The 144,179-nt window shown below is 39.1% G+C and overlaps 7 protein-coding genes across 7 annotated transcripts in view; all 7 read right to left on the bottom strand.

Moving 5' to 3' along the window:
• Positions 1-12,901, bottom strand: part of LOC139154102 (vomeronasal type-2 receptor 26-like) — a 15,059-nt gene extending 2,158 nt beyond the window's left edge. The window contains exons 1-5 of the mRNA XM_070728533.1: positions 12,747-12,901; positions 11,120-11,408; positions 7,185-8,036; positions 4,065-4,292; positions 3,020-3,146 (exon numbers count right to left, since the gene is read on the bottom strand). Coding sequence (XP_070584634.1) covers positions 3,020-3,146; positions 4,065-4,292; positions 7,185-8,036; positions 11,120-11,408; positions 12,747-12,901 — 1,651 coding nt within the window. The remainder of the gene's footprint in view (positions 1-3,019; positions 3,147-4,064; positions 4,293-7,184; positions 8,037-11,119; positions 11,409-12,746) is intronic.
• A 4,732-nt stretch (positions 12,902-17,633) lies between these two features.
• LOC139154101 (vomeronasal type-2 receptor 26-like) lies at positions 17,634-30,123 on the bottom strand. The gene is made up of 7 exons (XM_070728532.1): positions 29,775-30,123; positions 27,329-27,380; positions 26,279-26,567; positions 23,335-24,180; positions 21,498-21,722; positions 19,473-19,599; positions 17,634-18,535 (listed from the first exon to the last, which is right to left on the bottom strand). Exons 1-7 carry the CDS (start codon positions 30,121-30,123, stop codon positions 17,634-17,636), a joined length of 2,790 nt encoding a protein of 929 aa, XP_070584633.1.
• A 1,322-nt stretch (positions 30,124-31,445) lies between these two features.
• On the bottom strand, positions 31,446-50,454 carry LOC139154100 (vomeronasal type-2 receptor 26-like). The gene is made up of 6 exons (XM_070728530.1): positions 50,243-50,454; positions 49,267-49,555; positions 46,453-47,301; positions 42,847-43,071; positions 41,317-41,443; positions 31,446-32,347 (listed from the first exon to the last, which is right to left on the bottom strand). Exons 1-6 carry the CDS (start codon positions 50,452-50,454, stop codon positions 31,446-31,448), a joined length of 2,604 nt encoding a protein of 867 aa, XP_070584631.1.
• Positions 50,455-62,521: 12,067 nt separating this feature from the next.
• On the bottom strand, positions 62,522-76,749 carry LOC139154099 (vomeronasal type-2 receptor 26-like). Its single transcript, XM_070728529.1, has 6 exons — positions 76,538-76,749; positions 75,267-75,555; positions 73,569-74,411; positions 70,854-71,078; positions 64,731-64,857; positions 62,522-63,423 (listed from the first exon to the last, which is right to left on the bottom strand). Exons 1-6 carry the CDS (start codon positions 76,747-76,749, stop codon positions 62,522-62,524), a joined length of 2,598 nt encoding a protein of 865 aa, XP_070584630.1.
• A 1,728-nt stretch (positions 76,750-78,477) lies between these two features.
• On the bottom strand, positions 78,478-99,573 carry LOC139154098 (vomeronasal type-2 receptor 26-like). The gene is made up of 7 exons (XM_070728528.1): positions 99,285-99,573; positions 95,881-96,052; positions 93,713-94,001; positions 92,309-93,154; positions 90,403-90,627; positions 83,475-83,601; positions 78,478-79,376 (listed from the first exon to the last, which is right to left on the bottom strand). Exons 1-7 carry the CDS (start codon positions 99,571-99,573, stop codon positions 78,478-78,480), a joined length of 2,847 nt encoding a protein of 948 aa, XP_070584629.1.
• A 4,727-nt stretch (positions 99,574-104,300) lies between these two features.
• LOC139154097 (vomeronasal type-2 receptor 26-like) lies at positions 104,301-124,503 on the bottom strand. Its single transcript, XM_070728527.1, has 6 exons — positions 124,305-124,503; positions 115,740-116,047; positions 114,159-114,230; positions 110,541-110,768; positions 107,892-108,018; positions 104,301-105,199 (listed from the first exon to the last, which is right to left on the bottom strand). Exons 1-6 carry the CDS (start codon positions 124,501-124,503, stop codon positions 104,301-104,303), a joined length of 1,833 nt encoding a protein of 610 aa, XP_070584628.1.
• A 4,733-nt stretch (positions 124,504-129,236) lies between these two features.
• On the bottom strand, positions 129,237-137,152 carry LOC139154096 (vomeronasal type-2 receptor 26-like). The gene is made up of 4 exons (XM_070728526.1): positions 137,105-137,152; positions 134,079-134,306; positions 133,259-133,385; positions 129,237-130,138 (listed from the first exon to the last, which is right to left on the bottom strand). The coding sequence occupies exons 1-4, from the start codon at positions 137,150-137,152 to the stop codon at positions 129,237-129,239; spliced, it is 1,305 nt and encodes a 434-aa protein (XP_070584627.1).
• Positions 137,153-144,179: the final 7,027 nt, after the last annotated feature.

The following is a 144,179-nucleotide window of genomic DNA, read 5'->3' as shown; positions in this document are numbered from 1 at the left end:
CTATTTTGACCACTTGTTGTCTGTTTGACAGGAATGTTGTAATCCAGCTATGGTGGGATCCTGAGATGCCATAGGATTTGAGTTTTAGGAGTAGTTTTTCGTGGACCACTGAATCAAAGACTTTGCAGAAGTCGATACAAATTGCATCTATAGATTTCCCTTGATCTACATGAGTTGTCCATATATTTTTGCGGGGGAGGAGCTGCAGGTTGCAGGATAGTTTTTTTCTGAAACCAAATTGTTTGTTAGAGAGTAAATTATTAGTTTCTAGATGGAGAGTAATTGATTTGTTTATAATTGATTCCATGACTTTGCATGGGATGCAGCATAGTAAAATTGGTCTGTAGTTATCGACAAGAGAGGGGGTCTCCTTTTTTGAAGATGGGGATGACCATTGCTTTCGACCATAGCTAAGGAAGTGTGCTGGTTCTGAAGGATTTTTCAAAAATTATGCTTAGTGGTTCAGCTATGGAAGAATATAGCTTTTTTAGGAAGTAAGCACATAGACCATCTGATCTGACTGATAGAGAAGGTTTAAGGTCACATAACGCTTTTTCAACACATAACGACTTCTTCAGTGAAGTCTGAACTTGGGTTAAGTTGTTGAGGGAGTTTGAGGTGCGATTGATGAAATTGGGGGATGAGCCATTGCTGTTAACAAAGACAGAGCCAAAGAAAGAGTTGAGGAGGTTGGCTTTGGATGAATCATCATGGTATTCTTTGTTGTTGGGTCCTTTGAGAGGTGGGATAGGTCTAGAGTCTTTGAGTTTATTGTTGACAAAGTTGTAGAAAGCTCTATTAGATTTTGCACGTAGGAGGTTTTCCTCTTGCTTGCTGTAGTAGTTAAGGCGTTCTGTTTTTATTTGATTGCAAATGCTTTTATATCGGCTTTTGAAGTTGGAAACTTGTCCTTTTTTGTTTGTCCTCCAGATATATTTTTTTCTTGTTTGTAATTTTCTTATTCAAATGGGGAGGTTGTTTTTTTTGGTTATGGTACATGTTAGAGGTACATGAAGTCTGGTGATAATTTTCATTTCGAGTAGGAATGTGTTGCAGAGGTCATCATTAGTGTAGCATTCAAAGAATAGAGTTTTCCAGTTTAATGTTGAGAGGTGGGCTTCAATGAGTTCGTAGTTTGCTTTTTTGAAATTGAATTTTGCTGTTGTATTATTTTGGTGGATCATAGTGTGGCTTAGGTTGAGACTGAAGTTTATCATGCTGTGGTCATTGTTGGGAAATGGTTCTGTTATTTGTAAGCCATATATTGCACTTTTGCTGTTGCAGAAGATGAGATCCAGACAGTTATCAAGTCTGGTATTGTTAGTTACTAGTTGGTTGAGTCCCAGTTAGATAACAGTATTATATATAGTAGAATGGATGGGTTCTGTGCTGCATTCATTTAAGGACCAGTTAATGTGTGATAGGTTGAGGTCTCTGGGGAAGATAATGGGGTATGGGCAGTTGATTACCCACATTAGTAATGTGGATAATTTGTTATCACGTTCAATGTCATAGTCCGGGGCTCTGTAGCAGAGTAAGAAGCGAATTATGGTATTCAGGGATAAATCACAGACAATAGTTTCAGCTACCGATAAATCCTGTGCATCTTTGAGGATTTTTAGGTTTTGCGATTTTTTGTAGAATATAGCTACTCTGCCTTCTCTGCGGGATTCATGGTCTGAGCGGAAAACATGGAAGTTTTTTATGTGATAATGGAGTCTGGGTAGGAAGCATTTAGCCATGTTTCGCATATAAAAATTATATCAAAGTTGGAGGTGTCAAGTAGAAGGAGGAATTCAGATATCTTTTTGACTAAACTTCTAGCATTTAATAGTTTACATTTGAGATTGGTCTTGTGTTGGGCATTGATTTTGGGGTGGTTAGAGGAAGTAAGGGGCACGCTTTCCTATTCTTGGTTTGAGGTGGTAAGGGTGTCCATTTGTTGTTGTGGAATGGTGGTCTGGCAGGTGTCAGTTTGATGTTGTGAGATGGTAGGTTGAAAGTTAGACCGGAAGATGTGGGGAGGATTATGGGTTTTGGGTTTGATGCTTTCCGTGCGGTAATCTATGTAAAGGTTTGTTTCACCAAATTCTCTTGAGTTCTGCCCATGGTTTGCGAGAGCGAATACATTGGAGGAGAGAAAGATCTGGTCTGGATCTGAGTTTGTTGAAGGACTTGTTATTTCTGGCAATGTGGTTAATGGTCTTGATGCATTGCTGTTTTGTTTGTTCATTTTTGCATACTACTTTTGCAGAAGCAGGGGGCTATTGAGCCATCATTATACTTGTGCTCAGGTCCAATTCTGGTAACTTCCAAAATGTCTTCTTGAGTGATTGTTTGTGCATGTGAGTGATGGACATGGATGATATTTCTTATTCTTGTTATATCTGATTCATGGCTTTCTTCAAGACCAAAGAGGATAGCATTCTGGCGTTTTTGTTCACGTTCCATGACATCCTTGACTAGGGTAGAGATATCAGTGGTAGAATTAGTGGGTTTTCGCAGTATTGGAAGTGATTGAGGTTGGGGTGGTGGAGTGGTGAGTGGTATTTTGTCGGGTGGATTTGGATTAATCAGTGTTTGAATATTTTTCTCCATGGATGAGAGTCTTGATTCAATACTTTCTGTGAATGCTTGTTGGGTTTTGAGAAGTCTTGGTTCAATACTTTCTATGAATTCTTGTTGGGTCTTAATGGTTTCTTTTATACATACATACACATACATACATACATACATACATACATATAGTATGAATGTATATATAACATCATACACACATATACACACAAACACACATAACATCAAGGTGGTTTTGTTCTATTTTTATGAGATCAGGTTTTAAATCCTTAACTCTTTACGTTTAAAAATCCCTTTCATACAACTGGGAATTTCTTATTCTACTGATATTCTGATAAAAATGGAAGTATATAATTTAGTTAACATACTTATACTTTATGGATCTGTCTGCCTGCTATGTCCTTCATAACCATAAGACTAATTGCTTTCATGTATCTATTACCCTTCTGCTTTGAAATTTTCTCTTCAGGGCATGGAAGGCAATCATAGCAGCAAAACGGCTTCCCCTCCTGTTTTTTCCTGAAATAACCAGGGAGGCAACTCTCAGTACACACTGAAATAGGTAATGTCTGCCCAATAAATAAAATACAAAAGAAAGTATTAGCATTCAATCCAATATTTTTTTAAAAAAAGCCATGGTGATATTTAGCAAATATAAGTTTATTCTAAAGATATTTTCTTGTTCTTCATAATCATAAACATCAAAACCATGAAATATTGGATTATATCTGCTGATTAACAACTTGTTTAAATAACAGGTTACTTATAGTTTATGAAAAAATTTAAATTCAGACCATGAATCAATTCTATATTTCAGTGGAACTCACCAAACCTCCAGACATTTCTTATTTTTGGTTTATATGGATATTATAAACAAAATTAATGAATTTATTGTGGTTTGGGTTTTTGTTTCTATTTCATAAATTAGGTTCAATCAGATAAGACAATCCTTCTAAACTCTGCATCCTCATAATCTTCATGTAACGTTTTAGGGAAATAAAAATTAAGATAATGAACATATTTTTGCTCTGCATCTTTTTATTTATTTATTTATTAGATTTGTATGCCGCCCCTCTCCGCAGACTCGTATGTGTAACCTAAGAAGTAAAATGCATTGAATATATAATACTTTGCAAAATAATTTGCTATCAGATACAAATGTACTTAGCATGTACAGTATTTTCAATCAAGGCTAATAACACTAAAATAAATAAGATAAATTACACTAAACATTACAACAATGTATGTATAAAAATAAAACTGATGATATTATATAGTTTGGTAATGAAACATCTGCAAGAAAACAAGAATACCTCATTTCAACCCTGCACTACAAATATTCTCATATATCTAAATTATTTGCATTTCTATAGATATGCACATCAATTTATATAATTCTGAAAGTCTACAATGTTATTTCTATGTTAAATTAAATATGGCTATTATCTTGATATCACCAAGCAAAATTATCTACATTCAGAACCTACTTGATTGAAAGTGCTGTGCCAGGTGATGGCTTTCTCATAGATGGTGAACATTTGACCTTTAGCAGCCCAGGGATCCAACTTCCCCACTTTCACTCGATGAATGGACTGGTTGGGGAAAGTAACCCAGTTCTCAATATCCAGTCCTGAAATCAATTGTCCATTTTGATCAAAAGAAATTTTGTCTCCAACATTATTGTTAAAAGAGAGCCTTTTCAAAAAGAAGTGAAGCTGAATATAGAAAAAATATGGAAATATTTTTTTAAAAAAAATGTGACTACAGTTAATATATAGAAGCAGTTGATACTGTATGCATTCCTTTGGTTCAAACCAGGACTTAATCTAGCCAACTGTGTGGTTAATAAGGAACAATTACCAACAATTGTTTGTTTGTTTAATCAGATTTCTAAGCCGCCCTTCTCCAGGGCAGCATAGAAATTTATAGTGATATATGAGTTGCCTGAACATGATTTTCTGGATATCTCACTTAACACTGCTGTTATGTTTCGAGTCTGCATTTCTGAAACTTGAAATTTCATGACTTTTCATCATTTTAGGGGTTCTCTCTATGAGAATTTTTTGGGAGGTGGGGGGGCTTAGTTTTTGCTGGGCATAAAAAGTCACACTTGTACTGTTTTCGAGTCTTTGTGACTCGAACCAAAATTATTTATTTTAAGTGCTTATATTTGGTCAATTTGAAAACTTCTTTCCCTTGGAAACTAGGTTGAACATTTCTACACATAATGAAATGAAAATTGAAATAAAAAATAATGCTTATATGTTTATTTTGCTGATAAAAGCCTCCCCCCCCCCATTTTGTGAAGAAATAAGGAAACTGAGACTTCCATTATTGCCACGGAGCAAGGTAGGAGGCATATGATGGGCTTGTCTTTGTAATCAGAACAGATCAGTGGCTGGGGGATCCTTAGAGGCATGGGAAGTCTGAAGGACTATGCAGGAAGAAGAGAGGCATCCTAGGAATCGCCGTGGTGGGTGGCAGCTATCTGGCGAAAGAAGGGATTCTCTCCCTAACTCAGCACTGATTCACCTGTGAGTGTTACTTTATAAACATGGCAGGCACAGAGCACTGGTGGTCTGCATAAAAAGGGAGGGTAACTAGATTGAATATTCTTATTCTTATTATTTTGATTTTTAATAAATTTTACAAATGTAATGTATACATATTAATCTATACATATGTAATGTACACATATGTAGTGTAATATGTATATGTAATATGTAATGTATTTACATTACATTTGTAATGTATTACATAATATATATGTAATATGTAATGTATTTACAAAAATAACTTACAATATACAGTATATAATCATAATAATGGTAGTAATAATAGGCAAGCAAGTTAAAAAAAGAAATAAAAAAACAGGCAAAAAACCAAAACAAACAAAATCAAAAACAAAAAACAGAAACAATACCATTTAAAAAGAGAGAAATATCTTATTTCTCTCTTAAATGTGCCAATCCTAATTGTTTCTTATCAAATCTTATGCAGTTATTCATATTGTTTAACATTTTACATTTCATAATTGGTCTTATATAGTTCTTTTATAATTCCTCTTCAATTCATTGTTACTAAATTGATTTGATTTTATTGGATTTGTATGCCACCCTCTCCGTAGACTTGGGGCAGCAAGGGAGGAGGATGAGAAACCTGCTGCCTGGGAAAATTGCACATTTGAAAAGCGGTGTTTGAAAAGCAGTGTGTTTTTCAAATGTGCTACTTCCCCAGGCAGCCAGCTTCACCTCCTCCATCTCCGCTGCTGTGCTGGGGCTGCCCCCTGGAGCCGGGGGCAATGGGCCACTCGGCCCCGGTGTGGCTGAAGCACGAGCTTCGTCTCCTCTTCCGCCGCCGCGCTGGGAGCTGCCCACTGCCGACGGGTCCCCTCCACCACCCAATCCCAGTACAAGATGGTGGCAGCCCACATCAAGACGGAGCCGACCATCATTAAACAGGTAGGAAGAGGGGGGGAAGAGAAGGAGGGGACAAGAGGGGGGAGAGAGAAAGAGGGGGGAGAGAGAGAGAGAAAGCAAGAGAGAGAGAGAAGAGAGGAAGGAAGAGAGAGAGAGAGAGAGAAATGAGAGCAAAAAGGGAAGAAAAAAAGAGAAATGAGAAAATGATTGAGGCAGAGAATTAGAGGAAAGAGAGAGAAACAAAAGAGAGAGAAATGACTCTTGATTTAAAGCATATGGTAAAAAGCACTCAAATAATAACAGAGGAAAAAAACCCAGCCCTCACCTGTTTTTGGAAATGGTTCAAGAGTTCACACACACACACACACACACAAGGGAGGAAGAGACAGGGATGGAAAAAGAGAGGAGAGAGGGAAGGAATGAGAGAAAAAGGGAGGAAGAGGGAGAAATGAGAGAGAAAAGGGGAAGAGATAGGAGAGGTACCCAGAATTTTTTTCCTATCTATCTATCTATCTATCTATCTATCTATCTATCTATCTATCTATCTATCTATCTATTTTTCTATGCCGCCCAGTCCCAAAGTGACTGCCGCTCAGACACTATACTTTTCTGTCCACACTGGAAAAAAATTAGAGGGAACATTGCCCAGTAAGCTTGTTTTTCTCCCTCCCCAGGCTCCAAAGGCTTCCCTGGAGCTGGGGGTAAACACACCCTCCCTCAATTCCCTGGAGGCTCTCTGGAAGACAAAAATACTCTGCCAGAGCCTTTGTGTGAGCCAAAAATCAGCTGGGTGGTACATACATGCACATTGGAGCTGAGCTAAGGCAGTGGCTCATATGCCATCAGATATGACTCCGCGTGCCATCTGTGGCACCCATGCCATAGATTCACCAACACTGCTCTAGGCTGATATAAATCTCTTCCTTTTTGCTGTATTCATGTTTTCTGCTGTACATTCATATTTTCTGCTGTACCTAAAACACCTATATCCTCAAGAAGCCCTAATCCACAGGTTCCCAGTACATATATTACTCACAAATAATTCATACATGTACTTTGATTTTTTTTCGTTTGCTCACCAAATAACAAAAAATAAATATAACCATCTGTAAAGGTCAACAGGTATCTGTTTACATTCAATGTCATTGGAAATTAAGTCCTAACATTTTCAATGTTTAACAAAGTTACCTGGGATGGCTGTGAATCATGGAGATGCGGTGTCCTGCCATTCAATTTTATCCTGTATGGTTGTTGGGCCAACTGTATGGCATGTAAAGCATGTGCCACAGTGTACACTGCATTGTATATACTGTAACTATGACTAGTCATCCTCATTTCAAAAAAAGCCCCAGGCAGGGTTTCCAGTTTCTCTTTCCCAGTACAGATACCATCAGTTTCCTCATTCAAAGAAGATTTTGAAAATACACAGCCAAAGGCATGCTCCCAAACATCTTTTATGAAACCATCTTGATGAAAGAATAAAGAATGATTTCTTGTCTGAAGAAAATGCTGAAATCCTTCAACTTCATTTGAAGAAGTTGCAAAGGACAGAGTACCTTGGAGGTTTTGGATATCCCAGGTCCTCTGATAAAAGAATGAGGCAAGACCCATTTGATTGGTCACAATCCACACCTTGCCTTTAGGCTTTATAGATAATGATTCCATTTCAGGTACATATAACAACCATCTCAAATGTAGAACATAGTTATCGTTGATTATCACAGCATTAGCTTTGCTGTTAATAAAAATATAGAAGGTTTCCACAAGCCATTTCATGCCATCAGACACACTGTTGATATTAATTTGCCTGAGTTGCTCTAAGAAGGCAATGCAGATGCCATGGAGAGAAAACTCTGAAAAAATTAATTTCTCAAAATTTGGTCCACCATGTCCCTTTACTAGGATCCCAACCCAAGTCCACTGGAAGTGCAAAAGTATTTCAAGAATTCCCCTAAAACTGAACTCTTCATCTGGAACCATATGGTAATAGAAAGGGATATCAGTTTTACCGTCCATACTTGGAGTAGGACCGTATAGGAACTATAGAAATACAAATTAGATGAAAACATGGAAAAGAGAACAAATTGTCTAACAAAAGAAAATGTGTTCCTACTATTCTTAAATATAAGAATTATGAAATATCTCATTATTTTGTGCACACTATATTTCTGAAATCAGGGCTGAACTAGCTGGTACTTGTGCTTCCTTATTACTGCACAATTGTACAATTTTATGAATTCTAATCACTTTCTCCCTTTAACTGAATATTCCTCTTTCCTCTATAATGGAAATAATGTTTCTGTGAAAATATGTTTTTTAACAATATAGAATTTATAAGTTCATTTTTTCAAATTTTTCTGCACTGATGAACAATTTCTGTATGAATCTTTCTAATGAGGACGAAATATCAAACAACGTGCTTTCTTGGTGTAGTATTATCTTCCTAACTTGCTTTTATGAAGTTCCTAAAAGTAAGATTTAAGCTTGGCTCCTTCCTTCCCTCCCTCCCTTCCTTCCTTTGACAGTATGGCCCAAGGAAATATAGCATAATAATAAATAATGACATCATTTTTTAAAAAGAAACTATGTAAACAACACAGCAAGTTTTATAAGATTATACAGAAAGACTGAAGTATATATTGTAAAAGTACTCTGTTTTCAATATTTTCTAGTAAGTTTGGAACATTAAAAATTCCAAACTGGCAGAGTAACAGTAACAGAATTGGAATGGAACTTGTAGGTCATCTAGTCCAATCCTCCTGGCTGCTCTCCTCTGCACTTTTTCTAGAGTCTCAACATCTTTTTCATAGTGTGGTGACTAAAACTGGATGCAATACTCTAGGTGTGGTCTTACTAGGATTTCATAGAGTGATATTAGTATCTCCCTAGATGTAGATTGTATCTCTCTATTAATGCAGTTTAGAATTGTATTGACTTTTTTGGCTGCAGCTGTACCCTGCTAACTCATGTTTAGCTGGTTGTCTACTACAGGGTTCCTCTAACTTAGCAACTTTAAGACTATGCTGGCTGGAGAATTCTGGGAGTTGAAGTACACAATTCTTAAAGTTGCCAAGTTTGAGTACCCCTGGTCTACTAAGACTCCAAGATCCCTCTCACAGTCACTGCTATTAAGTGTGGTTTCATTCAGTTTGTATGTATATTTTTAGTTTTTCTTACCTAAGTGTAGGACTTTACTGTTCTTTCCATTGAATTTCATTTTATTAAATAAGGCCCAGCACTCGAGTCTATGAAGACCCATCTGGATCTTGAGCCTGTGCTCTGCAGTGTTAGCTATTCTTTATTTTTCAGATGCTATTTGGGGCGTTGCCATCTTGCCATCTTATGTATCATCTATAGAGTTGGTTGGTTCCCCTTCTATTCCCTTATATAGGTCATTTATGAAGATATTAAAGAGTACTGGGCCTAAGTACTGGTACCCCACTGCTTACTTTTTTCCATGTACAATTAGACCCTTGAGGACTACTCATTGAATATGATTAGCAGCCAGTTTTGTATCCATCTGGTGGTGTAGATGTCTATCCCACTTTTTTATAGTTTATGAAGAAGTAGGTTGTGGTCTACTTTGTCAAATGCTTTGCTGAAGTCTAAGTATATTATGTTCACAGTATTTCGCTCATCTAATAATTTAGTCATAATATTGAAGAATGAAATGAGATTGGTTTGGCATGATTTGTTCTAAAAAAAAAACAGGTTGGCTGCTGGTTATTAGTTTCCTTGTTTCTAGGTGATGGCATTATCTTTTCCAGTATTTCCAGGGTATTGATGTTAGGCTGATTGGTCTGTAGTTTCCTGGGTCTATTTTTTTCCCCTTTTTTGAAGATGGGAACCACATCAACTCTTTTCCAGTCCTCAGATAGTTCATCTATGTTCCAGGATTTTTGGAAGATATGGTGCAGTGGTTCTGAGATGACATTTGCTAACTCCTTTAGGACTCTGGGATGTACATAATCCATCTGGTCTTGGTAATTTGTATTCAAGTTCAGACAGGGTTCAGATCTCTTACTGGTTTTTTGCTTATGTTAACTTTGCTTCCAATCTGTTTTTTTGCAGTTGTGTTTCTGTTTAGTTGGGCTGCAGTTTTGTTTTGTTTTTCCATGTGAAGACCAATGGAAAGAATGAGTTAAGCAGCTCTGTCTTCTCTGTGTTTCCTGTTGCTTTTTTGCCATCTTCTTCCTTTACTGGACCAGCTGTTTCTTTGATTTTTTTCTTCTTGTTTATGTTTTGGAAGAAACTTTTTTAAAATTATTATCCTTGACTTCTGTTGCAAGTCTTTGTTTGTTTACTGTCCTGATTTTTTCTTTACAGATTCTGACTATCTCTTGATAACCTGCAACCCTTTCCCATTTTTTGAATTTGTCCTTTTTTCATTCAAATTTTTGGTGAGATCTTTGTGGAGAGAGATGAGAATCTGAAAATGTAGTAGGGGCTTTATCCTTATCCTGATTCAATGCCTTCTAACAACCATTGGGAGAGAGTTACCAAAACACCCCTTTTGTCCATGGGATAGAGGAATAGAATAATTGTAATAATTGAATATATTATTCTTTATTGCCCCATTTAGCAAATATTTGCTAGAAATCTTTATTAAATAACCGGGTTATTCAGATTTGTTTTAATCTTAAATTGATATTATCAGATCAATCTGATTTTATTTCTTTTACCACAATTAAATAGTTTTTAAGTTTGTACAATATTTATTTATTTATTGGATTTAAATGCCACCCTTCTCCAAGGACTCAGTGTTGCGGTGTCTTTTTAAATCCCTTTCAGATATTTTAGAACAAATATATACTGTAATTATTTGTTATCCTAATTAAATGCAATGTTTATGAATGAAGATTGATTACAAAGTGTTGAAGCTTTTTTCCAACTTGAATGGGAGAACTACAGAAATCCAAATTTCAGGGCTTACTAATGATTAATTTTTGAAACTGATCGATCATTTTCTGAAACTGAATTCACATTGATTTATGCTTCATAAATACATGTTATTAAATATACTTTTCAGAGATATGTATATGAAATTTTTGTTTAAAAGGTCTTAAAATCCTCTCTCCCAAAAATACAAAGCAAAGTGTGGACAATTTGTCAATGCATCTTACCTGTGGAACTTTGTACATGCCTAAAATATCTGCCATATCAAAAGATATAGCAGGCTCAATAGCCCCAACAACTGATATGAGTTTGTTCATGATGCCACACTTGTAGTTGGGAATGAATTGGTTCTGCCTGGAGAAAAGTTCCATTGTGGCATGATATGTGTACTCCCCACCATAACTCTCAAAGATTCTGAAGCCCAAAGTGATGTTAGATAATAGCTGGAAGTCTTCATTGATCTTCTTCACAGCAAATATCAAGGCCAAAATATGCTGATAATACTTTGTAAGGATTCTGCAATGGGAGTTATATCAAATTAAATTATACACCTAAAAAAGTCAGTAAAACTCACTTTCTTCAAAATTGTCTTAGACAGAAATAATCACTCTTCTATATAAACTAATTAATGCATTGTCATTTAGTTTAGATATTATTTTCCATGGAAAAATCACTGAGCTTTCTTGGCTTCAGTTTGTAGAGATTCTCTGCCATCCAGCACATGGTTGTCCCAAAGGTGTAACGGGTCTTTCTTGGATAATTTTGGGTGCAATTCACTATTTTAAAGAAATTTGAATATATGAAACTGAACATAATGATTACCTTACATGTAAAATATGTATATTGAGGAGTACAATTGGATTAGTTTTATTTTCTTTGGAGAAAGCTTCATTTTAATGAATGGATTGGGGAAAGGGGAGGTCATTTTGAATTTAGCCTTATTTAGCTTCTCCACTGGAGGCATGCACGTTTAATAATTAAAAAGATGTTGAGCTTGTCATCTGGAAAACTGACAGCTTGGATTCAAGATCCAAGTGTCGCATGATAGGGTGTGCTCTCATTACTTGCTCTGGCTCCTTCCCTCCTAGCAGTTCAAAAGCACAAAAATGCTAGAAGTTAAATAGGTACCACTTTGATGATACCATTCCATGTGCCTTGTGGTATAGCCATGCTAGCCAGATGAGCACAGAAATGTCTCCATGAACTACTGGTTCCATCAGCTAAAAATTAGAGATGAGCATTGCCCTCGATATCAGGACATGACAAGATAGGAGAACCTTTATTTTTATCATCTCCTCCAAGATTGTCTATATCTTGCTGAAGCCACAGCAACATTGAAATTTACAGCATCACAAGTGTATCAAACTGAATGAATAATTGCTTGTGGTGGTATAAATATGCTTTCCCAAGTTTAAATTACTAAACTTATTGGAAGGAAAATTTAGGAAGAAAATAATGCATTCTACTTTTTAGAATTTAAGAAGAAGATATCACCCACCCACCCCGAGAGCGTTATCTTGTACTTGCAAATTATTTCTCAAAATTAATAGTATTATTCTTATGATTATGTATGATTATTTTATAACTCTCACCTCAAAGGGAGGAGGAGAGCTTCTATATTATCAAGATCTACTGATTATAAAAAGTTGAATGTTTATTTTGATTTCCCCCTCTTGATTTAAGGAATATGCATAATAGCTGTGAGTTTCCTTTATAGAGCACATAAATATAATTATTTGAACAGAACCAATACTGTATTTGCATTAATACAGCTATTTGTGATTCATAACATGAAATATCATAATATGTATCTAGCATGATAGAGCCATCATTATAATCATCATCATCTCTTACAGGGGTTCACCGACAGTTGAATGATGAGGATCTTCTTCAAAGTTTTGTACATCTTTAGGCACGAAGATAAAAGAACTAATGCCACCAATGATTAAGTCACCTGGTTGAAAATAATTATGAACAATTGGGATAGGATTTCTGATTCGGCAAGTCATATGTGGCAAAAAAAGTAACAGCATATTTAATACAATAATGTTAATCAAGTTTCTCTCATTTCTACAAAATATTTCAGTCTCAATAGAAATAATTTGAACTGAATCATTCTGGTTTCTTCCCATTTTGTTCTGAACTTTAGAATAAAATTGGTTCAGAGGCTATGTTGATAGTGATGTTATCAACACCTAAAGAACAGTATTTTTAAAAACCCATGAAATATTTAATCTGTCCATCCACCTCTACATTCTTTGAGAAATAAATTGGCAAACTCGTCTTTAAGAAGCAGCAAAATTAACAATAGCCTTTTGGATAATTATAAGATGAGATCAAATTGTAATCTTTAAATTTTAATGTCTCTGTGGAATTAAGCATATGTTTAAGCTTTAGTCTAAAGACAACACTTGCCATTTCATCCATTAATGAAATGGCAAGGTTGGAATGAGTCACATAATTTTTCACCAGATAATAAAGGTAAATGTCATTTGACAACATGGCATATAGATAGATAGATAGATAGATAGATAGATAGATAGATAGATAGATAGATAGATAGATAGATAGATAGACAGACAGACAGGGAGGGAGGGAGGGAGGGAGGGAGGGAGGGAGGTAGAGCTAGAGGTAGAGGCAGAGGCAGAGAGACAGAGATACATAGGTATAGATATAGATAATATAAATCTAGATATAGACAGTGAAGGGCTACCAAAATTTTACTACCACATTGTGGATGTGGCTTATGCAGGACACCCTGCATTTTCTTTCAACATCTTTTAGTGCAAATTGGGTACTCTGGGGTGAAGCTCTATTTTTGATACCCCATTTTGTCTCCCCACTTCCGGGCAGTAGCCCACTCCTGGATATAGATATAGATATGTTTTTTTCTGGGTATACCAGGGTGATTTGACAGAAAAACATATAACACTTCCCTCTGGTACAAATCTATAGGGATTAGATAGTGTAGCCTAGAGATTAATTCTCTGCCTTACAAGGCAAAGGCTGCAAGTTCAAATCCCAGTGAGGGTATGGCTAGCTGATGAGGCCAGAACAAGGCCTATCCTAGTCTCCCTTAACTTTCAAATTCAGCAAAAACATGTGACATATACAGTGAAGGGCTACTAAAATTTTTACTTCCACATTGTGGGTGTGGCTTATGCAGGACACCATGCATTTTCTTTCAACATCTTTCAGTGCAAATTGGGTGCTCTGAGGTGGAGCTCTATTTTTGCTACCCCACTGCATTCCCCATCCACCCCTGTCCACGCAGTAGCGCACCTCTGGACATATGTTTTGTCACATGTTTTTGTATCCCTGTATAGAAAATGTTAACAATCAGGCAAAGTAGCTGTCTATCAAAAAACAAAATAATGTTTCTCCAAATAACCTCAGGAAAAAAAAGAAATGTTATCAGATCTTCACATTTTTACATTACCTACCAAGGAAGCCCTACATAAAGGTGTTGCAGTAACCCAGAAGAAGTTAATAATGGACATTTGGACTAGAAGCAAATATTCGGCAACATATTTGATATTGCCATGGATATTAGCTATGTTTGACAAGTGTTTCAAATTTAGCTTGTTCACTTCCTCAGAATTCACAAATTAAAACTTAAATCCTTCAAGAATTATAGTTGTTAGTGAACTAATGAAGTGGAGTGATCACACAGAGACAGAAGCTGGGTTTAAAATTGGGTCACTTTATTAATTAACATAAATTAATTAAATAAATCATTAATTAATTAAGAATAATAGGGACCTGCAGAGATCACTAACAATTTGGGGTGGAAATGACATCAAATAAACTTCCTGGGCAACTGCTGATCCAGGTGAAGGGATCACGCCCTCACCTGGAACTGAGCCATGCTACACATGTGGGGAGGCTCGCCGTCCAATCCCTGGATGGGAATTGGCTGGGGCACCCCCTCCCCAATCACTCAGGCCAGTAGTGACACCATGAGCTCTTGGAGAAAGTCTGCCCCTCATCTCCAAAGATGCCCAAAGGAGAACACGCAGTTGCTAAACACCTCCCAATTTCCTCCCCTAACCTGCCACGGAGGGGAGCCAGATCTCTATTGAAGGAAAAGCGTGGAGGCTGCCTCCCTCCTCCTCCCATATTCCGCCTCCCTCCCAGCCTCCGGGCCACTGCCCGGCTGTCATTTGGTAGAGAAGCGAGAAGAGGAGGAGGAGCTGGATGCTGGTGGTGGCGGAGGAAGGCGAATGCGGCCTGGAGGCTGGGAGGGAGGCAGAATATGGGAGGAGGAGGGCTTTTCTTTCGGCGGAGGAGCTAAGTGGCCAGACAAAGGGATCAATGTAAAAGTGCCACTGGGCTGGGAATGTCTTTGGCCAATTAACTCCTCCGAAAGAAAAGCGTGGAAACTGCCTCCCTCCTCCTCCCGTATTCCGCCTCCCTCCCAGCCTCCAGGCCGCAATCACCTTCCTCTGCCACCACAAGCATCCAGCTCCTCCTCCTCTTCTCGCTTCTCTACAAAATGACAGCTGGGCGGTGGCACAGAGGCTGGGGGCAGCGGGGGGGGTGTGGAAGAGGTCTGTGGGAGAACTGGGGGGAGCCATGGCCACTGCCCCATGGAAGGGACCTGGCTGGGAAGCTCCCAAAGGTGATCTTTGCGGGGGGGGGGGGCCAGGAGAGCAAGCAGCAGGCGTGGGCTGGGGTCTTTCCTCTTGGGGCAAAGGTGGTGGTCGCGGGGTGCCTTTGCTGCAGGAAGGTGTCTAGGCACTGCAGCTCCCCCCAGTTCTCCTGCAGACCTCTTCCACACACACCCGCCGCCTCCAGCCTCCATGCCACTGCCCAGCTGTCATCTTGTAAAGAAGTGAGAAGAGGAGGAGCTGAATGCCGATGGTGGTGGAGGAAGGCGAATGTGGCTGGGGGAAAGGCAGGTGGTCCGGTGCTTCACGTGCCCTCCCAGCCAAAAGGCAAAGCCATGCAGCTCCCCAGCCACCGAAGGAGGCTTAACCCCACCCCTCTGTCCCTCCCATTGCCCGTATCTGGCAGAACTGCCTCCTGCCTGCCCCCGCTCTTCTGCTGGCCATGGGCAATGGGTGGGACAGAGGGGTGGGGTTAAGCCTCCTTCGGTGGCTGGGGAGCTGCGTGGCTTTGCCTTTTGGCTGGGAGGGCAGGTGAAGTGCCGGACCTCCTGCCTTTCCTCCAGCCAAAAACCCAAATGTCTCCACCACAGGAGGCTCTCCCACCCGTCACCCCCGCCCCTCGCCCGTGGCCGACAGAAGAGTGCTCTTGCCTGGCGGGAGGCAAAACACTGGGGTGGGAGTTGTCAGGACACCCCCCACCCCAGCGCTTCGCTTCCCATTGGGCAAAAGCGCTCCGGAGGGGTGGGTGGGTGAGGGGCAGGGAGGATCAGGAGGCTAAGTCTCCTGTAGCGGGTGCTGTGGTGGGGACCTTTGGGTTTGTGGCTGGGGGGAAGGTGAAGCACTGGAGTGGGGGGGGGTGTCAGGCCAGACCTCCTGCCTCCCCCCCAGCCAAAAACCCAAAGCTGCCTCCCAAACCCGAACTTTCGCTGAGAAGCCCCACTGCCTGGCTGTCACCTTTTGAAACAGCCGGGGGGCTTCTCGGCGGCCTCCCGAACGCCGAACCCGGAAGTTCGGGTTTGGCGTTCAGGTTCAGGAGGACGCTGGGAAGCCCCCCGGCTGTTTCAAAAAGTGACAGCCGGGTGGCGGGGCTTCTCAGCGGCGGCGGCAGTGGCAGGTTCGTAAGAAGAAAAAAGTTCGTAAGAAGAGGCAAAAAATTTCTGAACCCCGGGTTTGTATCTCAGGTTGTTCGTAAGATGAGGGATTCATATCATGAGGTACCACTGTATAACCTTCTGATTCAAGTTCTTTGTTTGGCTTTAATATTGGATGACCTGAGTTACCACATCGACCAGTTTGGCTTTGCCACCATTTCTTTTCTAAAGGAAGCTTCCTAGTGGGACATCCAAATAGGCAGCTTCGTAGAGAGCCTTGTTTTATATCTATTCCAAACTCTTTGTATGGTACATCTAACAAAATGATTGTTAAATTCAACATTAACTTTACATTTATGATATCATAGGTAGTCGTGCCATCCAGGCCTTAGTCAATGTCCTCTAGTTCAAGAAGCACCTTATTCTGGAAGTGTACCAATTCCTTTGATCAGGTCAGACAGCATGCTTCAAAATACAGTTTCATATCTGGTAAACAAATGACCTTATTCCTTAACATCTTGCAGTAGCTTATATCTAATTCTTGTTTTTTCCCTTACCATATGAACTTGTAAATATCATTCTACCATTGTTTAAATGGATAATCAGTTATGAGTATGATGTGGAAAACTTAAGCTACAAAATCAAAACATTTTTCATATTTTTATATATAATAATTCAATGTGTTTTGCAATTTGTCAACATTAGGAAAGCTTTAATTTTACAATAACTGGAAAAGCTTTACATCACTAAAGTTGGAAAATAATTTTTAATGATGAGTTGCATTAACTACATTCATTAAAAAGTCTATTCAAATTCATTTGTGACTCCCAGAAATGTTATTGACATTTATTCAAATATAACCTAACATGTAAAAATACTATTTCACAATTCGTTTCATACTGTACCTATGTGTGAAAACAGATCAGTTTCTAAATCTATTCCATTTAATAATTACCTATTCCACTAAGTAGAACAAATACTCTATTTTGATTTATGTATTACAGATTTAAAAATAAGAGAAATGTTTTATGCATATATTACTATCTTTTTCGCTTAATAAGTTGTTCCCTATTGTTTAGTTCTGGTCTAACAATAATTATGTAACATTTGGGAAAATATAGGCAGCCTAGCAACCCAGCACTCGAGACCAAGATAGAGAAAATCTCCACAGCCACCATGTATTTGCCTTTGCTGCTCAGATATGATGGGACAAAGGAGAGCCACACACTACAGAAAATCAGCATGCTGAATGTGAGACATTTGGCTTCATTGAAACTGCTGGGGAGCTTCCTGGAGAAAAATGCTACAGTGAAACTGGCAGATGCCAGAAATCCCATGTATCCCAAGACACAATAGAACATGGCAGGGGAGCCTTCATTGCACTGGAGTATGATTTCCTCTATTTCTGAATGAGTGTCCATGTCAGGGAAAGGGGGAAATGTGAACAGCCACACTGTACAGATGCCTGCTTGAATCAGGGAACCAGAGAGAACAATGGAAGCGCCCAGTCCTTTTCCTACCCAGTTCTTCATCCTGGATCCTGGCTTGGTGGCCATGAAAGCCATAACCACAGTGATGGTTTTTGCCAGCACAGAAGACACAGCCACTGAGAAGATAACACCAAAGCTAATTTGTCGAAGGAGACATATTATATTGCCTGGTATAATGAGAAACTGAAGCGAGCAAAGGAAACAGAGAAAAAGTGAAATGAGTAGAATGTAGGTGAGATTTCGGTTATTGGCCTTGACAATGGGAGTATGATGATACTTCAGAAATATTGCCAGCACACCAACTGTGCAGAAAGAAAAAAAAAGTGCCAGAATAAGCAGACTCATTCCTATTGGTTCTTCATAGGATAAGAAAGATATTTTCTTAGCAAGACATGAATCTCTCTCTTTGCTTGGATGTTGGTCCTCTGGACATTCTGAACAAACTTGCATATCTGGAATTTAAGCATATAATTGTTCTGTGTCATTTTCTGTGGCCATTGTGTTTTCATTGTTAGGCTCAGTTACACAGTCAGCCATCAGACTGGATTTGATATTTTTTAAATCTATCTAATCCTTTCTAATGACCTGGGATAGGAAAATGTGGAGACTTTATGGTTATTTTACTTCACAGGATGTAAGATGTATCTGTAACACCATAAATATCCACAGCCGAGGATCTTGGAAAGCACTTTTATGTGCTTATTTATGGCTAAAAAAAAGTCAAATCCAGTGTAAATATCTGACTGTCTGTGCAACATATCATAATGTATTTATTATTTTTAAATTAATAAAGAATGAAAAAAGGAGCAAAACGGAAGGATAATCATGTAAGAAATCAGAAAATTATCAAATAAAATGTATAACAAATGTTTTAAAAATGAAAAAAGAACAAAATAAAAATGATCATGATACAGTAATACTTTGGTATTCTAAGTTGCTATTGCAATATAACTTTCTACTGTTGCATCTAACTAAGGAAAGATAGAGTGGAATGGAATGCAGTAAAGTCGAGCAGACTGGAGTGGAATAGGATAGGGTAGGAGGGTAAGGTAGGGTAGGGCAGGGTAGGATAGGGTAGGGCAGGGTACAGTAGGGTAGGATAGTAGAGACATCTTAGGATAAAATCAAATGAATGTTCATATTCGCAAACGCAACAGAGTACATAGTAGATAATTTGATACACATTTGAAGAATAGTGTTATTTTCACCCAATTTATTAATGGATTGAATTATTTTGTAAATCACATCAATCGTTTTTGAAATGATAAAAAGCGGTATATTGAAGTCTAAATAGATCAATAAAGAAGTAAATGTTCATTGCAATATGTGGTCTGTTATCCACGCAAAATTGTAGTGTGGTTTTACAAAGATGAACATGGTACTTCTTACCTTTTTCAACTGAAATTTTCTCTTTAGGGCATGGAAGGCAATTATAGCAACAAAATGGCTTTCCCTCCTGCTTTCTTTTAAAATAACCAGGGAGACAGCTCTCAGAACAGAATGAAACAGGCGGGGTCTTCCAAATAAATAAAGAAGAAAAATGTTAACATTTAATCAGGAATACGATAAAACTACAGTATAAGTAACTTTCTTTCTTTTAAACTGGAAAATATTTTAGCCGCAGATCATGACAAAGTTATTTCAGCAGGACTGATCAAAACTGATATTTTTTCCCAGTCACTTCATTTCTCACTTTGGATAATAGAGATATTTTAAATAAAACTAAAGATAATTCAACCTATTTTTCAGGCTTACTTTTGAAATTAACTGAATCTAATCAAATTGTATTTAATTAGGAATCTGAAAAGTGCTTTTTCAAAAGGTAACTGAATTTCCTTTTTTTTCTTTTTTCTTTTTAGTTGAGGAAGAAGATGTTTTAATTCTCATTCAAGAAATTTCATGGGTTGTAGCAAGATGGGGGGGCAATAAAAGTGTTAGTTCTGAATGGATGAGGAGACTGGGTTAGAAGGATTGTATTTGTTGGCAATTGTCTAGTCATTCGCTGATACAACAATAACCTGGATGACTGGCAATCTGTACAGACAAATGAAATAGAATATAATGAAACAATTTATAACAGAATAGTTAACAGGTGAAGATGTTAGACCTAAAAAAATGACATACAGGTGCTTCTTGACTTATAACTGCAACTGGGGCTGGGATTTGCATCACTAAATGAGATGTCATTAATTGAGATGCATGCAAATTTATGACTTTTTTTTTTGCCACCTTTGACTTTACTTTTGGGAAGTTGGATGGGAAGGTAGCAAATGGCAATTATGTGACCACATGACATTGCAACCATCATAAGTATGAGATCCAGTCATAAGTCATTTTTCTCAGTACTATCATAACTTCAAACAGCTGTTAAAGAAATAGTCATAAATTGGGGACTACCTATACTCAAAAAGAATTGTAAACTGTGGGGAAAAATGCAAGTGTCCTAAATTGTAAGCCAAGCAAACTCCAAAACCAAATAATTACTGTCAAATAGACTCAATTTATGACCACAATTGACCTCAAATTTTATACCTTTGCTTCATTTTACTAATTTTCTGTAGAACACTGCAGTTGTTAAATTAGTAGTATCATTGTTAAATATGTCAGGCTTTCTCTTTGCCTTTGTTTATCAGAAGATCACAAAAGATGATCATATGAATCCGGGACACTGTATTTGTCATAAACAGGAACCAGTTGTCAAGCATCCAAATGCAAATTATATGACCATGGGGGCGTGGTGATGTTCTTAAGTGTGAAAAATGGTCACAAGTCACTTTTTTCAGTACCGTTGTAACTTTGGACAGTCACTAAAGGAACAGTTGTAAGTCAAGATATCAGACTGTTGGGATCTTTGGCCTGCCACACTTTATAGTATTTTAATGTGCATTATTTACTTTTGGAATTTGGGAGGGGGAACTGCATGATGGCCGTCTGTATGTAAACGAACAAACTAGCTAGCTAGCTAGCTAGCTAGCTAGCTAGCTAGCTAACTATCTATCTAACTAACTAACTAACTAACTAACTAACTAACTAACTAACTAACTAACCAACCAACCAACCAACCAACCAACCAACCAACCAACCAACCAACCAACCAACCAACCAACCAACTAACTAACTAATTTTGGCAGACTGCCAATTTTTTTAAAAAAATCTTATATTTTTGTTTTTCTAAACGTTATTGTTTTAAAACTTTTCAATAAAGATAAATAATTTATTCCTGAAATACTTGTCTCTGAGGTGTCTGTGATCTTTTTTATTCTGTCTCTGAGGAATATTTCAAATTGCTGTATCACAACTAAATGCTCACAGTCTTTATAAAATAAAGTCTGCAATATTATTTTAGTGTTAAATGATACACAAATTATTTTGGATATCATCCCAGTCATGCAAGCAAAAAAATTCGGAACTTACTTGATTGAAACTGTTATGCCAGGTAATGGCTTCATCATGCATTGTGAATTTTTCCTCTTTCACCCAAGGATCCAGCTTCCCCACTTTTACTCGATGGAAAGATTGGTTTGGGAAGGTGACCCAGTTTATAATATCAAATCCAGATATCAATTCCCTCCTCTGATTGAACTGAATTCTATCTCCAGCACTGTTATTAAATGAGATTCCTTTCAGAAATTGGTGGAACTGAATATCAATGAAGACCGAACAATTGATATTAATATAGAATCAGTAATAAATACACTTTTCACATCAATTGCTAGTCCTCAACATTTGGTACATCCATTCAATCTGTTGTGTGTAGCCTAAATATTTATTGAGAGAAACAAAATGTGTATGTAGAAATGAATCCCTGGTTTTTACCTGGAAAGGGGAATGAAATATGTTTGCTGAAACATAAGGAAGAGACAAGAAAGAACAGTCTGAATGAACATCTATTAAGTACCAGTACAAAGCAAGGAATCTGACAGTGAAAATAAATGAGAAATGAATTACAGACCATATTTATTAAAGAAAATGAATTGGGTAATAGAAAGAACAAGACTGAGAAATTCATGAAGAGAATTAATGAGATCCATAAAAGAGAGAACTAATGTACAGTGGAACCCCGACATAAGAGCTGCTCTACTTAAGAGCAACTCGAGATAAGAGCTGGGAGGGGAGAGATATTTTTGTTCTACTTACAAGCCCAAATTCGAGATACAAGCGCCAAGGAGCTGTCTCCTGAAGCCAAACGCTAACTTCCGCGTTCGGCTTCAGGAGACAGCTGCGAAGCGGCGCGCGTGTTTTAAAAGGTTGCAGCCGGCCTGGGGGGCTCGGGGGGGTGCTTGCAGCTTTCTTTCTTGCTCTTTTTCTTTCTCTCTTTTACCTTCCCTTCCTCTATTTCTTCTTTTCTTTCTCCTTCCCACCTTCTTCCCTCCCTCCCTCCCTTCACTCATTCCTCTCTTACTCTTCCCTTTCATAAGTTTCCTTGCTTCCTTCCTCTGTTCCTGTCCCTTCACCCTTTCTTTCTTTCTTTCTTTCTTTCTTGATCTTTTTCTTTCTCTCTTTTACCTTCCCTTCCTCTATTTCTTCTTTTCTTTCTCCTTCCCACCTTCTTCCCTCCCTCCCTCCCCTCATTCCTCTCTTACTCTCCCCTTTCATAAGTTTCCTTGCTTCCTTCCTCTGTTCCTGTCCCTTTCCTTCCTTCCTTCCCACCCTCCGTCCATTCATTCACCCATTCCTCTCTTGATCGCTTAAAGCCGGTCCCTGGTGCAAAAAGTGTTGGGGACCTCTGTCCTACAGGATTGGGTGGCAGAGAAGTTGAACATATGTAAATTTAAAAGTTTAAGAAAGTTTACAAGTTAAGTGAAAGAAACTTCATTATTCATTTATATGTACATGTACATTTCTTCATTAAAAACATGTCTTTCTGCATAATTTAGACTAACTGTGAGTTTTTTGAGGGCTGGAACCAATTAAAATTATTTACATTAATTCCTATGGGGAAAAGTCGTTCGAGATAAGAGCTGCTCGACTTAAGAGCCCAGGTCCGGAACGAATTAAACTCGTATCTCGAGGTACCACTGTAGTTGAAAAACAAGCAGCAATGCATTGGTAAGGGTGAAAACTAGAGTATTTGGAGGATAGAAAGTTATGGAGAAATATAGTGAGTATAAATTAGATTTACCAATGTCCCCCATTTATATTTTGTCACAACATTTTATTTCTTTGGTTTTGTGTGATTTGTATGAAAAATAGATTGTGGATGCATACATGTTTGTGTGAAGAAAGAGGAAAAGGCATAAATGTTCAGTACCTGCCATGTTGTTTTCTCTTGAATGCTCAGTTTTCGACCATCCAACTTTCCATTGTGGTTTTGTTCCATATGCATTGCATGTAAAGCATGACTTACAACATACACTGCATTGTATAAATTGTAGCTGTGACCAGTCATGCTCATTTCAAAAAGAGCCCCAGGAAGATCCTCCAATTTCTCCTTCATAGTGCAAATGTCACTCTTTCTCCCATTAACCAAGGAACTGGGAAAACTACACTGAAACGCATGCACCCACACATCTTTAATAAAGCCATCTTCTTTTGATAAGAAATGGTCTCTTCCCTGAACAAATTGCTGAAATCCTGGAACTTCTTTGGAGTAAACTGAAAAGGACAGGGCACCATGGATATCTTGAATATCCCAGGTCCTTTGATAAATTACTGTTGCAAGATCCATTTGACAGGGTATGATCCACACTTTACCTTTTGGCGCCATAGAAATGGATTCAATTTTAGGAAGATTTAACAACAATCTCAGATGCAAAAGAGTTGTTTCATAGACAATTACTGCATTGGCTTTACTTTTCATAGTGAGATAAAATGTTTCCACAAACCACTCCAGTTCTACAAATACATTACTGATGTGCAGTTGTTTAATTATCTTTAAAAATGCAATGCAAATACCATGAAGAGGAAAACGTGAAAAAATCATCCGCACAAATAGTTCATCATCATCATCTCTCACAAGGATCCTAACCCAGATCCATTTGAAATAAACAAGCAACTGAAGAAATCCTTGGTATATAATATTTTCATTCGGCACCATGTGATAGAAAAAAAGTGATTCATTTTGATCTGGCATCTCTGGGTGTGATCCATAGATTAACTATAGGAATAAGAAAATTAATAGAAGTTTAGAGAACAGAAAGAAATGAAGAAATGTTTGCAAAAATAGCAGGTGCGCTATATGCTGCTCTACTTTGGGAGATATTTCTCAAGCATCTAGCAAATTTCAGATTGTGTATGACTTGTTTTAGCAGTTTTATAAGAATAAAAGCATTATTTTTTATTCAGCAGAAGATAGATTTATGATATTCTCATGCTATATAATTGATAGTATTACATTTCAATAACATGCTTGCATTTCAAATTGGTGCATTAGGATTTCCAGAATAATGTTTTCTGGCAACTTTTTGAAATACATTTGAATTGGTAGGGTGTCTGGATGTCTGTCTGGTTGGTTGGTTGGTCGGTTGTTGGTTAGTTGGTTGGTTAATTAAAATTTAACTAGAGAGATCCCAGGTGCTGTCTGACCTTTAAATATCTAGACTAGCTAATCTCACCAGTGCTAGTAAGGAGTGGGCTTTTTTCTCTTTAATCTAGTATCTTAGTGGTTTAATTGAAATCAAAATTTAACTTGATTTCAATTGGAAACCATCTTCAAGGATAGCTCTCAATCACCTACTTCAGAAAAAGGAAAATGAAAAACCATGTATGGTGAAGCTTACTGAGTTAGAAGATGACTTTATAGCGCTCTTTCATTGAATATCACGTTTCTTCGAATGGTTTATCATAATCTTTTCTGATTCATATTACAATAAAATTCCTTGTTAATAAAACCTTCTTTTTCTTTTTTTATTTTCTTTTTATTATTTTTTTTGTCTTTAAATATCATGTCATTTTTACACAGATCTACATCCAAATCTCATACTATTTATAATACTTCATATATTTTCATTGTCCCATTTTTTTGGTCTTTTTTCCACATTGACACACAGTCTTTCTCTCACTCTTTTTAATCCAGTTGTATCATTTAGTCCAGACTTTATAATAATCTGAATCATTTTTTCCTTTTATCAGTCAATACATTTTCCAACCGAGTTTTGTCATCTTTCCAATATTGAGCATAAGCAATTCTTGCTGCCATAATGATATGTAATGATAGATATTGCATATCCCTTGATTGTTGTTTTCTTATTATTCCTAATAGAAAGAATTTCGAAGTATATTCTATTTATCTTTCTGTTGTAACTAATCATGAATCTTTTTCCAGTAACTTTTTGCTTTGGGGCACAACCACCACATATGAAAGAAGGTACCTATGACCTTTTTACATTTCCAACAAGCCAAATTTGTGTTTGGATATATTTTAGCCAATCTTGATGACGCTAGATGCCACCTATAAAACATTTTATAATAATTTTCTTTAAATGCAACTGAGTTTGTTATTTTGCAATTTGTATTCCATATCTGCTCCCAGTCAGACAGATGTATATTATGACCTACATTCTTTGCCCACACTATCATGGATCTTTAACTACATTCTCTATTCTTTCAAATTCAAGTAAACATTTAATTAATTTGGATATTATTTTTTGTTCTAGGCCCAGCAAAATTCTATCCAATTGTTGTGTTTCCATTTCTATGCCTGTATCCTCTATATCTTTCTTATACCTCAATTTTGTATAATAAGACTACCAGTCAATCATTATATTTTGTTCCGCTAATTTTTCTTACCTTTTCAATTTTTCAGTGAAATCTAATAAAATACTATATTTGTATGTTTTGCTCACTTCAATTAAGTTAGGATAAATCATTGCCTCCATTATTGATAGGCATTTAGGAATTTTATATAGCTTTTTTTCCTAATTTCTTTCCAAATTTTCAAAAGTGAATTCCAAATTAAATGTTTATTAAAGCTCTGATGTAATTTGGTTCCATCTAAAACATTTTTTTTTCTAATTTCCTTGGGGTACTTTAGCAAAAAATCATTAACCTTTCCTTACAATCAGTCTATAAAACCAAATTTATTATTCACATGGCCTCAAGCTTTAATAATTTGTTTTCTTTATATGCCTTATTAATCAAGGTAAACTGAGTAAATATCAAGTACAGATTAGCATGTGTATAATTTACGTAGATGTAATAAATTCAGAAAAATCCACCTGATTTCATAAGAACTCAACATTCACTACACATCCTACCTGTGGAAGTTTGTATAACCTCAAGATATCTGCCATGTCAACAGAGATTTCAGAATAAAGGGCCCCAATGATTGCGATGAGGGTGTTCTGGAAGCCACATTCATAATTGGGGACCATTTTCTTCAGAGGTGAGAAAAGTTCCATTGTTGCATGATAAATCCATCTTCTATCATAATTGTCAAAAATATTGATGCCCAGGGTAACATTGGGCAGGATCTGAGGATTTTCATTTATTTCTTTCACAGCAAATATTAAAGCCAAAATATGCTGATAAAATTTAGTCTGGACACTGGAATAACAATTATAAGTGATAAAAGAAGCATAATATACATAAGAGAAATATTCTAACAAATATATGGCCCATCCAACTATTTTGTCTTTGAAAGTAATAATACAGTGTCATACATTGTGTGCTAGGTATTGTGCATAGCTTTTGAACAAAAAATAAAAACTTCTCAAAATCTTAAATACTTTTCAATTTAATAAAGATTTGAAGATTTCCTAATCTGCAAAATCATAATGTGGTAAATTGGGACAACTACATGTATTTGTCTGAAGTAGTGTATGGTTTCTTGCCCAAGCAAGGGTTTGGACTAGAAGGTGTCCAACGTCCTTTCCAATTCTGCTATTATTATTATAAATATTATTATAAAATGTGTTATTAGTAAGTTAGCCTAAGTGGGAAGCATATTTTTTTAAAAAAAATATTTAAAAAGAAAATGTCAAGTCTCTAAACAAAGAAAGGGACTAAAAAAAATACAATTATAAAAATGTCTTAAAACTCTTACTATATCCTTTAAATATTCTGCTGAAAACACAAATCGTTTTGAAATCTGTTTTCTTTTTAACACTTTAATCTCTTTTTCTTTTGTTTTTTATAATAAATTTCTTTAAGCATCCTAGATAGATAAAAAAGACATGTACATTTAAATTAGAGGGAGAAAATTGTCACATACTGAAAAGTAATTTTAATATGTGTAAGAGTATCACAACTGTAAATATAATTTATAATCTCTTACACCAAATGATGGAATAGATAGAGACACTTACATGACTTCACCCGTAAATGAAAGATGGGGATTGTCCGAGAAGTTTTCTAATTCTGTAGGCATGAACATAAGAGAAGTAATGGCACCAATGATGAATTCACCAGATTGGAAATAATTATGAGAAATAGGGACAGGATCATAAATAATGCAATTTATCATTTCACATTTCCAAACCAAATGAGATAAAAATAAGAATAAAATAATCATGGTCTGTATGTCAATTGTATATCTGTAGCAGAGTTTGTTTAATAATGGTTTAAAACCTTTAAAAATATACTAGTATGATTTGCCTTACCTACCCTCACATTAATCAGAAATTTGTACACAGTATTCATAAACCTTGACTTCTCCCTATCAGGAATAAACTTTACAAACATCATCTGTCTTTAGATTCAAGTTACAGATGAGAATGGTCAAAGATTACTGATATTATTCTTAAACCCTCAATTCTTGTTGGCTATAAATTGCTAGGGAACCCCTTAGTGTTAATAACACTAATGATAATTATAGATAATAGAAAGAAATGTTTTTTAGATTTTTATTTCTCTCTGTTATGTAAAGAATGAGTTTTCTCTCATTTACATACATATATTTGCTACCAGGTTAATAGAACAACAAAGGATATGTCAGTTTGGAATGAGCCAATGTTCTAAAAAATTGAAAAAAAAAGATTTATTTACCTATGATGAACATCTGATTGTTAAAACATATAAGCTTTTATTGGCAATGAATCAAGAAAATGAATATATTAAACACTATGATTAAATGGGGAAATATTTTGGATGTTTGGGAAAAATGAATGCTAGACCAATTGGAAAATATATAGATAATTTGCATTGACTTACAATTTGAAAGAAATGCTTATATGAAATGATGTATTGTTGGTATTTAACACCTTAAAAATTATTAAATATAACAAAAAATAGAATGACAGAGTTGGAAAGGACCTTGGAGGTCTTCTAATCCAACTTCCTACTCAGGCAGGAAACCATTTTAGGCTGAAGCCATTTTATTTGGGATCTTTGGCTTGCTACACTTTATACTATTCTACTATACATTTTCTACTGTGGGAAAATGGGAGGAGGGGTTGTATGAGGTTGTTAGCACGTAGCCATAACAAATTATTTGTAGAAAACCAAGGTCATCCTTTGTCTCTGCACCTCTGTACCTGCACAGAAGAAGATGGGGACTCTGCCAGCATGGCAAATGAAAATTGGACAACATAATGTATTTATGGGTGTGGGGGCAAGAACTTGAACTTTCAACTGGGTGGTGAAACCCAGAGAACTTCACCCAGATGTACTAATATGGCTGTATTAATAAACACAATCATAAATACACAAGAAAGTAAAAGAAAATTAAATTAATAATAGTATATACAGACAACCCCTGAGATAGCAATAGCATTTAGACTTATATACCGCTTCATAGTGCTTTTACCGCAATAAGGCCGAAATAGATCTATCCTAGTCTCTCTTAATTTTCAAATTCAGCAAAAAAAAAACATGTGAAATGTGTGTGTGTCTGTGTGTGTCACATGGTTTTTTATTTGCTGAATTTGAAAATTAAGGGAGACTAGGATAGATCTATTTCGACCTTATTTTGGCCTCATCAGCTAGCTATACCCACTGGGACTTGAACCTGCAACCTTTGCCTTGTAAGGCAGAGAATTATCCTCTAGGCTACAGTATCCAATCCCTTCAGCTCTGCACCAGGGAAGGGTTACATATTTTTGCGTCGAATCACCCTGGTGTATGTGTGTGTGTGTGTGTGTGTGTGTGTGTGCGTATTTCATTCCAGCTAAAAACATTTTATATATATGTGTGTATGTGTGTGTGTGTGTGTATCAAATGTTTTTAGCTGGAATTTTTTTTTTTAAATTAAGGGAGACTAGGATGGTACCATTTCGGCCTTGTTCTGGCCTTATCAGCTAGCCGCACCCTTCCTTACTGGGATTCGATCTGGCAGCCTCTGCCTTGTAAGGTAGAGAATTAACAGGTAGAGAATTAACAGATCAGACCTGATCCCTCCAGCTCTGTACCAGGGAGGCAATATGTTTTTTTTTCTTATGTCGGATTACCCTGGTATATTGAAGGAACGTCACAGCTCCTTTTTGCCTCTAGGCCCAGCCCAGGACCATTTCAAGGCAGTTAATTTATTCATAGCTGACAAATATATTCTGTTTGTATCAAATGTTTTTAGCTGAATTTTTTAAAATTAAGGGAGACTAGGATGGTACCATTTTGGCCTTGTTCGGGCCTCATCAGCTAGCCACACCCTTCCTTACTGGGATTCGATCTGGCAGCCTCTGCCTTGTAAGGCAGAGAATTTACAGTTAAGCCACCAGACCTGATCCCTCCAGCTCTGTACCAGGGAGGGGCTATATGTTTTTTTTCTTATGTCGGATCACCCTGGCAAAAAAGAGCTGTGACGTTCCTTCAATATACCAGGGTGATCCGACAATAGGGTGTCACTACACTTGAGATTCTCCAAAAAGGACCAACTGGGTAAAGGCAAGGTGGCCGGAGTTAAGGAAATATGTCCTGTCTCAACTTTAATAAGCTTTAAGAAGAGACAAGGAAGGCTACCTTTTTTGTCACCAGAATATGGCACCTTTAATGAGATATTCTGGACCATCACCAAGAAGGCCCTAACGGGTATTGGTTTAGACTCCCTGCTATTTGGGACACACTCCTTCCGAATTGGGGCCGCATAAACAGCGGCTAGGTTGGGGCTCCCGGCGAGCCGGATCCAGGACATAGGCAGGTGCAAATCTTCGGCTTTCAAAGGATACATAAGGATAGCAGTGGAAACACCCGCCTTGCCCAGTAACTAACCTGCTTTGTTTCTCATTGTTCTAGGTCCTGGTCCGGCTCCACTGTGTGTTGTGCGACGTGTGAAGGAAATGCCGGTGAGTCAGCCCACAATACTGATGTGTGGACACAGAATGATTTTCTGGGCTGGCAGAAGAGCTGCAACATCCCATTGGGGAACACAGTTGGCATTAAGTCACCATGCAAAGGTGGAGTGTCTGGGACGCAGAGGGTTGTGTTGGGATGGACTTCTCCCACTGCTGAAAAGCTGGAGCTGTGGAAGGGCTGGACCTAGTGTGTTGGTGTTGCACTTGGATGGCAACGACCATGGACTGCTGAAGGGCTTGGCGCTCGTGGCCCAAGTCAGTGAGGACCTTAGGGTCATGAGGAAGTGATGGCCCAACATGTGGCTAGTGTGGTCTTGGATCCTGCCTCACAAGGTTTGGAGGTTTGCACAGCATCCAAGAGCAATTGACAAACAAAGGATCCAGGTTAACAAAGAAATTGGAAAATTAGTTTTGGCCGAAGTGGGATTCATAATTAGGCAGCCAGACATTTGCATTCATATTCCTGATCTTTACCATCCAGATGGGGTACACTTGACAGATGTTGGCAATGACACCTTCTTGACAGACCTGCAGAGGGGCCTACTGGAGCTGGAGATGGTGCAGGCTTAGGGGGGGAGCGGGGGGCCAAGATAGAGATCTGACCCCCAGCTGTGGCAAAAACAGGGTGCAAAGGGTGGCAGTAGCAACTGTGTGTTCTCCCTTGGGCATCTTTAAAAAGATGATGGGCTCCTTCGTCTCACAACTCATGCTTCCTCCACAGATGGAGTGGTGGGAAGGAGGAGCGCTTGGGGCTCATCTACGTCACTTCCGGTTCTGGGTCATGGAGGTGAGCCCCCCCACACGCTGTGCATGGCTGTTCCGTTTGGGTGAAGGCAGGCCACGCTTCACTCTTACCAAGCAAGGAGTTTGCCCATTGGTTGCCCAGGTATGTTCTGTTCAGGTATTCCACCCCATTTAGCTCCCTCTGCAGGTCTATTACTATAATCAATAAAGTGACCCATTTTCATCCAGCTCTTGTGTTCGAGTTTTTATTCCCTGTCCAGTGCATTGAAGTCTGATTCACAGATTATGAGCATATTTTTTATCACAGAATAATTCCAGTTTTCACATTTTCCATTTATTTATTATCTCACAAAATAATACATGAGATATGAATATAAGTGATACAAATAATTCATATATCAAACAAGGAATAATAAATGAGAGAAATATTAAAAGTAATCTTGTGCATTTATTATTATCTTTTTCGCTTAATAAGTTGTTCTCTATTATTTAACTCTGGTTTAATAAGGATTACATAACACTTTGGAAAATATATACAAATCAGAAACCCAGCACTTGAGGTCAAAATGGAGAAAACCTCCACAGCCACCATGTATTTGCCTTTGGTGCTCAGGTAGGATGGAACAAAGGAGAGCCATACACTGCAGAAGATCAACGTGCTGAATGTGAGACATTTGGCCTCATTGAAACTGCTGGGGAGCTTCCTGGAGAAAAAAGCTACTGTGAAACTGGCAGCTGCCAGGAAACCCATGTATCCCAGGACACAGTAGAACATGGTAGCTGAACCTTCATTGCATTGTAGTAAAATCTCTTCAATTTCTGAATGAGTGTCAATTTCAGGGAAAGGGGGAGATGTGATGAGCCATACTGTACAGATGCCTGTCTGAATCAGGGAACAAGTAAGAACAATGCAGGGGGCCAAGCCTCTTCCAACCCATTTCTTCAGCCTGGATCCTGGCTTGGTGGCCATGAAAGCAAGAACCACAGTGACAGTTTTTGCCAGCACAGAAGACACAGCCACGGAGAAGATGATTCCAAAGGTAATTTGTCGGAGGAGACATATTATATTGCCAGGCACAACAAGGAATTGAAATGAGCAAAGGAAGCATAAGAGAAGGGAGATGAGTAGAACATAAGTGAGGTTTCGGTTATTGGCCTTGACAATGGGAGTATAGTGATATTTCAAAAAAGTTGCCAGTACTCCTAAAGTGCCAAAACAAAGAGAAAGTGCCAGAGTGACTAAGGTTATCCCCATTGGTTCTTCATAGGATAAGAAAGATATTTTCTTGGGAAGACATGAATTTTTGTCCTTATTTGGATACTGTTCTTCTGGGCATTTAGAACAATCCTGCATGTCTGAAATTTAAGAATATAATTTTTCATTGATCAATATATATACACATCTATTTATTGTTTTATCTTTGTAATATAATAAAGAAAAAAAGAACCAAACAGAAATACAGTGATACCTTGTCTTACGAATTTAATTGGTTCCGGGACGAGGTTCGTAAGGTGAAAAGTTCGTAAGACGAAACAATGTTTCCCATGGGAATCAATGGAAAAAAGATTAATGCATGCAAGCAAAAAATTCACTCCTTTTGCCAGCTGAAGCACCCATGTTTGCACAGCTGGGATGGCTCCCCTCCATGGGAAACCCCACCTCCGGACATCCGTGTTTTTGTGATGCTGCTGGGAACCCCAGCATGGAATCCCAGCAGCACAAAAACGGGTGCTTCACTGGCAATGGAAGTCCAGACATGGGGTTTCCCCACGAGGGGAGCCTCAGCGAAATCACAGCATTGCAAAAACACAGAAGTCCTCGAAACCCCACCTCTAGACTTCCGTGGTTTTGTGATGTTGCGATTTCGCTGAGGCTCCCCTCACTGGGAAACCCCACCTCTGGACTTCTGTTGCCAGCAAAGCACCTGTTTTTGCGCTGCTGGTATTCCTCTGCAGCATCTCAAAAACACGGAAGTCCAGAGGTGGGGTTTCCCATGGAGGGGAGTCTCAGGGAAATCCCAGCAGCGCAAAAATGGATGCTTCGCTGGCAACGAAAGTCTGGAGGTGGGGTTTCCCAGCAAAGGGAGCTTTTGGCTGGCAATGGAAGTCCAGAGATGGGGCATCCCAGCAATGGCGGCTTGGGTTTGTAAGGTAAAAATAATTCGGAAGAAGAGGCAAAAAATCTTAAACCCCGGGTTCATATCTTGAAAAGTTCATATGACGAGGGGTTCCTAAGATGAGGTATCACTGTACAGTCCAAATATAAATACAATATCAACAAAAATACATAACAAATTATTTTGAAGAATGAGAATGATAGTATAATACAAAGAACAACAGGACATGGTAAAATAGTCATGATATTACAATTTACTTTGATACTCTATGCTACTATTTGGTATTTTATTTTCTACTGTGCCATTAATGACTTAGTAAGGAGAATTTAGAATAGTTGTCAGCTGCAACTTCATGCTTGTTTTACTATTGCTTTGTGCCAAATTGCCATAAAGTTGGGGGGAAGAGCTATGAAACTCAATGTATCTCCTGAGGCTCAGCTCTCAAATTTGGATGTATGGGAAATAGATGCATATCAATCTCTACTTAAAATGTCCATTTTAAAAACATATTTTTAAAAAAAATTCCATTGGATAGGAAACCCAGTGTGGGGGAAGCATCTAAGGAAAGGAATAGTTTGTCTTGGAAGGTTTTCTACATGACTTTCAGTTCTGAAAATCTTGCACTAGTGTAATGTACTAGAAATCTCTTGACTTCTAGTAAGCTATACCCTTTTCACCAAATGGAATTAAGGATCATTTTTACTTAGAAGATTAGACTGAGACAGTTCAGACAATGCTTTTTCTTCTTTTAAAGGGGTTTCGTGGTTATTATGGTGTTCTGTCCTTTTGTTTATTCTATTCAACTGACATAAAATTTGCTACATGATTGTCATTGAGCCTAGCTAATATTTTAATTTAGGAAGTATATGGATCTTGGATCTCTGTGGTTGGAATACATGTGGGTTGTTAAGGGATTAATGCTTTATTTATTCTTTTTTGGTTTTAATTTAATATTACATTGTGCCAGAAAGCATTATCTTATATAAGACAGATGAGCATGTAACCTTCTAAATAAATAAAATAGAATAAAACCATATGAATATTAATATTCACAAGTAAAACAGAGTGTCAGCGTTCTAAATAGCATCTGAGAAATAAAACAAGTCCCAGTCCATTTCTCTCAATCAGAGCTTGATTTATTAACAGAACCATGTTAGCTACGCCGTTGTAATTCCGATTCTGAGTACTTCCCAAAATCCCACCTAGGTTAAGGTTCATCTTACATCCTCCACACCCACAAGTTCATCACAAGAGCCAGTCTGTGTGCAGGAGCTTATCAACTTCCTCTTCTCTTCAGTTGAGGCAGAACAAACGGTGGCCTTGGCTTGGAGAAAGGAATCTTTGGTTGTGTCTAGTAACTTTCCCCTCTGACTACTCACTACCCCTCCCATCCACCCTTGTGTTGTGTCAGGCTGAACTCTCTAACTCCACATGAAGACTTCAGCCTGACAGGTGGCCCTCCTTCACAAAGAATAAACACATAGGGATTAGTATCAGTTAAGACCTTTCAGTTTAGTTGGGTAAGTTTCATGAAACCGTTTAATTAATCTATCGGCTTTGACATCCCGGCTCTTAACCCAGTTTGCTTCCGACTGGGGATACCCTTTCCAATGAATCAGGTACTGCAGTTTTCCTCGGAAAATGTGGGAATCTAATTTTTTTTTTACTTCGTAGTGAGTCTCCCCCTGAATCACTAGGGGGGAGAAGGTGGCTGTGCACATGGCCTAATGTTGGACCCTATCGCAGGCTTTAGCAGGCTGCAGTGAAATACGGGGTGAATCCTTCCTAGGATTCTAGGCAATGCGAGCTGCACCGTGACTGGGTTGACTAGTTTCACAATTGGGAAAGGGCCTAAAAATTTTGGGCCTAGTTTTTTGCTAGGCAGCCTTAGCCGGATGTATTTTGTTGACAGAAAAACTTTATCGCCCACTTTAAAAGGGGGTTGAGGAGATCGGTGTTTGTCCGCTTGATTCTTGTAAGCTTTTGCAGCCTCTGTTAGCGCCTTCTTGGTGTCCTCCCATCCTCTCTTCAGTTTCTCCATCCACTCCGCCAACGTGATGGACGAAGGAGGTTCAATAGGTAGTTCCAGGATGGGAACAAAATCCTTGGGTGGAACCAATGGTACGGACAAATTCTCTCCAGAACTTGGTGGTGAATTGGACCCCTCGATCTGATATAATCCTATGGGGAACACCATGCAATCTGTAAATGTGTTTTAAGAATAACTTAGTCAGATGTCTGGCTGTGGGCAATCCTGAACAAGTGATGAAATGAGCTTGTTTGGAGAACAAATCGATAACAGTCCAAATAATGGTGTTTCCCTTGCTCTCAGGGAGTTCTACAATAAAATCCATGGCTATCTCCTCCCAAGCCCTGCTAGGGTTGGCGACTTGCTGTAACAACCCTGAGGGTTTACCAGGCCTATGTTTCCTGGTGGCACAGGTGGCACAACTTTTCACATAATCTTCAACTTCTGCTCGCATCCTAGGCCACCAGAATTGTCTTCGCACTAGGTGCAATGTTTTCAGGAACCTGAAGTGACCCCCAAGTCTGGAGTCATGACTCCATTGGAGAATTTCTATTCACAGGCTGACAGGCCAGATTGAAATTGACAGTATGAAAACCTTGTGGCTGCTGGATGCTATAACTGAAGACCAGGAGATACAGAGATACCTCTCAAATAACAGCAGAGGTACTGGTAGACATTTGGGGCGACCCATGAGAGACCGGGGGTGTCGTGGAGGTGAGAAAGCTGATAACAACGACAGTGGCAAAGAGAAAACCTGGGAGGACAGAGGACAGAGTTTATACTCAGGACTGTTTGTCCTACTAATAACATCATACATCCCTCGGACTCACCTTTTTAGACTGGATGATATCTATATGAACTTGGCTTAATTGATTAATTAACTGACCAGTTGAAATATCTTCTACCTATATTTTTATTTTTATTACTTATATTTATATATTAACTCTTTTTAATTAAATTATTGTGGGGATTTTTAAGTGTATGGGAGGATGGTAGTGATGGCATGAATGAATGGGACTATTTTAGTAATTATTGGAATGAATGGAATACTGTGAATGAAAATGAATGGGAGGGGAGTGATAGATGGAATGGAGTGGGTGGGAGGGATTATAATATGTATGGAATGAATGAATATGACATGAATGGAATTTTTGGCACACCTGACGCTGGAGGGGCAGGAGGGGAGGGGACACTTATCTCTGGGGTGGCAGAGGGTCAAAATATCCCAGTCTTGCTGGGGAGAGGCAGGTATGGCGGAAGCCATGGAGCTAGCCGTTCCAGGGGAAGGAGGAATCGCTGCTTAGTAGCGATCCCTTCTTCAGGCTCCATGAGCTTAACTCAAAGCACTGGTGATGAGTGTAATTCTGGCCCTGGGCTCAAGTTGTTGCTACTCAATGCCAGGTCGGTGGTAAATAAAGCTCTCCTCATCTGGGATCTGATCCTGGATGAGGAGGCCGACCTGGCTTGTGTGACCGAAACCTGGCTGGGCCCGGAGGGAGGAGTTCCTCTCTCTGAAATTTGCCCAGCTGGGTTTCGGGTATGGCACCAACCTCGACCCCAGGGAAGGGGGGGAGGAGTGGCTATTATAGCCAGGGAGAGTCTTGGCCTGTGTAGGCTCATTGCTCCAGAGGTTGCGGGTTGCGAGTCCCTCCTGGTGAAGTTGGACTTAGGGGTTCAGGTGGGCTTGTTACTCACGTACCTGCCTCCCAGCTGCGTGTCAACAGCCCTGCCTGTGCTGCTCGAGGAGGTGGCCGGGCTGGCAGTGGAGTTCCCCGGACTTATCGTCCTGGGGGACTTCAATCTGGCGTCGCTCGGTGGTTCCTCTGGACTGGCACAGGAGTTCATGGCCACCATGACAGCCATGGACCTGACTCAAATAGTTCAGGGTCCGACTCACGAGGGTGGGCACGCACCCGATATGATATTCCTCTCTGAGCAACTGAGTAATGATCTGAGATTAAGGGGTTTAGAAGTGCTGCCTTTGTCGTGGTCAGATCATTTCCTACTGCGGCTTAACTTCCTGGCTCCAATCCTTCCCCGCAGGGAGACGGAACCAATTAGGAGGTTCCGCCCCAGATGCCTGATGGATCCAGAAGGATTCCAGATGGCGCTTGGGGTTATTCCAGATACACTTGTCCACAGTTCGGCAGAGTCTCTTGCTGAGGCCTGGAACAAGGCTGCAGGGGAGGCTCTTGACCGGATTGCGCCGTTGCGACCTCTCCGCGGCACTAGACCCCGTAGAGCTCCATGGTTCAATGAGGAGCTCCGGGTGTTGAAGCGCCAGAAGAGACGTCTGGAGAAGCGATGGAGGAAGAGTAAGTCCGAATCCGATCGAACACTTGTAAGAGCTCATATTAAGACTTACAAAGTGGCGCTCAAGGCAGCAAGATGTGCGTATCATGCCGCCTTGATTGCATCAGCGGAATCCCGCCCGGCCGCTCTGTTTAGGGTAACCCGCTCCCTTCTTAATCAGAGGGGAGTTGGGGAGCCCTTGCAGAGTAGTGCCGAGGATTTTAACACGTTTTTCGCTGATAAAATCGCCCGGATCCGAGCGGACCTCGACTCCAATTGTGAAACAGAGTCGACTGACAATGAGTCAGTCGAGGTGACTGGGGCTAAACGTCTTTGTCCATCTGTCTGGGAGGAGTTTGACTTGGTGACACCTGATGAAGTGGACAAGGCCATTGGAGCTGTGAGTTCCGCCACCTGTTTACTGGATCCGTGTCCCTCTTGGCTGGTTTTGGCCAGTCGAGGGGTGACACGGAGCTGGGTCCAGGAGATTGTCAACGCCTCCTTGGGGAGGGGGTCCTTTCCGCCACTTTATAAGGAGGCGGTTGTGCGCCCCCTCCTCAAGAAGCCTTCCCTGGACCCAGCCGTGCTTAATAACTACCGTCCAGTCTCCAACCTTCCCTTCATGGGGAAGGTTGTCGAGAAGGTGGTGGCACTTCAACTCCAGCGGTCCTTGGATGAAGCCGATTATCTAGGTCCTCAGCAGTCTGGATTCAGGCCCGGCTACAGCACGGAAACTGCTTTGGTCGCATTGATGGCTGATCTCTGGCAGGCCCGGGACAGAGGCTTGTCCTCTGTCCTGGTGCTCCTTGACCTCTCAGCGGCTTTCGATACCATCGACCATGGTATCCTTCTGCGCCGGCTGGAGGGGTTGGGAGTGGGAGGCACTGTTCTTCAGTGGTTCTCCTCCTACCTCTCCGGTCGGTCGCAGTCGGTGTTAGTGGGGGGTCAGAGGTCGACCCCGAGGTTTCTCCCTTGTGGGGTGCCTCAGGGGTCGGTCCTCTCCCCCCTGCTATTTAATATCTACATGAAACCGCTGGGTGAGATCATCCAAGGGTGAGGTATCATCAATATGCCGATGATACCCAGTTGTACATCTCCACCCCATGTCCAGTCAACGAAGCAGTGGAAGTGATGTGCCGGTGCCTGGAGGCTGTTGGGGCCTGGATGGGTGTCAACAAACTCAAACTCAACCCTGATAAGACGAAGTGGCTGTGGGTTTTGCCTCCCAAGGACAATTCCCTCTATCCATCCATCACCCTTGGGGGGGAATTATTGACCCCCTCAGAGAAGGGCATCCTCCTCAATCCACAGCTCACATTAGAGAAACATCTTTCAGCTGTGGCGAGGGGGGCATTTGCCCAGTTGTGGCCCTATCTGGACTGGGAGTCATTGCTCACAGTCACTCATGCCCTCATCACCTCAAGGTTCGACTACTGTAACGCTCTCTACATGGGTCTACCTTTGAAAAGTGTTCAGAAACTTCAGATCGTGCAGAATGCAGCTGCGAGAGCAATTATGGGCTTCTCCAAGTATGCCCATATCACTCCAACACTCCGCAGTCTGCATTGGATGCAGATCAGTTTCCGGTCACAATTCAAAGTGTTGGTTATGACCTATAAAGCCCTTCATGGCACCAGACCAGAATATCTTCGGGACCGCCTCCTGCCGCACGAATCCCAGCGACCGGTTAGGTCCCACAGAGTTGGCCTTCTCCGGGTCCCGTCGACTAAACAATGTCATCTGGCGGGACCCAGGGGAAGAGCCTTCTCTGTGGGGCCCCGACCCTCTGGAACCATGTCCCCCCTGAGATTAGGATTGCCCCCACCCTCCCTGCCTTTCGTAAACTCCTTAAGACCCACCTTTGCCGTCAGGCATGGGGGAACTAAAACACCTCCCCCTTGCCCATGTTGTTTTGTTGATTGATTGACTGTGTGCCTGTTTTTTATATATACTGTTTTTAATGAGATTATTAATTTAAATTGTAACTGGATGGGTGGGCATTGGATTTGGTATTGTGTACTGTACTGTTTTTTATTATTGTTGTGAGCCGCCCCGAGTTTGCAGAGAGGGGCGGCATATAAATCCAATAAACCTAAACCTAAACCTTGGCTCCCTTCGAAGCCAAACCTTCCCTCAGTGTCAGGATTTCCTTGTGGTTGTTGAACCACTGGTCAGTCGTTAAGGCAGACTTCAATCTGGTTTCCCACTCCTTGTCTTTGGATGATGATTGTCTCCTCATCTGGCCTCAAGTGTGGACAGGAGCAACTTTCTCATTAGGTTCCGAAGATGAAGGGGAACATGGGATGTTTGGGTGGATTTCTTCTTCTCTTTGGCTGTTATACTGGGGTTTGCACGACAAGGCATCCGCAACAAGATTCTTCCTGGCCGGGATGTGCTTCAGTGTGAAGTCGAATCATTTGAAGTATTGAGCACATCGTACTTGCCTAGGAAAAGCTTTTGGTTTTTTTTTAATGCCTCGAGGTTTTTATGATCAGTCCACACCTCGAAAGGAATTGGTCCACCCTCTAAGAAATGTCTCCACACCTCCAATGCCACTCGAATAGCAAAAGATTCCTTCTCCCATATGGCCCATCTCCTTTCGATGGGGTTCAGCTTTTGGGAAATGTATGCACATGGCAACAGCTGTCCTTCGCCATTCTCTTGTAGCAACACAGCCGCTACTGCTACATCGCTGGCATCTGACTGAATCACAAACTTTCTTGTTGGGTCCGGATGTTGCAGGATTGGTTCCTTTGCAAAAAGTCTTTTTAGGCCTTCAAAAGTCTTTTGGCATTCCATTGTCCACCTAATTGGCTGAGAAGGTTTGGGCTTAGTAGGAGTGGACCCGGTTTTTAGGAGTTCAGTTAAAGTCTCTTCTTTAAAATCTTGTGTTGGAGCACCCACAATTTCTGACAGCAAACCATTTCAGTGATTAATTATCAATTAATTATTTATTCTGCCACAAATTTTCTTCTTATATCCTTATATCTTCTTTTCTTTATTAGTTTCCATCCATTGCTTCTTATTCTCCATTCAAGTGCTTTTGAGAATAGGTTGACCATCTCATCTCTGTGGCAGTCTCTTAGAGATTGGAATACTGCTATCACGGAGCGCTTAGGCACCAAGAGACAAATTCCTTGTGTATCCAATCATACTTGGCCAGCAAATAATATTCTATCATGTCATATGTATTGCTTGTCATCAAGTTAGATATATCCAGTTCCTGAAGCCATTCTTGATATGTTTTAGACTCCAGCTCCCTAATCATCTTTGTTACTCTTGTGTGCACATTTATTTATTTATTTATTTATTTGTTTGTTTGTTTATTTATTTATTTATTAGATTTGTATGCTGCCCCTTTCTGGAGACTTGGCATGATGCACAACAGTAAAGCACAGTACAAATCCAATAGTTAAAAATAACAGTTAAAACCCTTAGTATAAAAATAGTCATACATCCCAAACGAAAACCATACATAAAACAAAATGGCCAGGGGAATCAATTTCCCCATGCCTGGCGGCAGAGGTGGGTTTTTAACAGTTTGCAAAACGCAAGGAGGGTGGGGGCAGTCCTAATCTCCGTGGGGAGTTGATTCCAGAGGGTTGGGGCCACCACAGAGAAGGCTCTTCCCCTGGGTCCCGCCAGACAACATTGTTTTGTCGATGGGCCCCCGAGAAGGGCAACTCTGTGGGACCTAATTGGTCGCTGGAATTCGTGCAGCAGAAGGCGGTCCCTTCTGTTGAGACTTCTAGAGTCTCAACATATTATATTTTGGTGACCAAAACTGGATTCAATGTAAAGTCCAAATAAATTAATAACCTAGTATAGATTAAATTCTGGTGTGGTTTCACAATGTTAAGATGAATTTTTGACACAATGCCTCTTACCCTTCTCTCTTGAAATTTTCTCTTTGGGGCATCGGAAACAATCATAGCAACAAAATGGCTTCCCTTCTTGTTTTTTCTTGAAATAACCAGGAAGGCAGCTCTCCGTACACACAGAAACAGGTAGTGTCTGCCCGAAAGGTGAAATAAAGTTAGCATTCAATCACTTTTTTTAAATAAAAGAATTAAAATATCATGATTAATTGATATTTAAAAAAATAGTATTCCAATTGTGAGAATTTTTTTTTTCATCAACATCGTCATTAAACTTGCATATTCAATAATGATTTTTCCTTTGTTCTTCTAATAATAGAAATTATGTAATCTTGTTTCTTCTAAGTTGGAATCATGCTAAATACTCTTTATAGCTAAAATATTTTTTTTAGTCACTTTACATATTTTATAAGCTAATGCAATGGTTAGCATATAATGAAGACATTTAAAATAGAGAGTAGTATTTAGGTGAAGATGAGCTTAAAAAAGAGCATTCTCAAAAGAAATCACAATTTTAAATGAAAATGCAGTGACAGCTTGGTCCCATGAGCCTGATCCAGGATTGAACTACCATCCTAAACTATTTGTAGATCCAGATTTTGCTTTGCAACAGAATTTTCAGATCACAGTTTCTTCTCTTGTCTAAGGTTTGCAACTGGTGTGAAACCAAAAATCTGGATGGACACATTTAAAAGAGGAAACATTTAATCTTTTCTTTCCTTGCCAGATTAAATATGAAGTTTTTACAGGATGAAAATGATTATTATGGTGGGATATGGCCTTCATGAGAAACAAATATAAATTAAAGCTTCTGAAAACCTGTTATCAGAATATCATAATATTTCAATCAAAATTTATATAGAATTTAAATAATGGAAATCAAATAATTAAATAATCTGATGGCATATTTATGGAAGCAGCCAGTAGGATTGTCTCTACTCACCACATCCATAAACTGGAATGAATTACTCAGAAAGCAATGCCCCAACACACAATTCCAACAGGCATTCCAGGAGGATGATATGGTTTCTTTTATATTTTAAAAAATGGAAGAAATAATCTCATTGCCAATTGCTGCTGCAGAATGATTAAAATAATTATTTTTATTCAATCATTATCAATCTCTTTTAGCATCACTTTTTTAAAAAATCTTAATTTACATTTCTTTCCTATATTTAATAATGACAATTTGGAGAATACAAATCTAATCTAATATTATGTGGGGATTCATCAAGCATACTTATCATTGAATCTGACTTAATTCATTTTGGTAGCTTTTCAACTTCTTTTCAACTTCTTATATTTATTTCTGCTAAGTATTTAATTGCTTTTCAAATAAATCAGCAACTAGTCTTCCCTTTTAAACTTTTTACTGGATACCGGCATGCTTTATTCCTGAAATACTTTTCTATGAAGGGTATTTTAAATAGCTGGAGCCACAAAAACCCCCAACAACCTTAAAATCTTTATTTTAAATTGATATTTAAATACCTTAAGTTATTGTTGGATAACATCCCATTATGCAAGCAAAAAACCTACTTGGTTGAAAATACTGTGCCAGGTGATGACTTCATCATGAACAGTGAATTTTTCCTTTTCATCCCAGGGATCCAATTTTCCCACTTTCAGTCGATGGAAAGATTGGTTTGGGAATGTGACCCAGTTTATAATATCAAATCCAACTATTAATTCCCTTCTGTGATTGAACAGAATCCTATCTCCAGCACTGTTATTAAATGAGACCCTTTTCAGGAATTGGTGGATCTGAATATCATTGAATACAAAAATGGAAAAAAACCCTATATGGTCAGTAATTAATACATTATTTTTACATCAAGTGCTGCAATGTTCTATTTGCAGATACCATATTTACTTTGAACATTTGATGTATCACTTCAGTGTATAACTCTGAGACTCACTGAAAAAGCTTTCTCATTCTCCAGCAGAGAAACTCTTTCTTGTATGCCATGTCATTCATAATCATAGCAATAATTTTAACAATTAAATTTTTATAGATATCAAAACAAAAGCCTGCCCCACATGTGTTTTCAAATCCCTATCCCATTACTATTATTGAAATTTTTCAAAAACTGATGGAGCAGAATGTCATTGAATATGCATATATAGATAAGAAAACAGAACCAATAAGAGTTCAATAATTTTGCAATGCTAAAACAATAGAATACAGTGGTACCTCTACTTAAGAACTTAATTTGTTCCGTGGCCAGGTTCTTAAGTAGAAAAGTTTGTAAGTAGAAGCAATTTTCCCCATAGGAATCAATGTAAAAGCAAATAATGTGTGCAAACCCATAAGGAAAGAAATAGAAGCTTGGAATTTGGGTGGGAGAAGGAGGAGGAAGAAGAGGAGGAGGAGGACAGTCACTGCTGAAAGAAGAAGGTAAGGTGGGAGGAATAAAAAAAATCCAAAACTTTAAGGCTTTTTTTAAAAAAAGAGGGACTCTGAGGTGGCAAGGAGGAGCATGCGCCTCCCATTTATCCAGCACGAGGCTGCCTCCCATATACTATGCCAGAGAGGGAAACCTAAGCGGGCGAGAGGCGGGGAACCTCCTGTTCCTTTGACTGAAAGGTGGTGGTGGCGACTGCTGTTTCTACCTGCTTCCTCTTTCTTCCCATGCTGAAGGGCTCCCCTCTCCTCTCACTTGCTCGCTTTGTAGCCGGCACCCTTTCTTCACTGTGGTGACTCCTTAGTTTGGCTGAAGCCGAGTTGATCAGGCTGGGGCAAAGCCCTCCCTTTTGCCATTCTGCGCCCAGATGCTCTAGGAGGCAACCTTGCACCAGGTGTATGGAAGGCAGCATGAGGGAGTCACCACAGCAAAGTGATTTATTCCTTCTCCAAGTGCTCCATTCGTTCTGGGCTGGAAAATGCTCCGTTCGCTCTGGGCTGCCCAGAGCAAAGGAAGCATTTCTTTTCTCTGGGCGCTGGCAGAGGTTTATTTCCTCTCCAAGTGCCCAGAAAAAGGAAAATGCTTTGTTTGCTCTGGACTTCCAAAGCCCCCTTAAGCACTACCAAAAGGCTCCTCTGGCAGCCCAGAAAAGTCTGAACTGGCCGTGATTAAAGGGGGAATGGCAGGAAATTGGCTGGGCCTTCATGCCAATCTCAAATTTCCTGGGAATTTTTTCCAGGCTCAGGTTCTTAAGCAGAGAATGGTTCTTAACAAGAGGCAAAAATATCTTGGAAGAAGCCTTCTTAATAAATAATAAATAAATAAATGTTCATTTATACTGCCCTTTTAACAAAGGGTAATTGTTAAAATGAAGCCCTCAGTAGTCAGGTGCACTTTGGGCAACACTGGAAATATTATCAGTAACAAATCTTTTGCTCACCAGAACAGCAAGAATTGGAGGGGGTGTTCCCCCAAATATAGCCTTAATTATTCTACTAATTTTAAATATTATATTTCTCTCTTTAATTAAGATGTCCTGGATTAAAAAAATAAAGTGACTGAAGTGATATATCAAGAATAGTCCGTACTTCCCACATCATTCCTGACTAGAAAAGAGTCGCTGAATTCATTAGAAACCCAATAATCTATTGTCATAAAAATCCTGATTTAGCTTCTTTATATAACTGTGGTTTATCATCCACCCACAGGATAGCTAGTTTCAGAGACCAAAAGAATAAATTTATACAATTTCTCACAACATAAGTTGGGCTGGTTGATTACCCCAAGATGATTATTTCCATTCTCTGGATTGAAGGTTCTATTTGTTAAGCAATACATTTTATTTTATTTTATTTTATTTTTTAAATCTTTTTGTTCTTATGTTTCTGCTCCTTGGCAAGCATTATAGATTTCCCATAATTTGTTACCATGTAATTCCATAAAATTATGGAATTCAATAAAATTCCATATAATTCAATTCAATTTCTATACCATTTACCTGATGATTTGTTAAGAGTTAATATTTGTTAATATATATATGTGCCACTCTATACCCAAATATGGGAGGAGCATACAGCTTCTTTTTTGCCTCTCAGCCCCACCAGGGGCCATATTCCAAAGCAGATAAACTTTCATATTCCAAAGCCGACAACTATCATCTATAAGTGTAACATATTTTTGCTGATAATAAAAAGGAAGGAAGACTAGTATAGATCTATTTCAAGCTTATTTGCTCTCGTCAGGCAGCGTACCCTTATTGAGATTTGCTGAAAGGAAAAAAGGAAGCTGTATGCTCCTCCCATATTTGGGTACACCAGGGTGACTGACAAAAAAATCATACACAATCCTTCCCTGGTACAAGCTGATAAGGAGGAGAGCTTGTAGTCTAGAGGCTAAGGCCACTGCCTTACAAGGCAGAGGCTGCGTGTTCAAATCCCAGTAAGGCTATGGCCCATGTGTGTTTGGGTGGTTGTGGCTATTTTAGAGTGAAACATTTTTTATATTATTCTGTATCTGTTTTTATTGTGAGCTTCCCTGAATCCCTTGAGAGTTGGACAGCACAGAAATTTAAACAAGCAAGCAAGCAAGCAAGCAAACAAACAAACAAACAAATACGATTATAAAATATAAAACATTAACGTGTTGCTAGGAACACATACTAGATATAAGAACACATACTAGACATAGTCTGAACATTTATAAAATAGACATAGTCTGAACATTTATTAAAAATATATATACTTACTATGCATAAGAGCACCTTCCATGTTATATGTCAGGTCAGTTATGCTAAAACAGTACTAAAGAGTAAAGTGTTGTTGAAAGAACATGGATTAAATTCCAGAACAAAATGATACATTAAACATAACTTGGCAAATTGAAAATAAATGAGAATTAAATTACAGAACGTATTTTTTAAGAATAGTGAATGGAATGAGAAGAATATAGAAACTTTTGTGGAGATAATTGATGAGATATTTAAAAAGAGAGAGCTAAGGGGAGCTGAAGATCAATAAGTAATGCATGGAGCAGTACATGAATCTGGGTGGAAGCTGGGTGGGTTTGAAGGCTAGAAAAGTATAAAATGATATTGTTTGTGTAAACTATATTTACTTATGCCCCCATTTGAATTGTATTATTGCTTTATCTTTTTGGTTATATTTGATTTGAATCAAAGAGTAAATTGTGTATGCATGCAGATTTGCATATTGAACGAGAAGAAGGAATAAGCATTTAATACCTGCCATGGCTGTTGGTCGTCCTGACTATTCAGTTTTCTTCTTTTCCCCCACACTCCGTTGTGTTTTTGTTCAATATGCATGGCATGTAAAGCATGACATACAGCATACACAGCATTATATATATTATAACTGTGGCCAGTCATCCTCATTTCAAAAAAAGCACCAGGAAGCGTCTCCAGTTTCTCCTTTAGAGTGCAAATGTCACAATTTTTCTCATTTTTCTCATTGGGAAAAACACATTCAAATGCATGTACCCACACATCTTTGATAAAACCATCTTCTTTTGACAAGAAAGGGTCTCTTCCCTGAACAAATTGCCGAAATCCTGGAATTTCATTGGAGTAACTTGAAAAGGATAGGGCACCATGGATGTCTTGAATATCCCAGGTCCTTTGGTAAATCACTGTTGCAAGATCCATTTGAGAGGGTATGACCCACACTTTACCTTTTATTTCCATAGACAATGTTTCCATTTTAGGAAGATATAGCAACAATCTCAGATGTAGAAGTGTTGTTTCATAGACAATTACTGCATTGGCTTTACTTTTCATAGTGAGATAAAATGTTTCTATTAGCCAATCCAATTCATCCAATAAGTTATTGAGATGTACTTGTTTAATTATTTTTAAAAAGGCAATGCAAATGCCATGAAGAGGAAAAGTTGAAAAGATCATCTGCACAAATCTACCACCATCATCCTCCCTCACCAATAGCCCAACCCAGGTCCATTTAAAATACAAAAGCAGCTGAACAAATCCTTGGTACATCTCATTTTCTTCTGGGATCATATGGTAAAAGGAAAATGATTCACTTTGATCCAGCATCTCTGGGTGTGACCCATATATTAGCTACAGGATTTAAAATAGTAATAAAAGGAGCTTAGAGAAAGAGAAAGAAATTGAGAAATATTTGTTAAAATAGCAACTGTATCAAATTTGTTATAATTTGGGAAGGAATCCTCAACCATCTAGCAAATTATTGTACATAAATCAGAGCCTCTCTCTGAGGAAGATATGTGGTTAAAAATATGAAGTATAAATAAAATAAAATGAGCAGAGCCTGGTTACAAGCGGTGTGCCACAAGGGTCTGTTCTGGATCATATTCTTTTTAATATCTTTGTGAGTGACATAGGGGAAGGTTTGGTAGGGAAGGTTTGCCTATTTGCTGATGACCCTAAAGTGTGCAATAGGATTGATATTCCTGGAGGCGTCTGTAATATGGCAAATGATTTTGCTTTACTAGATAAGAGATCAAAGCAATGGAAACTGCAGTTTAATGTTTCCAAATGTAAAATAATGCACTTGGGCAAAAAGAATCCTGAATCTGAGTATTGTATTTGCAGTTCTGTGCTAGCAAAAACTTCAGAAGAAAAGGATTTAGGGGTAGTGATTTCTGACAGTCTCAAAATGGGTGAACAGTGCAGTCAGGCAATAGGGAAAGCAAATAGAATGCTTGGCTGCATAAACTAGAGGTATAACAAGCAGGAAGAGGGAGATTGTGATCCCACTGTATAGAGCGCTGCTGAGACCACATTTGGAATACTGTGTTCAGTTCTGGAGACCTCACCTATAAAAAGATATTGATAAAATTGAACGGGTCCAAACATGGGCTACAAAAATGGTGGAAGGTCTTAAGCATAAAAGTTGTCAGGAAAGACTTAATGAACTCAGTCTGTATAGTCTGAAGGTCAGAAGTGAAAGGAGGGACATGATTAAAACATTTAAATATGTTACAGGGTTAAATAAGGTTCAGGAGAGGTGTTTTTAATAGGAAAGTGAACACAAGAACAAGGGGGCACAATCTGAGGTTAGTTGGGGGAATGATTAGAAGTAACGTGAGAAAATATTATTTTATTGAAAGAGTAGTAAATGCTTGAAACAAACTTCCCACAGACATAGTTGGTAAATTCACAGTAACTGAATTTAAATATGCCTGGGATAACATCCTAAGATAAAATACAGGAAATAATATAAGGGCAGACTAGATGGATCATGAGGTCTTATTCTGCCATCAATCTTCTATGTTTCTAAATAAATAAATAAATAAATACATTTTACAGTCTTTCAGAAGTTATTTTAGCAGCCTCGTATAAGCAGCTTTTTATATTCATCAGTGGACAGATTTTTGGTGTGCACATGCTATATTTTAATGAAAAAACTTTAATTTCAAGTTGTTTCATTTTGTTTTTCAGAATAATGTTTTCCAGGATTTTAAAAAAAATAATACAGTTATTGATCAATTGATATATAGATAAAAGTTTAGTTGATTAATCTATCAATTGATAGATTGATCAATCAATTGATAAATAAAAGTTTAATTTGTTTTTCATTGGAAATCATCATCAAGAGTAGATCTTAGCCTCTTCCCATGGAGACAGGAAACTTAGAAGTCTTGCATTATTGAATCAGAAATTAACACTATAGCTTGTCTTGGTTGAACAGCATATTCTTTGATGTGATTTAATAATCTTCTCTTGTTCCTTCAATGTAAAGTATTCCAGGTCAAAATAATTTGGGGTTGTCATAAAAATTATTGTGTTAAGCAACTGTCCTTTCCCCTAATTTCTTTGGGGCACTCTTCTAACCATCCTTCAATAAAAGCCTTAAAATCATCCAATAACATCACATTCAGTAACCACATTTTTAAGTCATTCTCTTTCTTCGTATACTTTACTAATTAATGTAAACAAAGTAAATATCAAGTACAGACATGCATATTTTTAATATATAGAGATATGTATGTGTATGTGTGTAAAAGGTTCATAAAAATCTAGATGACTTCATAAGATCTCACATTTCACCATACAACGTACCTGTGGAAATTTGTAGATCCTCAAGATATCTGCCATGTCAATAGAGATTTCAGGATAAAGAGCTCCAATGACTGAGACCAAGTTGTTTTGGATTCCACATTCATAATTGGGCACCATTCTCCTCAGGGGTGAAAAAAGTTCCATTGTAGCATGATAAATCCATCTTCTACCATAACTATCAAAAATATTGATGCCCAAGGTGACATTGGGCAAGATCTGAGGGTTTTCATTTATCTCTTCCACAGCAAATATTAAAGCCAAAATATGCTGATAAAACTTAGTCTGGACACTGGAATAATAATTGTACATAGTAAAAGAAGCTTATTATCACAAAACATTGCAATAAATATATGGTATATCCTAATATTTTGGTTTTGAAAGCAATAATTTCTATAACATACATTGTATGGCAAGTGTTACATTTGATTTAGGTTTGCATAATTTTTGAACAGGAAACACAAACATTGCAGTGTCTTAAATGATTTTTAATTTTAACAAAGATTTGAAGTTTCTCTAATCTGAAAAAATCACAGCAGTCATTAATCGTGAAAGTATAATATTTTATTAGTAGTCCTATTGTAGGAAGAACAAATTTCTCAATTTATTGAGGAAAATAATACCAATTCTATAAGTGGGGAACTTTTAGAATTGATTTTAAAGAAAATCATAGTTGCAATTATAAAAATGCTCTAATTTTTAAAATCCTTTTCTTTTTTACTCTGCTAAAAATAAGTTCAGTTAAGGTCAAGATTTCTGTCACATAATATCAGGATCCTCTACTCTTCAATTAGTATATTGAAGCATTATTTGTTAATTCTTTTTTTAAAAAAACCTGGGAAATTAATCAAGACTGAATCATTTGACGTAGATAAAAGATTTTTTTTAATGCAGCCAATTCTGGTATATGTAGCATTATCCCAAATATAAGTATAATCTAATATCAATTGCACCTCACAGTGATGTGGGGAACACTTACATGACTTCATCAATAAATGAAAAATGGGGGTCTTCCTTGAGGTTTTCTAGTTCTATAGGCACGAACATAAGAGAAGTAATGCCACCAATGATGAGATCACCAGGTTGGAAATAGTTGTGAGAAATAGGGCGAGGATCACCAATATTGCAGTTTCTCATGTTGCTTTTTGAAATCGTAAGAGATATAAGCAAGAGGAAAATGGCCATGGTCATTGTGACAAATATCTAGAATAGAATTTGTCTACAAATTGGTTAAAAATATACTAGTATGATTGGCTTTACAAGCCACCATCACACTACAGACAAATATTCTGAAACCATGAATTCACATCATCAGAAATAAACTTGAGAGGACTTAATCTGTGTTTAGAGGCAACCTATAGATCAGTACAGACAGGAAATATTGATGATATTCATAAGTTCTGAGTCCTTTTTGCTTATAGGTTTTCAATAAAGATTTCAGCACCAGACAGAATTAATAACAGTATTTATGGTAATTATAAATGGTAGGATAGTATCTGAAGAATCTGTTTTCTCACCTGTAGGCATCTCAGGTAGCAGGTTAACAGATCAACAATGGGTGTGACAACTTTGAATGAGCCAGTGTGATAGAAATGAATAGAACATGGCAGAAGAAAAAAGGGTTTTCTGGAATGGGGATGTTATGTTATATAGAACATATAAACATAGAAGATTGACGGCAGAAAAAGACCTCATGGTCCATCTAGTCTGCCCTTATATTATTTCCTGTATTTTATATTAGGATGGATATATGTTTATCCCAGGCATGTTTAAATTCAGTTACTGTGAATTTACCAACCACATCTGCTGGAAGTTTGTTCCAAGGATCTACTACTGTTTCAGTAAAGTAATATTTTCTCATGTTGCTTTCAATCTTTTTACTTATTTATTTATTTATTTATTTATTTATTTATTTATTTATTTATTTTATTTTATTTATTTATTATTTAGATTTGTATGCCGCCCCTCTATACACACACATAGTAAAATACATGATGAAGGTTATAGAGGAGATACTCATAGTAAAATATATCTAAGAAAGGATAGAAAAGAAGATGTAATAATAGAACATATCAATGAAAGAATAGAAGAGATATAGGAATAGAAGAAAGGTATAAGAGATATAGGAGAGCAATAGGACAGGGGACGGAAGGCACTCTAGTGCACTTGTACTCGCCCCTTACTGACCTCTTAGGAATCTGGATAGGTCAACCGTAGATAATCTAAGGGTAAAGTGTTGGGGGTTTGGGGATGACACTATGGAGTCCGGTAATGAGTTCCACGCTTCGACAACTCGGTTCAATGCTTCGACAACTCGGTTACTGAAGACATATTTTCTACAGTCAAGTTTGGAGTTGTTAATATTAAGTTTAAATCTGTTGTGTGCTCTTGAAGCTGAAGTAGTCGCCGACAGGCAGGACATTGCAGCATATGATCTTGTGGGCAATACTGAGATCTTGTTTAAGGCGTCTTAGTTCTAAGCTTTCCAGGCCCAGGATTGAAAGTCTAGTCTCGTAGGGTATTCTATCTCGAGTGGAGGAGTGAAGGGCTCATCTGGTGAAGTATCTTTGGACATTTTCAAGGGTGTTAATGTCTGAGATGTGATATGAGTTCCAAACAGATGAGATGTATTCGAGGATGGGTCTGGCAAAAGTTTTGTAAGCTCTGGTAAGTAGTGTGAGATTGCCAGAGCAGAAGCTATGTAGGATTAGGTTTACAACTCTTGAAGCCTTCTTGGCTATGTTGTTGCCGTGGGCTTTGGCACTTAAATCTTTTGTTATTAGTATACCGAGGTCTTTAACCGAGTGGGGAATATCTGTGATAATTTGATTATTCATTTCGTATTTGGAGTTCAGATTCTTTTTCCCAATGTGTAGGACAGAGCATTTGCTAGTTGAGATTTGGAGTTGCCATGTGTTAGGCCACTCAGAAACAGAGTTCAGGTCTTTTTGGAGAATAGTTGTGTTATCGGTGGTGTTGAAGAGTTTTACATCATCGGCGAAGAGGACACAGTTACTTGTGATGTAATCGCAAAGGTCATTGATGTAGAGAATGAAGAGCAGTGGTCCCAGTACACTACCTTGGGGAACACCACTTTTAAATGAGATGGGGGTGGATATGGTAATTCCTATTTTGACCACTTGTCTCTTTGACAGAAATGCTGTAATCCACCTGTGGAGGGATCCTGAGATGCCATTGGATTTGAGTTTTAGGAGTACTTTGTCGTGGACCACTGAATCAAAGGCTTTGCAGAAATTGATATAAATTGCATCTATAGATTTCCCTTGATCTAGATGAGTTGTCCATATATTTTTGTGGTGGCAGAGCTGCAGGTTGCAGGATAGTTTTTTTCTGAAACCAAATTGTTTGTTAGAGAGCAAATTATTAGTTTCTAGATGGAGAGTAATTGATTTGTTTATAATTGATTTCATGACTTTGCATGGGACGCAGCATAGTGAAATTGGTCTGTAGTTATTGACAAGAGAGGGGTCTCCTTTTTTGAAGATGGGGATGACCATTGCTTTTGAACATAGCTTGGGAAGTGTGCTGGTTCTGAAGGATTTTTCAAAAATTATGCTTAGTGGTTCAGCTATGGAAGAAGAGAGCTTTTTTAGGAAGTAAGCTCATAGACCATCTGGTCCGACTCGGTCTTCAGTGAAATCTACTTGGGTTAGGTCGTTCTCCCTCCTCCTCGTCCTGACATTCCTCTTCCCCGTCTGCCTGGTCCTCCTCCTCCTCCTGTTCCTCGTCCTCCCCTTCTGAGCATGGAGCTGGCAGAGTTCCAGCCGTTCCCTGAGGAGCCTCACACTGAATCACAACAGTGGGTAGGAGGCTTTCCTCTTGTTTGCTGTAGTAGTTAAGGCATTCTGCTTTTATTTGATTGCAAATGCTTTTATATCGGCTTTTGAAGTTGCAAAATTGTCCTTTTTTGTTTTTCCTCCAGAGAGATATTTTTCTTGTTTATAATTTTCTTATTGAGATGGAGCGGTTATTTTTTTTGTTTATGGTACATGTTAGAGGCACATGAAGTCTGATGATAATTTTCATTTCGAGTAGGAATGTGTGGTAGAGGTCATCAGTAGTGTAGCATTCAGAAAACAGAGTTTTCCAGTTTAATATTGAGAGGTGGGCTTCAATGAGTTCATAGTTCACTCTTTTGAAATTGAATTTTGGTGTGGTATTATTTTGGTGGATCATATTGTGGCTTAGGTTGAGACTGAAGTTTATCATGCTGTGGTCAAAGTTAGAAAATGGTTCTGTTGTTTGTAAGGCATATATTGCACTTTTGCTGTTGCAGAAGATGAGATCCAGACAGTTATAAAGTCTGGTATTGTTAGTTACTAGTTGGTCGAGTCCCAGATAAGTGACGGTATTATATATAGTAGAATGGATGGGTTCCATGCTGCATTCATTTAAGGACCAGTTGATGCGTTGTAGGTTGAGGTCTCCGAGGAAGATAATGGGATATGGGCAGTTGGTTGCCCACGTTAGTAATGTGGATAATTTGTTAGCATGTTCGATGTCGTATTCTGGGGCTCTGTAGCAGAGTTAGAAGCCAATTGTGGTATTTAGGGATAAATCACAGACAATAGTTTCAGGTACCGATAAATCCTGTGCAACTTTGAGGATTTTTAGGTTCAGCGATTTTTTGTAGAATATAGCTAATCCGCCTCCTCTGCAGGATTCATGGTCTGAGCGGAAAACATGGTAGTTTTTTGATGTGATAATGGAGTCTGGGTAGGAAGCATTTAGCCATGTTTCGCATATAAAAATTATATCAGAGTTGGAGGTGTCAAGTAGAAGAAGGAATTCAGACATCTTGTTGACTAAACTTCTAGCATTTAATAGTTTACATTTGAGACTGGTCTTGTGTTGGGGATTGGTTTTGGGGTGGTTAGAGGAAGTAAGGGGCATGCTTTCCTATTTTTTGTTTGAGGTGGTAGGGATGTCCATTTGCTATTGTAGGATGGTGGTCTGGCCGGTGTCAGATTGATGTTGTGAGATGGTAGGTTGGAGCAAGTTATGCAGGAAGATGTAGGGAGGATTATGGGTTTTGGGTTCGATGCATTCCATGCGGTAATCTATGTGAAGGTTTGTTTCACCAAGTTCATAGCGTCTCTTGAGTTCTGCAGGTAGTTCACAAGAGCGAATACGTTGGAGAGATAGATCTGGTCTGGATCTGAGTTTATTGAAGGACTTGTTATTTCTGGCAATTTGGTAAATGGTCTTGATGAATTGCTGTTTTATTTGTTAATTTTTGCATACCACTTTGCAGAAGTGGGGGGCTATTGAGACATCGTGTTGGGATGTGCCATGTGGAATGATGCTTTGTGTTGTTCTGTAACAGCGGCTGTCTCCAGGATGTGTGTGTGTGTGTGTGTTAGTGTTTCAGGAAAGTCTTTCAGTTACCAGTTGAATCCATGTTAATTAAGGCTATTTCCTTATTTCTGGGTTCAGCTGAGAATGGGCTTGCTGGCTTTGGGGATTACTCTGGGAATCCCAGCATAGTTCGCACTTAGAGAAGGAACAATCTTGGCTTTGAAACAATACCCTGACTGGGTTTATGGCTTCCTGCTATGAGGGCCTCTTTACAACCTGCTTGTCATGGTGATACTTAACAACCTCACTTAAGCAGCTTGTAACTTTAAGAGAGAGGCAAATAGCTGAAACAGGCAAGAACAATGGCTTTCAAATATACAGTACCCCCCTCTTCCTTCACAGCCAGCAGTTTGAAATTTTAAGCAGTTTTGAACAGTCCTTTTGAGGCTTATGGCAAAGCTGTACCTGGTAGTTTCAGCTTGCCTTGTTAGCCCATATGGTCTCTACTCGTCCCGCACGGATGTTTCAATAGTCCCTGCTTACCCTTTGATCAGGATAGCTGAAGGATTCCTCTTAGCTGAGCTCTGTGGAGGCTTTCCGCTAGAAGGTAGGAGTCCGTGGGCACCTCTTCAGTAGTTGTTTTAGTATTTTTTCATTGTTTTAGGTACTTTGGAGATGTCTTTTCCACTTTGAAAGGAGCAGCTCTGCCTCTGCTGCAGCTCTGCCTCTCTGCTCTGTCTCCGTGCTCTGAAGGCCAAGGAGATTGCAACTTATCTTTTCTTCCTCAAAATACAACTCAAAACGTATTCTCAAAGGTGCTTTTCCAAAAGGCAACTGGACTTTCTTAGTTTTTTCCCTTTGAAAATAGTTTGCTCTTCATCTAAGAAGCTTCTTTAGTTCTGTTCAGCTTCAGTTCAGTTCCTTGAATGAACCCAAATGCCTGGAAGGAGATTCCGGTCTTTCTTCTGAGGCATTTCCCCCAACTAGCTTCAGATTGTGTCCCCTTGTTCTTGTGTTCACTTTCCTATTAAAAACACTTCCCTCCTAAACCTGATTTAACCCTTTAACATATTTAAATCTTTCGATCATGTCCCCCCTTTTCCTTCTGTCCTCCAAACTATACAGATTGAGTTCATTAAGTCTTTCCTGATACGTTTTATGCTTAAGACCTTCCACCATTCTTGTAGCCTATCTTTGGACCCGTTCAATTTTGTCAATATTGTAGGCGACGTCTCCAGAACCGAATGTATTCCAAATGTGGTCTCACCAGCGCTCTATATAGCGGGATCATAATCTCCCTCTTCCTGCTTGTTATACCTCTAGCTATGCAGCCAAGCATCCTACTTGCTTTTCCTACCGCCCGACCACACCGCTCACCCATTTTGAGACTGTCAGAAATCACTACCCCTAAATCCTTCTCTTCTGAAGTTTTTGCTAACACAGAACTGCCAATACAATACTCAAATTGTATTCTCAGAAAATGTTATGTTATAGTAAAAAGGTTATTTTATCTGCAATACATGAACATTCTGTAAATAAAAAGCTAGAATGCATAAAAATGCATCTCCACTCAATATGTCCGGAGAATTTCATAACAAAGAGCATTCATGTCAGGGGTCAACACTGATGCCACTCTTTTGCATGTTATTCATTTCACAGAGAATGGAATCTTTGCTGGGCAAGGTCACAATAAGATGTCAGTTGTTCTACAGCAAAAAGCATGAAAGAAAAATGTGTTTTCTTTCTGGAACTCTGACTTGTTGCATCTACTGACATGCCATTATCAAACCATAATTTGCTTTTTTTTTAAAGTGCTTCTCACTTTCTTTCATGTATGTATTTGCAACTGATTGTCTCTCTCTGCCTTCTGTGGTTTCATGACACCAATATATTTTCACAATTTTTCACAGTACTTTTTTCAAGCACTGATGACATGGTGATTGAGAAGATGATGCAAAAGCTAATTTGTCGGATAAGACAATTATTTGTTTGTTTATTATTAGATTTCTATGCCACTATTCTCCTGAGACTCAGGGCGCCTCACAGCAAGCAAATACAAAACATATAAGAAATTTAATATTAAAACACTCTAAAAACTTCAATACTAAAAACATATAAAAATCTAACTTAATTTATATTCTAAAACCCCAATATATTAAAAAAAAACAATTATCCACATTCATCCTATCATATTCAGTCATAGGTCGAGACAGATGTTAAAATTTCAGTGTCCCCAGGTGTGTCAGCAGAGGTGCATTTTTAAGGCCTTACGAAAGACTGGGAGGTTGGGGGGTCATAGGAATCTCCAGGGGAAGTTGATTCCAAAGATCTGGGGCTGCCACAGAGAAGGCTCTTTCCCTAGACCCTGCCAGACAGCATTGCCTGGCTGACAAGACCTGGAGAAGGCCAACTCTATGAGATCTGACCAACCACTGGGATACACGAGACATATTATATTTCCACGTACAACAAGGTACTGCAGTGAGCAAAGAAAGCAGAGTAGGAGCAAAATTAGTAGATGGTAGTTGAGATTTCTTTTTTTAATTTTTTTTAAAAAATAATTTAATTTAAAAACAGACATTTTCTCAATCGATACATTATTGCATTTGATCATTGTTTGTCTACATTTGGTGACAGACATATGAAAGAAAAGGGAAAAAAGAAAAAAACTCAGAAAAGGCAAAAAAACCATAGACATAACATAAACAAACTATACATAAGCCCCTCCCCCTACTGTCTCTTTGACAGCTTAGTCTTTACTTTTCAGTTATTCTATGGTGCGTAATACCAGTGATTACTATTCAATCATGTGTATGACCTAATTTCAAATCACTTATCTTAATAACTCTTATTTTGCTACTTTCCTACCCTTATGTTTCATTGTTACAATATATTAAGTTTGCAAGTCTAGTATTTTTACGTACTTAAAATGTTTTTAAAAAATCTTTTAAATGGCTTTCTTTCCACCACTTTTTTTTCTAGCCATTTTTAAAAATCTCTCCTTATTTCATAATATTTTGACTATTCCTGATAGTTTAGCTCCTTTGTCATTTTGTCTAATTCTGCACAGTCTAATATTTTTTAAATTAAGCTTCTTTCAGATGGCATTATTTCTTGTTTCCAGTGTTGAGCTATATTTATTCTTGTTGCTGTTGTAATATGTTGGATTAAATAATAATGTTCTTTTTTCTTTGGTTTTTCCAATATGCCAGGTAAAAATATCTCTGGTTTTGCTTCTAATTTTTGTTCTACAATTTCTTCTATCCAAATTTGTAATTTATGCCAGATTTTTAAATTTGAGGACAAGTTGACCACATTTGAAAGTAGGTTCCATTGCTTTGCCCACATTTCCAACAGTTTGATCTGAGATTTGTGCACATTTTTGCTAATCTTGCAGGTGCTAAAAGCCACCTATAAAACATTTTGATTATATTCTCTTTGTATCCTGCAGATTTTGTCAGTTTGTAGGTTTTTTGCCAATTTTTTCCCACTAGTTTAAGTGTATATTGTGACCAATATTTCTTGCCCAACTGATCATATTTCCTTTACCAATTTCATTTTCCATTTTGTATTGTAATAAAAATTGATATAATTTTGTAATTAATTTTTCCCCTGACCTAATAAATTTTTACCTAGCCTTGTATCCCATAGTTCTTATTATTGTGATATAATCTTGATTTAATTTGTATGTATGGCCACCAGTCTATTTTAATTCCTTCCTTCTCTAATTGTAGTATGGTGGGAGAGTGGGGGCAATATGAATTGTAGTCTGGTGGGAGGGTCTTGGGCTGCCACAGAGAAGACTCTTCCCCTAGGCCCCATTAGACAGCATTGCCTGTCTTACAGGACTTGGAGAAGGCCAACTCTATGGGACCTGACTGGCCGCTGCGATACATGAGACATATTATATTTCCAGGTACAACAAGGTACTGCAGTGAGCAAAGAAAGAAGAGTAGGAGCAAAATGAGTAGAAGGTAGGTGAGATTTCTATTGGCCTTGTCAATGGGAGCATGGTGAGAGTGAGGATTACCAATAATGCAGATTCTTATGTCACTTTTCGAAACAGCAAGAGATAAAAGCAAGAAGAAAATGGTCATGATCATTGTGCCAAATGTACATCTAGAACAGTATTTGTCTGATAATGATTCAAAGTCTCTAAAAATATACTAGTATGATTTGTCTTATAACTCCATTATCACACCATTTCAAGTATTCTGGACTCTGGTTAAGAGTCTCTAAAAATATACTAGTATGATTTGATTTACAAGCCACCATCACACTATTGACAAATATTCTGAAACCATGAATTCACATCATCAGGAATAAACTTGAGAGGACTTAATCTGTGTTTAGAGGCAACCTATAGATAAGAACAGGCAGGAAATATTGATGGTATTCATAATGTCTGCGTACTTTTTGGTTATAGATTTCATATACGACTTCAGTAACAGGCAGAAAAAATAACAGCATTTTTGATAATTTCAAATAGTGGGAAGACTTGTTAGATTTCCATTTCTCTGTGGTATGCAAAGAATCTGTTTTCTCACTTATGGATATATATATATGCTAGCAGGTTAATAGATGAACAAAGGGTGCATCACTTTTGAATGAGGCAATGTTCTAGAAATTAATAGAAAAATAAAGTTTTCATGCAACAAGGATGTTAGAAAAAGTTGTTTCACCTGCAAAGACAGGAACACTCTGAGTAAAAGGTAGAATTTCCAAAGATGATTGTTTACACAAAATGGTGGCAGAAGAGTTTTATAGAAAGGACCATTGAGGGTGAGCCTCAACATTGATTCCACTTCTTTGCATGTCCATGTGTGCTTAAAAGGAAGTCAATCATTTGACAGAGAATTGAACCTTGATGGGTGCCCAAATCAAATAGCATGCATGAAAATACAATTTTATATGTGGCAGACCCAAACCTCTTCTTTATAAGTATCAGTAATGCCTGAAATTTTTAAAATAGCATCTTTGATAAAATATTCATCTTAATTACAGAAATTATACCCAATAATGATAAATGTGATTTATTCCATCTTTGTAAATCCTGTTTAATATTCTTCTAAAGGATGATGTAGTTATTTTGAAACAGTTTTATCTTCCTGCAGAAATCCCCACTTTTGATGTTTGTGGAATTATTTACTCTCCTACAGACTCTCCACAGTTCAAGGCTTAGAATTTTTTTCTAAACCAGAAGAAACTCACCCAGAATAGGGAATAGCCTTTGAAATCAACCCCTTTATTTCCCTGTAAAGCCAGGGCCTCTCAAACTGCTTCTTGAAGAAAAAGGAGATGTGATTGGGTAAGTCCATGGCTGAGGCAGGGCAACCAAGCAACCTCACTATGGAAGAATCAATCATTCCAATGGACAATAAAATGTGCCACCACTTATAAGGCACTAGTTTACCTTGCATATTTAGTTTTCATACTGAATGAGGCCTTCTATGGTTGTAGCCTGCTCTTTTCTTTCCTTTCCTTTTCTTTCTTTTCTTTCTTTTTTGTGTATACAGAATTTCCTTTGAAGCCTCTGCATCCAATAAATAGAGCTCTGGATTGATCCTGAATGCTTCTGACAGTGAAATGGAGGCAGGAGGTGACAAATGCAAGCAATAGCAAGTGGCCATAGAAGAAATGGGTTGCCAGGGCAAGTTTCAGGGTGTGCAAGGCCTGATAAATAGGGCAGCTCCACCTCCCATCGCCAACCTAATTTAACTTTTATCCAGTAATACCTCGTCTTACGAACTTAATTGGTTCCGGGACAAGGTTCGTAAGGTGAAAAGTTCGTAAGATGAAACAATGTTTCCCATAGGAATCAATGGAAAAGCCAATAATGCGTGCAAGCCCAAAATATTAAGGCTTTAAAAAAAAGCGGTGGCCAGACAAAGCTGAGGCAAACACCTTTCTTCTCCCTTGAGCTCCATGAGTCTTTTCTTCCCGTTTTTGTCCACCCCACTCTGCTAATCTCCCCCACACCTTTCTCCTCCCTTGAGCTCCATGAGTTATTTCTTCCCGTTTTTGTCCACCCCACTCTGCTAATCTCCCCCACACCTTTCTCCTCCTTTGAGCTCCATGAGTTATTTCTTCCCGTTTTTGTCCACCCCACTCTGCTCATCTCCCCCACATCTTTCTCCTCCCTTGAGCTCCATGAGTCTTTTCTTCCTGTTTTTGTCTACCTCTCTCTCCTCATCTCTCCCACACCTTTCTCCTCCCTTGAGCTCCATGAGCCTTTCCCTCCTCTTTTTGTCTACCTCTCTATCCTCATCTCCCCCACACCTTTCTCCTCCCTTGAGCTCCATGAGCCTTTCCCTCCTGTTTTTGTCTACCTCTCTCTCCTCATCTCCCCCACACCTTTCTCCTCCCTTGAGCTCCATGAGTCTTTTCTTCCCGTTTTTGTCCACCCCACTCTGCTAATATCCCCCACACCTTTCTCCTCCCTTGAGCTCCATGAGTCTTTTCTTCCCGTTTTTGTCCACCCCACTCTGCTCATCTCCCCCACATCTTTCTCCTCCCTTGAGCTCCATGAGTCTTTTCTTCCTGTTTTTGTCTACCTCTCTCTCCTCATCTCTCCCACACCTTTCTCCTCCCTTGAGCTCCATGAGCCTTTCCCTCCTGTTTTTGTCTACCTCTCTATCCTCATCTCCCCCACACCTTTCTCCTCCCTTGAGCTCCATGAGCCTTTCCCTCCCGTTTTTGTCCACCTCTCTCTCCTCATCTCCCCCACACCTTTCTCCTCCCTTGAGCTCCATGAGCCTTTCCCTCCCATTTTTGCCCACCTCACTCTCCTCATCTCCCCCACACCTTTCTCCTCCCTTGAGCTCCATGAGCCTTTCCCTCCCATTTTTGCCCACCTCTTTCTCCTCATCTCCCCCACACCTTTCTCCTCCCTTGAGCTCCATGAGTCTTTTCTTCCCGTTTTTGTCCACCCCACTCTGCTAATCTCCCGCACACCTTTCTCCTCCCTTGAGCTCCATGAGTTATTTATTCCCGTTTTTGTCCACCCCACTCTGCTCATCTCCCCCACATCTTTCTCCTCCCTTGAGCTCCATGAGTCTTTTCTTCCTGTTTTTGTCTACCTCTCTCTCCTCATCTCTCCCACACCTTTCTCCTCCCTTGAGCTCCATGTGTTACTTCTTCCCATTTTTGTCCACCCCACTCTCCTCATCTCTCCCACACCTTTCTCCTCCCTTGAGCTCCATGAGCCTTTCCCTCCTGTTTTTGTCTACCTCTCTATCCTCATCTCCCCCACACCTTTCTCGTCCCTTGAGCTCCATGAATCTTTTTCCCCCATTTTTGTCCATCCCACTCTGCTCATCTCCCCCACACCTTTCTCCTCCCTTGAGCTCCATGAGTCTTTTCTTCCTGTTTTTGTCCCCCCCCTACTCTGCCCAGCAGAGCGCCCATTTTTGCGATCCTGGGATTCCCCTCCTGGGATTTCTCTACAGCATTGCAAAAACGTGGAAGTCAGGAGATGGGGTTTCCCATGGAGGGAGCCTCAGGGGATCCCAGGATCACAAAAACCTGCACTTGGCTTGCAACAGTCTGGAGGCGGGGCATCTCAGTGGTGGCTTGGCAGGTTCGTAAGGTGAAAAAAAGTTCGTAAGAAGAGGCAAAAAAATTCCGAACCCTGGGTTCGTATCTCAAAAAGTTCGTATGATGAGGGGTTCGTATCATGAGGTACCACTGTACCTTTTACCACCCATTGAACCTCAAAGTGAACAGGCTCTAAATTAGGGCTTATTTGGGGGGATATGACTTGCTAGGTGCATAAGTAAGACTAAATAGTAAAGAAGATAAATCTGCAAAATCTGATATGATAATTCCAGTTTTAAAATTATTCTCCATTCATTTATTACATTATTTAAATATAAATAATGTAAATATACAACAAAGAATAATAAATAACAGAAATATTGAAAGCGTTGTGTGCTTACCATTATTGTTTTCTCCTCATGAGTTCTTTTCTATTGTTTAGCTCTGGCCTACCAATGATTATGTAACATTTGGGAAAATATATACAGACCAGCAATGCTGCACTAGAGGCCAAAATAGAGAAAACCTCCACAGCTACCATGTATTTGCCTTTGGTGCTCAGGTAGGATGGAACAAAAGAAAGCCACACACTGCAGAAGATCAGCATACTGAATGTGAGACATTTGGCCTCGTTGAAACTGCTGGGGAGATTCCTAGAGATAAAAGCTACTGTGAAACTGGTAGCTGCCAAAAAGCCCATGTATCCCAGGACACAGTAGAACATGATAGCTGAGCCTTCATTGCACTGGAGTATGATTTCCGCAAGTTCTGAATGGGTGTCAATGTCAAAGAAAGGAGGAAATGTGGACACCCACACTATACATATGACTACTTGAATCAGAGAACCAAAAAGAATAATGGAAGTGGCTAGTCCTCTTCCCACCCAGTTCCTCATCCTAGATCCTGGCTTGGTGGCCATGAAAGCCAGAAACACAGTGATGGTTTTAGCTAGCACAGAAGACACAGCCACTGAGAAGATAATGCCAAAGCTAATTTGCCGAAGAAGACATATTGTATTTCCAGGTAAAACAAGGAATTGTAGTGAGCAAAGGAAGCAGAGGAGGATGGAGATCAGTAGAACATAAGTGATATTTCGATTATTGGCCTTGACAATGGGAGTATGGTGATATTTCAAAAATGTTGCCAGCACCCCAATTGTGCAGAAAGAAAGAAAAAGTGCCAGAATGACTAAAGCTATCCCCATTGGTTCTTCATAGGATAAGAAAGATATTTTCTTGGGAAGACATGAATCTTTTTCCTTGCTTGGATATTGGTCTTCTGGGCATTTAGAACAATCCTGCATGTCTGGAATTTAAGCATATAATTTTTCTATAGCAATAGTATTATTTATTGATTGATTTTGAAATAATACTAGAAAATGATAAAATGAACAAAACAGAAATATAATAATGATTGAAATACATACATCAACAAAAATATATAACAAAGATAATAAGGAGAGGTTAGAACTGTATTTTTTTCTCTTAATAGTCTCTTTTTTCATGGTTCCTTATTAATTACTTCTTTTTTTCACCTAATTTTGTTTTCATTTTACCTGGGTACAATTTGTTGCATGATTTTCTACACACTGTTAATGATTAGAATAGAATAGAATTATATTGGCCATCTGTGATTGGACACACAAGGAATTTGTCTTGGTTCATATGCTCTCAGCGTACATAAAAGAAAAAGATTCATTTGTCAAGAATCATGTGATACAACACTTAATGATTGTCACAGGGGTCAAATAAGCAATGAAGAAACAATCAATATTAATAAAAATCTTAGGATACAAGCAACAAGTTTATAATATCACATTAAATTTCATGGATTGTGCTGGTTTCAGTTCACTGCCTTTGGATTTTGTTCATTTTGTAAGATTTATTCCACTAGGCTTTGAACCACTATAGCACTGAGACAACTAGTATTATAGCTGATGGAGTATATGTGGTGTTCTTTTGCTTGGAATAGATAAAAAGTAGTGCAGTGGTTATGTTGGTGGACTAGAAACCAGGAGATAGTGAATTTTAGTCTTGCTTTACACATGGAAGGCAACTGGATGACCTTCAGCTATTGACTCTCTTTCAGCACAACCACACAACCTTGAAAAAATGGCGGAAAATTAATGATAGTGACAGTGACAGTGACAGTAACAGTGATAGTGATAATGATAGCCCTACATGGCCTAGGACCAGATTATCTTCAGGATCATCTTCTGCCTCATATATCCCAGCGGCCAGTTAGGTCTCACAGGGTAGGCCTTCTCCAGGTCCCATCAGCCAAACAATGTTGACTGGCAGGGCCTAGAGGAAAGCCTTCTCTGTGGAGGCCCTGGCCCTCTGGAACAAACTCCCTCTGGAGAATATGTACTGCCCCCTCCCTGCTGGTCTTTTGTAAAGCTTTAAAAACCTACCTCTGCCAGTGGGCATGGGGGCCATTACTAGATATAATTGGATTGAACTGGATGAATGTGTGTGAGTGTATATTGGATGTTTTAAAATGCACACCACCCTGAGTCAATGAATGAATGAATGAATGAATGAATGAATGAATGAATGAATGAATGAATGAATGAATGAATAAATAAATAAATAAGTGTAGTAATATATTACCCTTCTGGCTTGAAATCTTCTCTTTGGAACAAGGAAGACAATCATAGCAGCAAAATGGCTTCCCTTCCTGCTTTTGTTTGAAATATCCAGGAAGGCAACTCTCAGTACATACCGAAACAGGTAAGATCTGTCCAATAAATGAAAAAAAGGAAAATATTGGTATTCAATTACAAATTTGGGAAACGAAGGCTAAAAATCATGATTGTTTGATATTTGTCAAATCAAGAATGCTAATTGAAAGGACTTGCTTCATTATGAAAGCTATTAAAGAATTAATGGTGGCCTCGAAGTGTGCACCGGTAGCGCCGAAGATGACAGGCCTTTGCTGGTCATACAGATTCTCAACCTAAGCCACAAATGGAACTGGAACTCTTATAAGTAAGAGAGATAGTCATTAATCGACTTGTGCCCAATTTTACAACTTAACTGCCACCAATGTTAAGTGACTCACATGGTTATTAAGCAAATCTGGCTTTCTGTATTGATTTTGCTTCTCAAAAACTGGCTGGAAAGGTCACATATGGCAATCAGGTGCCCTGGGATGCTGCAACAGTTGTAAGAGTGAAGAACAATTATAAGTTATTTGTTTCAGCAGCTTTGAACAGTCATTAAACAAACAGTTGTATATCAGGGACTATATTTATACATAAGAAATCACAAACTGTCAAAGCAAGTGCAAGGGCAGCCTGTCCCATTAGCCCAATATCAAAAACATCAAAACCAATTACTTATAGAACAGTGATTCTAGGATCCAAGTTTTCCACATTGTAATTTCTTCTCCCTTGCCTTTGGTTCATAATCAGGAGTGGGCTACTACCCAGAAGGGGAGGCACAGTAGGGTAATGAAAATTGAGCTCCACCACAGACCACCTAATTTGCATTGAAATATATTGAAAGAAATGCAGGGCGTCCTGAATAAGCCACACCTAGAGTGTGGTAGTCCTTCACTGTTCATAATGAATATCAAATACGAATGTGAAAAAGGAACATGTACCCCATTCATTTTTTTATTGGATTGGATTGGATTGGATTATTTGAATGCTGCCCCTCTCCGGAGACTCAGAGTGACTCATGACTTTCCACCTTGCCAGATTAAATATGAACTTGTTAGATGACATTATTATTAGTGCAGGGAAAATTATTGATGGAATATCTGCCTTTTCTGACCAGAAACTTTGGCCTCAGAATATGAAGATACCTCAAATTGATACAAAAGTTAATAGAAAGAAAGAGATAAATCTGGTGGCAGTCTTATGGAAACAGCCATTGAGTTCATTTCTCCTCCCCACAGCCAAAACTGAAGCTATCCATCCAGGAAGCAATGTCCTTAAGCCATAATTTCTACAATTCCAGGGAATTATGATTCTTTGAATCTTCTTAATTATTTATCTTCTAGAAATTGTCTGATTTTTAATTGAGAGCAAAATGATTAGAATAATATATTTTATCGGTCAATTAACAATCCTTCTTTAGAAAAATCTGTTTAACATTTTTTAATTTCTCCTACATTTGATAAAAACAAACTGGCTCATTGATTATTATTAGAATAGAAAATTAAAATGTCTATCAGTGATTTACTATTACAAAAGTCTTTATCAAGCCCGCTTAACATTGAATTAATACTGTAGCCAGTGACAGACCACCATTCCTGGCACTACCGGAATGGGCCGGGAGCACAGCCGCGCACATACGGCATGGGATTCAACTTCTTTGCATGAGCGGAAGACAAATCTTGCATGAGGATGTTTGCACACGTGAGATCTTGCCAATTTTTTGGGTTTTTTGCTTCCGCGCAAAAAATAAAGTAAGTGACCTTAGCCATGAGAAGCACGTCCACCCACCGTGCCACTCATGGCAACTCTGGGTGGGCTACAAGGGACAGGGTGTGCAGACATGATGCTCATGGCCCTCCCAGCCCTTACCTTTTGGAGCCTTGAGCACTTGCTCCCTCACCATGCCAAGAAGATGGCATGTGGCTTGGGGAGCAAGCTGGGTGGCCCTGAGCTCTCGCCACATGGCCTGTTCCTTGCTCTCCCACACCACAGGCATCTTTTGGCATGACAATCGCTGAACCTAAAAATCCTCAAAGATGTACAGGATTTATCTTACTCTGATACAGAGCCTCGGACTATGACATCAAACATGCTAACAAATTATCCACATTACTAACGTGGGCAACCAACTGCCCATATCCCATTATCCTCCTCAGAGACCTCAACCTACCACACATCAACTGGTCCTTAAATGAATGCAGCATGGAACCCATACATTCTACTATATATAATACCATCACCTATCTTGGACTCGACCAACTAGTAACTAACAATACCAGACTTTATAACTGTCTGGATCTCATCTTCTGCAACAGCAAAAGTGCAATATATGTCTTACAAATAACGGAACCATTTTCTAACATTGACCACAGCATGATAAACTTCAGTCTCAACCTAAGCCACACTATGATCGCCAAAACAATACCACACCAAAATTCAATTTCAAAAAAGCGAACTATGAACTCATTAAAGCTCACCTCTCTACATTAAACTGGAAAACTCTATTCTCTGAATGCTACACTACTGATGACCTCTACAACACATTCCTACTCGAAATGAAAATTATCATCAGACTTCATGTGCCTCTAACATGTACCATAAACAAAAAAAATAATCTCCCCATCTCAATAAGAAAATTACAAACAAGAAAAAAATCTCTCTGGAGGAAAAACAAAAAAGGACAATTTTCCAACTTCAAAAGCCAATATAAAAGCATTTGCAATCAAATAAAACCAGAATGCCTTAACTACTACAGCAAACAAGAGGAAAACCTTCTACCCACCAAATCTAATAGAGCTTTGAACAACATTGTCAGCAATAAATTCAAAGACTTTAGACCTATCCCACCTCTCAAAGGACCCAACAACAAAGAATACCATGATGATTCATCCAAAGCAAACCTCCTCAACTCTTTCTTTGGTTCTATCTTTGTTAACAGCAATGGCTCATCCCCCAATTTCATCAATCGCACCTCAAACTCCCTCAACGACCTAACCCAAGTAGACTTCACTGAAAACTGAGTTGAAAAAGCATTACGTGACCTTAAACCTTCTCTATCACTCAGATCAGATGGTCTATGTGCTTACTTCCTAAAAAAAGCTCTCTTCTTCCATAGCTGAACCACTAAGCATAATTTCCGAAACAATCCCTAAGATTGTTTCGAAAATCACTGCCTAAGCTACAGTCGAAAGCAATGATCATCCCCATCTTCAAAAAAGGAGACCCCTCTCTTGTCGATAACTACAGACCAGTTTCACTATGCTGCATCCCATGCAAAGTCATGGAATCAATTATAAACAAATCAATTACTATCCATCTAAAAACTAATAATTTGCTCTCTAACAACCTGCAGCTTCTCCACAGCAAAAATATATGGACAACTTATCTAGATAAAGGGAAATCTATAGATGCAATTTATATCGACTTCTGCAAAGCCTTTGATTCAGTGGTCCACAAAAAACTACTCCTAAAACTCAAATCCTATGGCACCTCAGGATCCTTCCACAGCTGGATTACAGCATTCCTGTCAAACAGACAACGAGTGGTCAAAATAGGAAGCACTATATCCAACCCTGTCCCAGTTTAAAGCGGTGTTCCCCAAAGTAGCGTACTGGGACCAATGCTCTTCATTCCCTACATCAATGACCTTTGTGATTACATCACAAGCAACTGTGTCCTCTTTGCTGACGATGTAAAACTCTTCAACACCACCAATAACACAACTATTCTCCAAAAAGACCTGAATTCTGTTTCTGAGTGGTCTAACACATGGCAACTCCAAATCTCAACTAGCAAATGCTCTGTCCTACACATTGGGAAAAAGAATATGAACTCCAAATACGAACTGAATAATCAAATTATCACAGATAATCCCCACTCAGTTAAAGACCTTGGTGTACTAATAACAAAAGATTTAAGTGCCAAAGCCCACTGCAACAATATAGCCAAGAAGGCTTCAAGAGTTGTAAACTTAATCCTACGTAGCTTCTGCTCTGGCAATCCCACACTATTTACCAGAGCTTACAAAACATTTGCCAGATCCATCCTCGAACACAGCTCATTTGTTTGGAACCCATATTGCATCTCAGACATCAACACCCTTGAAAATGTCCAAAGATACTTCACCAGAAGAGCCCTTCACTCCTCCACTCGAAATAGAGTATCCTACGAGACTAGTCTTTCAATCCTGGGCCTAGAAAATTTAGAATTAAGATGCCTTAAACAAGGTCTAAGTATTGCCCACAAGATCATATGCTGCAATGTCCTGCCTGTCTGTGACTACTTCAGCTTCAACCACAACAACACAAGAGCACACATCATATTTAAACTTAATATTAACCGCTCCAAACTTGACTGTAAAAAATATGACTTCAGTAACCGAGTTGTCGAAGCGTGGAACTCATTACCGGACTCCATAGTGTCATCTGCAAACCCCCAACACTTTACCCTTAGATTATTCACCGATGACCTATCCAGATTCCTAAGAGGTCAGTAAGGGGCAAGTATAAATGCATTAGAGTGCCTTCCATCCCCTGTCCTATTGCTCTCCTATATCTCCTATACCTTTCTTCTATTCCTATATCTCTTCTTCTATTCTTTCATTGATATGTTCTTTTCCTATATCTTCTTTTCTATTCTTTCTTAGATATATTTTACTATGCGTATCTCCTCTATAACCTTCATCATGTATTTTACTATGTGTGTATATATATATATACAGTGATCCCCCGCTCGTTGCGAGGGTTCTGTTCCAGGACCCCCCGCAACGAGCGGGTTTTCGCGAAGTAGCGCTGCGGAAGTAAAAACACCATCTGCGCATGTGCAGATGGTGTTTTTACTCCCGCAGCGCTAGCGAGGAGCCGAAGATTGGGGGCGGCGCGGCTGTTTTAAAATGTCGCCGCCGGCATGGGGGGCTTCCTAGCAGCCCCCCAAACCCGGGTTGGGGGTCCTGGGGGTGCTGGCAAGCCCCCCATGCCGGCGGCGACATTTTAAAACAGCCGCGCCGCACTGGCTGTCGCCGCTTTCGAGCTGAGTCCTGGAGCGAATTCGCTCCGGGATTCAGCTCAAAAGCGCCGACAGCCAGCGCGGAGAAGCCGTTCGCTGGCGCTGGCTGTCGGCGCTTTTGAGCTGAGTCCCGGAGCGAATTCGCTCCGGGACTCAGCTCAAAAGCGCCGACAGCCAGCGCCAGCGAACGGCTTCTCCGCGCTGGCTGTCGGCGCTTTCGAGCTGAATCCTGGAGCGAATTCGCTCCGGGACTCAGCTCAAAAGCGCCGACAGCCAGCGCCAGCGAACGGCTTCTCCGTGCTGGCTGTCGCCGCTTTCGAGCTGAGTCCCGGAGCGAATTCGCTCCGGGACTCAGCTCAAAAGCGCCAACAGCCAGCGCCAGCGAACGGCTTCTCCGCGCTGGCTGTCGGCGCTTTCGAGCTGAGTCCCGGAGCGAATTCGCTCCGGGACTCAGCTCAAAAGCGCCGACAGCCAGCGCCAGCGAACGGCTTCTCCGCGCTGGCTGTCGCCGCTTTCGAGCTGAGTCCCGGAGCGAATTCGCTTCAGGACTCAGCTCGAAAGCGGCAAGAATGAACGGCGTGGGCGGGCGAAGGGCGGGCGGCAGCGAGGAGTTTGCGTGGGCGGTGGGGAAACTCCTTGCTGATGCCCGCTGCTCGCCCTCCCGCCAGCAAGAGGGGGAAGACCCAGGGAAGCCGCCCAGCAGCTGATCTGCCGGGCGCCATCTACGCATGCGTGCCCATAGAAAAAAAGGGCACACATGCGCAGATGGTGTTTTGACTTCCGGGTTGAAAAATCGCAAATTACCCTGTTCGCAATGGTCGGGGACGCAATAACCGGGGTATTACTGTACTCACTAAAACCCTCATTGTGTATTGGATAAAATAAATAAATAAAACAAATAAATAAAAATAAACAAACAAACAAATAAATAAATAAGGATATTTCAAATACCCTGTATCGGAACTATATCTATATATAAACACATACATATTCTTTCTGTGTTTATTGACATAGAATTATTTTTGAACAACATTCCAGGGACAGAAGAAGAAAATTAAAATCTTACTTGGTTGAAACTGCTGTGCCAGGTAATGGCTTCATCATGAATAGTGAATTTTTTCTCTTTATTCCAGAGATCCAGCTTCCCTACTTTTACTCGATTGAATGATTGGTTTGGGAAGGTGACCCAATTTATAATATCAAATCCGGATATCAATTCTCTCCTCTGATTGAACTGAACCCTATCTCCAGCACTGTTATTAAATGAGATCCCTTTTAGAAACTGGTGGAGCTGAATATGAATGAATATGTAAACAGTAAGAGAAGAATCAGTAATTAATTCACTATTTTAATCAAATGCTGCAGCAACTTTTATTTATTATTTATATTGCAGATTTATAAACTGCCAATTCCCTCAAAAGGGGGCTGTTAAATATAATATAATTTATAAATAAAACAATGTATACAATTAACGTAATAATTAAAATAAAGTTAGAATTTAAAAAAATTAGCATAGAATAATGTCATTAAAAATTCAAAAGTGTAATCATCCCCAAAAGGCCATTTAATGTTGATTATTACAGGTAGGGAGGAAGACTAATATAATCCCTGAACAAGGCTGCACTTCCAGTTTTTTATCCCTTTGCAGAAGACCGGAGTGTGGAGGCCTTCCTCACGTGTAGGGACAATACATTGCTTAATGCGGGGACAACAGCAGAGAAGGCTCTCTTCTTAGACCCTTCCAGTCAAAATTATTTGACTGAGTTTTCAGCTATCTTCCCTGTTTGATCAAGTAAGACAGGCTGATGAGATGGGGTAAAAACAGTTCTGTATGTAATTTGACACTATGCCATGTAGGATTTTATTGATGATGATGAAACAGCTTGAACTGGACCCAGAAGCACACTGGTACCCAAGGCAGTTCATAGTGCAAGGGTGTTATATATACCCTTCTATTGCAACTCTTACATTTGTGTAGTTGCACTCTGCACCACCTGAAGCCTTCATATATATCCCATGTAGAGCTCATCGCAAAAGTCTGAAATGGCCAGTGCATGAATGACTGAGTATGTAGCCTCATAATATAGAGTTGGAAAAAGACCATCCTGGCCATAGCCACCTTATGCTTTTTGATCAGGAGCCCTGAGTCCATGGTACCTCCAAGTTATACATGGTTTTCCCATCAAGGATACTATTTCCCCAAAAGTCTCTTGCAAAGGATGAACATCAGGATGCCTACTTCAACTATCTAGGTTGGAGATGATAGACAATAGTTATAGACTGTTTATTCTCTTTATTTGGCAAACATTATGGGATTCTCCATACACTTCGTTTTCATATCAGTCTAGAAAAAAATTGCCCTTGATCTAAAAAAAATGCTACAAAAATAGATAATTTTGTATAGACACAATGTTGTGGGGGTTTTTTATTTGTGGAGAATATTGGTAATATTATAAAATGAAAAGAAAATATGAATCTGAAAATTACTATAGTCGTGGCAACTACAGTATGTTACACTGGATAACTTTAGTTTAAAAAGTGCTTAATAAATGGATGGATAATGAACCCAGGTAAATGAATTTAGAAATACTTCTAAATTCTTTTACTTATGCAGGTTATTCAATATATATATATATGTTTTCGTAAATATATATATATATGTCACATGTTTTTTTGCTGAATTTGAAAGTTAAGGGAGACTAGGATAGATCTATTTCGGCCTTATTTTGGCCTCATCAGCTAGCCATACCCACTGGGACTTGAACCTGCAACCTTTGCCTTGTAAGGCAGAGAATTATCATCTAGGTTACGGTATCCAATCCCTTCAGCTATGCACCAGGGAAGGGTTACATATTTTTGTGTCGAATCACCCTGGTGTATTGAAGGAACATCACAGCTCCTTATTTGCCTCTCAGCCCAACCCAGGGCCATTTCCAAGGCAGTTAATTTTATTGATAGCTGACAATTCTATCTGTATGTGTCACATGTGGGTTTTTTTGCTTAATTTGAAAATTAAGGGAGACTAGGATAGATCTTTTTCAGCCTTATTTTGGCCTCATCAGCTAGCCATACCCTCACTGGGACTTGAACCTGCAACCTTTGCCTTGTAAGGCAGAGAATTATCATCTAGGTTACAGTATCCAATCCCTTCAGCTCTGTACCAGGGAAGGGTTACATATATTTTCAGAAACAGAGATAATTTGACAGATTTAGAACAAATGAGAGTTAAGTTGCAGAATGTATGTATTAAAGAAGACTGAATAGAGAGGACAGGTGAACACTGAGAATTTTATGGAGAAAGTTGTAAGATACTTAAAAAGAGAGCTAAAGAGAGTTGAAGGGAAACAAGCAGTGCATGAAGCAGTACATGATCCTGGGAAAAGCTAGAATGGTTTGAAAGATAGAAAGTAATACAGCAGGTGCAAATAACATTTAGCAATAGCACTTAGACTTATATACCACTTCACAGTGCTTTACAACCCTCTCTAAGTGGTTTACAGAATCAGCATATTATCCCCAATAATCTGGCTCCTCATTTTGTTGACCTTGGAGGAATGAGTCAACCTTGAGCCTGGTGACATTCGATCTGCCAAACTGCTGGCAGCTGGTGGTCTGCAGAAGTAGCCTGCAGTACTGCATTCTAACTACTGTGCCACCATGGTTCTTTACTGCTATCCCTTGTTTGTATTGTATTGTATCCCTTCATTTCTTTGATTTACTTTGATTTGTATTAAAATAGTGCATTTTGTATAATGGTTTGTATGCTGAGACTGTTCAGTACCTGCCATAGCTGTTCCTCCTGAATGTTCAGTTTCCTTCCATTTGGCATTCCACTGTCTTTTTGTTCAAACTGCATGTCATGTAAAGCATGAGCTATAGCATAAACTGCATTGTATATATTATAACTGTGGCCAGTCATTCTCATTTCAAAAAAAGCTCCTGGAAGCTTCTCCAATTTTTCCTCCAAAGTGCAGAAGTCACTCTGTTTCAAATTGACCAAGGGACTGGGAAAGGCACATTCAAATGCATGTACCCACACATCTTTGATAAAGCCATCTTCTTTTGATAAGAAATGGTCCCTTGCCTGAACAAATTGCTGAAAACCTGGAATTTCATTGGAATGAACTGAAAAGGACAGGGAACCATGGATATCTTGAATATCCCAGCTCCTTTGGTAAAACATTGATGCAACATCCATTTGGGAGGGTACGACCCATACTTTACCTTTTGATTCTACAGATACTGTTTCCATTTTTGGAAGATATAGCAACAACCGCAGATTCAGAAGAGTTTTTTCATAGACAATTACCACATTGGCTTTATTATTCATAGTGAAATAAAAGATTTCTATCATCCCCTCTATTTCCTTGAATAAGTTATTGATATAAATGGGTTTAATTCTTTTTAAAAAAGCAATACAAATCCCATGAAGAGGGAAAGTTGAAATGGCCATTCTCACAAATCTTTCACTTTCATCACGCACAAGGATACCAACCCAGACCCATTTGAAATACACAAGTAGTTGAAGAAGTCCTTGGTATATAAAATTTTCATCTGGGACCATGTGGTAGAAGGAAAAAGATTTAATTTCATCCATTATCTCTGGATGTGACCCATATATTAGCTACAGGGATAAGAAAATTAATAGAAGCAAACAGAAGGGAAAGAAATGAAGAAATAGTCGTCATTGTTAGCAACCGTCAACAAATCTGCTCTAATTTAGGAGTCATCCTGAAGTATAATAAATTCAATTTAGCAGCCTTATAAGAGTCAAATATTCTTTTCTGTTCATCTATTCAGAGGATAGATTTGTGGTATTCTTGTTATTGATAATATCACATTTTAGTTATAAACCTGCATTTTAAAACAAGTCAATTGCTTTCTCAGAATATTGTTTTCCAGGAAATTTTCCAGGAATTTTTGCAATAGAGGTCTAAGTTGAATGATTTATTGGTAGATTAAAATTTAACTTGCTTTCAGTTGAAAATCATCTTATGAGACAGCACTCAATCACCTAACTTGAAGAAAGCAAAGTGATAAGCCTTTCATAATAGAATAAAATTCTTTATTGATCAAGTGTGATTGGACACAACATTTTTTTGTCTTTGGTGCATATGCTCCCAGTATATATAAAAGAAAAGAAATACATTTGTCAAGAATCATGAGATACAACACTTAATGATTGTCATAGGGTACAAATAACCAATAACAAAGCTAATTGATTTGGGAGATCACTGTCTAGCTTGTTGTGACTGAACATCATCTTTATTTGAATATGACTTATAATTTTCTCTTGTTTATTCAATACACTGTTCCAATTCATATTTTCCACATTGTCTCAGCATTATTCAATTGGGTTTCTTTATAGGTTTTATTAATTAATGTAAACTTAAACGCTCACTACCAGGTTTTCAATTTACAAAAAGGTCAGAAAAATATAATTGATTCATAGCTTCTCACAATTCACCACATTACTTACCTGTGGAAGTTGATAGATCTCCAAAATATGTGCCAGGTCAATAGATATTTCAGAATAAAGAGCCCCAATGACTGATACTAAATTGGTTTGGATGCCACACTTATAATTGGGAATCATTCTCTTCAGTGATGAAAAAAGTTCCATTGTGGCATGATAAATACATTTTCTACCATAGCTGTCAAAAATATGAATACCCAGGGTGACATTGGGCAAGATGTGAGGGCTTTCATTGATTTCTTTTACAGCAAATATCAAAGCCAAAATATGCTGATAAAACTTAGTCTGGACTCTGGAATAATAATTGTATGTGATAAAAGAGAATATCGTATTTAAGAGAAAAAAAATGCAGCAAATATATATAAATATTTTTCTTCTTAAAGCAATAACCTCAGTGTTATGCATTGTGTATTAAATGTGGCATATGGTTTACCTTCACATAACTTTGAACAAGAACAAGAACAAAAACCCCAAGCATCTAGTGTAGTAAAGGCGAAGATTTTTTGGCTTGGTGCCAAAAGGGTGCGAGCATGTGAGATAGGGTGCACATGTGCCCATACTCATAATGCAATGCCCTCCCCCCTATATGTGCACAACCCACGCACTGTCCCCCCATGCCTGTGCACAACTCCTCCACACTACCTCCTCCATGTGCACTGAAGCCTCCAGACTCCAGACTTCCATTTTTGCCATCCCCAGGCTTCAGGAGGCTTTCATGAATCCTGAAACCTGGGATTGGCAAAGAACAGCTCAGCAGCCAAGCCAGAATTTCTTTTCCAAACTTCTGTTTGGACGGTTGAGCCATTTTTTGCCATCCTCAGGGTTCAGGGGGCATTCCTGAAGCCTGGGGAGAATGAAAATGGGCAAAAAGAAGACCAAAAATCAGCTGGTCAGCATGTGCATGCATGCTGGTGTTGACATAGGGCAATGGCTTGCATGCCCTCAGATATGACTTCTTGTGCCAACTGTGGTGCACGTGCCATAGGTTCACCATAATGGATCTGGTGTCTTAAATCCTCCTGAAATCAATCTTAAATCCTCCAAATATCAATCAGGATTTCTGTCACATTGTCAGAATCCTTTCATTTTCTCTATGTATATTAAAGCAGTCCGTTTTAATTCCTTTAAGAATCCAAGGAAATTAATGAAAAATGGAAAATTTGAATTAGACCAAAATATATTTTATCACTTTAATATTTATTTTGGTCCGTAAAATATTGTCACATATATAAATGTAAAATGGATATAATACATTGTAAGGTGGTGACACTTACATGGGTTCACCAATAAATGAAAGATGGGGATCTTCTATGAAGTTTTCTACTTCTGTAGGCATGGACATGAAAGAAGTAATGGCACCAATGATGAAATCACCAGGTTGGAAATAGTTGTGAGAAATAGGAAGAGGATCACTAATGATGCAATTTTTGAAATCACATTTCCAAACCATATGAGTTAAAAGCAAGAGTAAAATAATCAAAGTCATTATGCTAAATGTATATCTAAAGAACAGTTTGCATGATAATATTTTAGAATCTTCAAAAATATATTAACTTTGTTTGCCTTACCAAGCCATTCTCACACAATTATTCTGAAACTTTGAATGCAGATCATTCAATCTATGCATTATAACAGCTAGGAAATATTTATACTAATTGTAAGCTTTGAGTCCTCATTGGATATAAATTTGCCAGAAAGGCTTTAACAACAGGCAGAAATAATAACAGTATTTTGATAATTACAGATGGTAGGAATAATTGTCTCTATATGAAGGAAACAATACTTACGGTAAAAAACAGTTGATATTTTTTTTCTAATTAAGGTTCCTTTGTAAAAAGCAAAATTAATTTTACTAACATCTGGATCTTCCTTTCATTGGAATGCTGATTGTTTATTATTAAGGATAGTAGATAATTTGTGAATTTGGGAAAAAGAAGATAAAGGTAATTTGGGGAGAGCAAAGTGGCTTACTGCTTACTGCCTAATGATCCAAATCTCATAAGAAGGCAGTCTCCTGGAGATAATGTATATTAGATCAATGTGATCTAATTTGAGCTAAAACAAAAAAAAGCAAAACAGGATTTTAAATTTTCATCTTAGTAATTGGCATAATTTCTCATAACAGCAATCACATGAAAAAACTATCAATTTAGGAAAAGGATGGATTCTTATTTGTTTACACAGTAATTTATTTGAAATGTTTTGCTTCCAGAAAAACTTTTGGTGATTATTTTATTTTGTTTTATTTTTCAAATTTATAGACCATCTTTCTCCTCAGGGCAGCTTACAACAATAAAATAATTACAAATTTAAAATACCCCAGTAATAGAATAAAAACATATAAGAATTAAAACCCAATATAACAACATATAGTCATCATACATTTATACTATTGACCAAAGCAAAGGACTATCGCTCAACGGCCCCAGGCCTGCTGGTGTAAGTGTGTTTTCAATGCCTTTCCGAAGCCGAGGAGAGTGGGGGCAGTATGAATCTCTGGGGGGAGTTGGTTCCAGAAAACTGAATCCTTGGAAGGTCCTCCAGTTTCTGTCCTAGAGTATTAATATCACTATTCTTCTCATTCACCAAGGAACTGAGAAAGTCAAAATCAAAGGTATGTACCGAAGCATCTTTGATAATGCCATTTACTTTGGATAAAAAATAGTCCCTTGCCTAAACAAATTGCTGAAAACCAGGAACTTAACTGGAATATATTGTAAAGGACTGACATTTTAGGAAGACATAGCAACAAATGTGATTTTAAGGGTTTTTTTCTTTTTAATAAATTTACAGACTTCTGTTTTCATATTTTCCTTATGGGATACTGAATGTAGATTAATGAGGTAAAAATGTAGAATCAGGCTTAGCTTTTAAAAAATGATAAAGAGGTCTGAATACTTTCTGAATATACTGTATATATTCTAACATGGAAAACTTCTGGTTTTAAGTATGTTCCATTCATTCTTCACCTCACAAAAATATTCATAAGGCATAAATGTTTATTTTATTATTATTTATTGTAATTTGTCAAACAGAAACAAAAACAATAATAAAATAAGAATACAATGATAGGAATGATAGGCACATTAGTGCACTTATGTATGCCTCCATTATGGACCTCTTACATATAAAGACATTTATAAATAACCATAATTTCAAAAGGGTCAATTAAAAAAAATATTGAAAATGTGAGTTTTTGTGTTATTTACTATTATTATTTTCTCTTAATCAGTTGTTCTCTGTTGTTTAGGTCTGGCCTAATAATTATTATATAACATTTTGGGAAATATATGCAGCCCAGCAACCCAATGCTAGAGGCCAAAATAGAGAAAACTTCCACAGCTATCATATATTTGCCTTTGGTGCTTAGATAGGATGGAACAAAAGAGAGCCATACACTGCAAAAGATCAGCATGCTGAATGTAAGACATTTGGCCTCATTGAAACTGCTGGGAAGATTCCTGGAGAAAAAAGCTACAGTGAAACTGACCACTGCCATTAACCCCATATAGCCCAAGACACAGTAGAACATAATATCTGAGCCTTCATTGCACTGCAGAATGATAGTCTCAACTTCTGAATTGGTGTCAACATCAGGGAAAGGAGGAAATGTTAATAGCCACACCGTGCAGATGCCTGTTTGAATCAGGGAACCAGAAAGAACAATGGAGGTGGCCAATCCTCTTCCCATCCAGTTCCTCAGCCTGGATCCTGGCTTGGTGGCCATGAAAGCCAGAACTACAGTGATAGTTTTTGCCAACACAGAAGACACAGCCACTGAGAAAATGATGCCAAAACTAATTTGTCGGAGAAGACATATAATCTTTCCAGGTGCAATGAGAAACTGCAATGAGCAAAGGAAGCAGAGGAAGAGGGAGATGAGTAGAACATAGCTGAGATTTCTGTTATTGGCTTTGACAATGGGAGTATGGTGATATTTCAAAAATGTTGCCAGAACCACAACTGTGCAGGCAGAAAAGATAAGTGCCAGAATCACTAGAGTTATTCCCACTGGTTCCTCCAAGGATAAGAATGAAATTCTCTTGGGAAGACATGAATCTTGGTTCTTATTTGTATATTGACCATCTGGACATTTGGAACAGTCATCCATGTCTAGAAGTTAAATATATATTACATATAAGCATACATGCATTTGTGTATATATTGTGTGCAGGAAGAAATAAAAAATGTCAGAATGACTAGTGTTATTCCTATTAGTTCTTCATAAGACAAAAAAGATATTTTCTTGGGAAGACATGAGTCTTTTTCCTTGCTTGGATATTGGTCTTCGGGATATTCAGAACAAATGTCTGGAAATTAAGTATAATTTTTCTATGATTATATTATTAATAGATTTATTGATTTTTTATTTTTAAATAATAACAAAAAAAGAAAGAATGGAAAAGTTACCAAAAAAATTCCTTAGCAAATTTATTTATTTATTTATTCAATTTTTATGCCGCCTTTCTTCTTAGACTCAGGGTGGCTTACAACATGTTAGCAATAGCACTTCTTAACAGAGCCATCATATTGTCCCCACAATCCAGGTCCTCATTTTACCCACCTCAGAAGGATGGAAGGCTGAGTCAACCTTGAGCCGGTGATGAGATTTGAAATGTTTTTGTATTGTCTGATTATTTTTATGTACGGTATGTACTCGAGTATAAGATGAATTTTTCAGCACCAAAAATGTGCTGAAAAATCTGACCTCGACTTATACTCGAGTCACTGATGGCGCATGGGCGCTGTAATGGCCCAAGCACTGGCAGCAGGGATAGGCTGGACCCGCCATGGAACCGCTTTGCCAATGGAGCCGGGCACCAGAGTTGGGGGGAGTGGAGCGGCAAAGAAAGTGCAGGGAAATCTTCTAGCTGCGAAGGTTTTTTCTTCTAAATGTCACTGAGTGCTCCGCTGCGAGCTTTAAAGAGGAAGGCCGAGAGAGTGCAACGCAAGACCTCCAGTTTGAGTACTGCCACAGAAGTGTGTGGCAGAACCTTGTTCCTCCTAGGCACACATTCCGAGTTAGCCAGTCCTGGCGAATCTCTGGCTGAGCTCCACCCTGCAGCTTCGGTTTCAGCTGCTGCTACAGGGACCCCCAAGAACATGGTGCTGGTGCAGGTGATGGCTCTGTCCCTTCAGGGCCTGTTGGCGAACCTCCTCAGCCTCGAAATTCGGCAGCAGTGTTGGCGGTGGGGGCCTGGGACATGAACATGACATTCCCGGTGCTGCTGCTTCTCTAATAAAAGCCTAAGCAATTGCTGCTGCCGCCGCCACCTTATTCTTCCAGAGAATGTCACATCCACGCCCTAGGCTCCCACCGTCACCACTACTGCCAAATCGTGACCTGCCGGTTTTGGGGGTGGGAGCTCCAAGCAGGCAGCAATCACAAAGGAAGGCGACTGTGTCCGTGGAGGCACCTCCCCCACCCACTCTGGGATTCCTTGCTGCAATCCCAGCTGGGGACCTCTGAAATGGCCAGAGCAAAGGGCAGATGGGAGTGTGTGGTCCTCACCAGCCACCCATCTGCTGAGATTTCACTTTCTGCCTACCCCATGCTAAGACTCCTGCCAGGTGAAAAATCTTTTGCCAGCTATGGATCCCACTGAAGAAATTTTAGAGAATACTCAAAATGATTCTTCATTTGCTTTGTAACCTTAAATAAAAACCAGTACAGTATTGACTGCGTAATTTACCCAAGCGGGGGGGAGAGAAAAATACTAGGAAGGAAGAAGGAAGAAAGAGAGAAAGACAGACAGAAAAGAAAGAAAGAAAGACAGACAGACAGGAAAGGAAAGGAAGAAAGGAAGGGAGGAAGGAAGGAAGGAAGGAAGGAAGGAAGGAAGGAAGTGGGGGGGAGAGAGAGAGAATGAAAGGAAGGAAGGAAGGAAGGAAAGATGTTAGGAAGGAAGGAAGACAGAAAGAAAGAAAAAGAAAGATGGTAGGAAGGCAAGCAGGAAGGCAGGCAGAAAAAGATGGTAGGAAGGAAGAGAGAAGCAAAGAAAGATGATAGGTAAGAAGCAAGGAAGACAGACAAAAAAGGAAAGGAGGGAGGGAAGGGACGGAAGAAGGAAAGAAAAAGAAAGGAAGGGAGGAAGACAGGCAGACAGAAAAAGAAAGGGGGAGGGAAGAAGGAAGGAGAGAGGCAGACAGAAAGAAAGAAAGAAAGAAAGAAAGAAAGAAAGATCTATGTCTACAATTGAGCCCAAAATTTTGGTTGTTAAGCAAATTGCCTCAATTGATGTAGTTTTATTAGTTTCCATTTTTATAAGTTACCAGTAGCCACTGCATTTCCCACCCTTGACTTATACTCGAGTCAATTAATTTTCCCAGGTTTTTTGGCAAAAGTAGGTGCCTTGGCTTATAATCAGGTTGACTTATACGTGAGTATATACGGGTATTTATTTTATTACTTTCAAAATAACAACAAGAACAGAAAACGAGAACATAACAGAAAAATAATTATGATAGAAATACATACTTTCAATTGCAAATAATCAGGATCATTCATTGGAATCCAACCACAGAAGTTTATTATTGCAACCTGTACATAAGAATCAACTAACAGAGTAATTAGGGCCAATCAAATTGGAGGAGAGGAAAACTTGGGTCTCTTATGGCAATGCAATGACTGCAAACTGATGCCATTTTTAACTCCACCTTCTTATCTGCCTGCTCTTCTCCTACACATATATTATGAATAAAGGTGCATGACAATGCTTTTTAAAATGTGATAATGATATATCAGAACAAAGTAAAAAATGGTGGTGGTATTATTTGATATCCAAATTCCTATTGTTCAATTCACTTTCTCCTGTTGCATTTATGACTTAATAAGAAAATTATGTGATTTTTCTTTCTTTTAACAGACTTTTTTCATAGTTTTATTATGTCGCTAATTTTTTTATTTTTTGTCATGTTTTATACAGGTAGAATTCACTGTGATTTTCTAGATACTATTATTGAAAATAAAATCATTCTTATTTAAAAAAAATCAATGTAGTGGACTCTTACTATCAGCTCATTTCTTTTGATTTTGTGAATTTTCTAAGACCTCTTCAATCACTCTTTCACTAGGAAAAGAAGTGAGCTCAATTAATACTATTGCCAAAGGGTATCTGTAATATTCCATTCCATTTGGAATATGTGATGTTGTTTTGCTATTTGTTTGCTTTATTTATTCTGTTTTTATTTAGCATTACTTTCAGACACAAATATTCTTGTATAAGATAGTTGACATATAACTTTATAAATTAATACAATAGAATAAAATAAATATGTCATAAGATAAAATTAAATAAATGTGCATAGACACAAGTACCACAGATCTTATAGTGGATAATTTGATACACTGTTAAGCAAAGGAAAGAGAGAGTGTGTGTTTTGACCTAGACTGCCTGATAAATCATAAAGCACAAACATAATCCCCCAAAACCTCTTTTTATTTCAATGGCTGTTAATAATGTTCATTCATAGCCATCATAAACAGTGTTAATTAGTCCAACAGATGTCTGCCACAGTCTTTTGGAAGAAGGCTGATAAACACCAAGCTTTATCTCTCTTGACATGCTGTGAAACACCTAAGGAGCTTTGCAAGACCAAACAGAACACAGAGTCAGAAAGGAGTTGTTGAATTATACCAAACAGAATTGAACGAAGTTGCTTCCTGCAATGAGCACATCCATTTACCCCTGTTTTATGTTCTATGGGAGGGGCCAATTATCTCCAAGCCTTACTCCAAAGTAGACCTTTTATTCCTCAACATTTCTTGTCTTCTGGCAACTCTGCCAATGTGCATGTTGGAAACAAACTCCCACTGTTCCTCTGCCTCGCTCATGTCAGCACAGAACTTCCAGATGGTCTGGGCCCCATCTCTGGCTCCAACACAGAGCTTTCTCCAGACTCCAGGCCTAGCCCATGTTCTTCCCCAGCCTCTTCTCTGTCTGACTCTGCTACCAGACACCGCTGGCAGACCACAACAAAGAGTGACTGAAATAATTAGTATTATTTTGATCAAATCCTGTAAATGCTTGGATTATGTAAACCAGATCAAGATACATTTTAATATATAGGAACATTTATGCTCAAACCTAAATGGATCAAGTAAATGCTTCTTACTTTGATATGTACAGTACTCTACTATATAGGCTACAGTATGTCCTAGTGTGGTTACACCACCTTCTTAAAATAAATTCTGATTATAATGCTTCTTACCCTTCTGGCTTGAAATTTTTTCTTCAGGGCATGGAAAACAATCATAGCAGCAAAATGGCTTCCCCTCTTGCTTTTTCTTGAAATAACCAGGAAGGCAACTCTCAGTGCAAAGTGAAATAGGTAAGGTCTACCCAGTAAGTAAGAAGGAAAATGTTAGCATTCAATCTGGTGTTTGAAAAAGAACTTAAACATCTTAATCAATTAATAATTTTCAAATCAGAGTGATAATTATTAATATTTCCTTCTTTCTCATCAATGCCATCATCAAAGCTCTCCGAGAATGGGCTGTTTCCCTGTCTCACTAATAGTAAACATATAGGTATAAGTAGAATAGAACACAATAATAAGGTTGTAAGAGACAGTGGAAGTCTTGAAGTCCAACCCCCTGCACAAACAGGAGATCTTATACCAGTGATTGTGAACTTTGTTTTCCTCGGGTGCTGAAAGAGTGTGCATGCATGCTATCACGCACGCATGAGTGCCCACACCCATGATTCAATGCCTGGGGAGGGCGAAAACAGCTTCCCCTGCCCCGCCGAAGGCCCTCTGGAGACTGGAAACAGTTTGTTTCCCAACTTCTGGTGGACCCAGTAGGCTTGTGTTTCTCCCTCCCTCCCCCAGGATCCAAAGGCTTCCGTGGAGCAGGGGGAGGGTAAAAATGCTTTCCCCCATCCCCTCAGAGGCTCTCTGGAAGTCAAAAACGCCTTCCCCAGAGCCTCTGTGTGAGCCAAAAATCAGTTGGCCAGCACACACATGCACACTGAAGCTGAGCTAGGGCAACAGCTCGCATGCCAGCAGATATGGCTCCACATGCCACCATTGTCCTATACCATGCTAGAGAAATGGCTCTCCAGGCTCTAAAGCCTCCAGTGATGGAGCACTCACAATTTATGAAGGCAAGCCATTTTACTGGTTAATTGTTCTCATTGTTTCCATCCATTGCTACTTGTCTTGCCTTCAGGTGCAAGTTCGACCCCCTCTTCTTTGTGGCATCCCACATAGTTCGACCCCCTCTTCTTTGTGGCATCCCCTCAAATATAGGAAAAATGTTTCATATCACCCCAGTTCTTCTTTTCACTAGACTAAATAGACTCAATTCTAGCAACCATTCTTCATATGTTTTAGTGTCCTGTCCCCTAAACATTTTTGTTGCTCTTTTCTGTACTCTTCTTCCAAACTGAGAAATATATTCGGCTCAAACCCTGTTGAAGTTAATTCAGAGGGATTCATAAAAATGTAAGTATTTTTTCTAGTCACTTAACATATTGTGGGGGTGGGGGTGAATTTTTTATTGATTATAATACAGAAAAACAAACACAGACATACAACAGCTATTAGTCACAAGCCCATTTTTATAAGAAGTTATTGTTGATGATTTTGGAGGAATTTATACATTTTTACATTTCTTTGTTGTTTTTATAACTAACATTTCTTGTACTATATATGACTGATATTTATTATACTATATATATGATTACTTCAGTTTTTAACTAGTTTATGGGACCTGGAGATTGCTGATTCTGTGGGTCACTGGGGCTGACCCTGATCGGTCACTGGGGCTCATGTGGCAGGAAGCAGTCCTATAAGTAGTCTGGTCTGATGCCATGTAGGGCTATTTTTATTTTTATTTTTGTTTTTGTTTTTGTTTTTGTTTTTGTTTTTGTTTTTGTTTTTGTTTTTGTTTTTGTTTTTGTTTTTGTTTTTGTTTTTGTTTTTGTTTTTGTTTTTGTTTTTGTTTTTGTTTTTGTTTTTGTTTTTGTTTTTGTTTTTGTTTTTGTTTTTGTTTTTGTTTTTGTTTTCGTTTTCGTTTTCGTTTTCGTTTTCGTTTTCGTTTTCGTTTTCGTTTTCGTTTTCGTTTTCGTTTTCGTTTTCGTTTTCGTTTTCGTTTTCGTTTTCGTTTTCGTTTTCGTTTTCGTTTTCGTTTTCGTTTTCGTTTTCGTTTTTATTTATTTTTATTTATTTTTATTTTTATTTTTATTTTTATTTTTATTTTTATTTTTATTTTTATTTTTATTTTTATTTTTATTTTTATTTTTATTTTTATTTTTATTTTTATTTTTATTTTTATTTTTATTTTTATTTTTATTTTTATTTTTATTTTTATTTTTATTTTTATTTTTATTTTTATTTTTATTTTTATTTTTATTTTTATTTTTATTTTTATTTTTATTTTTATTTTTATTTTTATTTTTATTTTTATTTTTATTTTTATTTTTATTTTTATTTTTATTTTTATTTTTATTTTTATTTTTATTTTTATTTTTATTTTTATTTTTATTTTTATTTTTATTTTTATTTTTATTTTTATTTTTATTTTTATTTTTATTTTTATTTTTATTTTTATTTTTATTTTTATTTTTATTTTTATTTTTATTTTTATTTTTATTTTTATTTTTATTTTTATTTTTATTTTTATTTTTATTTTTATTTTTATTTTTATTTTTATTTTTATTTTTATTTTTATTTTTATTTTTATTTTTATTTTTATTTTTATTTTTATTTTTATTTTTATTTTTATTTTTATTTTTATTTTTATTTTTATTTTTATTTTTATTTTTATTTTTATTTTTATTTTTATTTTTATTTTTTTTATGTCAATACAACACAGCAAATAAGATCACTATGCTGGATTTCGTATTTCATCACCAGTCGGGTGCTTCCCAAGCACCTAGGACTGTGTGATGTAGCAGCGAATTATGTTTGCCGATTCCAGTAAATTGACAGATGGAGATTTTGTCAATTCCAATGATTTTCAAATGTCCACTGAGATCCTTTGGCACTGCGCCCAGCGTGCCAAGTACCACTGGGACCACTTTCACTGGCTTATGCCAGAGTCGTTGCAGCTCGATTTTTAGATCTTTGTATTTCACTAATTTCTCTAGCTGCTTCTCCTCAATTCTGCTGTCCCCTGGGATTGTGATGTCGATGATCCATACTTTCTTTTTCTCCACAATCAGGATGTCTGGTGTGTTATGCTTCAGAATTCGGTCAGTCTGAAGTCGGAAGTCCCACAGTAGTTTTGCTAGCTCATTTTCGACCACTTTTTCAGGCTTATGATCCCACCAGTTCTTTGCCACTGGTAAATGGTAGTTCCAGTACAAGTTCCAGTGGATCATCTGTGCCACAGCATCATGTCTATAGTTGTAATCAGTCTGTGCAATTTTTTTTGCAGCAGCTGAGTATGTGATCGATTGTTTCATCTGTTTCTTTACAGAGTCTGCACTTTGGATCATTTGTTGATTTTTCAGTTCTGGCTTGGACAGCATTTGTTCTAATGGCTGGTTCTTGTGCAGCCAGTATTAGTCCTTCTGTCTCCTTTTTGAGTGTTCTACTTGTAAGCCATGACCAGGTCTTTTCTTTATCCACTTTGCCTTCAATCTTCTCCAAGAACTGGCCATGCAATGCTTTGTTCCGCCAACTGTCCATATGACATTGAGTTACAGTTTTTCTATACTGGTCCTTGGTTTGCTTCACCTTGAGAAGATTCCTATTGTTGACCTCCATCAACGCTGACTCTTTGCTCTCCTTCACATAGTCAGCTAATGCATGCTTCTCTTCTTCTACTGTCTGCTTCACTTGCAGAAATCCTCTGCCACCTATTTTCCTTGGTAAATACAGCCTGTCAACGTCACTGCAAGGGTGTAGTGCATGATGGATCATCATTAATTTTCTGGTTTTCCTGTCCAAATTGTCCAGCTCTGCTTCAGTCCAGTTCACTATGTCAGCTGTGTATCTAATGACAGGTATGGCCCAAGTATTTATAGCCTTGATAGTGTTGCCACCATTCAGTTTGCTCTTCAAAATTTTTCTGGTCGTCTGGATGTACTCTTTGCTGATCACAGTTTTCACATGAACATGCTTGATATTATCCAGTTGCAAGATGCCCAAGTATCTGTAGGCTTCTGGCTGGTGGCTCGGGGTGGCTCACAACAACAATAAAACAGTATGCAATAAACAAATCTAATATTTAAAAAATATCTAAAAACCCATTATTTTAAAAAAGAAACATACAGCACAAGCATACAATACATAAACTATAATGGCCTGGGGGAGATGTTTCAGTTTCCCCATGCCTGACGGCAAAGGTGGGTTTTAAGAAGTTTGCGAAAAGCAAGGAGCGTGGGGGCAATCCTAATCTCCAGGGGGAGCTGGTTCCAGAGGGTCGAGGACACTACAGAGAAGGCTCTTCCCCTGGGTCTCTCCAAACGACATTGTTTAGTCGACAGGATCCGGAGAAGGCCAACTCTGTGAGACGTAACCGGTCGCTATGATTCGTGCGGCAGAAGGCGGTCTTGGAGATATTTTGGTCCGATGCCATAAAGGGCTTTATAGGTCATAACCAACACTTTGAATTGTGACCGGAAACTGATCGGCAACCAATGCAGACTATGGAGTGTTGGTGTTACATGGCCAAACCTAGGGAAGCCCATGATTGCTCTCGCAGCTGCATTTTGCACAATCTGAAGTTTTCGAACACTCTTCAAAGATAGTCCCATGTAGAGAGCATTACAATAGTCGAGCCTCGAGGTGATGAGGGCATGAGTTAGAGGTATAACAAGCAGGAAGAGGGAGATTGTGATCCCAATATATAGAGCACTGGTGAGATCACATTTGGAATACTGTGTTCAGTTCTGGAGACCTCACCTACGAAAAAATATTGACAAAATTGAACGGGTCCAAAGACGGGCTACAAGAATGGTGGAAGGCTTTAAGCATAAAACTTATCAGGAAAGACTTACTGATCTCAATCTGTATAGTTTGGAGGACAGAAAGAAAAGGGGGGACATGATAGAAACATTTAAATATATTAAACATTTAAATATATTAAAGGGTTAAATAAGGTTCAGGAGGAAAGTATTCTTAATAGGAAAATGAACACAGGAACAAGGGGACACAATCTGAGATTAGTTGGGGGAAAGATCAGAAGCAACATGAGAAAATATTATTTTACTGAAAGAGTTATAGATGCTTGGAACAAACTTCCAGCAGACGTGGCTGGTAAATCCACACTAACTGAATTTAACATGTCTGGGATAAACATATATCCATCCCAAGATAAAATACAGGAAATAGTATAAGGGCAGACTAGATGGACCATGAGGTCTTTTTCTGCCATCAATATTCTATGTTTCTATGATTTGGAGAGTTGGGAGAGATTATTGAATGAGGAGAGAACTACGTTTCACCACAAATTACTTTCCCTCATTATTATTATTATTTATTATTATTTATTAGACTTGTATGCCGCCCCTCTCCGGAGACTCGGAGCAGCTTACAATAATACATAGTACAAATCTAATGGCTAAAAAGGACAGTTTAAAACCCTTACTATAAAAACAAACCATACATAAAATGAAATGGCCTGGGGAATCAATTCCCCCATGCCTGTCTATGCTTCAGCCAGCTGCAAATCCACTGAACTATCCAGAGGTTAAGTCCAATCTTCACTAATTTATTTATCAGTTCTTTATGTGGAACCATATCACAAGCTTTGCTGAAGTCCAGATTGGCACCACCTTCATCCAACACCTTTGTGACATAGTCAAAGAAATCAATGAGATTAGTCTGACATGATTTGCCTTCAGTAAAGATATACTGGTTTGGATCCAATACATTATTGGCTTTTAGGTGCTGATTTATCCTCTTTTTGAGTAGAGTCTCCATCATTTTAACTACAACTACAGCTACAGCTAACTGGCCTGTAGTTACCAGCTTCTTCTCTACTGCCCTTCTTGTGAATAGGCACAACACTGGCCATTCTCCAATCCTCAGGAACATCTCCTGTTAACAGGGATTGGTTAAACAAATCAGTCAACGTGGTAGCAATGACAAATCTGAGTTCTTTAAGAACTCTGGGGTAGATGCCATCTGGACCCATTGCCTTATTTATCTTTAATCGTTCAAGTTCTTCTAAGACATCGGTCCCTAAGATCACTGGAGCTGAATCTGTACAGCTGGAAGCAATGCTATATCCATCTATAGTATTATATTATAAGGTGTCTTTTGAGAAAACTGAACAGAAGTAGCTATTGAAATGGTCAGCGACCTCCTTATTCCCATCAATGTATGTATTATTCCCGGTACTAAGATTCGTGATGCTGCAGTTTTTCTTCTTCCTATCACTAATATATCTGAAGGAGATTTTATCCCCCTTCTTTACAGATTTAGCAATTTCTTCCTGTTTTGAGGCTTTAGCAGCATATATTATCTGTTTTGCCTCCTTCTGTCCATTTTATACACCTATCTGTCAGCTATACTTCCAGACTCTTTATGCCTCCTATAGGCAGCCTTTTTTTCATTGACTATAGCCCTTACATAATTGCTAAACCATAGCAGTTTCTTCTTCCTTTTACCTTTAGTTATTTGCCTTACATACAGTCCAGTGGTTTTTAAGATGGCCTTTTTTACTATAGTCCACTGGGTGCTCACTCCTGCCATTTTATCCCCCCTTTAATTCATTATTTAAATATTCCCCCATTGCATTAAAATTTGTTTTTCTGAAATGCAATGCTTTGGTGGCAGTACTGCTTACAATCCAATACTGTTCACAATCAGTTTTTACATCAAACCACAAACATAGGTGGTCACTGTCTGCAACCTAAATTTTCTTCCACCTCCTCTGAAACCCAATTCCCATTCGTAAAAACTAAATCTAGAATATTCTCCCCTCTCCTGTGCTACTGTGGCAGGCCAAAGCCTCCACATGACGATTTTTGGGCTGACATGTGCCTCCCCCTTTGCAAAAGAACTATCGCCTAAAATAACAGAATAAAACACATAGGGGTTAGGATCGCTTTTAGACCCTTCTACCTTCCCCATGGAGACTATTAGGCTTGGTCAGGTTTAGGCTTTCGGCCTGACAATGACATTATTTCTATATTAAATGACATGACGTGTAGTCATGCAAGCAAAAAAGTTCAGAACTTACTTGATTGAATGAGCTGTGCCAGGTGATGGCTTCATCATGAATAGTAATTTTTTTCTCTTGAACCCAGAGATCCATCTTCCCCACTTTTACTCTATTGAAGGATTGATTTGCGAATGTGACCCAGTTTGTAATATCAAATCCAACTATCATTTCCCTCCTCTCATCAAACTGAATTTTATCCCCAGCACTGTTATTAAAAGAGATCTCTTTCAGAAACTGGTGGAGCTGAATATTAATTAATGCACAAACAGAAGAAAATATAATCAATAATTAATGTGCTATTTTTGTTAGCAGTTACATAATTCATTTGCAACTGCTGAAACAACTTTTGCAGATATTTTATTTGTCCTCAGCATTTAATTCATTACTTCTATCCCGTTATACAATTTCAATACACATGGACAAACTAATTTCCCTGCAGAAGCATCACCATCTTTATGTCCCAGTTTAATTTAAAAGGATAACGAATTCAACATGGCCCCAAATTTGCTCAAGCTAAAACATGCTGTCTAAAAACAACCTAAACAATACAAACTATAAAACTGTAAAGCCAATAGAGTTGAGTGGCTAAAAGAAAAAAAGAATATAATTTCCTGTCATATGAGAAAACCATATTTCTTATCTAGCAAATATTACTATCAGTAGTCAATATTACTTAAAATTGAACAAATTTAAGCAGCCTGAAACTATGTAGGATTATCCTTAGTTTTTAAAATGTATGGAAAGAGTCAATTTTGGCCTTATTTTTGCCAAGTTCCTATGACAACTGGAACTTCAAAGATTCAAAGCAATAGGGGAAAACCAGCATCATGGAAGAAGAAGGAAGCCAAGATGAGGGGGTGGATGATATAAGAGATGGACAGTTTGAGCCCACATAATAAGTGGGATAATAATATTTTTTTGCAGGAAAATTAGTTTGTCCATCTGTATTGAAATAAACAGTGCATAAGTGCACTAGTGTGCCTTCTGTCCCCTGTCCAGTTGTCTCTCCTATATTTTATATATCTTTGATCCCATTCATATATCCTTTCCTCTACCCTTCATTGATGTATTCTATTCTCATATCTTTTCTTCTATCCTTTTCCTGATATACTACTTACATGTTTTTATTCTCTTTAACTTTCAATTTGTATTGGACAAAGTAAATAAATAAAATAAAAATAAATGATGGGTCATATGTGCCATCAGTCTCAAGTCCTTTCACAAGAGATCTATATCCAGTATACATTGAATTCCATTGCCTCTTATCTATCACATATTTGCTTTGACTATTGGTGTTCAGATATTTGTAGAGATCTCTAGCATACATTACACCTAACTTTTGAATTTTCCAGATTCCTGATTTCCTGCATTTGTAATGTAGCTTGTAAAATGCAAACAGAATAGGAATCTGAAAATGTAATAAAGAAAATCTGATGTAACAAAGGCTGCAAAACATGTCTTTGACTAACGAAATGGCATGAACAGTTACAAGTCATGTATAAATTATAAATAAACAAATAGAGCAGATGGTTGAATTAAGAAAAAGCATACAAAAATGAAAATTTGTGAAACACATGAAAGAGTCAAGAATAAAGGATCAAGAACATGAATGAAATACCAGTTAGGACATGAAAATAGAGATAAGTTGAACCATTGAGAACAAATGAGAATTGAATTACAGGAAAAGTTTATTAAGGAGTGAATGAAATGAGAGAAAAGGGAAAATTAGAAAATCATGAACAGAGAAATTTATGGGCATGGTTTTAAAAACCATACAATAGATGTAAACTCAATTTACTTCTATTTTTCATTTGTATTATATCTCCGTCCCTTCTTTATTTTGGTTTACTGTGATTTATATGAAAAAGGTACATTGCTTATTCATGGTGGTTGAATTTTGAGAGAGAGAGAAAAAGTTCAGTACCTGCCATGGCTGCTGTTCCTGGATACTCACTTTCCTATCATTAAGCATTCCATTGTGTTTTTGTTCAATCTGCATTTCATGTAAAGCATGAGCTACAGCATAAACTGCATTATATATATTGTAACTATGTCCAGTCATTTTCATTTCAAAAAAAGCACCTGGAACATTTTCAAATTTCTCCTTCAGAGTGCAGACAACATCATCTTTGTCATTCAACAAGGGACTGGGAAAGGAGCAGTCAAATGCATGTACCCACACATCTTTGATAAAGCCATCTTCTTTTGATGAGAAATGGTCCCTCGCCTCAACAAAGCACTGAAAGCCAAGAATTTCATTGGAGTGAAGTGAAAAGGATAAGGAACCATGGATATCTTGAATATCCCAGCTCCTTTGGTAAAATACTGATACAAGATCCATTTGGGCGGGAATGATCCACACTTTACCTTTTGGCTCCATAGACAAGTCTTCCATTTTAGGAAGATGTAATAACAATCTTAGAAGCATAAGTGTTTTTTCATATACAATTACTACATTGGCTTTGCTGTTCATAGAAGCATAAAATGTTTCTACTAGCCATGTCAGCTCCTTGAATAATGTACTGATATAAAATGGTCTCATTCTTTTAAAAAAGGCAATGCAAATGCCGTGAAGAGGAAAAGTTGAAAAGGCCATCCTAACAAATCTTCCATCATCATCTTCTCTCACAAGGATCCCAATCCAAGACCACTTGAAATGAGCAAATAGCTGAAGAAGACCTTGGTATATCTTGTTTTCATCTGGGACCATCTGGTAGAAGGAATATGACTCACTTTGATCCAGCATCTCTGGATGGGACCCATATATAAACTACAGGAGTAAGAAAACTATTAGTAACTTACAGAAGGGGAAGAAATGGAAATAAATAATAATAAAATAGCAGCCATACCAAAGCTGCTTTAATTTGAGAGTTAATCCTCAAGCATTTAGCAAATGTTGGTTTATGTTAGAACTTATTGTAGCAGGCTTATAAGAACAAAAAAATGTTTTCTATTCTTCATACAACATACATGCTATTAATGATACTTTATTTTAGACATGCTTGAATTTCAACTTGGTATGCTGGTGTTCTCTAAATAATGTTCTCCATTTTCCATTTTTTACTTTTTTGAAATAAAGCTCTTTAGAGATTGATAAATTAACTTTCAGCATAACCTTTCTTATCAACCTTAGAACCAGTCTATTATTTTTATAATTCATTATCCATATTTTCTCAAGTTTTAATACATTGGCTTTCTTCATGCAGTGAATTAATGCAAGCTAGGCTCATATCAAACAAACTACTATGTTTCCAAATTACACAGATGTAAAAAGTTCATTAAAATCATGATGACTTCATAAGAAATCACAGCTCACAACATAACATACCTGTGGAAGTTTGTAGATCCTCAAGAGATCTGCCATATCAATGGAGATTTCAGAATAAAGAGCCCCAATGACTGAGACTAAGTTGTTCTTAATTCCACACTTATAATTGGGGATCATTCTCTTCAGAGATGAAAAAAGCTCCATTGTAGCATGATAAATCCATTTTCTACCATAATTGTCAAAAATATTGATGCCCAAAGTTATATTGGGCAAGATCTGTGGGTTTTCATTTATCTCCTTTACAGCAAATATCAAAGCCAAAATATGCTGATAAAACTTAGTCTGGACTCTGGAATAAAAATTATAGGTTATAAAAGTAACTTGTTATACTTAACAAAAAAAGTTGCAACACACACACACACACACACATTTCATCCAAATATGTTGTTCTTGAAATCAATAAACCATGTGTCATGTATTATGTGCAAGGTATGGTATATACTGTAGATTGCCCAGCTACTGTGGCCTAGAGGAACTCTTGCCTCATAATCAGGCAGTTGTGAGTTCAATCCTAAGTAGAGGCAGATATAGGGTCCCTTGTTTGGGCAGCGTTTTGGAGTAAGTAACCTGCAAGGTTCCTTCCAACTGGGTTAATCTGTTATACTTCGTGAATAGAAAATACAGCTTCTGACCATACTCCCTTCCCCTCCATAATCTGGCCTAGTTGTAAGAAGTACAGATTTCTGACTTCACTGATAAAAAATAATATACATTCTATGAAGAAATCAATTAACCTAAAAAGGAAATCAAAATAACAATAATAAAAATGCCCTAAAATCTCAGTATCTCCTAGAAATATTCCTGTAGAAATATGTATTCTTTAAATATCATTTTATTTTATTTGTTCCCTGCTAAAAATGTTGGTTCACTGAACAACTGAACACTGATTTCTATGACAAATTGAAGCAATTCTTTCTTATTCTTTTAAAGATTCCATAGAAATTAAACAGGATGAAATATTTGAACTAGACAAATAATATGTTTTTGTCATTGTAGCTAGTTTTGGTCCACCTATGATTTCCAGATATAATCTGGAATCTCTTACATCACATGGTGCTTTATGTAATAAATAGAGATAATGAAACGAATTTAAATAGGGTTATAGGAGAGTTGAAGAGAAGAGGAATAACTAAGATAGAACAGTTATATGAGAAGGATGGTAGGCCAAGTAGAAACCGTATAGAATGGTGGTTAGGTAAGGGAAGATGGCTACAAATAAATGCAATATGTAAAGATATTAATGAAAGGGAGAATAAAGAAGTACTATTGAGGGAGGAGACAGGGTTAGAGAAAATAATAAAAGAAAAAAGTGAGGGTATAAAGACGCAAGCAACCAATATATATAAGTTGCTAGTGCAGTCAGATGGGGACACAATTGAAGAATTTACTAAATGGTGGCAAAATGAAATACAAGTAGAGGTACAAGAGATGGAAAATATAGTAGAAAATATAAGGAAAATTTAAAATACAAGAATCAGGGAAATGAGAAGGAAAATATTACATAAGTGGTATTTTACTCCCGGTCAACTCGCACACTTTCAGCAGAAGGTCAGGGGTATTTGTTGGCATGTGTGTCAAGATAAAGGAGTGTTTATGCATATGTTTTGGGAATGCCCGATAGTGCAGGAATTTTGGCAAAAAGTGCAAGAGGACATTAATAGAATGCTAAATATACAATGGACAATCACTAAGGAAATGGCAGTACCAGTTAAAAAAAATGTGATGGGAGAATTTAGAGAAATAAAGCAAGTAGCAATAGAAAGCACTCAGGCGGGTTGGAAGGATGCGACAAAATGGACAATGCAAAATTGGTATAAGTACATGGTGGACCATATTCAATTTGAAATTATGGATAAAAGGATAAATTTGAATAATGAAACTGAATTGAGACAACTGATGGGACGGTGGGACAAGGTAAGATGATATATGATGAGTAGAATCCGAGACCAAGCTATAAGAAATAAATTGGAATCACTCTATAATATGTAAATAGGTATATTGCTCTTGGGTCAAAATGGATTATATAAGAAACACCCCTGATTGGTGGTGGGGTATCTGTGTGTGTCAGGGTGGTGGGCACATTTCACTTTGCACTGTTTTATGTTGTGTGTATATTAAACTTGTTAAAAATTAATTTAATTTTTTTTTTTAAAAAAAGAGATACTTACATGACTTCACCGTTAAATGAAAGATGGGGATCTTCCAAAAAGCCTTCTAATTCTGTAGGCATGAACATAAGGGAAGTAATGCCACCAATGATGAAATCACCAGGTTGAAAATAGTTGTGAGAAATAGGGAGAGGATCACCAATATTGCATTTTTCCATGTCACATATCCAAACTATACGAGATAAAAGCAAGAGGAAGATTATCATGATTATTATGTCAAATGTACAGTATATCTACAGCAGAATTTGTCTACTGATGTAGATATACATCAGTACTAGTGTACAAAAATATACTATTATTTTTGGAGCCTGACTACTCCACCATCACACTATTCACAAATATTCTGAAACCATGAATTCACATTATTTAAAATAAACCTGATAGGATTTCATCTGTTTTTACTCTCAAGCTATAGGTGAGAAGGTAATATTTCTCATATCAGGTAATACTGATATTTTTCAAAGCATCCCAATCCTTGTTGGTTATATGTTTGCCAAAGCAATGTCATTACAACAGTAAAATTAATAACAGTAGTTTTGATAATTACAGATCCCAGGGTGAATTACATTTCCATTTCTCTGTGATAATGGAAGCTTTTTCTCACCTATACATCACATATGACAAAAAATGACATCAATTTTAAATGAGCCAATGAGATAGAAATCAATAGATTGCAAAAAAAGAAGAAAAGGCAAAAAAATCCCTAAACCCACCAACCCAAACTTTTGAGGAAAGGGGTATTAGAAAATTTTATATCCATCTGCAAATCATGAACTTTCTGAGTAAAAACCTCCCTGCATGCTTTCATGTCCTATAGCAGTGATGGCAAACCTATGACATGGCTGCCACAGGTGGCAGACAGCGCCATATCTGCTGGCACATGAGCCGTTGCCCTAGCTCAACTCCAAAGTGTACGTTTGTGCTGGCCAACTGATTTTGGGCCCACATAGAGGCTCTGGGAGGGCATTTTTGGCTTCTAAAGAGCCTCTGGGGGATGGGAGAGAGTGTTTTTACCCTTCCCTGGCTCCAGGGAACCTTTTGGAGCCTGAGAAGGTGAAACATGAGCCTCCTGGGTCTATCAGAAGTTGGGAAACATGCTGTTTCCAGCCTTCAGAGGGTCTCCGGTGGGGAGCTGTTTCTGTCCTCCCCAGGCATTGAATTATGGGTGTGGGCACTCACGTATGCATGATAGCATATGTGCACCCTCTTTCGGCATCCAAGGGAAAAAAAAAAGGTTTGCCATCTGTGTCCTATAGTGTATTTTTTACATAGTGGTTTCTTTCTTATGTATCAGTTTACTTTCTGAATGCTGTCTTTAACAATCCTGATAAGTGAGTCCTCTATAATTGTTGCAACAAAAAAGCAACATGGAAGGGAAAAAAACATTTGAAGGAGAACTTGCAGTCCATCACCCACACCTGTCAGTTCTTTTTTTCATATTTCACTTTCTTAAATCTCTTTTTTGCAGTGATTGGAAAAATGAGATTAGATTCTCCTTGAATCATGTGGCTTTCCTTTCTTCTTTTTCCTGCTCTCAGTGGCTGAAGCCTAGAAAACAAGCTCAGTACCTAAGCAATTTGTCTTAGAGTCAGACATTTCTGACATTTTAGATATTTTATATCAATATCTAGGTTACAGAGGTGAATTCCTGCAGGCTCAGATTGGTTCTATAGAACTGGTAGTGGGAATTTCCCCTTGGTCACCAAACTGGCAGCAATGGCCAGCTGGCCATGCCATGACCATTCCCCCCACATTGCTACTCACTTGCTCACACCACTTGCCCACTGTTTTTGCCCCACCCACAGCTTGCCCTGCCTTCCCTTTGCCATGTGTATCCACAGAACTACCTCCTCCTGCCTCCACATGGGTAAGCATTTGTGCTAGCCTATCCCCCTTCCCTGCCAGGCCACTGCATTGCCGTTGCAGTGGAGATAGGAGGCAGCTGGGCCAGTTTCATAGCAATGTAGCCTGTCCTGGCCAGTGGGGATAGGGATGGGGGTACAGGGCAGCCCAGCAATCTTTGTGTGGTGATTAGAAGTTTTCCAGGCCAGCAGTCCAATTCTACCATCAGCCAGCATCTCCCAAAGGCTGCAGGGATGGAGGAGGGTAGGGCAGCCCAGCTAGAAACTTTCCAGGCTGGTGGACCCATCCCACCATCAGTCAGCATCTCCTGAAGTGTGTGGGAACAGGGAGGAGAGGATAGACTGGCTAGAAGCTTTCCAGGCCAGGGGCCACCTCCTGCTACCAGCCAGCATCTGATAGAATATGGTCATTTAGTTGTGTGGAATATTTAAAACATACATCCAGACAGCCAATTTGCACACTGGGAAGGAGTGGGGGGAGGTCTCAGAACTTAGCTTTGATGTGCACCCATGGAGGAGGGTTGTCTCAACCCCTGCCGTATAATGACAAGTTTAATAAGAAAGTGATCTGGCTTTGTGGCATAGCTGCAAGGCACTGCAAGACAAATAGTCACTACCAAATATTAAACAGAAACAGCAAGGATGAAACCAGGGCAGCTGATTCCAGGTTTCCTTCAGATAGCTAGTCTTTAAAAGGGAGATTCTTGCAATCACAGGAAGACAAGAGATTGGTGAGCAAAAGTGAGTATTTTTGCTTTATTAAAAAGTGATAATGTTGAATCTGATCCTGCCACAAAGGATAAAGGGAGGGGGGCAAAGTCATCCGAAAACTAAAAGAACACAAGGGAGGCCCCCCCCATCACTTGTTTTTTAACCTGCCCCCACTGGAGGGAAGAGGGAAGAAAGCAGAGAACGCAGGGAGAGGGAGAAGGAGAGAGAAGGGGCGATAGATCAGATCAGATCAGATTAGATTAGACAGTTTGATCCGGGCATCCTGGATCAATTGGCAGTGAAAGAGAAAGTCTGTAAATGGGTGGGTGGGAGGGGATGAGTGCTGAAAGTGAACCTTGCATTTTTGACATCTGCAGAGTCCCAACATGGGGAGAAGGAAAGGAGACCCTCTAGAGCAGAGATCTTCAAACTTGACAACTTTAAGACTTGTGGACTTCAAATATCAGAGTGCCTTAGCCAGCAAAGCTGGCTGCAGAATGATGGAAATTAAAATCTAAAATGTTATGTCCTGGGTTTTTCAGGCAGGAAAAATCTGGCAGTGGGGTGTATAAATAGCTGCCAGGCATAGCCTGGATTATTTGTTGCTACCAGTTGATTCCTGTGTTCTTTGTCCAGTTGCTGTTCTTCAATAAATAGATGGTTTCCTTCATTGGCCTGGTGTCTTTTTCCCTTCAAGAGAATTTAACACTGGTTATGAGGGTTTTGCCATGTTCACGCTTGCTCCTGCTCTTTTTTCTTCCGAGTGACACCGCTGCCCTTCTGGGACCACCGCCACAATTTTATCACTGCCGCTGCCATTCCTGCCATCACCTCCACTTCTGGGACTGCCGCCAACGTTTTTGCCACTGTCATTGGTATTCTTGCCCTCACTGCCACTATCTTGCCACATCTGCTGCTGTTTCCTGCCACCACTATTGTTTCTGGGGCTGCCAGTGCCACTTCTACCACCATCGCCATTTTTGCCACTACCGTTACTGACCCTGGCATTGATGCTGCTTCTTTTGTCATAACCATTGCCATTTCCTGCCACCACTACTGTATCTGGGGTGACCACCGATGTTGCTACCGCTCCTGCCATTCCTGGGGCCACCTCTGCCATTCCTGCCCCATCGCCATCGTTTCTTCCACCTCGGCAATTTCTGGAGCCACCGCCACCCTTCTTACATCCTCCGACTCTTGAGTTTTTTTGTTCACTTTTTTTCTCTCATCCTTTTTTTTTGTCAACAACACTTTATCTGCTTCTGACATTGCAGCTCACTCATCCAAGGACAACGTTATTTACCAAGTCATTGATTGAGTAAAAAGAGGATGGCCTACAAGTTCTCTATCCAGTGATTTAACTCCATTCAAAGCTTGCCAGTGTGAGCTCTCAACCCACTGAGGGTGTTTCCTATGGGGAGCAAGAATAGTTGTCCGATTCACACTCCAAGATTCAGTCTTGTGCCTTTTTCATGAATGCCACCCTGGAATTGTGTGCATGGCCTGGAGATATGTCTGGTGGCCAGGGTTAGACCGTCCATCCATACCTGGGTAAATCATTGCCCAGACTGCCAAAACTCTAGGCTCATGCCACCTGCAATAGTCCTGAGGTTGTGAGAGGGTCCAGGGTCCACATTGACCTAGTCCCATTCCACAGCCACCAGTTTATGGTACTCATAGACACCTATTCTGGATGGTTTGAGGTGGATGTCCTAGGGTCTACCACCACCAATCACATAATCAACTTTTGTAAAGGCATTTCACAACCCATGGACTTCCCAATACAGTGATAATGGTCCACAATTCACATCCTCCCAATTCCAATTATTTTTAGCATCTTACAGCATAAGGCAAGTTTTAACAGCCCCCTGGCACCCCAGCAGCAATGGCCAACTGGAAAGGGCAGTGAGGTCAGCCAAAGAAGTCCTGGGCTGTTTAAGGGGGTCATATTGACAGAATAAAATCAATATCTACCTGCTAGCCCAATATTGAATTCTCTGTCCCATCACAAACAGAAGTCCCACTGAGTCTCTCATGGGCCGGCATATTTGCACAAGGTTAGATCGTATGCATCCTACATATGAACCTGCTCATGAAATTGGCAAATCCAACCCCATTCAAGTCTTTGCAGGTTGGATCTCTGAGATAACTGGACCTTGTTCTTACAAGTCTGTACAAGTATAATCTGAAATGTAACAGTATTCCTGTTTTAGTATTAAGATAAGGCAGCTGAGTTAAACCTTGACTTAGTCAGGTTTGGACTGAATCTGGATGAACCAATTGTTAATTAATTTGAATCCCACTACTGCTTAGAACTCATAATGTTTTTGACCGAAATGCTTTTGAGTGTGAGCCAAAAGAGTAGGAATCTAAATTGAGCAAGTAGTTCTTCTGAGTCTAATAGAAATAATGTTAATTACATTACACATGCTGGGTTTGTGTAGGAGGACAGACACAGGCAAAATCCAGATCTCAACTTGCTTAGTTCTTCAGTAAAAGAGATGCAAAAAATGCTCAGGAAAGGATTTAGGCAAGAAATGAGTTTGAAAACTAAGGAAGAAAGTACTTTGAGATTAGCAATACCTTACTCTTTTGGCTTTATGGAAAGTATATATAATGATCTCAAATGCCAAACATTTATCATTTATTATTGTACTTATTGATTCAGTTGTGTTGTTACTAAATTGCATAGTTATATGCATCGTGAAAACAAGCATATTAGAAATTATGTATATAAATTGCATAGTTATATGCAATTATATACATAATTTCTAAAATTCTTGTTTTCAAGATGAATTGGACTGGAATTCTGTATTGGCAAAAACACAGAGAGATATACAAAAATAACTTTAAAATAATGTGAAAAAAGAATTCCCTCTTTCCAAAAACTGATACGAAGCAAGGAATTTCCATGCTTTCATATTATAGGCTATGGGAAATTTATTCAAAGTATGTTTTTTTTCTATTCAATTTTAGTCACTTAATAATAATAATTAATAATAATAATTCATTAGATTTGTATGCTGCCCCTCTCCGAAGACTCGGGGCGGCTCACAATAATAATCAAAACAATGTTACAGTGGAACAAATCTAATATTAAAAGAAAAAAATACATATAAAACCCTATCATTTAAAACCAAACAACCCATACATACCAAACATAAAGTATAAAAGCCTGGGGAAGGTGTCTCAGTTCCCCCATGCCTGGCAATATAGGTGGGTCTTGAGTAGCTTACGAAAGACAAGGAGGGTGGGGGCAGTTCTAATCTCCGGGGGAAGTTGATTCCAGAGGGCCGGGGCCGCCACAGAGAAGACTCTTCCCCTGTGGCCAGCCAAACGACATTGTTTAGTTGATGGGACCCGGAGAAGGCCAACTCTGTGGGACCTTATCGGTCGCTGGGATTTGTGCAGTAGCAAGCGGTTCCGGAGGTACTCTGGTCCAGTGCCATGTAGGGCTTTAAAGGTCATAACCAACACTTTGAATTGTGACCGGAAACTGATCGGCAACCAGTGCAGGCCACGAAGTGTTGTAGAAATGTGGGCGAATCTGGCAAGCCCCACGATGGCTCTCGCAGCTGCATTCTGCACAATCTGAAGTTTCCAAACACTTTTCAAAGGTAGCCCCATGTAGGGAGCATTGCAGTAATCGAACCTCGAGGTAATGAGGGCATGAGCTACTGTGAGCAATGACTCCCTGTCCAAATAGGGCCACAACTGGTGCACCAGGCGAACCTGAGCAAATGCCCTCCTCGCCACAGCCGAAAGATAGTATTCCAATGTTAGCTGTGGATCGAGGAGGATGCCCAAGTTGCGAACCGTCTCTGAGTGGGTCAATAATCCCCCCCCCCAAGGTAATGGACGGACAGATGGAATTGTCCTCGGGAGGCAAAACCCACAGCCACTCCGTCTTGTCTGGGTTGAGTTTGAGCTTGTTGACACCCATCCAGACCCCAACAACCTCCAGACACTGGCACATCACTTCCACTGCTTCGTTGACTTAAACAACCTGAATAAAATAAATTTGTCTATGGAATGCAAATTGTAAACTTAACAGGAATCAGGCTTGTTTTTAAATTTATCAGATTTAAAACTAAAAGAGGGCTAATATGACCAGACTTTGCTTCCATACTGAGAACTCACCTAATAATTTCTACTTCTCCAAAATTAGTGAAAAAATTATTACAGCTTTAAACAAAGGCTGTCAAAAGACAGAAATAATTAAAGAAGTGTTTAGTTGTATATTATTATTTTTTCTTAATTAGCTGTTCTCTATTCTTAGGCTCTGGCAAAATAATGATAACATAACATTTTAGGAAATATATGCAGCCCAAGAACCCAATGCTAGAGGCCAAAATAGAGAAAGCCTCCACAGCTATCATATATTTGCCTTTGGTGCTTAGATAGGATGAAACATAAAAGATCCACACACTGCAAAACATCAGCATATTTTGACTGCCTGCCTGCCTAATGACTAATGATCCAAATCTCATAAGAAGGCAGTCTCCTGGAGATAATGTATATTAGATCAATGCAATCTAATTTCAGCTAAAAAAAAAAAGCAAACAGCATTTTTAATTTTCATCGTAGTAATTGGCATAATTTCTCATAATAGCAAACACATGAAAAAACTATAAATTTAGGAGAAAGATGGATTCTTATTTGTTTACACAGGACACCAATTTATTTGAAATGTTTTGCTTCCAGAAAAACCTTTCAAATTTATAGGCTGCTTTTCTCCTAGCAGATTCAGGGCGGCTTGCAACAATAAAATAATTAGAAATTTTAAAAAACCCAATAATAGAATGAAAACATATAAAAACTGAAACCCAATATAACAGCATATAGACATCACACATTTATACTACTAGTCGGAGTGAATGACTATTGCTCAATGGCCCCAGGTCTGCTGGATAAGTGTGTTTTCAATGCCTTTCAGAAGCCGGGGAGAGTGGGGGCAGTACGAATCTCTGGGGGGAGTTGGTTCCAGAGATTGGGACCACAACAGAGAAGGCTCTTCACCATGGTCCTGCCAGTTGGCATTGTTTGACTGACGGGACCCATCTTAACCCAGTGTCCAACAATCAACCGCCAGTCAGCAATTGATTATTTTTTTTAAAAAGTCCCTGGACGGTCCTCCAGTTTCTGTCCTAGAGTAAAAATGTCACTATTTTTCTCATTCACCAATGAACCGAGAAAGTCACAGTCAAAGGTATGTACCGATCTATCTTTGATAATGCCATTTACTTCAGATAAGAAATAATTCCTTGCCTAAACAAATTGCTGAAAACCAGGAACTTAACTGGAGTACATTGTAAAGGACTGACATTTTAGGAAGATATAGCAACAAATGTGATTTTTAAGATGTTTTTTTTTAAAAATAAAATAAAATAAATTTACAAACTTTGTAAAATTCTGTTTTCATATTTTCCTTATGGGGTACTGAATGTAGATTAATGAGGGAAAATGAATTTCAAGAATTGTAGAATTAGGCTTAGCATTAAAAAATGATAAAGGGGTCTGAATACTTTCTGAATATACTGTATATATTCTAAGATGGAATATTTCTGATTTTAACAATGTTCCATTCATTCTTCACCTCACAAAAATATTCATAAGGCGTAAATATTTATTTTATTTGTATTTATTGTAATTTGTCAAACAGAAAAAAAAAACAAGAATAAAATAAGAATCCAATGACAGGCATGATAGGCACATTATATTTATGCCTTCTTTATGGACTTCTTACATATGAAGGCATAAATATAAATTATTGAAAATAACCATAGTTTCAAAATAGTCAAGAAAAAGAAATATTGAAAATATGAGTTTTTGTGTTATTTACTATTATTATTTTCTCTTAATCAGTTGTTCTCTGTTGTTCAGGTTTGGCCTAATAATTATTATATAACATTTTGGGAAATATATGCAACCCAGCAACCCAATGCTAGAGGCCAAAATAGAGAAAACCTCCACAGCTATCACATATTTGCCTTTGGTGCTTACATAAGATGGAACAAAAGAGAGCCATACACTGCAAAAGATCAGCATGCTGAATGTGAGACATTTGGCTTCATTGAAACTGCTGGGAAGATTCCTGGAGAAAAATGCTACAGTGAAACTGGCAACTGCCAGTAAGCCCATATAGCCCAAGACACAGTAGAACATAATATCTGAGCCTTCGTTGCACTGCAGAATGATTGTCTCAACTTCTGAATTGGTGTCAACATCAGGGAAAGGAGGAAATGTTAATAGCCACACCGTGCAGATGCCTGTTTGAATCAGGGAACCAGAAAGAACAATGGAGGTGGCCAATCCTCTTCCCATCCAGTTCCTCAGCCTGGATCCTGGCTTGGTGGCCATGAAAGCCAGAACTACAGTGATAGTTTTTGCCAACACAGAAGACACAGCCACTGAGAAAATGATGCCAAAACTAATTTGTCGGAGAAGACATATAATCTTTCCAGGTGCAATGAGAAACTGCAATGAGCAAAGGAAGCAGAGGAAGAGGGAGATGAGTAGAACATAGCTGAGATTTCTGTTATTGGCTTTGACAATGGGAGTATGGTGATATTTCAAAAATGTTGCCAGAACCACAACTGTGCAGGCAGAAAAGATAAGTGCCAGAATCACTAGAGTTATTCCCACTGGTTCCTCCAAGGATAAGAATGAAATTCTCTTGGGAAGACATGAATCTTGGTTCTTATTTGTATATTGACCATCTGGACATTTGGAACAGTCATCCATGTCTGGAATTTAAATATATATTACATGTAAGCATACATTCATTTGTGTATATATATTGAAAATTCTGCTTGTGTTTTGTGATTATTCTATAAATATAATTATGACATATTCAATTGTCTTTCTTAACAACAAAAATGGCACTGACATTATTCATCTGACTTACCAGTCATATTTTGAGGCAATTATCTCCAAAGGATTGTACTTAATATTTCTACTGTTATTACTGCCTCTTATCTATTGTATGTATTGGCGATATATTTGTCTGGTTACACAATTGTATCTTAACTTTATGGGAAACAACCTGCTACAATATATTTTTAACAGTATTAACTCAGCCTTTCACCCTTCCAAGGTGGGTAAAATAAGAATCCAGATTGTTGGAACCAATAGGCTGACTTTGTAAACTGCTTAGACAGGGCTGTATAGCACTGTCAAATTTTGTAAGTGCTTACTGATTATTATGGTGAATAAAAATAATATAAACATAAACATAATAGAAATGTGCTTTTTTAATTTTTGAAAAAGTTTTATTTACAATTATAATACAGAAAGGAAAGAAAAAAAACACAAAACACATTACATCAAAAACACATAATAAAATATAGGTGAGTACAAAATCAGTCTATGTATTCTTCCGAAATTGTGTAAATTTTCTTTAGCCCAGTTATAGTTATTATCAAAAATCAATTTAATCTCTTTTAGATAACACAGAAAAATAGAAGCAAAACATATAACATGGAAAACATATAATAGTCTAATTTAATAATTCATAACTTTATCTTATTTGCTCTATTAGGCTTTCATCAGATATAATTTTTTACATATTTGAGTGTTCACGGTGTATTTAACAAGATTTTTTTTCTATTATCTAACCAATGGTAGAGTAAATTCCAACAATCATAAAACTGTGATTCTTCTTTGCCTTTGATTTCAAGGGTCAATTTAGACATTTCTGCGCTTTGAGTTATTTTTTCTAATACTAACTCTTCTCGTGGGATTTCTTCTTTTTTCCACATTTGGGCAAAAGCTAGTCTTGCCGCAGTAGTGATATGAATAATCAGATAAATGTAATTTTGATTAAACTGTTGATGAATAATCTCTAATAAGGAGCATTGTGGAGTTTTCTAGATTTATCTCTAATATTTCATCAATCCACATCCCAATTTTTTTCCAGAAAATCTGGGCTTTTTCACATTGCCACCATATGTGGTAGTATGATCCGTATTCTTTTTTACACTTCCAGCAAAGGGGTGATAATTTTTTGTTAATTTTTGCTAGTTTAATTGGCGTGATGTGCCATCTGTAAAACATTTTGATTAGATTTTCTTTATAGGACGTTGCCAAAGTTAATCTGTAGTTCCTACTCCATAGCAGTTGCCAAGTATTTAATCTTTTTAGTTATTTGTAAATTTAATTTTTGGCGAGAGTTGTTTTTTGCATATTATTCATATTTTTTACTATCCTTTTCATTTTGGTTTTGTTTTTTCTGGATCAACCTCACGTTGAGTCTGTTTCTGGTCATATATGACAAGGAACAAAAATATTTTTTTAAAGGACTTAACTTTGGTCTTTTTGAAAACTTTTTTCACTGGAAAGCTAGTTTGAACATTTCTGAACATAATGATATGAAAATTGAACTGAAACAAAATATTTTTATTTTGATCAAAAGACCGCCCCCTATTTTTTGAGCATTTTGTGTCAATTTATATTTTTTAAGCTACAAATCTCTAAGAAATTTCCTCCAAAAGTTTTGATATACTAAATTGAACATTCCTGATCATAAGAAAAATAGAAATGAACTGAAACAAATGATGCTTATTTGTTTATTTTGGTCACAAAAGGGCTACCCCCCTCGGCCTTGCTGTGTGCCATTATTTTCACTTTTTATATAGATTTGGCTAGAAATATTGGGAATATCCTTTTGAAAAGCAAGCACATGATAGCAAACAACTAATTTTATGAAAGAAATCTATTTTACTAAAAACAAGTATTTAATTTTTATATAAATTGAAACAATTGAACACAGCAAGGGGGACATTATGTGCAAAATAAACAAATAAGCATCAATGTTTTCAGTTCAATTTTCATTTCATTATGTTCAGAAATGTTCAAACTGGTAATTCAATACCAAAGTTATTGAAAATATTTGGAATTAGGGGCCTAGAAAAATTTATAAAGTGACATGCTTGAAAAAATGGGGGGGGTGGCCCTTTTATGAGCAAAATAAACAAATAAGCATCATTTCTTTCAGTTCAATTTTCATATCATTATGTTCAGAAATGTTCAAACTAGTAATTCCACACCAAATTTAGTAAAATTGTACATTGTTTGCAGGCAAAACTATCTATAAATTGAAATAAAAATCACAAAAAAGGAAGGCGGGCTTTTAGGAGCAAAATAAACCAATAAGCATTATTTTTTAATTTCAATTTTAATTTCATTGTGTGCAGAAATGCGCAACCTAGTTTCCAAGGGAAAGAAGTTTTCAAATTGACCAAATATAAGCACTTAAAATAAAAAAAATTCGGTGCGAGTCACACAGACTTGTAAACAGTACAAGTATATAGTGGTTTTGAACAGAGCAGCAGGGTTAATCACTCTGATAATTGTTTATTTCTTAAAGCAGAGGGATAGTTAAATGTTTAACTCTTTGCATTAAGTCTTCCTTTCAAGTGGTAACATAATGCCTCTTACCCTTCTGGCTTGATATTTTCTCTTTCGGACATGGGTGACAATCATAACAGCAAAACGGCTTCGCTTCCTGCTTTCTTTTGTAATTACCTGGGGAGCAACTCTCAGTACACACTGAAATAGGTAGTGTCTACCCAATAAGTAAAATGGGAAGGGAAATATTACTGTTCACTCTGGTGTTTGAAAAGAAGATTTTAAAAATCATGATCGCTTAATATTAATTATTTAATTAATTAATTAATTAATTAATTAATTAATTCATTCATTCATATGCAATGCATCTCATTGGTAAAGTGACTATGTGGCTTGCAAATAGTAAAAGACAAATATAAAATCAGTTAAAATTTTAAAAAGTACATGAACACCAAAACCAAGGCAGGAGAGAAGTTTGTCTTGTCCCCATCAACTATCTCTTGTAGTGAGCACTTTACTTAGAACCCCAGAACAACAGCAGAACCAAGTTCTGATATTCATCAAAAATAACCACAACAATACAAGAGCACACAACAGATTTAAACTTAATATTAACCGCTCCAAACTTGACTGTAAAAAATATGACTTCAGTAACTGAGTTGTCAAAGCGTGGAACTCATTACCGGACTCCATAGTGTTATCCCCAAACCCCCAACAATTTACCCTTAGATTATCTATGGTTGACCTATCCAGATTCCTAAGAGGTCAGTAAGGGGCGAGTACAAGTGCACTAGAGTGCCTTCAGTCCCCTGTCCTATTGCTCTTCTATATTTCCTATACCTTTCTTCTATTCCTATATCTCTTCTTCTATTCTTTCAATGATATGTTCTATTACTATATCTTCTTTTCTATTCTTTCTTAGATATATTTTACTATGAGTATCTCCTCTACAACCTTCATCGTGTATTTTTCTATGTGTGTTATGGGATATTATGGGATACATCCTTGGGTAAGGATGATATAATTTTCCATAAGTGCATCAGGAGAATTAGCTTATGTCAGAGATCTGAGATAGCTCAGTTATCATTTGAGTTAGATGACTTGGCTTCGCAGAAAATGAGTCATCAGTATGTGTCTCTTGAATGAATAGTCATCTTGTAATTTGTGGTCCATGTTTTTTCCCATTCTATTAAATTAATCGTATAGCTGAAATTCTGGATCCAGGCAATCATACACCCTTTAACTTGCTCTTCAAAATTGTCATACATTAGTAAATATTTGTATAATTTAGAAATCATTTTTTATGTTGGGCCGAAAAAGATTGAATCTATTGCATTATTTTTTTGAAATCCAAATTTGTTCATTATATTTTGAATTGATTTGTAGATACGTTAGCCAATCTAAATTTATCCCTATGTTTTGTAATTGATGTTTTAATAAAAGAACGTTGTTATTATCTAGTAGATGTTGGTATGTTAGTAATTTGGTGGGGGAGAAAAGATGAGGGTAGATAATTAGTTCATTCAGTGATAACCATTTCAGTACTGAATTGTAGTGATTTCTCTTTATAAGGTGCCAAATTGTTATTAGGGTTTTTCGTAGGTAGTGGTGTTTGAAGTATTTAGGTATTTTTTTGGAGTCCATCACTAAGAATGAATGCCATCTGGATTGAAGGTCAAAGCCTTCAATGGTTAGCAATCTTCTGTTTTTAAGAGTCACCCAGTCTCTTAACATACTTAAGATCTCTGCTTGATAGTATAAATAAAAATTTGGAAGTCCAAGGCCACCTCTAATTCTATGAATTCTAATTCATATGGCCCTTTCAACTCTTCTTCATATGAAAATCATCTTCCAGAAAATCAGGTAAGTCCATTCCATGGAGATATCTAATGGTCCTGCACCATGCCTGTTCTCAAATTGAGAATGGATCTGAGAGACTTTATCCATCAGGTGTAATGGTCCTGTGAATGATCATACAAATCCTCCTTCCCTCACAAAGATCTCTTGATGAGGGTGGGGTTCATTCTCTGACCTTATGGATTTGTTTTATGAATATTTCATTACCATGCTTGGTAACATCTGCAGCATAGTTGAGGGGATGTCTGGATTTTTCTGCGTATAATTGCTTTGTGTGGTCAGTAGGTCTTTTGATGGATCAGATGTGGATGTGTCAAGAGAGGGTCTTGTGATGGGTCTTAAAAATAAATGCTGGTTGGGTGGGTTTTAAAAAAAACCCACCCAACCAGCATTTATTTATTTGTTTGTTTGTTTGTTTGTTTATCTATCTATCTATCTATCTATCTATCTATCTATCTATCTATCTATCTATCTATCTATCTATCTATCTATCTGCCGCCCCTCCCAATAATGAACATCTGACATAACCTCCCCATTACAAAACCTATTACAAAGTCATCACTTGACACACTAACATCTGACCCATCTGACCATTAAAGTTTACTGTTTTTCATGCATCTAAGGTTTATATTGCCTTTAATTCTTTGCAGTTATAGACATATCAACTGAAAGAATCAGACTTTTATCTTCTTTCTCATTGTGGTCATGCAATGTCCTCCTTGATAAAAATGGGTGATTTACTAATGATCACAGTTGCAACTGAAAGGGTAAATCAGTGCAGTAATTTTATGACTTAACGACAAAATTGCTGGCTCCAATTATGGATGGTAAGAAAGTATTATCCCAGACATCCAAACAAAATCATCTACATTCAGAACTTACTTGGTTGAATGTACTGGGCCAAGTGATGGTTTCCTCATGAATGCTGAATATTTGATCTTCAGTAGCCCAGGGATCCAGCTTCCCAACTTTCACTCGATGCAATGACTGATTGGGGAATGTGACCCAGTTCTCAATATCCAGTCCTGTAACCAGTTTTCCTTCTTCATCAAAGGAAATTTCATCCCCAGCACTGTTGTTAAATACAATTCTTTTCAAAAAGAAATGAAGCTGAATATAGAAACAATTGTACATATTTGTGACAGATCAAAACAACGAGGGGGATTATGTGTAATGTTCTGGTGGTCCACCAGATATATTTGCTTACGTGGCATTATTGATAAAAAATATATTTTACTATAGTCTACCACAGAGTTGGTATTCAGCAGGTTATGACCACTTCTGAATATTTTGAGTGGTTAAGATAATTGATAAATGCCACCTCTGACTGGCCCACCCTTATCTATTCTCTGCCTCCTGAGTCCAAGCTGATCAGGATGAAATCTCCATTCCCACCCCACTCCAGGGGAAGGATATTGTAAAATCTCCAATTATTTTGCAGGAATCTTCCCCTGGAGTGAGGTGAGAATGGATATTTTATATTAGCATTCCCTTGCCACACCATGGAGCCACAGCCACCAAGCCACACCATGCCCACAAAGCCATGCCCACAGACCTGGTAGCAAAAAAACTTTGAATCTCATCACTGGAGTACAACTATTTAATAATAAAAGAAATCTAACACCCATATCCCATCTTACTGCAGTAAATCTAGGAGAATTTAATTCTTAGAAGTATACCTAATTTGGTAGGCAGATGTTATTTATCATATAAAAATGGTAAAGTTTGTACTATTATTTTGTAAGCGCTAAGTAGAAATTCTCCCCAGCTATATACAAATGAGAGATGATTCAGATACAAAATTCTAAATCTACAAATAATATATTAGACACAATTATTGCAGCTATAATTGTAATTTGCTGCATTCCATATTTGGATGTTTGGAAAAAAAAATCTAACCAGTCGCTTGGTGGCAACAGAGATACACGGAAAAGGCTTTTTGCTGCTATCTAGTGGTTGACTGAATTTTTATAACCCTAAAAGAAAAACAGCACCAAGTATTTTAGTGATATGTTAGAATTATGAATGAGGTTGAATCCTTGGAACTGACTGTTTGAAATTACTTCCCTTTTCTTGCATTTAAGCAGGTGTTGATACTTTTTCTTCAGCAAATACTTAAAATTGGTAAGTGGTGGCAAAAGGTGTTTTTGATGTTAACAAATATCTAGTGCAAGCCTGTCAAATGCATGGTTTACCTGAAGGGCAAAAATGTCATGATACATCATGTGATGATGCCATGAGAATGTGAGTTTGACACCATTGATCTAGTGACACAATAGAACTGTGCAATAGTTCTAAATAGTTCTGAAACTACATTATTATTATTATGGGATAAATCCTTGGGTAAGGATGATATAATTTTCCATGAGTGCATCAGGAGAATTAGCTTATGTCAGAGATCTGAGATAGCTCAGTTATCATTTGATTTAGATGACTTGGCTTCGCAGAAAATGAGTCATCAGTATGTGTCTCTTGAATGAACCATTTTATTGGATTGAGGGTGATTGATGTCATATTACTAGAACCTTTACAAAAGGAAGGTCTCTAAAGATTATTACATAGTTAGTAGCCAGGAACACTTTTGCAATTATTGATTTCTGATTTTTGACAATAGATAAGTAGGGATTATTTGGCCTCAGGGCTGGAAGGAGATATTTGTGCCATGCCTAGAGGATTATGGTCATTAGGATTCAGACCCCCATTAAGAATTTAAGAACTTAAGTTACCAATTCATCCCACCTGCTTCTAATCTGGAATTTCTGCCTCATTAGGAGCATTAAAGCTTTTATTATCAAAAGGGCATAGTAGTTAGATTGGGTTAACATAATACAGCTTGAATGAGGAGAGGGACATAGATATGACTTATAAAATATTTATTTATTTATTTTAATTATTTTGTCAAGTACGTATTGGTGGTATGCAAAGATATAATAATATTTATATACATGATACTAGTAAAAGAGAATCATTAGGACAGGGGACAGACAGCACTCTGGTGCACTTATGCACGTCCCTTACTGACTTCTTAGGAATTGGGAGAGGTCAACAGTGGATAGTCTAAGGGTAAAGTTTTGGGGGTTAGGTCATGATACTACAGAGTCTGGTAGTGAGTTCCATGAATCAACTACTTGATTACTAGAGTTGTATTTCCTGCAGTCGAGTTTAGAGTGGTATACTTTAAGTTTGTATATGTTATGTGCTTGAATGCTGTTGTGATGAAAGCTGATGTAGTTGTTGACAGGAAGGAAATTGTAGCAGATGATTTTATGGGCTATGCTTAGATCATGTTTAAGGCGACATAGTTCTAAGCTTTCTAAACCTAGGATTGTAAGTCTAGTTGCATAGGGTATTATGTTGCGAGTACAGGAATGGAAGGCTCTTCTAATAAAGTATCTCTGGACATTTTGTAGAGTGTTTATGTCCAAAATGCAGTGTGGTTTCCAGACAGATGAGCTGTATTCAAGGATTGGTCTGGTGAAAGTTTTGTATGCTGTAGTTAGTAGTGCGAGATTACTGGACCAGAAGCTATGTAGGGTTAGGTTAACAACTCTTGAAGCCTTTTTGGTGATGTTGTTGCAGTGGGCTTTGGCACTTAGGTCATTTGATATCAGTATTCTAAGGTCTTTTACAGAGTGAGGGTTATCTACAAGGTCTTGTTTATTCAGCTCCTATTTGGTGTAGAGATTCTTTTTGCTAATGTGTAGGACAGAAAAAAAAATTGATTGAGATTTGGTGTTGCCAGATGTTTGACCATTCAGACACAAATAGTGGAGAACAGAACTCCAGATCACTTTTTTCTCTTCAGTGCTGGTAATATCTCAACTATATATTAATGTAATCCAAGTATCAGGTTTTTTTAAAAAAAATTATCAGCAACACATTTTCCTCACCAACCTGATTTTATGGTTAGAAGGGTGACTTTTTGCTGGTTACTTAAGTTTCAAGCAGTTGACATCCATACCAGGACCTATAAGGGTAATTTTTGCAAGAGTGGTAGCTTTCCATTAATTTATGGGTGGAATTGTAATTGTGTCTCTAAGTGATGGAGAGTAGGGTACCATGGTGTTATTTGCACTGAAAGGATGGAAGTGAAATGGATCAAATATTGGAATAACATTTATTAGGTGAGTGATGGTGAAGAAGCAGACCTGGAAAATTGGTTTCCATAAGAAAATAAAAAGACAATTTTGATATGCTAAGGGTTTCTTCATATCCACTAGCAATATTTTCTTAGCTAACTGTTTTTGACAGAAGCTATTTTAGGGTATATCTGAAGAATAAAGATCTAAGGAGAAAATTGCTCAGGAATGGACTTAAAGAAGAAGAGAGGTGGGAAAGACAGGAGCAAAGTACTCTGAGTTTAGCAATTTTCCCAAGAATTTAAAAAAAAACCTAAAGAAAGAACATAAGAAAGTTCCTAACTTTCTATTCACATAATGTCACTTCTAATTTAAAATTCATGTCCCATTTCCCTCATTATTTAACACTTGAGAAAATTACCTGCCATGGCTGTACATCCTGAAGATTAGGTTTCCTATCTCTCAACATTCTCCTATATAGTTGTTGAGCCATCTGCATGGAATGTAAAGCATATGCCACAGCATAAACTGAATTATATATACTGTAACTGGGACTGGTCATCCTCATTTCAAAAAAGATCCAGGAAGGCTCTCCAATTTCTCCTTCCCAGTGCAGATACCCTCAGTTTCCTGATTCACAAATGGGTCTGGATATACACAGCCAAATGCATGCTCCCATACATCTTTAATGAAACCATCTTGATGAGAGAGTAAAACATGGTTTCTTCTCTGAAGAAAATGTTGGAATCCTTCAACCTCATTTGAGTAAGCTGCAAAGGTCAGTGCACCATGGAGAACTTGTATGTCCCAGCTTTTCTGATAAAAGTATGATGCAATACCAATTTGGGAAGCCATAATCCATACTGTACCCTTTGGCTTTATAGAAACAATTTCCATTTCAGGTAGATATAACAACCATCTTAAATGTACAACATATTTATCACTGATGATCACAACATTAGCTTTGCTGCTAGTAAAAAGATGAAATGTCTTCACAAACCATTTCAGGCCAGCTTCCAAATTACTGATATAAATTGTCCCGAGCTTCTCTAAGAAAGCAATACAGATCCCATGGAGAGAAAACCATGAAAATATCAATTGTTCAAATTTTCCTCCAACTTCTCCTTTCACAAGAATCCCAACCCAGGTCCACCTGAAATGGACAAGTAGATGAAGAATTCCCCTAAAAATTAAGTCTTCACCTGGAACCATGTGATAAAAGAAGGGGATATCAGTTTTACCATTTATACTTGGAGGGGGGCCATATAGGAACTGTAGGAACAAAAAATAGACAGAAAACTTGTTAACAAAACTGATGTGCATCTTCTGCAATTGTTCAGGATATGTTTCAGGATATGCTTTCACACTATTTATGTGTATGAAATATTTCGAGAGTAACTTTGCAGTAAATGATTGTTGAGTTCCCTGTCATCTGCCCAACTGAATGATTCTCTGTATCCTTTTTCTATTGAACTTGCAGATTATTTCTAATTCTTTAACAATAAAAATAAGACCCAGGTTCAAGTCAATGTCAGGAAATGGTGATCATGGATAGATGAAGTTTAGTCTTAGCTAAAGGATCCCACTGTGTAACTTTGGGCACTTCATGGTCTTTCACACTTGTAGTTAGAGAGAAATATGGGAGAAACACTATGTGTAACTCCATGAACATCTGAATGCATCTGAATCTAACAACATAAATAAACACAATCCAGAAACCTTAAATCTTTTTTTTTCTTCATCACAATAGCAAATTCCCTGAGAGGGAAACCAAAGCTCCCATGCAGCAGGGAATGTTTAATTATTATTAATTTTTGAAATTGACCTTTCATATCAAATTCTGAAATTAAATTAACTTTGCTTTCTGCTTTGATAAATAAATTTTCTTAAATATACTTCATAGTTAAATGTCTACTAAATTAAATATATCTGAATGTCTTGCAATCAATTCATCTGAAAATATTAAGCAATGTATGGATAACTTATTATTAATGATTCTTACCTGGGGAACCTTGTAAATGCCTAAAATGTCTTCAATAGTAAAAGAATATTCAGGTTCTAGAGTTCCAACAACAGATATGAGTTTATTCAGGTTGCCACATTTGTAGTTGGGAATTAATTGTTTCTGACTGGAAAAAAGTTCCATTGTGGCATGATATGAGTACTCTCCACCATAACTATCATATATTCTGAAGCCCAAGGTGCTATTAGGTAAGAGCTGAAGGTCTTTATTGATCTTCTTCACAGCAAATATCAAGCTCAAAATATGCTGATAAAACTTTATCAAAACTCTGCAATGGCAATTTGATGCTGTATCAAATAAAGTCATGTGTCTTAAAAGGGCAGTTAAATTGAATTCCATAAGAATAATGTTAACTGATTAATTAGTTACCATTCATTATATGATACTGAGCAAAAAGAAACATTGTTGATGTTGCCTTTGGTTTCTTTTACCTTTTCTTAGGAGAGTATCTAGGTCCTGTTCCAGAATCTACAAAAATTATTATTCTTTTAGCAGCAACACATTATTAGGTAAAAAATAGGTTGTAGCTCATTTTATATATGTATATATGTGTGTGTGTGTGTGTGTGTGTAGATTTTCTGAGTTTGGGTTTTACCCCGTGTAATATTTTGAGTGTCTATGTGATGTTTTGCGCGCGCGCGCGTGTGTGTGTGTGTGTGTGTGTGTGTGTATGGGTAGAAATAAACAAATATATGGGTATATATATATATATATATATATACATACATACATACATACATACATACATACATACATACATACATATATATATACATACAGAACCAGTCTGAAGAGGATGAGTGGGACCTCATTGAAATGTCACCAGGAATCTCTGAAACTTACATGGGAAAAACCCCGAATATGCCAAGACCTTCATACACACACACATATACATATAAATACATACATACATGCACATACATATACATATACACACACACACTAAGTAATTTAATAAGCACTTTAAAATGAAAACATATATGGGTTGAAAAGTATTACTTCATTTATTTTTTAAAATGTATATGCAACATTGGGATTAACTATAACTCATAGAATAGGCATATAAAATAATTTCAAGTATATTGGTATAATAATAAAAAGAAAATAATAGTACAGTAGTAATAATAACAAAAGGAAGATTAACTTGGCACAACTTACATTCTGAAGCAATGCTTCTAACACCATCAAACATCTGTCTATCACAGTCCTTGGGAATGATTTAATAGGTGTACAAAAATGCTAAATCCAGTCTGAGCAACTGATTGACTATACAACAACAACAACAATAATGATAATAGTGTCTTACAATGGTTCACCCACAGTAGAATGCTTGGGAGCCTCCTCAAAGTGTTCTACAACTCTACTTATGAAGATGAATGAAGTAATACCACCAATGATGAGGTCACCTGCCTGAAAATATTTGTGAACAATTGGGATAGTGGTTTGAATTCTGCATGTTATAGTTTGAGGTTTGCAAGACATATGTCTCAATAATAGGAAAAGAATCAATATCACCATGGCCTAGTTTACAAGCTTTCTATCATTTCATGTACTGCTTAAGAACTTCCAAGAATAAACCAAAAATAAATTTGTCTATTCCTCACATAATTTCCATTAGGTTCTGAATTTATAATAAAAATCATTCTGTGACATCATTCCAATAATGATCTTACCTGTCCCCAAACTCTAAATACATGTTTTTCAAAACATATGAAATAATTAAACTGTTTATCTTTGAAGACCTTTTGAAGGAATAAGGTCAATAATAATCTTTTTGATAATTATAAGGGAAGAAGATGAAGAAAAGTACAGCCTTGAAATTGCCATTATGCTATAGAATTAAGCATTTATTTATTTATTAGATTTGTATGCCGCCCCTCTCCGTAGACTATGCTTCTATGCATATGCTTCTCTATTCTGAACATAGTATTAGTAATTCCATCAATTAATCAAACTACAGGATTCGGACATGACAATAGTCCTAAAATATTGCACAATATGTGAGATGAAAAGTGAGGGACATAAATGACCATAAATGAATGTGTGATCATCTAAAGCCAGGCCCAACCTGTATCTTTTGCATTCATTAAAAAATACTTTTATATCTTGATTTTTAAAAAATAAAAATAAAATAAAGGATGGAAGAAAAGAAACATTAATCAAAACAAAATAGAAAAATGGTAACAGTACAAATAAGGTAATAAAGAAAGGAGTACAATTTGTATAACGGTGCATAGTAAATACAAAATAAAATTACATTTAGTTTATTTTAGTAATTTAAAGCTTTCTCATTACATACGTAGGGTTGATTCTTAATAGATTAATCAATTGTATCAATTTCATCTCTGAATGAATCTTACACAGTCAGTAATCTTACTTTCCTATTTTTTAATTCAGTTTTGGTTAAGTTTTGGTTCAGGAGAGGAAAGGAAAGGGAAAGAGGAAGGAGGGATGGAAAACAGAAAAAGAGAGAAAAGTGAAGGTGAAAGAAGTATAAGAAAGAAAGGAAAAGAAGAAAAGAATGAAACAGTATAGAAAGAGAGAAAAAAGAGAAAGTAAAATAGAAGAAAGATAGGACGGAGACAGCGAAAGGCTGGTATATCGTTTTCACACAACGTTGAGTCCGCATTTATCGTTGGTACATTATTCCCTTTGTTGATGGATTCAATTTGTTGGTTTTGGGTTATGAGTGTAAATTCTTCCAGTGTTACATATGGGTTGTATCTTATACCTTATATTGATTGAAGTGTTTTTTTTAAAGATTTATCAATTGTTAATGCATTATTTTGTTGGGTTATTTTCTTTTTGGATTATTTGAGCAATTTTTCCCCCTTAGCCATTCATACCATTTGCCCCAGACTTGGTAAAAGACCGTGTCATCTCGATTTTGTAGTTCCATGGTCACTGGAGTTTTTGGAGTTCCAGGTCAGTTTAGACATCTCTAAACTGACCATGGAACTACAAAAACTCCAGTGATTTATGGAGAGATTTGGGGCTAGATAGGAAGCTTTTGGAGGAGCGATTTTTTGAGAGATTTGGGACTAGATAGAAAGCTTTGGGGGGAGCAATTTTTGGAGAGATTTGGGGCTAGATAGGAAGCTTTTGGGGGAGCAATTTTTGGAGAGATTTGGGGCTAGATAGGAAGCTTTGGGGGGGAGCAATTTTTGGAAAGATTTTGGGCTGGATTTTTGGAGCTCTCCTTGAGCCCCCAGCATCCCCCATTTTCTACTGAGGCTTGACTTCCTGGCTCCAATCCTCCCCCGCAGGGAGGCGGAACCGATTAAGTTGTTCCACCCCAGGCATCTGATGGATCCAGAAGGCTTTCAGAAGGCACTTGGGGTTCTTCCAGATACACTCATCCAGAGTTCGGCAGAGTCTCCGGCTGAGGCCTGGAACAAGGCTGCAGCGGCAGCCCTTGACCGAATTGCGCCACTTTGACCTGTCCGCAGCACTAGACCCCATAGAGCTCCATGGTTCAACGAGGAGCTCTGGGAGTTGAAACGCCAGAAGAGACATCTAGAGAAGCGATGGAGGAAGAATCCGATCGAACACTTGTAAGAACTCATATTAAGACTTACAAAGTGGCACTCAAGGCGGCAAGATGCTCGTATCATGCCGCCTTGATTGTATCAGCGGAATCCCACCTGGCCGCTCTGTTTAGGGTAACCCACTCCCTTCTTAATCAGGGGGGAGTTGGGGAGCCCTTGCAGAGCAGTGCCAAGGATTTTAACACGTTTTTCGCTGATAAAATCGCTCGGATCCGAGCGGACCTCGACTCCAATTGTAAAACAGAGTCGACTGACAACGAGTCAGTCAAGGTGACTGGGGCTAAACGTCTTTGTCTATCTGTCTGGGGGGAGTTTGACTTGGTGACACCTGATGAAGTGGACAAGGCCATTGGAGATGTGAGTTCCGCCACCTGTCTATTGGATCCGTGTCCCTCTTGGTTGGTTTCGGCCAGTCGAGAGGTGATACGGAGCTGGGTCCAAGGGATTGTCAACACCTCCTCGGGGAGGGGGTCCTTTCTGGCTCCTTATAAGGAGGCACGTGTGCACCCCCTCCTCAAGAAGCCTTCCCTGGACCCAGCCGTGCTCAATAACTACCGTCCAGTCTCCAACCTTCCCTTTATGGGGAAGGTTGTTGAGAAGGTGGTGGCGCTTCAACTCCAGTGGTCCTTGGAAGAAGCCGATTACCTAGGTCCTCACCAGTCTGGATTTAGGCCCAGCTACAGCACAGAAACTGCTTTGGTCGCGCTGGTGGATGATCTCTGGTGGGCCCGGGACAGGGGCTTGTCCCCTGTCATGGTGCTTCTTGACCTCTCAGTGGCTTTTGATACCATCGACCATGGTATCCTTCTGCGCCGGCTGGAGGGGTTGGGAGTGGGAGGCACTGTTCTTCAGTGGTCCTCCTCCTACCTCTCTGGTCGGTCGCAGTGGGTGTTAGTGGGGGGTCAGAGGTTGACCTCTAGGTCTCTCCCTTGTGGGGTGCCTCAGGGGTTGGTCTTCTCCCCCCTGCTATTTAATATCTACATGAAACCACTGGGTGAGATCATCCAAGGGCATGGGGTAAGGTATCATCAATATGCCGATGATACCCAGTTATACATCTCCACCCCATGTCCAGTCAAAGAAGCAGTGAAAGTGATGTGCCAGTGCCTGGAGTCTTTTTGGGGCCTAGATGGGTGTCAACAAACTCAAACTCAACCCAGATAAGATGGAGTGGCTGTGGGTCTTGCCTCCCAAGGACAATTCCATCTGTCTGTCCATTACCCTGGGGGGAGAATCATTGACCCCCCTCAGAGAGGGTTTGCAACTCGGGTGTCCTCCTCGATCCACAGCTCACATTAGAGAAACATCTTTCAGCTGTGGCGAGGGGGGCGTTCACCCAGGTTCGCCTGGTGCACCAGTTGCGACCCTATTTGGACCTGGAGTCACTGTTCCCAGTCACTCATGCCCTTATCACCTCAAGGCTTGACTACTGTAATGCTCTCTACATGGGGCTACCTTTGAAAAGTGTTCGGAAACTTCAGATCGTGCAGAATGCAGCTGCGAGAGCAATCATGGGCTTTTCCAAATATGCCCATGTTACACTCCGCAGTCTGTATTGGTTGCCAATCAGTTTTCGGTCACAATTCAAAGTGTTCGTTATGACCTATAAAGCCCTTCATGGCACTGGACCAGATTATCTCCAGGACCGCCTTCTGCTGCACGAATCCCAGCGACCAGTTAGGTCCCACAGAATGGGTCTTCTCCGGGTCCCATCAACTAAACAATGCCACTTGGCAGGACCCAGGGGAAAAGCCTTCTCTGTGGCGGCCCCGGCTCTCTGGAACCAACTCCCCCCAGAGATTAGAAGACATGGAAGACAAACCCACCACACACAAAGAAAATGAAAGAGCTGACTTCCTAGTGAGTTGCACACTGTGCTCGTATACACTCCTACCCTCAAACTTCCAAAACTTCACTTGCAATAAATGTAACATAATCCAATTACTTGAGGAAAAAATAGAAAACCTAGAGAGAATCCTCAAAACCATGCAGCACCAACATCAAAACAAGAAAGACCAACATACTTCCAACACATCCAACACCACAGAAGAGCACATCAGAACCAACCGCCCCGAAGCTGCAAATGACTGGACACACATCACCCAAAGAAGAAAAAAAAAACCAAACCATCCCCAAACTCCCACCAACTCCAACCCACCTCCCTCCAACCCCAGTGCCCACAAGCAACAAATATGAAGTGCTCCTGGCACACGAAGACCAACAACCACCTCATAAGGAACCACCAAAAACCAAGCACTACAATACAATGCCACCAAACACCGTCACAACGAAGGCTAGCCCCCCTCTCCCCAACCCAACCAAAAAGAAAATGAGAGTGGTGGTAATTGGTGACTCAATCCTCAGGGGAACTGAATCTGCCATCTGCAGACCAGACAACCAATCCAGAGAGGTGAGCTACTTCCCTGGAGCCAAAATCTCGAACATAGTGCTAAACCTCACTAAAATCCTAAAACCCACTGATTTCTACCCCCTACTAGTGATCCATGCAGGAACAAATGACACAAGGAAAGACATGAACCAAATCACAAAAGACTACAACCACTTGGGCAATACAGGTCGTCTTCTCCTCTATTCTACCCACAAGAGGACAACATCCTGACAGAGAACGCAAAATCCCACAAATAAACCACTGTCTAAAGAGATGGTGTCGCCAAAACAACTTTGGGTTCCTCGACCACGGTCTACAATACCTTCAAGAAGGGCTCCTAGCAACAGACGGACTACACTTTACCAGAGCTGGAAAGAACCTCCTTGGAAACCGACTAGCCCAACTTATCAGGAGGGCTTTAAACTAGATCTGAGAGGGGTGGGTGACCAAAGTAAGAGACTGAACAATGAACCAAATAAGAAAGAGGTGCAAATTAAGCCCACTAACATTTCAGAGGATAAAAAATGCCCACCCAGAATCAGACACAAACACCTAAAATGCCTGTAAACTAATGCACAAAGCCTGGGGAACAAACAAGACGAGCTAGAAGTACTAATGCATGAGGGCCAATACGATCTAATTGGTAGTACAGAAACATGGTGGGACGAATCACATGACTGGAACACACAGATAAAGGGCTACAATCTCTTCAAGAAAAACAGGTCAAACAAGAAAGGAGGTGGAGTTGCACTATACATAAAAGACCACTACACCGCCACTGAGCTATATCAATCCAAAGAAGACAACCCCCTAGAAATCATATGGGTCAACATAAAAGAAAAAAAGGACATTACAATTGGAGTTTACTACAGGCCTCCAAACCAAACAGATACAATGGACAACCTCTTTACAACCCAACTATCAGCAATATGCAACAAGCACAGCACAATAATAATGTGGGACTTTAACTACCCCTGACATTAACTGGAAAACAAACTTAGCACCAAGTGGAAAGTCTGACAGATTTCTCACCAGCCATGCCGATAACTTTCTAACTCAAAAAGTGGAAACAGCAACCAGAGGGACTGCAATACTAGACATAATTTTAACAAACAGGGAAGAAATGATTGAGGGAATAGAAGGAGAAGGGACGCTAGGTGAGAGTGACCATACCATCCTAAAATTCAACATTGTGCAATCACTAACTACAACACCCAACTCAACTACAGTCCCAGACTTCAGAAAAGCGGACTTTAACAAGCTCAGAGCGAACCTGAAGAATAAACCCTGGAAGAAACTTCTAAAGAGTAAATCCACACAGAATGCCTGGGAAGCCCTAAAAAACACTATCATTGAGGCCCAAAACAATTCAATCCCCATGAAAAAGAAAAGCAGAAAAATGAAACCAGCATGGCTAAACAAGGACCTCGCAGACAACGTAAAAGAAAAAAAAGCCAATACAAAAAATGGAAAGAAGGACTCATAACAAGATGGAATATCAGCAAACAGCCAGAACCTGCAACCAAAACATAAGACATAAGAACAGCAAAAGCTCAACACGAACAACACCTAACAACGAAAATTAACGACAACAAAAAAAGCTTCTTCCACCACATAAACAACAAGAAAAAAATCAAGGAAACAGTCACCATACTAAAAAACAAAGATGGTAACGAAATCACTGACAACAGAGACAAAGCACAGCTGCTCAATACCTACTTTACATCAGTCTTCACACATAAAAGAACCACCAACCAACCAACTTACAACCTAACTGCAAATAACAGCCCTGGAACCGAACTCAACACAGACAAAGCTACCATTTGGGACTACTTGAGGGAGCTTAACGAGTAGAAATCACCGGGAGCTGACGGACTCCACCCCAGTCCTAAAAGAACTGGCAGACATCATAGCTGAACCTCTTCTCCTCATCTATCAAAAATCTTGGGCCACTGGAGACCTACCAGAAGACTGGAAACGAGCAGACGTAGTTCCCATCCACAAAAAAGGGAAAAAGACAGATCCAAGCAACTACAGACCTATTAGCCTGACTTCAATGCCTGGAAAAATACTGGAGAAAATTAAAAAAAACCAGCTTTGCCACTACCTGGAAACAAACAAGATAATATCCAACAGCCAACACGGGTTTGTCAGAAACAAATCATGTCATACCAATCTCATATCCTTTTTCAACACCATAACTAAATAAGTAGACCAGCGCAACACGGTGGACCTCATATACTCTCTCCATTTCTTTTATATCTTGATGCTGATCAATAGCAGTAGCTGATGTCATTTCTTTTCAATATCAGATTTCTCAAGGTTTTGTGATTATCGCTAAGTGTTGTATCTTATGATTACCTAACTCCTCACACTTATGACTATAACCATGTTGCCTGTATTTTTATTATTTATATTGTTCTGTTTGTTTCCTAGGGTTTGTTTATGTTGTGAATGCTCCTTGTACACCTCTGATAATGCCAAGCTGGCAACTTACTGCCAGCCGGATTTGCTGCAGTGCCGGGGAAACGCGGTCCCCAGTGCAGCCGTCATTTCATTGGCTGGGATCTCATGATAAAAGCGTTGTTCGGGGCGTGGCCAGCCAACCCTTTATAAAGGGCTGTGCTGGCTTGGGGCTTCCTTTTCGCCCCGACGATGAGCAGGCAAACACCCGTCTGGTGTTCACTGAAGATTGGAGGCCATTTTGGTTGGCCTCGTGGTGCGGCCATTTAGGGGGGACAAAGAGGAACGGGTCTACAGGCCTTTGCTTCCCTTTAGGGGATCCTTTAGGAGCCGGATTGTCCATCGCTTTTCGGCCTTGTTTTCAGGCCTGGGGGGCTTGGATTCCTGGTACTAGGGATTGTGACCTGCCCTAGTAGGAATGCCAGGTGGCAGTATGTTTATGGGCCGGTAGGCATGTCTCCTTTGGCTCCTGCTGCTCTTGGAAGACCCCCGAGTGATGCGGAGGCCCAGACCGGGCAGGCTTTGTCTCATGCAGTGGCATCTGGAGTGGTCTTCGCGGGACCTTCTTCAGGGACACCTGGTGCCATGGTGTCAGGTGAGTCGGTCATGCAGACTCACTACACACTGCCCCTCCCCTTGCCTGGGCAGGTTTTTGTACCCCTGACTTCGGGGAGCAAGGCTGCTACTTATACCGGGATTTGTCCTGCTCTTACCTGTAATCAGGTTTGGGCTGCACCCATTGCTTCTGCTGCAGCGGCCCAGGCCCCCATGGCATATGCTGCCCCCTGGCTGGGGCGGACACAGGGGCCGTGGTGGCAGTCACGGTGCCAGATCCCTTGGTTTCTATCAGGGCTATTGCCATTTCTTGGGGGTTGCTTTCCACCCCCTTGGGTTTTCACCTGCATCCCTCTGTTAAGGAGCAGAGGGATTAATCGTGAAGTACCCAAAAAGGACAAAGACAAAGAGGCAAACACTGGCCGGCCTAAAAAGGTCAAGGTAGATAGGTGTTTAAGCTCATGGCTGTATTTCTTTTTGACCTATATGTCAGTGGTCATTGAGAGGGAGCCCACACGGGCTTCCTCCATGATTAAGTATATTGATCTCATAGCCCAGGCTCACTATGAGTACGAGGGTACTGCATGGTTGTCAGTATGATGAGTCTTTCAGGATGCATGTGGCATTTGAAAGCACCCTGCCTTGGGACATGGTGGTCCCTGATTTATGGTTCCATGCAAGTTAGCTCACATGGGCTGGAGGCGGTGAGCGCACTGATAGTGGCCACTATATGAAGGCCAAGCCAGTTATGACTCCTGCGACTCACTCAGGGGTTGGGGCAGGGGCGAGGGCCCCTTGTGTCATGATTTTGCAGCCAGGGGGACTTGTTTTTGCCTCTCCTGCAGATTCAGACATGCATGTGGGAATTGTGGGGGCTCACACACTACCCATGCTTACCCTAAACCCAAGGGCCCCAAGGATGGGAAGAATAGGTCCGGACCATCCAAATGTCAGCTTCCCCCTAGGGGAAAAGGGCCCCAGCCCAGTTAGGCTGGAAGTGTTAGAGGTTATCCTGAGGGATTATCACCCACGTAGAAGCACTTCTGCACTTCTGCAAGGTTTTCGGGAGTGGTTTAGGATACCCTATTTTGGACCTAGGAAGGCCTTCATGTCCAGCAACCTTAAATCGGTTGTTGGGCATGAGGACATTGTTAGAGCTAAGATACAGAAGGAGGTGGCCAAGGGCAGGGTTTTGGGCCCTTTTGCTTGCCCGCCTTCACCTGCCCTCCGGGTCTCACCTCTGGGAGTGGTCACCAAGAAGGCCAGTGGTGAATTTCGGTTGATTCACCACTTGTCCTTCCCTAAAGGGGAGTCAGTGAATGATTACATTTCTGACAAGCTTTGTTCGGTTCGCTACGCATCTTTCGACGCGGCAGTGGCCATGGTTAGGAAGTGTGGTGTAGGAGCCTTGATGGGTAAATGCGACATCAAGTCTGCATTCCGGCTCCTTCCCATACACCCGGATGATTTTGAACTCCTGGGTTTCCACTTTGAGGGTGGCTTTTATGTGGACCGAGCATTGCCTATGGGATGCTCTGTTTCTTGCTCCCTGTTCAAGAGCTTTAGCACCTTTCTCGAATGGGCCCTCAGGAGGTGATCCGGGTCAGGTTCAGTAATTCATTACCTTGATGGTTTCCTGATGGCAGGGCCTGCGCATTCAGAGCAGTGTTTGGCTCTGATGACGGCCTTTGAAGCTCTTTACGCTCAACTGGGGGTTCCTTTGGCCCCTGAGAAGACCAAAGGCCCTGCCACCAGGATTACCTTTCTTGGTATCAAATTAGATTCCGTTGTGCAATCTTGCAGATTGCCATTAGAGAAGCTTCTTAAGATTAAATGTAGATTGGATCAGGTTCTAGCGAGCCGTAAAGTCACCCTTCGCCAACTCCAGTAGTTGGCCGGGTTGCTTAATTTTGCATGCCAGGGGGTGGCCCCCAGCAGGGCCTTTTCATGTCATTTATATACGGCTATGAAGGGGATTCGCTTGCCCCACCATAGGACATGTTTGCGTGCCGGGGTCAGGAATGACCTTAGCATATGGCAAGATTTTTTAGCACACTTTAATGGTCTGTCTTTCTGGAGGCACGAGCTTCTTTTGGAAGCTGAGTTGCAATTGTGTTCAGATGCTGCGGGGACCCACAGGTTCAGAGTTATTTTAGGTGACCAGTGGTGCTATTCTATGTGGCCTCTGAAATGGAGGCCCTCTTCTATTGTTAAGGATCTTACATTTTTGGAACTTTTCCCCCTAGTGGTGGCTTTAGAGCTCTGGGGGGAACAATTTCAGGACAAGACTGTGCACTTTTGGCATGACAACCTTGCTGTTGTCCACATTGTGAATGCCCTGTCTTCTAAGAATGACAGGGTTATGCAGCTTGTCCACCATTTTGTGCGTAGGTCTTTGTCCCTGAATGCCTTGTTTTTGGCCCCTCATGTTCCCGGGCTTGAAAACAAAATGGCTGGTGCCTGGTCCCATGGTCAGTTGTCGAGGTTCTGAGTGCTGGCACCAAGGGCTCACATGGCACCAGAGGCTTTCCCTTGCCATCTGTGGAGCCTGGGCAGGCTCCAGAGCATTGGAGGATCAAGGCAGGCAGGGCCATGGCCCTCTCACTAGTACCCAGTACCCAGAGGTCATATCAAAACTCAGGTAAGGAGTTTTGGGAATTTTGCCAAACTAAGGGCTATTTACACATCTGGCCCATCCCTGTGGATCACCTGATAGAGTTCTGTATCCTGCTTAAGCAGCACAAGCTATTAGAAGTCAGCCCGCGGGCTTGGCATTTCTCTCCAAGGCCCATCGGTTTGTTGATTCCTCCAGGGATTTTTGCATCCAGAAAATGCTAGAAGGGTGGTTTAGAGAGCAACCTGGGCCCTCAGTAGACTGCAGACAAGCACTGACTTTACAACAGCTCTCCAACATTAACAGAACTTGGAGTAGGCTTTGTGCCTCTGTCTATGAAGCCCGCCTTTTTCAGGCAGTGACTAATGTGATGTTTTTTGGGGCTCTCCTGGTTAGTGAGGCCTTGGCCTCCTCCCACGGAGATGGGTCACTTCGTGACTTACAGTTTTCAGACCTCTGGTTCGAGGGAACCAGTGATCCTCTCTTGGTAAGGCTTCCTGGGTTCTCGTATCCGGGAGATTGGTTGCTGGAGATCCTATTTTTCTTATGTTCGGCCTGCTGGTTCTGAAGAACAGGACTCCATACATGTTAACCTTTCTCTGCCCTCTTTTAGATACCCCTCGTGGGGAGAAACCCACGGCATTGTGACCACAGTATGATGTTTTGGGCTGGCTGCTCTGCAGCAAGATCCGCCATGGAGACACAGCTGTCTTTGGGCCATTGGGTCAACATCACCTGGCTTGGACGAAGAGGCCTGCGGTGGGAGGGGCTCTTCCCTTTGCTCCTGGGTGGGCGCCACAGTGTGGTTGCTCCCAGGTGGCTGGTCTTGCACCTTGGGGGCAATGACCTTTGTGTTCTAGGTGGCCTGGTATTGATTTGTCAGGCCCGCGAGGATCTGTGGGCTCTTTGTCTAGCTTGGCCTGCCACACAAGTGGTCTGGTCCAAAATCCTTCCCCAGATTTTCCGGAGGGATGCCATCTCCCCGAGGGCCATTCATAGGGTCAGGCGTAAGGTCAATAAGGCGATTGGCAAGTTGGTTAGAAAGTTGGGTGGGGTAGTTATTTCCCATCCCACTATTACAATTGATCAGTCATGACTTTATTGTGCTGATGGCATTCACCTGTCAGAACAGGGGAATGCCATCTTTTTACAGGACCTGAAGAGGTCCCTGCTGTGGCGAGGGGGACATTTGCCCAGGTTCGCCTGGTGCACCAGTTGCGGCCCTATCTGGACCAGGACTCACTGACATACCATACATAAATTGTATAGGCCCAGGGGAGATATTTCAATTCCCCCATGCCTGGTGGCAAAAGTGGGTTTTAAGGAGTTTACTATTAATTAATTAACCAATACATACATATACATATGCATACATGCATACATACATACATAAAAATGTAATAATGCCATATTTCCAAAATAAAAAGTCATTTCACCAATAGAGTTACCCTAAATTCTTAGATCACATGCCTGTGGAAGCAGCCAGATTTTAAGATGACTAATGGGATCCATCTTAAATGTGGGCAAGAAAAAATGACTAAAACAATGTACGTAATGAAATATTAGAGAATGTTTATTTAATTTGCTATATCACTATTTTTTTTTAAATGAAGCAAGATCAGTAGGAGAAAAAGAGTGTGAGAAAGAGACAGTTAAAAGTCTAGTCATGCTGTATTACCTCTCATGTCTGCTATCTGTGCTTAATATTTGAAATGTTTTTTCAGTGCAAACTGAAATAAAATAAAATAACCATGTCCTATTAATACCTCATTACCTTTTAACTCATTTAAAATGGAATGCTTCCATACTGAAAATTATATCTTTTGAAAAAAGATTAAACCACATTAGCTTTAAATAAAGGCTGTTAATAGACAAAAATAATTTTTAAAAGGTTTGGTTTCAGATTACTAACTTTTTCTCTTAATGAGATATTCCCTATTATTTAGCTCTGGCCTAACAATGATTATGTAACATTTGGGAAAATATATACAAACAAGCAAGCCAGCACTGGAGGTCAAAATGGAGAAAACCTCCACAGCCACCATGTATTTGCCTTTGGTGCTCATGTAGGATGGAACAAAGGAGAGCCATACACTGCAGAAAATCAGCATGCTGAATGTGAGACATTTGGCTTCATTGAAACTGCTGGGGAGTTTCCGGGATAAAAAAGCAACAGTGAAACTGGCAGCTGCCAGAAAGCCCATGTAGCCTAGGACACAGTAGAACATGGTAGATGAGCCTTCATTGCAAAGCAATATAATTTCCTTAGTTTCTGAATGGGTGTCAATGTCAGGGAAAGGGGGAAATGTGAACACCCACACAAGACAGATTCCTGATTGAATAATGAAACCAGAGAGAACAATAGAAAGTGACAGTCTTCTTCCCACCCAGTTCCTCATCCTGGATCCTGGCTTGGTGGCCATAAAAGCCAGAACCACAGTGATAGTTTTTGCCAGCACAGAAGACACAGCCACTGAGAAGATGATGCCAAAACTAATTTGTCGGAGGAGACATATTATATTGTTGGGTACAAAAAGGAACTGCAGTGAGCAAAGGAAGCAGAGGAGGAGGGAGATTAGTAAAACATAGGTGAGATTTCGGTCATTAGCTTTAACAATGGGAGTATGGTGATATTTCAAAAATGTTGCCAGCACTACAATTGTGGAGAGAGAAAAGAAAATTGCCAGAATCACTAGACTTATTCCCATTGGTTCCTCATAGGATAGGAATGAAATTCTCTTAGGAAGACATGAATCTTGATTCTTATTTGGATATTGACCATCTGGGCAGCCTGAACAGTCATCCATATCTGGAATTGAAATATACATGCATTTAAATTTGTGTTTTTCTATCTATCTATCTATCTATCTATCTATCTATCTATCTATCTATCTATCTATCTATCTATCTATCTATCTTTCTTTCTTCTTTCTTTCTTTCTTTCTTTCTTTCTTTCTTTCTTTCTTTCTTTCTTTCTTTCTTTATTTCTTTAATTTATATGCCACTAACTCCAAAATGGACTCTGAACAGCTAACAACAGTCATAAATGTAATACAAGTAAAAAGAGCAATAAATACAGTGAACCCTCGAGTTTCGCGTCCTCAAGCATCGCGAAAGGGCTATTTCCCGAGTTTTAAACCCGGAAGTAAACTCCACCATCTGCGCATGTGTGCGTAGATGGTGGAGTTCCCCAGCTGGGAAGCTGGGCGGCTTCCCTGGGTCTTTCCCCTCTTGGCCCGTAAGACCCCAGCGGCGGCGCGAGCAACGGCGTGGGCCGGCGGGCGGCACGCGCGGGGACACCCCAGCTCCGCTGCCCAGCTGGGGAGCGGAGCTGGGGTTTCCCCAAGCGCGCGCGCGTTGCTGGGGCCGCTCCCCAGCTGGGGAGCGGAGCCGGGGTTTCTCCAAGCACGCGCGCGTTGCTGGGGCTGCTCCCCAGCTGGGGAGCGGATCTGGGGTTTCCCCAAGCGCGCGCGCGTTGCTGGGGCCGCTCCCCAGCTGGGGAGCAGATCTGGGGTTTCCCCAAGCGCGCGCGCGTTGCTGGGGCCGCTCCCCAGCTGGGGAGCGGATCTGGGGTTTCCCCAAGCGCGCGCGCGTTGCTGGGGCCGCTCCCCAGCTGGGGAGCGTATCTGGGGTTTCCCCAAGCGCGCGCGCGTTGCTGGGGCCGCTCCCCAGCTGGGGAGCGTATCTGGGGTTTCCCCAAGCGCGCGCGCGTTGCTGGGGCCGCTTCCCAGCTGGGGAGCGGAGCCGGGGTTTCTCCAAGCGCGCGCGCGTTGCTGGGGCCGCTCCCCAGCTGGGGAGCGGATCTGGGGTTTCCCCAAGCGCGCGCGCGTTGCTGGGGCCGCTTCCCAGCTGGGGAGCGGAGCCGGGGTTTCTCCAAGCGCGCGCGCGTTGCTGGGGCCGCTCCCCAGCTGGGGAGCGGATCTGGGGTTTCCCAAGTGCGCGCGCGTTGCTGGGGCCGCTCCCCAGCTGGGGAGCGGATCTGGGGTTTCCCCAAGCGCGCGCGCGTTGCTGGGGCCGCTTCCCAGCTGGGGAGCGGAACCGGGGTTTCTCCAAGTGCGCGCGCGTTGCTGGGGCCGCTCCCCAGCTGGGGAGCAGCCCCAGCAACGCGCACGCGCTTGGGGAAACCCCAGATCCGCTCCCCAGCTGGGGAGCAGCCCCAGCAACGCGCGCGCGCTTGGGGAAACCCCGGCTCCGCTCCCCAGCTGGGAAGCGGCCCCAGCAACGCGCGCGCACTTGGGGAAACCCCAGATCCGCTCCCCAGCTGGGAAGCGGCCCCAGCAACTCGCGCGCGCTTGGGGAAACCCCAGATCCGCTCCCCAGCTGGGGAGCAGCCCCAGCAACGCGTGCGCGCTCCCCAGCAATGCGCTGCGGGCGGCGGTGGAAGTAAAAACACCATCTGCACATGCGCAGATGGTGTTTTTACTTCCGCACCGCTACTTCGCGAAAAATCGATCATCGCTTGGGGTCCTGGAACGGAACCCTCGCGATGATCGAGGGTTCACTGTACATCAATAAAATCTACAGTGCCATAAAAAACTACTATATCATTAAAAAATACCCCATACATACTCACAGTCAATCCTAATTCCAGGCCTGCTGAAAAAGCCAGGTTATAAAACCGGTAGGGAGGAGATTATTATTCTATTATTATTATTCCATTAATATTATGAAGATATGTATATCATAATATGACATATATGACATCCCAAACTCCATAACTTTAATCTTAGACTATCAACTATGACCTCATTCCATTCCTAAGAGGTCTATAACAGTTTTAGGTTGTAAATCCCATCACTATCAGTTTGCATGCATGTGCAGAAATATCCCAGGTGGCGGTGGGGAGCCTCCCACTGCCACCTCTACCAATTCACCAAACCAGGAGCAACCCACCACTGGTCTGTAGAGAACATGCACAAGTGCACCAACATGCCTACAGTCCCTGCCTTATTGTCTCTTTATTTATATCCATTTCCTGTATTCATATAGAATAGAATAGAACAGAACGGAGTGGAGTGGGTGGGATGGGATGGGATGGGATGGGATAGAATAGAATAGAATAGAATGGAATGGAATGGAATGGAATAGAATAGAAGTAAAGACAGGTGGGTGTGAAGTTACAGAGAGCTGCTACTTAAAAAACATTCCCTAATTCGTAGCAGATGGTTTCTTGAGTATGAAATCTGTTGAGAATTGCAGGGAATAGTAGAAAATGAAGAAACCATCTGAGAGCATTTCACCAGGGAAGCCTTCATCGGCGCCATCTTTGAAAGTTTATACTCTGTTATCTTATACATGCTTGACAAATACAAACAAACAAACGAACAAATGCCTTTAATTTACCATTTGTTTGGACTATGACCCACTTTTTTGTCTCCCAAAAGGGGGTGGAAAATCTGTGTGGCTGAAGCTCTACCCACCAGCAGTCATTTTTGGCCTCTATACTACCCTATTTTTGAGGCTTTTTTGGATTGTTTTGGGGGCTTTTTTTCAGCCTATTTTTGAGTCTTTTTTCAGACCATTTAGAGACTTTTTTCAGCCCATTTTTTAGACTTTTTCAGCCCTTTTTAAAGCTTTTCTTGTTTATTTTTAGGCTTTTTTGCCCATTTTTCAGCTTTTTTCAGGCCATTTATTGTCAACTCATTTCCTTATTACTCATGTGACACAGAGTTTATGGAAGACCAAATAATGCACAATTATAGAAATGAGAAGATAATCCCAATGTGAGAGAAATTAGGAGTTTCAATATTATTTTAATCAACTCCATAATTGTTTGATTTGGGTTTTTTGTCAAATGCTGAACTCTTTGCCTTAAGTCTTCTTTTCAGTTGGTAAGGCAAGCCTTCCTTCTGGAGACAGCAAAAACCAAGAGAATACAAGTCAGCTTCCTGTGGAACCATAATATAACTTGCTTCATGATGTCTCTTACCCTTCTGGATTGATATTTTCTTTTTGGGACATGGATAACAGTCATAGCAGCAAAATGGCTTTGACTCCTGCTTTTTTTTGTAATTACCAGGTGGGCAGCTCTCAGAACACACTGAAACAGGCAAGGTCTACCCGACAAGTAAAATAAGAAGGAAAACATTAGTGTTCACTCTAGTACTAAAAAGAAGATTTAAAAAATATGGTTGTTTGGGAAACACTGCATTAGAATAATGTATGATTGAATATTTTTCCTATAGCTTACTTCAAGTTAACTACAATGTATGCATGGAAACTAAATAATATTTTTTAATATATTAGATAACACTACTTTTCAGATATATGCAATTCATATACTGTTTACAATTCTTTTCAGTTGTGGGAGACATTTATCAGTCTTCTATGTTAAAGGATGTAGAGGTGTCATTTAGATATAAGTAGTCCTAATTTACTGACCTCTTGATCAATGATTGTTCAATATTACAATGGTACTGAAGTGATTTTTGACTAGTCTTCAAAGTTGCAGTTTTCACAGTATTTCTGCAGTCACATAGACTTCATAGCCAGTTTCTGACAAGGAAAGTCAATAAGGAATCTGACAGGAAGTTTCATGCTGCAATTATCTAACTTTTTAATATTCATATGGTGATTTCCTAACAATTGCACCTGGACATGGAGCTGTAGGTTACCACAATCATGTTATGTTTCATTTTATGAATATGTATCCTTGCAAGAGAGATGTTGGTCCCAATTATGATTGGTAAAAAATAACTACCTGTATCATCCCAGTCATCCAAATGAAATCATCTACATTCAGAACATACTTGGTTGAAAGTGCTGGGCCAAGTGATGGATTCCTCATGAATGGTGAACATTTGGTCTTCAGTAGCCCAGGAATCCAGCTTCCCAACTTTCAATCGATAGAATGACTGGTTGGGGAATGTGATCCAGTTCTCAAGATCCAAACCTGTAACTAGTTCTCCCTTCTCATCAAATGAAATTTCATCTCCAACACTGTTGTTAAATGCAATTCTTTTCAAAAAGAAGTGTAACTGAATAGAGAAATAATTGAATATATTTATAAAAAGAAAAGAGTAGAGGAAAAAAAGAGCATGGTTAAGAACAGAATTATGTATCAGCTCAGAAAAGTTTACACAGGGGGATACTTCTTAATATGCAATGTTCTAGTGGTCCCCCTTATTTGTTTATATGTCACCATTGATAAAAAATAATTATATTGTAGTTATTGTGATAATTTAATAATAAAAGAAATCTAGACACAGCTCACCCAAAAGATCTCATGTATCAAAGAGATTTTAATTCTGAAAAATATTCAGATTTTGTTTGGAATGGGGGTTTATTTTACTTATAAATATAATATAATTTGCACATTTTTAGCAAAGAACAAAAGTAAATATTTTAACTATTATATATGCAGATCAGGAAAGATTTAGATACAAACCTATAGTTATAGAAATAATATAATAGATATGATTATTGCAGCTGTAATTTTAGTTTAGCATCTGTCATTTCTGGGTGTCATAAAAAAATATGGATATAATCTGTTACCAACAGACTACAGGAAAGGCCTTTTGCTACTATCCAAGTAGTCACCTAGGAGTTTGAAAATATGACAATCCAGAAAAGAAAAAATAATGAATTGCCTGTAACATTTTGAGTTGTGTTTAGATTTAGGCTGTGTTTTTGAGACATTGAAATCTGAAATGGTATAGAGCTTCCTGCTTGAGCAGGTGGTTGGACTAGAAGATCTCCAGGGTCCTTGCCAGTTCTATTCTGATTGATTGATTGATATTAGTACAAGTAATTGTTGATACCATCTCTTTTAATGGAGAAGGTGCAATACAGCAGTAATATTGGCTATTTAAGAAAGTGGTAGAGGGTGGTTTTTGTTGTTGTTTTGATGTAAACAAAAACCCTGTCAAGCAATGGCTTGGACAGGTGCTGTTATTGCCTTTAAGATGTACTGTTATTATGGATCACATGCTGGTGGAGTTATTGCATAGGAATGTTATAATTTTTCAATGGTGCATAAGGATAGTCAGCTGATATAAGTGCAGACTGAAGATACTATAGGACAGAGGTGTCAAACTGATGCATGGTCAGATGCATCATGTGCAGGCTACGCCCATCCCAGCTCTGTGAAAGGAAAAACATTAAGATACATCACATGATGGCAACTATTGTTGTGAGCTGCCCCGAGTCTCCGGAGAGGGGTGGCATACAAATCTAATAAATGATGATAATAATAATAATAATAATAATAATAATAATAATAATAATAATAATAATAATAATGTGATGTCACACATTTGACACTCATGCTGTAGGAGATGTGAGATAACTTCCTCATTTGATTTAGATAGCAGTCCACTTGGGTTGGCAGAAAATTGTTTCTCGATATATGTCTCTAAAATGAGGCATTTTAATTGGAGCAGAATTGGAAAGTTTGTTATATTTCTAGAACCTTAGAAAAAGATAGAAACTCTATAGAATGTATTATATAATTAGTAGCATGCATTCTGAAACCAGGTAGGTAGCTGGATTCAACTGGAAATGTTGTGGGTACTTACCTGATATGCCCCTTCTCATAGGGTGGAGCTAGTCTCCCTTTAGCCAATCATGACTGAGTCAGAAGTATAAAAGCACCTCTATACCCTCATGCCCCCTATTTTGATGAGGGACAATGTATAGATTAACTGGGTTCTCCCAAACCTCCACTACTAACCATCCTATAATTGTCCATCCAGGTGAAAAACAAGGGAGGGACTTGGAGGCTAGCTCCACCCTACAAGAAGGGGTGCATCAGGTGAGAACCAATGCCATTTCTCTATCATGGGTGGAGCTAGCCTCCAACAATGGTTCATATCAAAGCCTAGTGTCCTCTGGGAGGGTCAATCAATACTGGCTTGGATCATCATCTTCTGACATTTGGAGTTCTCCTTGGTCAGATTTCTCCTCAAACAGGCGGTCCTCCCCTAGGTCCTCCAGAGAGTCCAGGGAATCCTGGGGCAAACAGGCCTCAAAATCTAGCCCCCTCTGGACTGTGCCTTGGGTGTCAGCTGAGTGTGACTGTTGAAGTAGATGGTAAAGTAAAGGGGGCTTGAGGAGAGCCCATCGTGGCCCTGCTGCCCACTTCTATGCCCATAGAAGTTAATTTTATCTTGGACTTTCCTGGTTGCCAGGGGGTCCTGAGCTGGGGGGTTTGACCCTTGCCTGACCACTATGTCACTGGTAGGGAGTGAGGAGCCACAGACATCCACACCTGTAAAACAAAGATTGATATTTTCTAGTGATAACATATCACTAGACAATGTTTGATGGGCGTTAGTGACGCTGTTCATCACACACAGCCATATCCTTTTTTAAAGAAGAAAACCCCTGTATAACTGCAATGGAGGGATTCTCCCTGTGTCCATATTCCTGCCCTTGCCTAGGGGTGCTTCCTCCTTGGGGGATTGTCCTATGAGTTGATTTACTAATGGCTTTAGGCAGTTAAGGGCTATCAAAATTTTTACTACTACACTGTGGGCATGGCTTTTGCAGGATGCCCTGCATTTTATTTCAACATCTTTCAGTGCAAATTGGGTACTCTGGGGTGTAGCTCCATTTTTGATACCCCACTGCATTCTCCCCATCCAGACAGTAGCCCAACCCTGGCTTTAGGATGGGTTTTCTCCCCTTGGGAGCCAGACTCCTCCATTAAAGCAGCTGATGGTTTGGCCTTGACAGGAGGGGGGAACTATCGATCATGGGGAAAGTGATCCCTGGATGATCGGGGCACTGGGGAGGGAGAGGTGGCCTTGTTTGTTGACTCCTCCCCTCTACTGACCTTTCCAGTTTTAGTTTTGGCTTTCTCTCTGCCACTGCATTCAGCCATTGCCTAAATGTGCAGCTGTGAGGGAAAGTGAGTCATTCCGCTTGCCTGTTGGAGCGTCAGGATACTGAAGAGGATGGAGACAGTATCAGGTGCTCAATCTGTGCGTGTACAGGCTCAGAGTTTCAGCAAGAGTGATGGTGACATCAGCAGGTGGAACATCACATGGGCCCAACAGCCAGCTGTTACTGGGTAGCACGAGTAGCAGCAAAGAACTCTTTGAAATAAGCAAAGACAGGATCTGGCAGCTAATGGAGAGCAATGATGTCAGGCAAACAAGTGACAGACGAAATGGCCGTTGAGGCCTAGATTGAAATCAGCAGGCCTGGTAAGTCTCTGAGCATTCATATTCAATTATGCTGAGGGCTGAACATAGAGCTGAGGCTCAGGGCCCTCCTGCTTATACTATTACCATCCATAACTAGGTCCCAAATAATTATTTACAAGTGAAGTGTTAATCTGGCTAGGGATCACAGGCTCTAGCTGGAGAGAGAGGTATGGTGGCCGCTCAAGCTTGAGGCTTCTGTGACTTCTCCTCCAGGCCAGATCAGCAAAGCAATCCTCTCCCCCTACTTAGTATCAATGAAGTACAGGCCAATAGCCTGATCTGGTGCCAATGACAGGCTTGCACTTGCTTCCTCAACAGCGGTAATTCGCACTTCAGAAGTCAGACAGGCTTTCAGCTGGAGTGCATGGGTTGGGCCTAAATTGCTCCTTTTTCCTCACTATGACAGATGTCACTGATAGAAAACTCACAGAAATTTTGAAATCTGAAGAGATTGAAGTTAGATAGAAAAGTTTATATCCTCCAAGGATGGGAGAACACAAGTTCTTTATGTCTAGGACCAAGTCAAAAGAGGGAGTGTGCTTTTATACTTCTGACTCAGTCCTGATTGGCTAATGGGCAGTGTCTTCCCATTCTTGAAGGCTAACCCCAACCACTATGGAGAAAGTCAACTTCAAGGGCATAATTGAAAATGTGAAGATTTAGTCTGAAGGCTGTTTCAGCCAGGCACAAACTTTGATTTCTAATCTTTTGAACAATGGGTAAGAATGTATCCTTCAGGCTCAGTGCTGGAAAGGAGATATTTATACTATACATAGAAAGTATGGTCATTGACCAAACTCTACCATTCCTTCCCAGGACTATCCATTCAACAGGATACATTTCCATATCATCTCACAAGAATCTGAATTGGGGTTTATAGGGGCTTCCTCAGTGCTTTAGTTCTGGTTATCTCCAACTAAAAAAAAAATATAACCAACTAAAAGCAGTTTCTAGCACTTTTTCAGTTGCCCAGGTTTCTTCATGATTAGCACAACCACATTCTCGTAGGAGCAGACGATAGAAGCATGCTTTATGCTGATTATTTGGGTGTGAAGTAGTTACCCTCAAAATTAGGGCATGAGAAGTAATTTTTGCAAGGATTAGTTGCTTCTCATTAGCTGATGAATGGAATGATTGTAATTGTGTCTCTGAGTGGTGGAAGATAAGGTACCAGGGTATTATTTGAACCCAAAGGGTGTTGTGGTTAGCTCTGGCCCAACTCCTGACCCAAGGACTGTGGATGTGGGGGAGACATCCACATGCTGCAGGCCTGTTTTGCCCCTGGTGGAATCTGATGATGAAGGCTCCTCTGACCAAGAAGACATGAGTGACAGGGAGGAGGAGACTGTGGCAGACAGCTCAGAAGGAGATCAATTATCTAGCTCTTCCTTGGATTCAGAACAAGAGTTAATGATACAGCCATGCATGTGGAGAGTGATGCATAGGCAACAACAACTGAGAGATTATTATCAAAGAAAATGAGGCCACCTGTGGTTGGGTGGGGCTGTGGTGATTAATGAGGCTGCTATAAATAGCAGCCTGTGGGTTTGGTCATTGTGGAGGATTATCTGATCATTGTGTTTCGTGACTGCTTTACTGACTTTGATCTTTTGTGTGCTGATTTTTCCCTGCTTTGAAACTAAACCAGAGCAAAGTGTGTTTCACTTTGTGAAAGAAGAAGGACTGTGAATTGCCTCACAGCTGCAAGCTAAGTATCACAGAACTGATAAGGGACTTGTACAAATTACCAGTTTGTTTGGAGACGAGTGCTCTTTGCTATACCAAAAGAAGGCTTAGGTTAAGTGAATTTTCCTTATAAAGAACATTGTTTTGAATTTTCAAACGTGTGTGTGTGTGAAATTTGTACCTGTGATTTTTGGGAGGAGTCTACCAGAGAGCCCGACAGAACAAAGGGTGGGGGTGAAATAGAGTGGAATGGATCAGACATTAGAATAAAATTTATCAAGTGAGCGATGGTTGATAAACAGCATTGGAAAATTAGTTTCCATTAAAAAAAATCAAAAGTAAACTTTGGTCTTTTTGTATTAGATTCTCTCTTCTATTTAACTTTGAACCTGTACTAATAGGACTGTCGATGTCTGTCCATAGACACTGGCAGGATTTTCTTTGCTAACTTTGCCTACTATTCTGTCATCCCTCTTGTGGGTCTTAGATATGTTTCCTAAACCTTGGTTGTTAACTAAATCTTGTCATCTCATAGCTGTAGTACACACAGCAACATTGTGCAAAACCCCTAGATAATTTGTTAACATTTTCCTTTTAACATGTAACACAGTTAAATATTATCAAAATGAAAAGTTGTCTAAAAACTCATCCCTGCAGATTTTGACCCTTCTTTTTTATTATGTTAAATGGAAAGGATAGTGAAGATGGTAAATCTAAAGCGTTTGAGCATCTCATATAACAGCCATTCATCTCAGGGAATTCCTTCCTCTTCTGCACCTAATCTTTTTCTTTTTAACCAGTCCCTAGTTCAACATCTCTCCATAACCTCTTCTTTCTCTCTTCTGTTTTTTCTTATTATTTCTTCATCACTCTGCATCTCCACTAATTGATATTCTAATGATGATACTACAGTCTTAAAACTCAATGATTGTTCATTCAAAAGCCAGAAAATGAATATTCTTATTTAAATTCCTGTATCCTATGTTGTCTTCTCATTCCTCAGAAGCATTTTCATCTAGAAAAAACATATAAGAACTCTTTCATCTTCTAAAATGATTATAGCTTTCCTACTGAATGTTGCCTCCTTTCTTTTTGTAATCCATAGTTCACTTTCTCAGTATAATTTATCCTCTTTCCCTTTCAAAGAATAGCTGCATTCATGACTTTAGGCTGATAATGTTTTTGGGAGAAATGATTTTTGGCTGTGTTCCAGAAAGGTAGGAATCTAATTTGAACAAATTGCTCAGGAAAGGATTTTGACAGGAAGAGAGTCTGGAAAATCAAGGCAGGAAAAACTTCAACAATCCTTCAAGAATAAAGAAGGAATAAAAAAAGGAAAGAATTACAGAAATTCCTACCTAACCTCACAGAAAACTGCCGCTTCTGATCTGCTATTGACGTCTCATTCCCAGCTTATTTTATTACTTATAATATTACCTGCCATGGCTGTACATCCTGAAAATTAGGTTTCTTGCCACTCAACCTTCTTATATATTGTTGTTGATGCACTTGAAAGGTATGTAAAGCATGTGCCACAGCATATACCGCATTATATATGCTGTAACTGGGACTGGTCATCCTCATTTCAAAAAAAGACCCAGGAAGGCTCTCCAGTTTCTCTTTTCCAGTGCAGATACCCTCGTGATGTTCATTCTCAGGTGGGTCTGGAAATACACAGCCAAATGCATGTTCCCATATATTTTTAAGGAAACCATCTTGGGGAAAGAATGAGAAATGGTTTCTTGATGCAAGAAAATGCTGAAATCCTTTAACTTCATTTGAGTAAACTGCAAAGGAGAGTGCACCATGGAGCACTTGGATATCCCAGTTCTTCTGATAAAAGAATGATGCAAGACCCATTTGGGAAGCCACAATCCACACCTTACCTTTTGGCTTTATAGAAACCATTTCCATTTCAGGCAGATATAACAACCACCTCAAATGTAAAACATATTTTTCTTTGATTATCACAACATTAGCTTTGCTGTTAATGAAACAATGAAATATCTCCACAAACCATTTCAGTCCATCATCCACATTACTGAAATAAATTGTCCTGAACTGCTCTAAGAAAGCAATACAGATACCATGAAGAGAAAACCATGAAAAAATCAGTTGTTCAAATTCTGCTCCACCATCTCCTTTCATAAGAATTCCAATCCAAGTCCATTTAAAGTGGACAAGTAGCTGAAGGATTCCTCTAAAATAGAAGTTTTCATCTGGAACCATGTGATAATAGAAGGGGATATCTGTTTTACCATTTATATTTGGAGGAGAGCCATATAAGAGCTATACAAATAAATACACAGAAAAATGATTGACAAAATTGATATGTATTTTCTGAAAATAAAGAGTTCTAAAATGTCTCAGAATATGCTCTCAAACAATTTATGTCCATGAAATATGTGTGAAAATACATTTGGGATAAATGATTGCTGAGCTCCCGTTTATCTTCACAATTCAATGATTCTCTGGATTTCTTTTGTTTTTGTGTATTTTTTTTTCTTCAACAATAAAAATAATTTCATGTATGAATATTCTTGATCCAAAATGGCGCCGACGGAGGCTGCCTCGGTGAAATGCTCTCAAATAGTTTCTTCATCTTCTATTATTCCCTGCAATTCTTAATAGATTTCATACTCAAGAGACCATCTGCTAAGAATTAAGAAACGTTTCCTTAAGGAGCAGCTCTCTGCAACTTCACCACCACCCCCACCTGCCTTTACAAACACAGAGAAGATTTTAGCACAGGAGAAAGCCATTTCCTGGCAACCATGGATCACCCAAAACAAACACAGCTGGCAGAGATAAAGACATAAAAGGGCAGGAATTTTAAATAGACTAAAGAACAAGGGAATTAAAAAAAACATTCCCTTCAATCTTTCTTATCAATTGATGTTCACTTGCCAACAAGATGAATAAAATACTGCTTTTAAACAGATGCAATTCTGATTCTCACAACGCATCTGCCCTATACTTTACTGAAACCTGGCTAAACGAGGAAATTGATGATAATAGTATGCATATACAGTGGAACCTTGGCTAATGACAACAATTTGTTCTGGAATGTTGGTCATTAGCTGAAATGTTTGGTATCTGAAACAATTTTCTACATAAGAAATAAAGGAAATTGATTTAATTGGTTCCCAGCCTTTATTTCTTATGGGGAAAATTGATCCCTCATTTATCGTGGGTGTTCCATTCCAGGACCACTCGCAATAAAGGATTTTTTCTCTCCCCCCCCCACACCCATTGTCCCTCCCCCACTCCCCCACTCCTTACCTCTTTACCTCTTCTCTCTCTGCCTTCCTCTCCTCGGCAGGCAGGTGCTGATTTTGCTGATCCCAGGGGGGCTTCTCTTTGAGGACAGCGGTGGCTGCAGTGGCTGCGGTGGTGGCTGCAGCGGCCTCTTTTTGAGGACAGTGGCAGGGGTGGAAGAGGGGGCCTGGGGGCCTGGGCATGGATGTGATGTTCCTGGTGCTGCTGTTCATCAAAAGGAAACTGCCGGAGCTGCCTCAGCAGTTACCACCACTGCTGAGACCAGCTGGTGGTGGCAGCAGTGATGGTGGCATAAGTGCTGAGGCAGCTCTAGCAGCTTCCTCTCGAGGAACAGCAGCACTGGGAACATCACATTCATGCACAGGCACCCAGCCCCCCCCCCCCCGCTGTCCTCAAAAAGAAGGCGCCAGAACCACCGCCAGAACTGCCACCACCACTGCTGTCCTGAAAGAGAAGGCCCCCCTGGGACTGTCTTGTCATAGCCAAAGTGACGATTTGTTGCTCCCCTGGCGAGAAGACGAAGGCAGAGAGGCAAGAAGTAAAGAGGTAAGGAGAGGGGGGAGTGTGGGACAATTGGGTGTAACATTTTGAATAACAACCAATTTTTTTTGTTCAGTATCTGAATTTTTGTTCAGTATCTGGTGCAAAGTTTTGACAAAATTTTTGGTTGTTATCTGAAATGTTCTCTATCCAAGGCATTCGTTAACTGACGTTCCACTGTACCGGTGTTATAGATATTTCACGCAGATAGGAATGCAGAATTATCAGGGAGGGAATGAGGAGGCTCATGTATATATATCAACAACAGCTGGTCTCAGGACATCACCATTATACACAAATTCTGTGATGAAAATTTGGAGTCTTTAATTATTAATTGCAAACCTTTTTATTCTCCTCGAGAGATTAATTCTTTCTTAATATCTGCGATTTACATCCCTCCACAGGCATCTGTAAAAAAGACACTAAGAACTCTAGCTGTTAAAATTATGGAGGCTGAAGCCAAATACCCTGATTCACTGGCCATTATTTTGGGAGATTCAAACAAAGCAAACCTAAGAGATGGTTTACCAAAATACTTTCAACATTTAAATTGTTCCAATAGAGGTAATAGAAACATAGAAGATTGATGACAGAAAAAGACCTCATGGTCCATCTACTCTGCCCTTATACTATTTCCTGTATTTTATCTTTGGATGGATATATGTTTATCCCAGGCATGTTTAAATTCAGTTACTGTGGATTTACCAATCACGTCTGCTGGAAGTTTGTTCCAAGTATCTAATATTTTCTCATGTTGCTTCTGATCTTTTCCCCAACTAACCTCAGATTGTGCCCCCTTGTTCTTGTTTCCTATTATAAATACTACCCTCCTGAACCTTATTTAACCCTTTAACATATTTAAATGTTTTGATTATTCCCCCCCTTTTTTCTGTACTCCAAACTACACAGATTAAGTTCATGAAGTCTTTCCTGATAAGTTTTAAGCTTAAGACCTTCCACCATTTTTGTAGCCCGTCTTTGAACCCGTTCAATTTTATCAATATCTTTTTGTAGGTAAGGTCTCTAGAACTGAACACAGTATTCCAAATGTAGTCTCAGCAGCGCTCTAGATAGCGGGATCACAATCTCCCTCTTCCTGCTTGTTATACCTCTAGCTATGCAGCCAAGCATCCTACTTGCTTTTCCTACCACCCGACCACACTGTTCACCCATTTTGAGACTGTCAGAAATCACTAC

This window comes from Erythrolamprus reginae, chromosome Z, assembly GCF_031021105.1.
Source record: "Erythrolamprus reginae isolate rEryReg1 chromosome Z, rEryReg1.hap1, whole genome shotgun sequence".
Classification (NCBI taxonomy): Eukaryota; Metazoa; Chordata; class Lepidosauria; order Squamata; family Dipsadidae; genus Erythrolamprus; species Erythrolamprus reginae.
This window is presented reverse-complemented; position numbering and strand designations above follow the sequence as displayed.

Bases quoted from the DNA above. Each gene is read 5' to 3' on its own strand.
- LOC139154096 (XM_070728526.1), bottom strand. From the start codon at position 137,152: ATGGCTGAATGCAGTGGCAGAGAGAAAGCCAAAACTAAAACTGGAAAG. The intron at 133,386-134,078 runs GTATGTTCTGAA...CTTGTCGGGTAG, and splicing joins GGCCCAGCACTTTCAACCAA to ACCTTGCCTGTTTCAGTGTG. The intron at 130,139-133,258 runs GTAAGAGACATC...TTTCAATTCCAG, and splicing joins GAAAATATCAATCCAGAAGG to ATATGGATGACTGTTCAGGC.
- LOC139154100 (XM_070728530.1), bottom strand. From the start codon at position 50,454: ATGACCATGGCCATTTTCCTCTTGCTTATATCTCTTACGATTTCAAAA. The intron at 47,302-49,266 runs GTACGTTGTATG...TAAATCCTGTAG, and splicing joins GGATCTACAAATTTCCACAG to CTAATATATGGGTCACACCC. The intron at 41,444-42,846 runs GTAGGTTTTTTG...CCTTTCGGGCAG, and splicing joins GGCACAGTATTTTCAACCAA to ACACTACCTGTTTCTGTGTG.
- LOC139154098 (XM_070728528.1), bottom strand. From the start codon at position 99,573: ATGGCAGAGGTGGCCCCAGGAATGGCAGGAGCGGTAGCAACATCGGTG. The intron at 94,002-95,880 runs GTAAGTATCTCT...TTTTTATTCCAG, and splicing joins TCATTTAACGGTGAAGTCAT to AGTCCAGACTAAGTTTTATC. The intron at 83,602-90,402 runs GTAAGTTCTGAA...CTTACTGGGTAG, and splicing joins GGCACAGCTCATTCAATCAA to ACCTTACCTATTTCACTTTG.
- LOC139154099 (XM_070728529.1), bottom strand. From the start codon at position 76,749: ATGACTTTGATTATTTTACTCTTGCTTTTAACTCATATGGTTTGGAAA. The intron at 75,556-76,537 runs GTAAGTGTCACC...TTATTATTCCAG, and splicing joins TCATTTATTGGTGAACCCAT to AGTCCAGACTAAGTTTTATC. The intron at 63,424-64,730 runs GTAATATATTAC...CTTAAATTCCAG, and splicing joins GAAGATTTCAAGCCAGAAGG to ACATGCAGGATTGTTCTAAA.
- LOC139154101 (XM_070728532.1), bottom strand. From the start codon at position 30,123: ATGTATCCTTTGAAAGCCGAAGATTTGCACCTGCCTATGTCCTGGATC. The intron at 26,568-27,328 runs GTAAGTGTCTCT...TTGTTATTCCAG, and splicing joins TCATTTACGGGTGAAGTCAT to TGTCCAGACTAAATTTTATC. The intron at 24,181-26,278 runs GTAGGATGTGTA...TTATTCCTATAG, and splicing joins GGTTATACAAACTTCCACAG to TTAATCTATGGATCACACCC.
- LOC139154097 (XM_070728527.1), bottom strand. From the start codon at position 124,503: ATGGACAATCCGGCTCCTAAAGGATCCCCTAAAGGGAAGCAAAGGCCT. The intron at 108,019-110,540 runs GTAAGTTCTGAA...CTTATTGGGTAG, and splicing joins GGCCCAGTACATTCAACCAA to ACACTACCTATTTCAGTGTG. The intron at 105,200-107,891 runs GTAAGAGGCATT...TTTAAATTCCAG, and splicing joins GAAAATATCAAGCCAGAAGG to ACATGGATGACTGTTCCAAA.